Genomic DNA, 143,140 nt, shown 5'->3' on the forward strand with positions numbered 1-143,140 from the left:
ATCTGGACGGAGCAGGCGGAGCAGTCCTTTCAGAAACTCAAGCGTCTCTTCGCTTCCGAAGAACAACTGCTACATGTGAACCCCAGCAGACCCATGAGGGTTGAGACGGATGCCTCCGACAGAGCCGTGGGGGCAGTCCTGTTGCAGCAAGACCCGCAAGGGGATTGGAGGCCGTGCGCTTTCTACTCCAGGAAACTCAGCAAGTCGGAGCAGAACTACACCATCTGGGACAGAGAGTTGCTGGCCATTCATGCAGCCTTCAAGGCGTGGTGGCACTTCCTCATCGGAGCCAAACACACAGTGCAAGATCGCACGGACCATAAGAACCTGGAATACTGGCGCATGGCGCGGTTCCTGAACCAGAGACACATCCGCTGGGCGGAGTTCTTTGCGGATTTCAACTTCAGGATAGAATATATCCCCAGAGACAACAACATCATGGCTGATGCGCTATCCAGGAAGCCGCAGTATCTGGAGGAAGCAGCACCGGTAGCGGCCAAACACATTTTCGCACCTAAGGCGTGGGCATGCGCTTCGGCCACCGTGGACCTGGAAGCAATACGGCGCGAGCTTCGAACGGATGCCTTCGCACGATCCAAGATGGAGGAGGTGCACAGCGGCGGAGCGAAGGACGACGAGTTCCAGATACGCGACGGACTGCTCCTCCACAAAGGGGCCATCTACGTGCCGGGAGATGAACTCCGCGCGAGAGTACTGCAACAGCTACACGACGCACCCAGGGCCGGACATTTCGGCAAGGACAAGACGGTGGAATTAGTAGCCAGAGACTTTTGGTGGCCCAAGATGCGGGGAGAAGTCGCGGATTACGTCACGAGGTGCGACACATGCCAAAGGGCCAAGCCAGTACACAGACCGCCGGCGGGACTGTTGGAACCGCTACAGACCCCGTCCGAACCATGGGAGAGGGTGGCCTTGGACTTTGTCACTGATCTGCCCAGCTCGAGGGGCAAAACAGCAGTACTCGTGGTAGTCGACATGTTCACCAAGATGGCGCACTTCATTCCTTGCGCGAAGGTGGCCACAGCGGAACAGACAGCCAAGCTGTTCATAGACCACGTGTTCAAGGTGCACGGCCTGCCACGGTCTGTCCTTTCCGACCGGGGGTGCCAGTTCATCTCGAGTTTCTGGCAGAAGCTGATGGGGATCCTGAACTTCAAGGTCAACCTAGCGTCGGCAAGACACCCGCAGACCAACGGACAAGCGGAGAGGGTCAACGCCATCATGCAGCAGTACCTGAGATGCTACGCGAACCAGCAGCCCTCGACCTGGGTGGACTACCTACCGCTGGCCGAGTTTGCCTACAACAACACGAAACACGTGTCCACGGGGGTGACACCGTTTTTCGCCAACAATGGGCGACATCCCAGGACCTTCCTGGGCTTAGAGAAAGAGGGGGAAGGGGAGCCGCAAGGAGCAGAGGCATTGGCAGAGGAGTTACAGGAGGTCCATGAACAGCTCAGAAGGCAGTTGGAGCTAGCAAAACACGTGTACAAGATGCAGGCAGACAGACACAGGAGAGTTGGGGAGGACATACGGGTAGGGGACTGGGTCTGGTTAGCAGCCCAGGCAGTGCCGGCCAGATCCTTAGCTAAGAAGAAGCTCGGACACAAGCAGCTAGGCCCTTACCAAGCCGAGGCACAGATCAACCCAGTGGCCTTCCGGTTGACACTACCGGAGGGATCCAGAATGCACCCGGTCTTTCATAGATCGGTGCTCACGCCCTACAAGGCACCTCACAGGTTTCAGGCGCCAGGGACAGCTCCGAGCCCGCTTAGAGACGCACCCACGACAGGGGGGTTGCCGAGGGCGGGGCAGCTCAACGAGGTCACGGAGATTTTGGACTCAAGATGGGGGGAAGAGGGGGTTGAATATCTACTCGCAAGGGAAGGTACCCCGGCCAGCGCCAACAGCTGGGTACCGTACTATGCGGTGGAGGAGCACTACCTCAAAGACGAGTTCCACGCACTCTTCCCACACAGGCCCATGCCGGAGGATTATTTTGACGAATATCTTTTCACACCCACACTTTCAGCCAGCACGTTCCGGGGTTTCTCTTCAGAGGAGGACACAGCGCCGGAGACTAGCTCCCCAGAGGGGTCCCTCTCAGGGTTTGGCACAGGCGGCTCTTATTGGTGGGAAGATCAACCTGTGGTGGGGTGGCGTAGTGAACTGCCGAGCGGGCCCGCGCACGCAGCGTCACCCCAGGCGACAGGGGGAGAGGAGGTCATGGATGTGTTGGGGGAGGATCCGGGGTTCGAACACACCGGCAGAGAGGTGGAAGCTGAGGAGATCGACGTCAACGAGCCTGTGGAGGACTGGCCGGATCTACCCGGCAGGAGGCACACCACGGGGGAAGAACTGTATCCTGCACTCACCCCCACAACATTGGAGCACCCAGAACCCACGCCAGAAGAGGGGGAGGGGGGAAGGGGGGGCTTCGAGGGGGGATGGATGTCAGGGGTTCAGGAGCAGAGGCACAGGGAGGAGAGGAGATGGAGAGCGAGGGGGAGGAATCCGAGGGGAGCATAGGAGAAGAGGACAGTGAACCGAGGGATTCCATGAGCCTCTCCAGCGAATCGGAAGATTCACAGAAGGGGGCGCCAGTGGCCAGGGGTAGGGGGGTCCCAAGGGGAACGTCCCAGGAGCAAGGGGACAGCAGGGACTCCCAGAGCAATAGTTGGAAATCAGGACCAGCTTCCCCACCAGAGCAGAGTGGGGGGGGAGAGTCCCAAGGATCAGGGCCAGTGTATTCCCCACCAGGGAGAGAAGATAAGGCAGGGCTGACCACACCTCCATCGGAGAGTCAGACAACGGAGGGGAGGTCAGATCCGGCCAGTATCCCGGAAGAGGGAAGCAGTGACAGAAGTAGTGTAACGGTCAGGAGGAAGGTCACTGGGTTGGCACGAGAGGCAAGTTCAAATGTACAGGAGCGCGGGACAGCAGAGAATGAGGATTGGGAACCGGGTCCTAAAGCCCGCAGGAGGCAGGGGGAGGAGCTAAGCGACTCAGCGTCGGAAGAGTCCAGAAAGGGCAATGCCCCAGCGGGCAGGAGGACCCAGAGGAGGAGAGAGCAGCGTAAAAGGTGGAGCCGGGCTAGGATCTTAAACTGGTGTCATAGGGGAGGAGACTCAGACGGTACTTCGCCGGTCTAGGCTTTAAGACGTAGAGCTGCGCGCTACGGCTTTGAAATGGAAACTGAACCTCAATAAAGACTTTTGTACATAACTACAGCCTAGCGTTGGTCCTCTGTGAGCTGGGACCTAGAGGCAGCTCTGACACCTACCTTACACCAACCAAAACTCTTAGAATCATAGAATCATAGAGTTGGAAAAGACCACAAGGGCCATCGAGTCCAACCCCCTGCCAAGCAGGAAACACCACCAGAGCACTCCTGACATATGGTTGTCAAGCCTCTGCTTAAAGACCTCCAAAGAAGGAGACTCCACCACACTCCTTGGCAGCAAATTCCACTGTCGAACACCTCTTACTGTCAGGAAGTTCTTCCTAATGTTTAGGTGGAATCTTCTAAAGTAGAGTTGAGGAAACTTTGATGTCCTGAGGGCCACAACCTTCTGGGGGCCAAGTTGGCAAAGAAACAAACACGACTCCTGCCTTCGTCCAAGCAAGCGACCTCCCGGCTGTGCAAAAGCCAGAGATTTATAACTCCTTTCCCCACCCGCTGCCACCATTTCTTCATGCAGACTTACAAGAGGCAAGGATGAGCTCCAGCCAGGAAATTCTAAAGAAATTCTCACGTTCCCTGAGAATGAGGCAGAAAAACCGCAGCCAACAACTCCTGAGGCACTGGAGGGAAGATTTTGGGACAGCACCAGTCAAGAGATCCCATTTTCCAGCTGCTATTAATGCATGTGACTCAAGCTTGATTAGTCATGTATCAAGTCTTATCTTCGTAGGTGTTTGGGAAGTCCCCTCACGACGACGCTGGTATTTATGAGAGGGAGGAAATGAGTGAGTGAGTCTACCAGGCTTGCCAGCCTTTTTTCATAGAGACATCCTCCTTCACATGAAATGTGCCTATGTTTTCCAGATGCTGGCATAATTATGCCGGTACAGTGGACGCTCAGGTTGCAAACGTGATCCATGTGGGAGGCACGGTCGCAACCCGCAGCGTTCACAACCCGCCGCACCACGTCTGTGCATGCGGGTCGTGACTTGGAGTTTCTGCGCATGCGCGAGCGCCGAAACCTGGAAGTAACCCGTTCCGGTACTTACAGATTTGGCGCGGTACACAACCCAAAAACGCGCAACCTGTAGCGTCTGTAACCTGAGGTATGACTGTACTGTACCTGAGCAGTAAGCGAACTTGCTCAGAATCCACTTTTTTTTTTTTTGCATTGCAATTCAAATTATTGTGAAAATGGTTTAGTCATGCAGGCAGAGGCGTCCTTTGCACACCGCAGTTGATGCAACCAGAGTGGGAGTTGGCATGTCAGGTTTCTAGCCAGAGGGCATAGCACAGGGCTGGTGCTTGGAGGAAAGGGACGGTGAGTCAGTCTGAGGCAGAATCTGGATCCAGAAAGGTGTCGCCCTCGTGGTTACTGGGCCAAAAGAGGGACAGACCAGAAGCAATCCATGAAGTTGTGTGGCCCAGGCCAACGGCAAGCCTACCTCTAGACAACCATCAGGACATCATTTGGTGGGAGATGGAAAAAGTGGCCTCCTTAGGCTGACTTTTCCACTGTGCAGCCTTATCTGGCCAGGTGTGCAGACCAGTGCGCACATGTGATAGAGCCAGGTAAAGGTAAAGGTAAAGGACCCCTGACCATTAGGTCCCGTCACGAATGACTTGGGGATTGCGGCGCTCATCTCGCTTTATTGGCCGAGGGAGCCGGCGTACAGCTTCCGGGTCATGTGGCCAGCATGACTAAGCTGCTTCTGGCAAACCAGAGCAGCACATGGAAACGCCATTTACCTTCCCGCCAGAGCGGTACCTATTTATCTACTTGCACTTTGTGCTTTTGAACTGCTAGGTTGGCAGGAGCAGGGACCGAGCAACGGGAGCTCACCCCATCGCGGGGATTCGAACCGCCGACCTTCTGATGGGCAAGCTCAAGGCTCAGTGGTTTAACCTTCAGCGCCACCTGCGTCCCTGCCGATAGAGCCAGGAGGGACAGAAATAAATATGCTACACATTTAAACTGCTTTGCCTGACCACTGCTTTCCCCAGAAAAACCCTGGAACAGTAAAGGTGGGAACAGCACAGTGGTAAGCCTTTCCATGGAGCAGTTTCAATACCTGGCATCTTCAGGTAGGTCTTGCAAGGGCATAGGAAGGGGGTGTGGGGCTGCGGTCCGCCCCGTGCCTCATCCCTGAGGGGGTGACAAAATGGCACACCACGGGGGGCGGCACTTACCGTGGGGCCTGGCCTGCAGCACGCCCGAGCCACGCGTCTCTCCTGGGAGTGACGCAGTGGCTCGGGGCCCACGCTGCCTGAAATGGCAGCATGGGACTCACATCCGCCAGGTGGACTCTGTGCATGGATTCCCCCGCCACCCCCGCTCTGGGTGCTGGAGCAGCTAGCTACACCTCTGAGGTCTGGGTGAGACCGCTGTCTGAAATCCTAGAACCATAGAATTGTAGGTGTTGGAAGGCACCCTGAGGCTCATCTAGTCTGACCCCCTGTAATGCAGGAATACGCAGCTGTCCCATACAGAGATCGAACCTGCAGCCTTGGCGTTATCAGCACCACGCTCTAACCAACTGAGCTATCCGGGTGAGAACTACTGCCAGTCAGTGCAGACAATGAACCAATGGTCTGAGCCAGTATAATCTGGCTTCCTGTATTCTTGCCATGAATGTTTGTTATGTCCTGGAGAGCAGCTGCCAGTCAGTGCAGACGATACCAAGGTAAATGGACCCAAGGGTCTGACTCAGTATAAGGCATCCTTGTGTGCTGATGGGAAAGGGCCATAGCTCAGTGGCAGAACATCTGATTGGAGTAAACCTGGAACGAATGAGGAAACCACCTGCCCAAAAGCGTTCTGCAGACCAGCCCCACTTCTTCAATTGTAAGGAAGAGACAACCCAGGTTTGGCAGCTCTCCTTGCAAACAGAACTCCAACGCTTCAGCTGCTCCGCTTCAGGAATGTTTAATTAAACTAGAAAACCCACAGCTATCGGGAGATGAAAACAATTAATCCTGATCTCCCTCTCTCTGCTAAGTGGGATAAGAAAGAGGCTTCCCAACTGTCTCAACAGCTTGGTTTTTTAAAAACGTTGTAGTCAGTGCAATGCACCTGGAGCCAACAAGCCTAAAGGGTCACACCTGTGTGTGTCTTTGAGCAACAGGGCCTGGAAGGAGGCGGCTTTGGGCTTGCATATCTCACCTGGTATCTGACCTCATCCTACGCTCAAGGAGGCTTATAATAGCGGTGGTTGCATACAGTTTCTGAGCCACCTTCAAAGGCAGCCCCGTGCATAATTCATTGCAGCAACCTAACTTAGGTTAACAGAGCATAGACAACAGGAGTTAGGCTGTCCCTACCCAGATATAGGTGTAGCCGGGTCACCCGCCGAAGCTGATATAACCTCCCCACAAACTTTATGCAAACAAAACAGAAAGAATGCTCTTCAAACAGGCCATCTGGATCCAACCTTCCTTCACGCATGCATCAGCCCCCAAACCTCGGTTGTATCCCTTCCTTGCAAAATCTGCAGTTCAAATTGTAAAAGCTCCTGGAGAGCAAGGGCATACTGGTACCTCTCTTTTTTTCTTTTCTTTTTTTGCCTGTTCTTCTAAAATGCCATGTTTACTGATGGAAGGACAGGCAGATAAGTGGAACATGCAAACCAACTCTCAGTCTCACTTGCCTGTCTTTAAAACTAAGGATACTGGTGACCTCACAGGGTTGTTTTTAAGGATGAGCAAAATTGTTTGGTTGCAAAATATCTTGTACATCAAAGGTGAAATGTGACTGGTTAACAGCAATACCTTTTCCGCCTCTGGAGCTCCTGACCACGTGATTTGTACTTCCCAAGAATGGCTCTTTCTTTTCCCCAAGAGCTGGGCAACTATCCAATGCTGCAGTCTTCCTTTCCTTGTTCTCATGAGGAAGCAACTTCAAAGGCCTTCCCATGCAACACCCATAAGCCAGCAAGCCAGAAATCACCACAAGCCAAATTTCCAGCTGTGCCTGAGCACTCCTGCCTAGCTTGTTGCCAAATTACCGGAGTTCACACTCCAGGTGGCTAGAAAAGCAGGCCAACCCAGGGAAGAAAGCATTAACAGTAGCATCAACTGACATAAATATTCTTCGTTCTCTGTCTTCATTCATCCACCTAGCTTCCTACATTTCTCCCCCTCCAATCACTCCTCTGTGCCCCCGAAGAAACAAAGTCACAAGCTCCATTTTCCACCTGTCCCTGCCGTCGTAGCACTTTACCTTCTGTGGATATTATATTTAAACATGCACGAACATTCATGCGTGCACATCAGGGTTTTCTGTGTTTAATTTCTGCCACATGTGCCTTCCTCTCTCCAGGCTCCGGGAGGAAAAACAACAGCACTGTTCTGCGATTTTGAATCAAATATAAATTGTGGACAGCACTGATTGGCTAGCACTGGTCACATCATTAAAGACATTCATTGATTCTCTCTCTCTCTCTCTCTCTCTCACACACACACACACACACACACACATAGAGAGAGAGAGAGAGAGAGAGAGAGAGAGAGACTTTAGAGTAGTTTTGCAAGAGTTTCTAAAATGTCTCCCTTTTTTCTAAATATGCAGGCTAAATATGCAGGTGACAATCTTTTTCTTTCTTTTTTTAAAGTGAGCGGCTGGCATGATACATGCACATATTTTAAATCTAAGCAGAGCTGTTTGAAGAATTATTTATTTATATTCCCACCTCGCAACTTTGCGTCTTGCTAATGTGCTTACAATCTCTCTTGTCTTTGTGCCTTCGCTCGCCTGCCTGTTCTTTCCATTTGACTATATTATTTGGGCCTGTTCATGAGTATCACAGAAGCGCAGCGGGCAACGTAGCCCAAGCCGGAGCTGCAAAGATGGGCGGCTGCCATGCTTTTAAAGAAAAGCAACAGGTGCTTCCTTCTGAAGACCAAGATCCCAATGCAGACTAGAGGAGGGAAGTTCAAGGTTTTCCACATTTTGAAACAGAATGGAAGGCCGATAGCTGTCTAAACCATTATGCTCACCCTAAATCTGAAGAATATGGCTTCCCCCAACAGGGCCGTCTTTACCCAGGGGTGCAAGGGGTGCAGGGCACCCTGGCGCTGAATTCTGGGGTGCACCAAATGTATACCTACTGTATACCAGTCCCTCTCGATCGGCGGCAGTCAAAAGCAATGGAGCTAAAGTCCCCCCCCCCTCCATCGCTCTGTTATTCCATTGCACCAGATATTCCCGAGTCAGAAAACAAAAGCAGTTACAGTGGTACCTCTGGTTGTGAACAGGATCCGTTCCGGAGCCCCGTTCGCAATCTGAGCAGAATGCAACCCGCGTCTGCACAGGTCGCTATTCGCCACTTCTGCACATGCACGTGATGTCATTTTGAGCGTCTGTGCATGCGCGAGTGGCGAAACCCGGAAGTAACCCTTTCCATTACTTCCGGGTCACCTTGGGACGCAACCTGAAAAAAATTAACCCGAAACGCCTTTAACCCAAGGTATGACTGTATTTCTGCTGCATCGTTGTTACAGGTGAATGATTTTCCTCCTCCAAAAAAGGTCCACAACTTTGGCCTCCCCCTGCCAAAAAAGCTCAACAACTTTGAGATCACCCCTCCTAAAAAATTTGGGGGTGGCTAAACTAAATTTTGGGGCACTGGGTGGATCTTTGCACCCCAGGGGCACATATGCTAAAGATGGCCCTGTCCCCCAAAGAACCCCGTGGTCACTTAGAGTAATGGTTAGAGGACCGTCGCTGTCCCTACCAACTCTGCAATTCTATGACCTCCCAACCTCTGCTTTAAAAAGTCCAACAGAAGTGGAGAAATGTAAATATTTTTTCCCTTCTCTCGTATTATGAAAACTTCAGTTTGTCCCGTGAAACTGATTGGCAGTAGGCAAAGCGTATAAAAGAGGGTTTAAGTATTTCGAAAACAAACAAGCTCTTCTTTACACATTCTGTATTTCACCCTCTGCTGTATGCAGTGACCTCTGTTAATAACATGTCTAATTGCCAGGCTGTTGGGGTTTTTTGTTGTTGCAGTTGTTGCTACCCTGCCGGTATTAGAACCTCAAGCTGTCTTGTTCCGAGCGCAATAGATTCTGCCCTGGAAGACGGTTCTCATGCAGCGATGCCAGGATTAGTATTATCTGTGCATTAATATCTCGCCGCAGAGCTGAAACAGCTGGGAGCTAAAGAGAAAACCTTCTGGTGTCAAAAATAGTGCCCAGCCTTTAGAGAACCCTTTGCTTAAGCTGCCGGGGTTTACTTCTCAGTTCATAAAATAATAGTTGCCCATTCAGAAGACAATTAATCAGTTAATGCCTTGGGCTTTGGGGCACAGAGACGGAATGACCTCTCTTGCCACTTTGTCCAAAGCCATTCAATGGAGACGCTGGTGCTTCTTCGCTCATGTGAGCACACAGCGACCCCGTGTGGCACAACTGAGCACAATCACAACGGTGCGTCCGAAGCGTCTCACTACTTTCTCATCTCAAGTAGAAGCCTGAAAACCATAGCCAATATTTTAGGGAGCTCCACACAGAAGAACATTTTCTTGCCAGAGGCCTCAGTGAAGGGAGCATCATTCCAAGGTCAGTTATATTCAGTGAATCAACCTGCATGGAAATGAGATTTTCAAGGGAGGATTTTTATAATCTGATTTAAACCCAAATAAGTAATCTCTCCTGGCCATGACTTTGAAAGGACTGTCATTTCTCTGCTGGCAACCAGAAGTATAGACACACACAAAATATCCAATTACTGCTTTTATTTTTATTTTTTTATGAAACTCTTAGAGATTAGACCCTAAAAAGCCATAGCTGAGCAGGAAGCAAGGCATTATTCTCAAAGGTCCAGGAGATGTATACCTGGGAACACATGTAATATTGATTTTTTGTTCATGACAGCAGAGAAAGGGCAATATCCAACTAACTTTCTTCATCAGCGCAAGGATTTTAACCTACACAACAGAACTACCCTCCTCTCCTTTCCCAAATCTGCTCTGGGTTCTTGCGGAGAACCTAAAGCACAGGTTTAGCAGGGAGCCCAGGGGAGGAAGTTCTCTTATAGTACAAATGGAAATCCTTGCGCTGATGGAATGAGTAAGATTCTGCCCAAAAACTAATTATGAGCAGCACTGCCAAAGTCTCAAGTTTGTATCCAACAGCAGCGTTGCACCAGCAGATGCCCTACAATTTGGTTTTCGACAATCTCTTCTACCCAATGTAGCCCCAAAAAGTTTCTCATGAACGTTGGGGGAATGGAATACAGCAAAGAAGGCTACAATTAGTAGGGGAAATTATTGAAACCTGGGGACTGAGGGAACACTCCACAAGGGAGGGTGTTTAAGAAGAGGTGAGGAGCTGCCAGCTCTGCAGGCAACGGGTGACACACACCTGAGTCCCACAGGGGTGCCAAAGAAAGAAGGAAGGAAGGAAGGAAGGAAGGAAGGAAGGAAGGAAGGAAGGAAGCAAGCAAGCAAGCCATGGACTCAAAAAGGTTGGAAAGCTCTGGATTAGAACATGCATCTGGATAATCATCTTCGTCATCTGGGCGGCTTCCAACAAAATATTAAAAACACAATAAAACATCAATAATAAAAAAAAAATCCCTAAACAGCCAATGGGCGATGTAGTCCAAAACATATGGAAGGCACCAGTTGGGCAAGATATATGTAGCAACATCATGATACTGGTTTCTTATCAGCTTGTTTCCAAATCATTCCAAGCACTGAAAAGCACAATCTATTACAACCTCCAAGAACAGGGTAGTTAGATGAAGTTAGGCTATGTTTTTCTATACACTTAGGTTAAATCTCATCTGAGACCCACTAACTCACATGGGACACATTTTCTTCTTTAGAGCTCTTTAAGAACCTGATTCACATTTTGCCACCTTAGTTTTTATATCACAATCACATTTGATAATCTATTCCCTTGTCTCCAATGCTGATATGCTGGAACGCAAATCCTGAATTCCTTGCTATATAAACGTATATTATTCCCAGCCTTTGCTTCTACTGAGCCAGCGCTGAAACTTCCAGCCTGACCTTTTAACTTACGACTGCCCTGAAATATTGTGCAAAATGCGCAAGAGACTTGTTTACCGTCGTGTTTTTGGAAAGAAAAAGCAAAATCCTAGTATCCAGGGACCATTAGATCACCTCTTTTTTTAAAAAAACAACAACCCTGAAGCTGAAATATAAAATGTTACTTGTGCTAGATGTATTTTTAGACTCTGTTGATATTTCCAAAATTAAATGAATTGACGTCTCCACTTTCTCTGCTTTGGCGCCATCTCTTAAGCAAACTCTTAATAGAAAAGGCGAGGGTGGGAGGAAGCACTCTGCAAATTATTAAGGGATTGCAAGGCTTCGTTTCGGCAATGTTTCGGAAGGAATTGCAGCAGCAGCAAGGAAACCATTAAATGATCTTGTACCATGTATTGGCCAGGTCAAGATCCCATTATGAAGGTGGGGAAGAGAAGGATGAGTCCAACAAAATTCGAGACAATTGTGTATTTTATTCTTGCTTGTAAGCAGCAAGGAAATACAGGGTTCAATCTTCAATTCCAAGTAGATGGCGTCTCGTTTTTGGGGGTTGTCCCTGCCTTGGGAAACAGAAGTATGTTCATAGAATCAGAGTTGAAAGGAACACGCAACATCTACAATGCAAGTATCTCAACTAAAGCATCCATAACAGATGGCTATCTGTTCAAATCTACTATGATTTAGCCAGGGCTGGGGAATCTATCACCCTCCAGATGTTGCCCATCATTATTCCTGAGTGTTGGCCATGCTGGATGCAGCTGGTAGGAGCTGAGAGGCCAGCAACATCTGGAAGACCACCCGATATAATCTCAAGCAGTGCTTTTTTGAGCCTTGACTATCAGATTTCTGTCCACTGTTAGCAGAGTTGCATAAATCTTAGCATTTGGTTTGTAACACCCTGACACAGAATGGTTACTGCGTTCATTTTGTATACGCAATATTCTCCAGGACAGGCCCAATGTGATGCCCTCCAGGTGTTTATTTTTTTTAACTGAATCTGTAAACCGCCCTTCATCCGAAGATCAAGGGGCAGTTCACAACATACAAAATGAGGACGTGAAATGCATAATAAAACAAAAAGCAATATGCCCCCCCCCCAAAAAAAACCACCACATTTCAAAGGCCATAGGATGTTAATCAAAGGCTAGGTTATAGAGAAACATTTCTGCCTTGCACCTAAAGATGTCATGAAGGTGCCAGATGAACCTTCTTGGGGATTGCATTCCACAGATGGGAGTCACTGCAGAAAAGGCCACTCTCTGGACCTCTTGAGGAGACACATGAAGAAGGGCCTCAGAAGATCTCAGGGTCCGAGTAGGTTCATATGGGGAGAGGCGGTCCTTGAGGTATTGTGGTCCTGAGCTGCTTAAGGCTTTATAGGTCAAAACCAGAACTTTGAATTGTGACCGGAAACTAATTGGCAAACTAGTTAGGCCAGGATCAGTGTAAGATGCTCAAACTGTCTTGGCCCCAGTGAGCAAGCTGGCCACCAAATTCTGCACCAGCTGAAGTTTCTGAACCGTCTTCAGAGGCAGATCTCCTTATACAGTGGTACCTTGGGTTACATACGCTTCAGGTTATAGACTCCGCTAACCCAGAAATAGTACCTCGGGTTAAGAACTTTGCTTCAGGATTAGAACAGAAATCGTGCAGCGGCGGAGCAGTGGCAGCAGGAGGCCCCATTAGCTAAAGTGGTGCTTCAGGTTAAGAAGTTTCAGGTTAAGAACAGACCTCCAGAATGATTTAAGTTCTTTACCCGAGGTACAAGTAATGTGTTGCAGTAATCTATCCTAGAGGCTACCAAAGCATAGACAACAGTAGTTAGGCTATCCCTGTCCAGGTAGGGTCACAGCTGGGCCGCCAGCCAAAGTTGATCGGAAGCCACCTGAGCCTCAAGTGACAGCAAAGGATCCAGTAGTACCTTCCAAGCTACGTACCTGATCCTGTAATCCTGTAACCCCCTCAAGCAGATGCTGACTACTACTCCTGTCATCTGTGACAATTGGTCATGCTGGTTGTGGCTGATGGGAGCTGGAATTCACCAGCCTCTGGAACATGGGTAGGCAAACTAAGGCCCAGGGTCCGGATCCGGCCCATTCGCCTTCTAAATCCGGCCACGGATGATCCAGAAATCAGAGTGTTTTTACATGAGTAGAATGTGTCCTTTTATTTAAAATGCATCTCTCAGTTATTTGTGGGGCATAGGAATTCATTCTTTTTTCCCCTTCAAAATATAGTCTGGCCCCCCACAAGGTCTAAAGGACAGTGCACCGGCCCCCTGCTGAAAAGGTTTGCTGACCCCTGAGCATCACAGGTTCTCCACAGCTGCTCCAGGAGGAAATGATTTTGCAAAAAGCAGGAAGGCACACAAGAGAATTTGGGGCTGTAAAATTTCAGATTCCATTTTAAAACGATAAGAGCAATGGTTGCAGATCTATGCTTCTAGCCAATGCCTAGTGAACTCTCAGAAATCAGAGGAGCTCTGAAAGGAAATGAACACCACTCCCCCCCCCCCAGTTCAATTTCTGAATCTGAGGGGGACCTAGTGGATCTATTTGGGGGGCTGTAGCCTCTTCTTCAACAAGCTCAAAGTTTCTGGCTTCACAATAGACACTGAAGCACAAACTGACCAGCTCTCAAAAACTATTCGGTTGATAATTCTTGACCCAGGTCTAGTTAAATAATCCTTATGCAACAGATAGGCTGTGATTTTAAAGAGGACAAAGTCTGCTGCTTGTAAAGTCAGTTTTAAACTGCTGCAGTGAATGCAAAGAATGTTTATGGGGCAATGGAGTAGGAGGAAGAGAGACTGTTGCTGGAGACCTCTGGCTATTTATGCATAGAGCAGCTGCGATGCATGTATAAGCAGAGAGACGGACAGAAACGAAAACTGCTGATCTGGTCCCAGCCCCCTTCACTCTACGCTGGACTGTGCCCAAACGGAGAACGCTGAGGTCTAAACACAGAATGTATGTGGAGCGAAGAATGTAGGTTATTCCACTTATTTTAGATATTTGGGGGTGGGGGTGAGGCCTGCAGTTTAGAGATAAAGGGGAAATGAGAATCAAATCCAGGCTAGAAACATGCGAAGAATTGTGACAAATGACTTAAGTGGCGCAGAACTGAAGACGCTTCTATATTTATTTCAGCCAAAAGTTTCCAACATGATCACACAGATCACAGCACTAACACTGTAGAATCTTCAGTTGCTAAAATGACCTTGAGGCCAACTACATCCAGACAGTAATACATTGCATCAAATTAAATATAGATTTCAAGTGGGTTACACAATTGGTTTGATCCTTCGTAACTTTTAATATTTTTAAAAAATCAGTTTTAAGAATAAAAATTCAAGCCATGGTTATTCCAGAGGTTCCCTTTCCCAAAGGGATGCAAAATTCATAAAACATCACACTCCCATTATCAGTGCATACGAGATTTCTAGGTATACATGCCCACCCACCCTCCCCTCCCCTCCCCTCAAACAGCCCTGATGGGAAAGGGAATGCTTAAAACAAACCACATTTAGGGGCAATTCAGGAACAAAGCAAGGAGTCATTAAATGGCCCCATCCCACCACTACCCCCATAGGAAATAATTCATTTAAAACATTTGAGGAGGGGAGGAATCCTACTGGACATGTTCTTCCCTCTAGTTTTCTGTATGCAGCGCCTTGGCTTTAAGTAAAGAGGCTGCAGGATTCGGCTAAGTTTTCAGTTCAGTGATTCTCTCCCTGTCCCTGACCTGGTTGGTTTGCTGTGCCTCTCTACAGAAGCAGGCAAAAGCAGTATCCTGGAAAACAGCAGCGGGGGCCAGGGATTGCCTTTAAGAACTGCCTTAATTTCTAGACAAACACACACCTGACTACAATGCTGTTGCTTTTGGCTGGTTTGCATATGGCTTTAAAAAAAAAAAAAAAATCATCACCCCTTACACATGCAGACCGCTTTGGACAAAATGCAGACCCTATGCCCCCCCCTCCTAACCACACATGCATACAAAATCTAGGTGAACAGAAACAGTATCCCATTAGTATGATCCCACTGCTCTTGGAACTTTATGAGTCTCCCAATCAACTTGTGGGTGTGGCACAAAGAGGTCCCACGTTCACACACAGGTTTCCCAAATTCAGTTCCAGAAGAGTAAATGGTTCCGCCTATTTCGTTTATGTCGCAAGCAGAATGTATTTCGCAGGACTCCCTGAACTGTGATTTGTAATATTAGGGATGGGTCTTTCCAAACACTTCACCTAAGAAAGCCAAATACAATATAAGTGCTATAAAAACCCAGTCCACTGCAAAGGTTCAAGAATGCAACGAAAGCTGGACTCTGCCCTCGGACACCTTAAGCAAAAACAGAATTGGCAACGCAAACTAAGCAATATGAATGCCAGGAATGCTCAAGTTCGGTGTGGTTTCGGGAATGGCTACAAAGTGCTCAGAAATTCTTTGACCTGCAAAGACAAAAGCACAGAATTTATCAAAAATTAGTGACCCAAGATAATAATAAAAAAGCACTGGTTGCTAGGTCCTGGGAAACGTCTCTTTCATATTACAGAATAACTAACTTGCCACAAGAGTAACACATTTTTAAATTTAAAAAGCTCCCAAAAGGATTCAGGGTTTGGTTTGGTTTTTACTTCAAATAATCACCCTCACCTCCACCCATCTCTTAGGGGCTGCCAGCAGCTTCTCACTTAAGGGACTGAAGCACCAAGTTCTCCCAGGCGACTGAAAACAATGTGAACAGTGGCCAGAAGTACTAAAGAAAGCCAACATTAATAAATACCACAACCATCTCAGATTGAAAACAAGCACTGCATGGCAGCGTACAAAGTAATGTTAGTGAAGTTTCTGATCACTTTTCCAAAGATGGCACAAAATCCGCACTAGCGTAGTTCATAGTAATGTTCCAAAAAGTGACCAAGAGAGGGGAGAAGGGCCTTGGGATTGCACCCGTAGACTTACGAAGAGGCCTCAGTGTTTGCAGCTGCTGTGGATTTATTTATTATTTAAAATATTTATATACTTCCTACTCATATAAAGTATCAATGCAGTGTGTATGTAACAACATATACAATAAAACACAGAACTCCATAAAAAGAATACAAAATCATCACTAAAATGACTGGCCAATTAAGAAAGTGTAAACTTTCTTCAATCACCAAAACAAAATCAGGTCTCTATTTCTTGAGAACGCTTTGGAGAAAAATACAACTTTCTGTAAGGAAGCAGAACCGTTCAAGTCCTTACTGCAGACCAGTGTTCCTCGGGTAGCAAATGTGGGTGTAGAGCAGTTGGGGGTGGAGAGAAAGGAATCACTCTTTCGATCTATTTTGCATCAATATGACGATGAGAGCAGGATTATTCAAGTCTTCCTAAATAAACCACCATAAAGGACTTAAACAAAACCGGTTTCGCTCATGTGTGAATGTGGCCAAAAACTTTGTACAACAGTGATTAGGGAAGCAATGGAACTTCCTTCGGGCTTTCAGAAACGTGGAAGCAGATTGTGCACTTATATGACTATGAAAACGCAACAATATCTCAAGAGCAGAGCTTTGCAAATTGTGTGTAGCAACACGTTAAGTGTGTCAGCTGCAGTGTGTAGGTGTGTCGCGCGAATGCTCCCTGCACTCCTCCCGCGGCTGGAAAAGGATTAGTTTAACCTCCAGCTTGCTAGTAAAACTGAATTACTGTGTCACGAAATGATGCATGTCTAAATAGTGTGTCACCAACATGAAAAGTTTGGAAAGCTCTGTCTCAGAGAGCTAACCAAAATGAAAAGGTCAACTACTGCTTGTAGTGCAAAGGAGGAAAAAAAGAGGAATATACAGAAAACATATCTGAAAACTATTTGCTACAGGCTGGGCATGAAGACTCCAATGAACCGAGAAAATTCCTGTATTTGCAAGGGCTTCTGCATTTACTCTGATGGGTGGGGACCACTCCACATATGCCCCCCTTTGTATGTGTGGACTTTCATCCTCCACCATCAACATATTAAACCACCAGGGCTTTTAAAAATAGTTAAGTGTGGTCATCCAAGAAGGCAAATGTTAAATACTTTCTGGCAGCTTTTACCTTTTCAATCATATCTTCATGCCTGTCTTTGTTGCCTTTGAAGTCTTCATTTACGTCCAGTGTTAGAACAGGTACGTCTTGCAGGTATTCAAAATCCGTTCTGTAAAGAAAACTGGACATCTGAATTGGGAAACTGAAGACATGAAGAGGGCAAAGGGAGTTAAATTACAAAAATACGTCTGTTTCTTGAAGTTTGCAGCACAACCCTACGCGTGTTTCTCCGAAGTAAGTCCTGGCAATGGATCTTACTTCTGGGAAAGTGTGCACAGGATTGAAGCCTTTGCTGTTGTATTTCCAATCGTGGGAGCTGCCCAGGCTGAGAATTCTTTACAGTCTTATAAATTAGGGTCTCAAATATACATGGCAAAGTTTCTAAAGTTAGGTAAGATATCTATAGTTTTCAGCAATGGCAACTATCTTATCAACCGGTTTGAATTCGTAATCTATTTAATATTTACCGCAACGTTCTGTGCTGGAGCCAGCTTTCATGTTTGTAATGAAGTTTTTCCAGATATTCCATAGGAATGCCTTGTTCTTCATCCCTCCCACGCACATAAATCCTATTCAAGCATTTCTAAAAATAAAGAAGTCACAACTGGAATGAAGCAGGAATAATAATCATCTTAAAGGGGAAAAGGCACAATAACACTAACCTTAAAGGGAAAACATGTTAAGGCTGAGGATTCTTTTATAAACTGCTTAGAGACTTTAATGTATGAAATGGTATATAAAATACATATGAGTTGCAGAAAATGTCAACCTGGCACCTTAAAGACTCATTTACTGTATGTACTTTTCAGCATGCATTTTTGCAAAGCGAAACAAAATAGCACACCAGCTAACACAGACCTACAGAAACTTGTGGTGCAGGGAGTCTTTATGGCGCCACAGAACTCTTTGTATTGTCATTCACCCTAAACCTGCAATCCTACACCCACCTGTACACAAGGCACAATGTAATCCTTAGTCACAAAGGTGCATGACAGCACCTGAACTTGTTAAGACGCAGCCCAATGTGTTCTCTCTCACACACAAACACTGCCTTTTCAATAAGATTAGGTTGATTAACAGAGGTGAGGGCCCACAGGGCCACAAACTTCATTTCTTACCTCAGGGGTAGCTCGGAGATAAATAATGCCATCCAGCCGAAGGCTTGAGCCAAACTGCTGGTTCATCCAGTTATGCCAGTCTTGGTAAATAGTCCACTCAGTTTCATTCATGCAGTCCGTCTCATATAAATTAGACGCAAAAATGTACCTACACAAAAGGAGGCAATCAAGCTCAATGTCATTTTCTAACCTTTCTAAAAAATGATGTAAGAATATTTGCTGAAGGGAAGGCGAGTGACGATAGGTAACTAATGACTAGGGATGAAACTGTAAACCATTGAATGCTATTTATGTAAAAGAGTGGATTCAATGAATAACAGAGGTGAGTGAACAATGATGTGTTTTGGCGGATGCCCCACCAGTACGGAATGCCCTTTCTCTGGGCACTTGCCACAGTCTGAGTATCTTCTAGGCAACCTGTACATCTTTGGGCTAACACACTTCCCCAATGGGAGGAGAGCCTACAAAGGAAGAAACAGTGTGGCTCTCTCTAAGCCTTGTTTATCAACTTGCAAACACTCCATTCCCCTGACAACTTCTTGAATGGTCTGTGTCTGGATTCTCCTTGAGCAAACTGTGGGGAGGAGGGGCAACGATATGCCCAATGATGATGGAGCAGCTTGCTCAATACCAAGATGGTGGCCATCTCTTCGGGAAGGCCTTCTGTTTTTAAAGGCAAATGACGGATTTATCTTGCATTACATTTTACACAGGAGCATTATAATACAGTTTCTCTTATAAGCCCCCAAACCCCTCTATTCAGTTTGAACACAGGCACTTTTTCTAGGGGTCTGCAATTTCAAGAACTAGGTGTTCAGGGACTGTTAACACTGCAACTGTAATTCCTGGAAAATCAATCACACCTCCAAAATTTAGCCAACTGATCAACCACTTGTTGCTTGTTGGCTACATAAAGCCAGCCTCCCAGGAGCCGCTTGGAAGTTCCAGAGGAGCAGCTTAAGATATATGGCGCTCCAGAGGTATCCTCATATACAGTGGTGCCCCGCAAGATGAACGCCTCGCAAGACGGAAAACCCGCTCGACGAAAGGGTTTTCCGTTTTGGAGGCGCTTCGCAAAACGAATCTCCCTATGGGCTTCCTTCGCAAGACGAAAGCCCATAGGGAAATCTCCGGGACAGCGGGGAAGCGCAGCGCGTCTTCCCCACTTTCCTCGGACCTCCTCCGAAGGCTGGCGGTGGGGCGGAGAGACCTCCTCCCGCCGCCAGCCTTGGGATGGCTGCTCCGAAGGCTGGCGGTGGGGCGGAGAGACCTCCTCCCGCCGCCAGCCTTGGGATGGCTGTCCTGAAGACTTGCGGTGGGAGGAGGGTTTTCCTTCCCACCGCCAACTTTCAGAATGCTGTTCTGAATGTTGGCGTGGGGAGGAAAAACCCTCCTCCCGCCGCAAGCCCCGGGAACAGAGGAGAAGCGCTGTGCGCCTTCCCCTCTGTTCCCGTACCTGTCCTGAAGGCTTGCGGTGGGGAGAAAAGCCCTTCTCCGCACCGCCAGCCTGGCAAGCGGTCTCCATAGGAACGCATTAATTGATTTTCAATGCATTCCTATGGGAAACCGTGCTTCGCAAGACGAAAAACTCGCAAGAAGAAAAAACTTGCGGAACGAATTAATTTCGTCTTGCGAGGCACCACTGTACTGCTTTCTGCAAAGTGAAAGAACAGCATGGCAGAAACCAATACAGAGATTGCAATCAACGCAGCAGCTAACATCTGCTTCTCTCCCTCCATGCCACTTTTTCATATACAGTCATACATTGGCTCCCAAACGCCTTGGTACTCGGACGTTTTGGCTCCCGAATGCCGCAAACCCGGAAGTGACTGTTCTGGTTTTCCAATGTTCTTTTGGAAGCCGAACATCCGACGAGGCTTCTGCGGCTTCCAATTGGCTGCAGGAGCTTCCTGCAGCCAAGCTTTGGCTTCCGAACGTTTTGGAAGCCGAACAGACTTCCGGAATGGATTCTGTTCAACTTCCAAGGTACGACTCTATACATGTTTCCTCTGTTCCATTCCAGCGTTGAGAACATCGTTCTAACAATCCAGAGGAGGAAAGCTTTTGTCTTACAAACTGAAACAGCCGTTAGGAGCAACACGTAAAAGAAAGGAACTGCAAGAATTAGCAAGAAACACATACAAACCTGTCACTGTAAACAGATCTCTCAAAGAAGACGACGGGGTTCTCAGCTTCTTTGAGTTTCCCTTCAAAAGATTTAAGTTGAGCCCGGATTCTGCTCAGGCAAGCATAAGTCTGGAAAGTGAAGGACCATCTCTCTGGCTTCTCATACATCATCTCAAGCAAGTTGCCACCACTCTTTTGAGAGGAAGTAAGTTCCTGTTTAAAAATACAAATAACGTGACTTTTTTAAAAGGTAAAGGTAAAGGGACCCCTGACCATTAGGTCCAGTCGTGACCAACTCAGGGGTTGTGGCACTCATCTCGCTTTATTAGCCGAGGGAGCCGGCGTACAGCTTCCAGGTCATGTGGCCAGCAGGACTAAGCCGTTTCTGGCGAACCAGAGCAGCACACGGAAATGCCGTTTACCTTCCCGCTGAAGCAGTACCTATTTATCTACTTGCACTTTGTGCTTTCGAACTGCTAGGTTGGCAGGAGCAGGGACCGAACAACGGGCGCTCACCCCGTCACGGGGATTCGAACCGCCGACCTTCTGATCAGCAAGTCCTAGGCTCTGTGGTTTAACTGTGGTTTAAATAAAAAAGCTGCTGTTAAAATATTCCAAGGTCACCAAGTTCTAACAGAATGTCCTAACTTCATTCAGCTTTACCTCCTCAGCTGCATTTTGAAGTTGGCCAACTAACTGATATGTATTAGTGGAATAACTTTTGTCAGAAAGGCAGCTATGTCACTGTCAGTTTCCTCTATGAACAAAAACCAGCAATGTCAGTACATTAATACCTCAGCAAACGTTCGCTTTGTCCAGCATCCACTTCGGCCAACGTCCGCAGCAAACCCGGAAGTACTGGAATGGGTTACTTCTGGGTTTGCTGCTCACGCATGTGGAGAAGCGCTAAATTGCACTATGCACAGAAGCGCAAACTGCTCCGCACGCATGCACAGATGCAGCACTTTGCTCTGCGTCTTTTTCGGCTAACAGCCGGGGCTCCAGAACAGCTCCCGGTCACAAAACAAGGTATGACTGTATAGACTAAAGATTTGTGGCCAGTGATTTCTAGAACCTTCATAACTTTAGATTCAATTACCTGAAACACCAAACCAGAATATGGTGTTACATGAACAAACCTTGGGCTCCTACTCTATCTTCTTTTGCGTGTCCCAATTCACCTATCATTTTCCTAGTCTGCAAGCAAACTAGCTGGCTCCCCACCACGGCACCTGAGCATTTTCCCCACAGGCTACACCTCCCACCTGACAGTGGCTAAGCTACCTGGCGCAGATGGGTATTGGGAGTCCAACATTATCCGAAGCCAAAGCAATAACACTCTGACAGTTTGCATTTCTTAGTGCAGAAAGTATTGATCTGATGTGTAGAGATCTTTCCTAGTCTACTTAATTCAAGAGGGCTCTGGATCTGGAAGCTTCTCTGTGTGAAAGAAACAAGAAGGTTCATGATGTTTGGACTCTTCCTTCAGAGAAGCTGAGTACAGCTGCCTTAAACTGGTTCTCTTATCTCTTCTGGCAAGCTGACTATAAAATAAGGCCAGAAGGAGCCTGGGTTTCACTTCCACTTTCTATCTATTTTCCTTCCGTTGTGGTGTTCTGTACACAGTATTAGTGTTAAGGTTTAGACTTATTATAAGTTATTGTAAGTTTAAGTTAAGTTGGCTGCAACTGGATTTCTTATGGACAGTACCAATTCTGAATGTATTGGATTTGTGACGATTATGCTCATTTGCCTTCAGTAACAGTAAAGCTCTGCTGGATGAAATACAGTTGCCTCTGGTCTATTTTGGGGGAATTCTGCAGCGTGTTTAAGTTTTTACTCTGCTAACTATACACTGGAGTTCTGCTCTGGATCACTATTGAGTAGATTTCCATGACACACTCTCCCCACTCATTGGGTGCAAACAACTACTACAGAAAGTCTTTTCCTAGGAACGAAGTTGTTCTTTCTTTTATTTATTCAACAAAATTTATATACAGCCTGGTAGGAATAAAACGTCTAAGTCAGGCATAGGCAACCTTCGGCCCTCCAGATGTTTTGGACTACAATTCCCATCATCCCTGATCACTGGTCCTGTTAGCAAGGGATCATGGGAGTTGTAGGCCAAACATCTGGAGGGCCGAAGGTTACCTATGCCTGGTCTAAGTGGTTAAGAAGAAATATCTAAAAATGATCAACAAAAGAATTAAATCTGGCTGACTGAGAGTTGACGGCACAAGCTCCCTGGCCTGTTTTCCCTCAGTTCTCAAACAGCTCCAGTGAAGGTTGGGAAGAAGCTACGTCAACACTTATCTCAGGCCATTATTGGTTCTGTCAGGAGCCATTGGCTCAAGAGCTTGAGCTCCAGCACTTATTGCCCTCCATCAGAGGACACTTTAAGCAGCCCCAGGGAAGATGGAAGAGGGTCTGCCCCAAAATTAAACTCACCAACAGTAGGAAGAGAAGTAGAAGTGAGATACACTGGCTAAAAATCAAGCAGCTGGTAATAATTGTTGACAAGTCACTGAAGGTTTCAACCAAACAAAATAAAATAAAGTCTGGGGATTTGGCTCAAAGAAAGCACTTTCTGCCTCAGGAGTTAAAAAGAAGGATCGGACTCCAAGAGTTTTCATGAGAGCAAGTGGAAGAGAATATCAAACTCTTGATTTAATTTGATTTTGACCTGTTTTTAGGAGGTAATTTAATTACTGTTTGATTTTATACTAATGTTATGTATCTGATGTTAGCTGCCCTGAGCCCGACTTTGGCCGGGGAGGGCGGGATATAAATAAAAGTTTATTATTATTTATTATTGAGGACACTTTTTATTCCTGCCATGAGACAGTTTCATTAAAAATCAAGCTAGCCATGCTCATACCATCTGTCGAGGGAGACAATTCAGTAACAGCTGCTACTGATGTCCAAAAGCAGTTGGCGGCATGCTCCTATAACATACAAAAGCATACAATCCAATCTTGATACTTAGAAATAGTATTCTCCCTACCCCCATATGAAGGTAATATTTTAGCTTGTTATGTCATGACATTTTCCACTAGAAACAGAAATGCTCTAACTTGGATAAGATGAGGACTGTAAGCTTGGTAACCTTCATAAAACCAAATATTACATGCATAAGATAGTTACAAAAAAAAAATCATTTCATGCATTTAATACTTAAAATTACCTTTTCCAAGTAGTTACTTTTTTGATCATGCACTGTGAATTCCAGTGCAGGAAAAAGAGATTCTGAACCATATAACAGACATTTAAAGGCCCCAAGCAATGAGAAGTCTGTCTCCATTTATTTCAGATCAGGAGACTAAATGGATGCTTATCACAACCCACATCTTAAGAATCCCAATCAAAAATACATTTATACCTCAAAAACCCTTGCAATAGTTCATTTAGTTTGCTGGAAATATAGCTATGCATTGGCATTCATGACTCTGACCACTAGAGAGCAAATCTGCTGCACTAGCATTAAAAACAGAGAAGTTTATTTAACATAGATCTTAATTTCCTTTTGTTTTTTCAACTGCTGAAGATATAAAACCCACATGGTGATTGTAGGAACATTTGGGTGAAGAAATTCTGTCTACAGTCAGAAATAACAATCCTAATGGGTGTAGTTACGAAAATAAAGCAACCTTGGATAAAGAACCTTCATTTCCATATTTATTTTTGCAGTTCTACTTCTGCAATTTTTTTTTTTTTGTCGTCATGGGCGAATGAAAGCAGAGTTCTTCTTTTTCAATCTAGAACTGTGCAAAGATTTGTATGCATCACTAGTCTAAAATATAGATCATACACCCACTGATCTAGACTGAAATTTGGTGGTGTTTTTTAAAAAAAAGAAAACTCCATATGTTTGTCGCCCCTAAACACAGAATCATATTTCCTCATACCTCTTTGTCATCAGGGCAGTTCTGAACATTGCACCACCTTGCTACTGGTTCTGGAACAACTTCCCAGTCTTCTCTGGCTTGTTTGAGAATATTCACAAAAGTAGACTTCCCGGCAGCTGTGGACATAAAATCTATTTTAATCAAACTGGCATTCGTGTGCTTGGGACCAATTTAAAAAGAGGAAATGTTTGACAGAACAAATGTAGCTGAAACATTTTATTTGTTGAATGTAAACAAGTAAGGAAACTATTTTCATTTTTTAATATCTGGCAAAGTGTAGGGTAATAATGGCACGCCCCACAAGAGTTTTCTCCACTGCTTCACTCCCACCTGTGCAAATTGCATCTATACATATTTGCATAATGAAATAAACATTATTCATCACATTGTACCAGATACAGGAAACACTGTTTGCTGTAGCATTGCTTTACAAATCATAAAATTTCATCATTTGGGCACAGATTTGGTGTTTTATTTCAGTGAGAGTATAACATTTATTTTCTGGATTGAAGAATGAGCCTACACATGTTTACCAAGACGTAAGGCCGTAAGAGCTTAATGGGACAAACCCAAGGTCTATATTACTGAAACCATGTAGCCTAGTCCTAGCCATGTTTACTCTTGCATGTGAACCCAAAATAAAGGAAGGGACATACAGGATGTATAGCTTTGGATTTTTAGGCTGTAACATCTATGGACAGGGTTTTTCTTTTTAATTTAAATACTGTGAAGCACCTCAAGTCTTCGAGTTTCTTCCCAACTCACCACTTCACATTTAAAATTGGAAGTTTTAAGGACACACCTGAAGACTAATTCACTCAACAAACAGGGTGTGCTGTATAAGTGATGAGAGAATAATTGCCGAGGAGTCTTTTGTTTTGGTATAGGGTGGGGCAAGATAAAGGAAGGCCATACAAAGCTAATATCAATGAGAAGAGTATATAAAGAACATTTTCAAGTTTACCAACTTAGGTTCAAGTTCAGATAGTTGGTAATTTTAGAAGCCGATTTAGAATGCACACCCAAAATTATAGGCTTGAGGGGCTCAACAGTGGACCTCTACTTCCCGTCTCCCATAGATCTATACTGATGTACTGTACACCAAATATTATTGCCCTACTCTTTTGCAACTTGTCAAACCCCTACAGTAGGAGTGGCTAACCTTTGGTTGTCCAGGTGGCAGTGGGACTACAATTTCCATCAGTCTCAGCCAGCATGGCCAATGGTCAAAGATGTTGATGGGTGTGGTCAGAAAGTATATACAGGGCTACAGGTTTACCGCTCCTGCCCTAGAGCCTGCCAGAGCTCCTGCACTATATAAATGGTAATAACAATCTTGAGATGATATGTGATGGCTTTTGGCCTCAGGAGTTGTGTGCAGACAAAGGTACCTTTTTAAGCTGTTTAGCTATCTGAATTTTAAAGACATCTTCCAATTCAAGCATTCTTCTGTTACATCACATGAACTTTGAATGATACTGTATGCTTAAAGAAACTGTAAACCTTAAAGTATCATGGAAGTTCTTAAAATTAAAGAAGTAGAATTGGGGGGGGGAGGAGAGAGAGCAGGGTACCACTGCACTGCCAGGAAAGAAGCCGCACACATCTGCACAACACAGCAGTGGGGAGAACTTGAGCATTTCTGCCTGTCATATAATATAAAGAAACAGGAACCCCATTACGGAGTGGGGGGGGGGCACCTGTGGCTTTGGGGACCTATTATGTTCTATATGATTTATGCTGCATTTGTGATGTTCTATCATGTTATTGCTATTTATTGTTCATAAGGTGCTTTGGGATTCATCTGAATGAAAAGCAGCATGGTAATATAATACAGTAAATCAAATCAATTCCATACCATACCCCCAAAGGCAAGAACCATCTCCCCCTTCAGCTTTTAAGACCCTTAAGGTCCATTCTTCCTCAGCTCCTGCCCCGCACCAAGAGCCCAATGCCATGGAAGAGAGTGTAATTCAGCTGGTCCCAAGGTTTTCCCACTTCCCATATTTTACAGACACCTCCCTCAGCAGCAGCCATTCCTCATTCCATCCAGCAATAAAAATGAGACCACTTTTTCGTCATTGTTGGCATCTGTCCACCTCGGGAGACAATGGAGGAGTGTGCCTTTGGGGGTGAGGTCAAGCTGTTGGAAGGTTGCAGCATCTTGGCATTCCAACTTGCCAAAGGTTTTCTTTTCTTTTTTTGCCTGGTGCAGCAGCTCAGTCCACTTGTGGAGTGATATTCTAAGCTTCAAGTGAGATTGTGGCGGGTCAGCACTTTATGGACCAGGGCTGTCCAGCTAAGGCAGGTGTGTGGGTGGGTGGGTGTGGGTGTATATATCTATACAGTGGTACCTCAGGTTACATACACTTCAGGTTACAGACTCTGCTAACCCAGAAATACTACCTCGGGTTAAGAACTTTGCTTCAGGATGAGAACAGAAATCGTGCTCCGGCAGCAGGCGGCCCCATTAGCTAAAGTGGTGCTTCAGGTTAAGAACAGTTTCAGGTTAAGTACGGACCTCCGGAACTAATTAAGTATTTAACCCGAGGTACCACTGTGTGTGTGTGTGTGTGTGTGTGTGTATACACACACGTTATGTTTTACCTCTGCTGCCTAGTCCAGCCAGTTCTTTATTACAATAACTTTCGCAACCAAGTCGAGCAACTGACACCTGAGCCTGCGTTTTTTCCTCCTCCCTCCCAGCCCGCTTTTCCTTTTATGCCGTGCTTCTTGAGAAGGAAGCTATGGCCTTATCCCCTGCTCTCTGTAAACCGCCATTGGAAGCCCCACCCGCAACCAACACTGCTGAGAAGCGGGAGGGGGGAGGGGAATAAAGAAAACAGCTCGAATAAGAGACAATTCACCTATGTTGCCTTCTATGGCGATCTTCTTGATAGCGCTCTCGGCCCGGCTCCGCTTAGGTGGGGTTGCCATGGAAACTGCCTACCGGCTACGGCGCGAAGCTCCCGGGGAAGACGGGGCGACTGAAGAGCCTAGGCTACGTAAGCCCGCCTGCCGGCCCGCGCGCGCCAGCCCAGCCGGCCAATCCCGTTCGTCCCGCCAGCCGCCGTTCGAATTTGGCGCGGCGTCGCTCGGGGTTGGCTATGCCTGTGCAGTGACGTCACCCGCGGAAGTCCAGTCAGCTTCTTCCTTCGTTTTCACCTCAATGACGGCTTTATTATAATAATAATAGCAGCCGCAGCTGTCGTCGTTCTCTCCCCTCCTCAGCCGCCTGAAGAGTCCCTACAGGTGCCCGAGAGGGTCAGAAAGCGTATGGCGAAGCGCGCGCGAGCGACCGCGCCTTGCGGCAGAGCAAAAAAACCCAACCGCGCTCGCTCGCTCGCTCGCTCGCCTCAGAAGGGCCGGCTTCCCGTGGGAAGGCAAGCTCAATCACACACCTAGCGACGGATGCAGCCGGAGGGAGCGCTGTCGAGCTATGAGCGCATCGATCGGCTTGGGTCGTAGAATCCTGGAGATGGAAGGGGCACCCCAAGGGTCATCTAGTCCACCCCCCTTTCTGCAATTACGTCGTTGCCATGGCAGCTTGCCAGGCTTCTGGGGCGAGATCGCGCTCCGCCTTCCAAGAGGAGATTTTAAAGCTTTCTTAGAAATAACGTTTAAAATGCCGCGTGTTGTGGTCTTTCTCTGCTGTGATCTTTGAAAAGGCATATAGCCTAGGAGGCTTTGAGACCCGGGATTACGGGAGAAGCTACGCATATTGTGGATCAGGGATGGTGGATCTGAGGCCCACTGGTTAGGGATGGTGGGAGTTAGGAGTCTCCGTAACGTCTGGAAGGCTTTCGATCCTGGTTCAAATTCTCCCTTAATTCAGTTTTAGATCATCCAGCTTCAGGATAGCATAAAAAACATCAGGTGAGTTCTGCTGGGTCAAGCCAATGGCCCATCTAGTCCAGCATCTTGTTCTCAGAGTGGTCACCTAGATGTCTAGGAGGAGGAGTAGTAGTTTGGATTTGATATCCCGCTTTATCACTACCCTAAGGAGTCTCAAAGCGGCTTACATTCTCCTTTCCCTTCCTCCCCCACAACAAACACTCTGTGAGGTGAGTGAGGCTGAGAGACGTCAGAGAAGTGTGACTGGCCCAAGGTCACCCAGCAGCTGCATGTGGAGGAGCAGGGGAGCGAACCCGGTTCACCAGATTACTAGGAAACCTACACGGAGGATCTAAGCACAAGAACACACCTTCCCTCCTGTGGTTTCCAAAAATTGGTATTCAGAAGCATTGCTACCTCCAGCCGTGGAGGCACATCGTAACCATCACGGCTACCAACCATCAATAGCCTTCTCCAACATGAATTTCACCTAATCTCTTTTCAGAGGTATACTTGGGATCTGTTACATCCCTGACAAGGAGCTGAATTGCTGCCGCCGCCAATCACTTTACTGCAATACCCATATTCAAAATTACTACATTTTACATGACCCAGATACTCAAAGTGAGGAAGAATGGCCCACTTTTGTGCTGCGGTGTGAGAAAGACATGTGGCTTTTCCCGTATTTGATCTCACTGCAACAGCAGCAGCATGTCGCCACATGTATAGCGTCATACACTCCACAGGGGTCAGTTCTGCCAACTCCTAGCTACACCTCTGCCTAAGACATCCAAGTGAGTGTAGGGACCTGTTCTTTTATTCCTTAGAAAATGCTATGTGTAGTGATCTAGAAATATAAACACGCAATTCAAAATGTACAGTTTCTGTGCCTTTCACATGGTTTGCATTTGGACGTAGAAACTTTAAAAGTTTCCAGGAGTGTTGTTTTTTTTTTGTTTGGTTTTTTTAATCTTCGAAAAATTCTGAAGAATAGGACCCAGGTAACCTTGAGTTCAGCAATAACATCTGAGAGATTAAGGATGGAATTGGAAAGGGCAAATGCTAATGCGCAGAAAACACAGCAAACGCCAAACAAATACTGGAAGAAAGGCTAGAGGAACAAAATGAGACATCCATAGAAACCTGTTGCCCAGGTTATGGTCAAGACAACCAGAACATCCAAGATTTAGTAGTGGCACACAGTAAAGGCTTCACACAGGAGATGTAAACTATTGTAGCAATTCTGTAGAAATTCCCACACACATTACTGGATGTAGACCACTTCTAAGGGCAAATCTGACTTTAAAGAAATTTCTTGCCCAAATGTGTTGCTCAAACTATTCTAGAATCCATACACATTTTTTATAACAGCTGCAACCAGGGGCACAAATTTTGTAGCCAACAGATGCCCCTTCCTCTACAGTGCAGTTGACAGATCTCATTTACCTTTCATTGCCAACTAAAAGCATCTCTGCTCAGACCCTTTCAGAAGTTTGATGGTGTCTAACTGTTAAATGATGGGAGCAATAGTTTTAAGACAATTTAGTTACAATGGTTTTGTAAGATTTCACTGTGATTGTTGTTTTATGTTAATATCTTGTAACCCACCCTGGCATCCTTAATAAAGAGCAAGCTAAACATTTAAACGGGACGCAGGTGGCGATGTGGGTTAAAGCCTCAGCGCCTAGGACTTGCCGATCGAAAGGTCGGCGGTTCGAATCCCTGCGGCGGGGTGCGCTCCCGCTGCTCGGTCCCAGCGCCTGCCAACCTAGCAGTTCGAAAGCACCTCCGGGTGCAAGTAGATAAATAGGGACCGCTTACCAGCGGGAAGGTAAACGGCGTTTCCGTGTGCGACTCTGGCTCGCCAGAGCAGCGATGTCACGCTGGCCACGTGACCCGGAAGTGTCTCCGGACAGCGCTGGCCCCTGGCCTCTTAAGTGAGATGGGCGCACAACCCCAGAGTCTGTCAAGGCTGGCCCGTATGGGCAGGGGTACCTTTACCTTTACCTTTACCTTTAAACATTTAAACAAATACACAGGGGATATCCAGTGTTAAAGCAGACCCACTGAAATCAATGAACTCAAGTAATGAGTCCATTTCAATGGGTCTGCTTCAAGTATGATTGGTATTTCCCAGGTTCCTAAGCCGTCTTCAAGAGGCACCAAACCAAAACAAACTTGCTTAATTCCAGTTTTGTTTCATGTATCTTTAGACCAAAAGTGAAACCAAACTAGTGCATTCCAGCACTCCTTCCTAACAGCCACATATTACCTTACAGCTTTGTATTGGAAGCGGCACCATTTTGATGGGGAAACAGCCCATGTCTGAGTTTGAGTACAGCTGAGGAAGGACTTCCGTTTTGCACAACTGACTATAATTTCTGGGTAGGCTTGCCTCCCATTTTGAAAACTTCAGTTGTATGCCAAAACTTCAGGGCTATAAGAGTTAAGGAAAATAGAAGGACATCAGGTTTGTTTTATTGCTTTTAGATTTGCCTGCTTTACAAATAGTTCACAAATTCAGGTGAGGTAATCACATAAAGTAATTTGTACGCAAAATGCTCTGATGTGTACAATGTACAGATACATAATGGATGTAGATCCATTGAAAAACGGCAAGTTAGGATGAGGAGGGAAAGAAAAGGCAATCATGGTCAAACATAGCTATTTATTTTTCTTCTTATAAACAGCATTCAGTTCCTTACTGAAAAAGCCTAGAATTTATATATATTTTTCATCCCATCACTTACAACAATCTGTATACATTATTTACATCTTTCCAATACATGTGTTGCAGAATTTCAGACATTCAACTTTTTTTTAAATCAAAAAGCTGTTTTCATTTAAAACAAGTATTGATCAATAATGACTACAAACTGAAGTAATATTGGCACAGTCTGCGTACAGTACAGGTCTCTGTGTTGCATTTTATATTTTAAGCCTATTTTGTCCAGCTGCTTTTGAAGTATTTAAAAGAAGCAGACATCATAGTGTTGCATCTGCAATACCTTCTTGCTTCCAAAAAGCAGGCCCAACACCAGGTTTAGAGAAGGGGTCACTGAGTGAGCTCACACATGAAGGCAAGACTGATACAGCATAAAATCAAGTACAAGGGGAACCAATTTATGCACTCGGAACAATTAAATTGTAAGGCTTTTCCTGTACTGCTTCTAGCTGCCAAGGGGAGAGAGAGAGCTGTATGCGTGAATACTCCTGCCACGAGCTTAAACTCTTTACAGGTGGAAAGCACCTTTAGGAGATGGTTTGCAGTTTAAGCATTCTACCCAAAATGCTGCTTTTTCTTTTGCAAGGAAATCCCTCACCCCGCTGATGATAATGCAACTCCTTCCCCTTCTTACCATCATCAATTGTAGCCTGAGGGTGTGCAGTCCAGCAAGCTAGACTGCTTGATTATGCTGGCTGGACAGACCTAGCCTGATTCAGGCAGGAATCTGTGGCCATAGCAGATGTGCTCTGCGGTGCACATCAGGAAACCTCCATGCTCCTGGATGTTCCCTGTTAGGAGAGCACAAGCAAGTGGTCCTATATTTTATCTAGTCTCCTGTCCCCCCCGCACTGCACTTAAGGCTTTGCCAGTTAAAGTAAGAGTTAGGCAGGTCTGTCTGCATGTACCAGGTTTACCAATGAGTAATATTTACTCAAGCCTTTTAATTTTCACAATACAAGTTAAAAGGTATTGATTTTTATGGCAATATTTAGCAAACACAACATCTGTGAATAAATGTCTTCAAAAATGGAACCAAATGACCTTTCAAAAGATTTGTGTTCCCAGAATGACCTAGTTATACATGTACAAAAATAATGAGTACAGCTTAGTGGCTATAAAAATTAATTTCCCCTAAAAATACAGTTATCTATGAAAAAACTATTGAAAGGACAGTGTTCTTGGAGAAGAAAAAAAACCAAGCAAACGAAGAGTTTCAAAAGTTGAATTACTTTGCCATTTTAGGAGGGAACTGAATTTCAAAAAATGAAACTATGTGTACAACTGGCAGAAATAAGATGCCAACTAAACTTTTACTTAAATTTAAGTATCTTACTCCTAAGGTGGCTAGTGGTTCTATCAATGCAGTCTAGAAAACCCTAAATAGTTACCTATTAAAAGAAATGCAATGGAAAGAAATGAACATATTAAGTAACATGAGAATGTCGCAGTTGAAAAATTGGCATGTCCACCTTTTTGTTTTGATTTAATATGAAAGCAGAAATTTCACCTATAATATAGTATTCCAGGGGGAAAGAATACATGTCAGCTGGTTTAAGATATTCCCAAGCTGATTTTTTTTTATTTTAAAAAAAATCTTAAAACTTTGTATGGCAATTCAAGGCAAGAGCTCAAGGAAAAGAGAGGGAAAATATGAAAAGGTAAGAAGAGTCAATAGCAGCAAATTGGCCTTTTGCCTGTAAAGGGAACTTTAGAGAGAGATTTCAGTTCTAAAAGATTAAAGAGTCTCTGGTTTTCTATCTTAAAAGTAACTGCAAATATTCAGAGTTCTAGATTGCATAGTAAGCAGTAAACAAAAACTTGACATGAACTTACAGAAGAGCTATTAATCCTTTTGAAAGCTTTCTGGCTAAAGCTGAGTTACCACTAAAATATTGTGGGACATTTTTATATTTACGCAATGAACATGGATCCCTGACACGAATATGCAAAGTATACATACAATTTCTATGGTCAGAATTAAAAAAAATCTGTCTTAACAATGTAATTCCTTGTTCACTGGCCTAAGAAAGCACAACCCAACGGCTTTAATGGACTTGCACCAACTTCCATGACCATCAATTTTACTCTGTCTCATCAGATTGAGGAAGGTTACCTCCTGAAGTTATTAACCCCATCACCAAAACAAAGAAACACACTGAAAGCTGCAATAAGAGTAAAACTGGTTCAGACTTTTGAAGCTCCTTCGCTCTTCCTCCACAATGTAAAAGAGTGTTAAAATACAATGGCTGGCTGTGACTAAAAAGCAGCCTGGCATTTAGCAGAGTACCCTTTCAAGATTGAAACCCAGATCCAGACTATAATTTTGTGGATTTTAAAATACTAAGGTGTTCAGTTTTCAAAATCCTTGGTCAGATGAAAAAAATCAAGGAGACCTGGATTTACATTTGAATGCATTGGTAAAATAGTATATATTGTGTCTGAAGGCCATCACCGAAAAATGTAAAAGTTCCCAATGCAATACAAAGATATACTCTGTGTTCGATACAAAGAGATATCTTCAGTGTTTTCGTTTTCAAGTTTAATGAAATCAACAGAGTTTAACTAAATGTACTCTCAGTGATCTCCAGCCTTTTATTATCCAACCAAGAAGTCAGCGAACGAAAGCAAACCAAATTATCCCCCCCTACAATGAGCATTTGAAACTTAATACACTCTCATTGTACCTTTATAGAACAGACTTACCTTATAGAAGGTTCACAACAGTCCCTAAAAAAATTGTGTGCGTTTGTGTGTGTTAAATTAACATTTCAAGGGATTGAAATTGCTCATCAGTGGGAAACATTTAAATAGTAACTTCCTTCCTTATAAACTGCTGTCTGTAAATTCCAATTTTTTAAAAGGTTCTCAAACATCTATTTAAATATTTGATCTCAGAATGGTAAGCCTGACTTCTATAAAATCAAGCCTGGACATAGATTAGCATATGTAATACCATAAAAGATTAGCATATGTAATACCATGTGTGCATATTAAGTAGTACCCAAACTGCTGATCATTTATTTTGCTAAATCTACATGCAGAATTATGGTGCTCCATGCAATATGTACATTAGGTACAATGAGCAAGGGCTACCTAATTATCAAGGTGAAGTAAGCCTAGATGAGTTCACAGCATTTCTTGTTTTTCCTTTTATGACTGAGTTACAAAAAATTCAAGACCACGTCTTAAGCTCAAGAGCGTGTTGAATACTGGATAATGCAGTGTTTAAAACACACATTGTGCATATGTAACTTACATACACTGCAAAAAACATGCTATGGGAAGGTGTTGTGCACACAAGATTTTAAAAGGGATATGCATGGGCACACAGCTTATGTCTGAAATGCATACTCAATAAGACACCACTTTGTGAATTTGCAGATTCAGATCATGTTCACCCAAGGAAGGCTATCTCTATACTACACAGAACTCCGTTTTAAATCATTCTGTGCAAACTGGTTTAAGAACATCTGAAGAGTATGATGCATCAGCAAAAAAACCCAACATTTTAGATTTAACACTATATAATCAGAGAAGTGGCAAGTTGCAAATGTGCAAGAAAGATCTGATTGTATATAGAACTCTGAATTAAACCTGACAGTTTTATGAACATGTGGGAATCAGAGACAGCTCATGTTCTAAACTTCTAAGAATGAAAAGTCTTGGGTGCTATCAAAAACATCCACAAACCAACAGGTGATGGTTATCTGGGTGCTTGGTTATAAGGTACTGGGTCATCTCATTTGAAAGGAGGGGAAGAAACAAAGAAAGAGTGACAAAAATACAAAATATGTGTGAGTAAAAGTAAACAGAGACATCTAAAAACATGAAAAAGTGGTACTGTGTGCCGTATAAGAAAACTGCTGCGTTTGAGTGTAAAGTTAGGACTGTAGTGGGACTGTGTGCTCAGGATGAATGGAATGGCAAGTGTTCCGTACGATAAATGGATTGAGGCAGTTTGCAACTAAGGAGCCCACACTTGTACGTCAAGTGAGATTTCTGCCACTCGCAATAAAATGACTGGTGGATTTAAAAGTATTTTTAAAATCCTTGTTAACACCACTGTTGTTCTCCATAAACAACTTCCCCTTGTTTCCTCTTGATGCTCTGGCAAGGCTACTGATTTATACGGGTAAGAAAGCTTACAGTACAGTTTGACCTCCCTTGATCATCAAAATCAGGCTGGCTAATCTAAAGGAAAGTTGAATGTTTGAAGAGCAAATGCAAGCAACAAAGAAGAAAGTGGTCAACCCCCATGCTGTCCTTAGTCCTCCACAGATGCAAGACGTTGGGTGGGTTTCTGAGGACATAAAAAAAAGAAAGAAAAATGAGCCCCCTCTCTCCCCCACTTCCTGTAGCCCACATTCATCTCTAAAGGCATTGTTTTGCATTAAAAGCTGGAGATCACTTATAGAAGTTATGGCTTTTTAAAAAAAGGTTTACACATATTTATTTATATCTAACAAGAAGTGTAAGTCCTGGGGAGCAATTTGTGTTTTCTGGTTCCAGCAATGTTCTTTGTATGTGCTTTGTACCTCAGAAGAGAGTCTGCCAAGGCACTTAGAGAATGTTAAGTCTCTTAAAGGACTTTCTGAGAATGGGCTGCAACTGGCAATGCAGAACCCATACAACCAGCAGTGTCACATTTCCCAACAAGCATGTATTTTTTTTCTCTCCTTTATAAACACTCGACATCTGCTAAAAGAAGATTACACAACAAACAATAACAGAAAGCCATTTACTGTGTGTGTCTCACTAAAGACAAACGAGTTCCGCTAATAAAAGCACAGAGAATGGATCTAGGTTGCCCAAATAAAAAACAAGAACAGGTTTCCTTTTCTTTCTAAAAACATAAACAAAAATTTAAAAGGCTGCAAGCCTCTTCACACGCTTGCTCAGGAGTAAGTTCCATGGATCATAATCAGTGTGCAGAGGATTGCAGCTCAAATCCCTAAAACACCACATGCCTGCTTAAACCAAACAAGTGATTTGCACAAATTCACTTCTGCTTATCTGTCCTTTGAAGTGAGTTTTTCAATCAATTCTTGAAGTGGAGCAAGTTCTCTTCTGTCTATAAGGTTAAATTCCTGTGGAAGGCAGAAAAAGACCAACAATTCAGTTCAATATCTAGCAGGATATCCATTAGTTATCAACAGCATTATTTTACCCTATGTAACTGAAAACACAATTATCTTAAGCTGGAGGTAAAAGCAGTCAACACAGCTTTTAGGAAGAACAAAGATGAGGGCAAGGCACACCGAAACTAAGACTAAAAGAAATATCCCCATCCGAGAAAGACAGATATTAAAGTTCATTGTGGGGAGATTCCACAGAGAGCATTGCCCTAGCTGCTGCTATTGCAGAGATCAGAAGAGAACCAAGTGAGGTTCTCATTTCACTCCTCTAGGCATGTTCACTTGCCTCTTGCTGATATGTGAGAGGATCACCAGTGTCCCAGTTAGAACTCTAGAATATTCATGAACCTGCACTACTTAGGTGCAGAATCTATATGTGGGACTACACATGGCACATGAAGAAATCCAGCAATATTTTTAATTCTAGGTTGGTGGCCAAATGCTACCAAACACCTCTAACAATAGAAGTCTGCCATGCAATCTGTGATACGACTAATTTCCATTCCACACAGAAGGATTTCAGCATTTCCAAATGGGATATATAATCCTAAAGGAACTGCTTTTACAGTAATCAGATAATCACTTATGCATATTTTTAAATATCCAGTTAAAGTGCACAGAGGTTTCTGGTTATGCATATTCACCATTCATGTCACATTAAGGAGATCACAAAAGAAAATATTTGGCTGGTGGCTTTACTGTACAGTTTTTGGAACCTGCTAAAACCTTTTTCGTTAGGCAAGCCTACCCAAACATGTAATTTTACTAGGTTTATTTGTTTTAAGACTACTAATTTTATTTACCTATTTTTTTTAAAAAAATACGTCAGCTTGTTTTTAAATGTTTAATTCTGTTGGTATTTTTAGATTAATGCTTTATATTTTATAGAACCTCCTTTGATTTTCTGGTTGATTAAGATAGAGTATATAAGTCTTTCAAATAAATAAATAGCTCCAAACCTTTTCTCCCAATAATACTTCACGGCATGACATAGAACTTAATTGGGAATAGGGCACAGCAGACAACATTAGAATCATGTTAGAGAGAAACTTCAAATGTACTGAAGAATACAAGGATCCCTAGTTACTGCAATAAGCAACAGAAAACTCAAAAGAGAATGCGAGCCCACGCTCCATCTTGCAGGGAAATATTAAGTCATGCCTAGATACCTGAACAAAAAAGATAAAGTGCTTGAAGGATGTGTTGAGATGTGCCTCTTCTTGCAGCTGAATGACTGGATCAAAGTGCTGGTGGTAGATGTGAGCATAAACTCTGAAGAGACGCTTTAGGATCGTTTTAGCTACCGACATGAAGTTCTTTGGGAAAGGAACACCTAGAAATCAACAAAGCAAACGTCCAAGTGTTTACATTCAAGCCCTACAAAGAATGCAGGGTTGTATCCAACAAAACCATCCTGTTCACACAACTATGACCACTTGCAAAACAGAACTTCCCCTCTCTTCGCCCCCAGATCTGTTCTGGGGTTTACCCTAAGCATCCAGAGCAGGTTGGGGGTGGGAGGGGGAGAGAAAAGAGGAAGGGGAAGTTCTGTTGCACAAGTAGAAGCAGCCTTTGTGCTGATGAGACAGGTTCATTAGATACAACCCCCCGCTGCTATCATGCTCAAAACTCATCTAGATAGTGGCTTCTTGCTTCAGTGCATAAGCTGTAGCACAATACATGACCCATGCAGCAAGCATAAGAAGCCACTCACAAGGAATACAGAGTTCTTGTCATCCCATGAATGGGCAGGGAGCAGCACAGGTTTAAACAGCCCATGTATCAGGACTGAGAACCACAAATATCGGAAAAGTACCATCTATGCAAGTGTTTTTCTAGCATGAATGTGATCTCGCAGTGAAGACCCCATAAGGAGTCTCGCTGCGGCATTCTGCACCCGCTGGAGTTTCTGGGTCAGTCCCAAGGGCAGCCCCACATAGAGCGAGTTACAATAATCCAGTCTGGAGGTGACCATCGCGTGGATCACAGTGGCTAAGTCAGGGCGAGAGAGGTAAGGAGCCAACTGCTTAGCTTGGCGGGGATGAAAAAATGCCGCCTTTGTTATAGCTGCAATCTGCGCCTCCATGGAGAGGGAGGTATCGAAGATTACACCCAAACCCTTAACGGACGGTGCTGACACTAACTGCACCCCCGCAAGAGATGGGAGTTGCCCCCTCAATCCCATATCGTCCTGTCCCAGCCAGAGGACCTCTGTCTTCGAAGGATTTAACTTCAACCGGCTCCCACGTAACCATCCAGCCACAGCTTCCAAGCATCTGATCAGTGTGTCTGGGGCCGAGTCAGGATGGCCATCCATCAACAGATAGAGTTGGTTGTCATCAGCATACCGATGGCAGCCCAGCCCAAAACTCCGGACAAGCTGGGCGAGGGGGCGCATAAAGATGTTAGAAAGCATCGGGGAGAGTATCGCACCCTGGGGCACTCCACACACCAAGGAGTGGCGGGATGACAATCCCCCCCCCCAAGCGCCACCCTCTGTCCCTGACCAGAGAGAAACGAGCATAGCCATTGAAGGACTGTGCCCTGGATCCCCACGTCGGCAAGGCGGTGGTCCAGGAGTTTGTGATCGACCATGTCGAAGGCTGCTGACAGGTCTAGAAGAATCAGCAGCCCCGACCCGCCTTGATCCAGCTGCCTGCGGAGATCATCTGTTAGGGCGACCAGAGCCGTCTCGGTCCCATGACCAGCGCGGAAGCCGGACTGGAATGGATCCAGAGCCGATGTTTCATCCAGAAACCTACCAAGCTACCTATAGCAGCAATATACTAATTTTAAAATTACCTATTTTGGATGGGAAGAGTGTCTCATCATCCAGCTGGTCCTGAACCCATGTCATAAGGTAGTCAATGTACTTTGGTGCTGAACACTTGATTGGCTTCTTTATGTTTGTCCCATCTGCCCAGTGGTACTCATATCTGGAATGAAACAGGGTTAAAAGACATCCCTTTAATTAAATCCAGGACTGTACACACTAAACAAATGAATTATTGTTTTTATAACATTGGGATATCAAGGCCTGCTTCAGGTGTGCCCAAGGGCCTGGAAATGCTCAAGAGAATTCTTCTCTCTTTTAACCCCTTCCCCATACACAAGTCTCCTCAGTTTCAAAAGTGATTAGCACAGGGAACAAATTCCCCCCGGGCACTGAGAACCAGTTGGTTGGCATCCAAATATACACACATGAGAATTAGAGTGATTATGGTATCACTATATAAGACGTGACATAATTGGCATTTTGCAAAGCTATCCCTACAACCAGCACTATGGTTCAAGGAGAATTATCGTGCTAACCATGTTACAATGCCCCAAACCTCATAGTATCTCAAGCCAGAGGCAAGTTCTTCCCCAATGCAGTCATGCCCTTAGCTCATGAAATGCTTTTTAATTTCAGAACTTTTGAAGCTAAGTAACACGTGCATTAAACACACTCATTCATGTTCTACTCCTTTTTAATCTAAAGCTAACAGTCTAGTTTTATACTTTAATAGCATTGGATTTAAAATTATGGTACAGTATTGCATATAGCTTAACTGATGCAAATGACACATTAAGTGGAATAGTAAAGCAGAAAACATTCAGCCATGAACCTTAATTATTCCAGAACCTGGTCTCTGATCCCTTCCACAGCCTCCTTAAACAGCCTTCTTTTTGATAATCTTAATATTATGCACAGCTCCGTCAAATTTTCTCTTTCTCTTGTTTGGAGTGAAACTACTGTATTTCAGCTCAGCACACATTTCCAGGATAGCAAGCAACAGTGTAACAAATCAAACACAAGACACCCATGGAGAGAGCTTCAATGTATCTATGAACCAGAACACTGTAATTAAGCAATGTTTTCAGAACTCTCTGATCTTACGGTAGGAAACTATGAATTGGCTTCTTTTGAGCCAATGCAGTAATGATATGCAAGCAAAATTTGAAAAAATTCCCTTAAAACAGTCATGTATTCCACAAGAACCGAGTAAAACAATAAATGCTAAAGCCACTTTCTTCTGTATTGCATTGATATTCAGCATGGAGGGCCACTTTGGAAACTGGTACCTCGCACCTATATTCACCCATTTAAAATTTTCAGAAATCTATCAGCTGAACAAAATAGGAAGATCTGAATGAATGCCAGAAACTGGCTTCAGAACATGTGGAACATTTTGGGCTGGAGACAGACCAGTTGTCAGGGGAGTTGAAATGGTTAGGAAGAGCCATCAAATCCCATAGCGTACATCAGGGTTGTCAAATCTGCAACTGTTAGACAACCAAATTGTACGTAAAGAGAGACCAGTAAAGCCTGTTTTGCACCTTGTAAGTTCAAGTGCAGTTTACTTCCAAGTTATGTGTGCATAAGATTACAGTATTAACCAAGGTCTGCACACCCACTTCAAACCAGTTACATATCCTGGCTTGTGGCCATTCTTTTCTCTAAACAGTGGCTTTCAGACACAATAATTAAGGAAAGCGACTGATAGTGAAATGTTATGCTTGCACATGGCATCTGAATAGCTAACCCAAGAAAAACAGCTGCTTAATTGTAGTGAATAAGAGGCAACCATTGCCTCTTACTGCAAACGGTGCCAGTGTAATAACATGTCTGTGAGTAAAAGATTTACATATCCGCCTTCATTTTTAACCATGTTCAGCTTTTGCCAGCTAATAAATTTGGAAGAGATCAGAAAAGTCCTTTAATCAAGGTTTCTGTACTGAAAATAAAACCCTGCATCCAAACAACTCTGATTCAACCAGTCGTCAAGGTATATTAAGACACAGAGAAACAGAGACAGATCATGCTATTTCCAGATGCATCAGTAGAACTAAAAGGACAAGGCAACTAAATATGTATATATGTATGTAAAGGGGAAACAAAAGGGGGGGACCTATACAGACACATATATTTAATGGTCCTCTCCTGTCTTAACAACACTGCTTAGCGTAGGAGACAGCAAATAGAGGACCCTGAGCCAACCCAACCCACTAGATGGTATTGCTTAATCCCAGTTACCAAGCTTCAGGCAAGTGTGCTGTTGAAGCAGTTGTAGTTGTGGGAAAGGGATTATCTAGTGGGCTACCTTAGGTAGCTGGAAATCGGAGTTAATCACTATCATTTTTAAAATAAAAAAGGGTTTCCAGTTCTCAGGGTTGTAGAGATGAAAAACATGCCGGCAATATTTGCAATTCAGCAGTTCAAGGTCAGATCATGGCCTTCAGGACTATTAAATTCCTCCTGCTCTGCTCTCACTCACACTTTCATTGACCTCCCACCACCAAACAAATCTGTAAAGAATTCGATCAGGCTAAAAGCAAAAACATGAAACACAGAACTTCAGCTTCTTTGTAAATAAAATTTCAGGGTTTTAACTTACTAAGAGTAGCAATTATCATTGTTTAAAACCCAATGAAAAATGAAAAACAGCAAGTATTTTATGTCTCATAGTTTCAAAGTCGCATAACTAGCATTCTTACTTTGGACCTGCAGACATCACTGGGCAGCTCTCTTCTGTGCAGAAGTCTGTAATTGTCCCATAAAGCATGTTGATCTGGTTGAAGAAGTCCACAGCTGTATATATAAAAAATAGGAACGATTTCAATTTGGCAGATAAAAAGTGTTGTGCAAGCTAGTTGCAAGCTAGACCATTCACACAGCTTCTCAGCAAAAGTACTCTGCTGTGTTTAATATGTTACTATACAAAGGAAATGCCAGTCAGAAAACAGACTAAGACCTCCAGAAAGACTCACATAACAAGATAAGTGTACTAAAATGGTTTTGAAACTATATAATCTATGTTTGTTAAAAGTGGTGAAAGTACAAATACGCAATCCTCTGGCTTTCCATTCCTTCCAGTGAAATAGGATCCTTAGAGTCAAACCATCTACAACTGCTAAACACACATCAATGGCTCAGTGTCTACCTCATCTCTTAACATGCTTTGCTACCTTTACATCCCTTGCTTGGTCGTTCCTCGTCTATGGTATCAGGATCTCTGTCTGGAGTTTATCCCCTGGTGTTATTGAGCAGCATGTCTACCAAAGCAATGCTAAGAAGGCAAAGTTCCTTCTGTTGACTGCTTTATCATTTATTTATAACATTTCTGTATCTTCATCAGTAATACCAGGGAGACTCACAACAATACAAACATGTTTCTCATGAAAGGTAAAGGACCCCTGGACGGTGAAGTCCATTTAAATTCAACTATGGGGTGTGGCATTCACCTCGCTTTCAGGCTGAGGGAGACAGCGTTTGTCTGCAGACAGCTCTTCCGAGTCATGTGGCCAACATGACTAAACCACTTCTGGCACACAAAACACCATGAGTGCCAGAGCGCATGGAAACGCAGTTTACCTTCCCTCCCCAGTGGTACCTATTTATCTATTCACACTGTTATGCTTTCGAACTGCCAGGCTGGCATAAAACATTATATTAAAATACAGCAGAATACAAAAATCACAACAAAACCAGCCAAATTATACTAAAAGGGTGGCACTGAGAACCAGCAAATGCTTGGATGCACCAGAAACTTAATGAAGTTGTGCAAAAACTTAATAAAGGGGGGATGATTCCATAAACTGTGTGCCATGACAGAAACAGTCCATTGTCACTAAGTTGACCATGCAGACTTCATCCAAGTATCTCAGTCTATGGGCAGATTTATGTGGGAGAATGCATTTCTTCATGTACCCAGGTCCTAATTTTTTAAAGGCCCTAAACTTGGCTTGGCAGCAAACTGGCAGCTGGTGCAGTTCTTTCAAAAGTGATGTTATATATTGTACTCATGGTTAGTCTCCCTTTTCTGCAGCTTCCAAGCCAACCTTAAGGGCAGTTCTTCATACACCACACTATGGTAGCGAAATATTGAGGCTATCAAAACACAGTGTGCTTGCACCATGCAATCCTGTCCTGGAATGTGTGCAGCTGACACACTAGCTGAAGCTGGTAAAAGGTGACCCTAGCTACCACCGTCACTTGAACCTATCAGGATTCAGTTACAACTTGTAGACCCTCACCCATCCCACCAGATCCAATCACTGATCCAGGACCTGCACGTCCACACTTGACTCAGATGTCAAAGAGACGTAGAGCAGCATGGCCACTGCCAATGGCTTCACATAGATGTTAAACAACACTGGGGACAAGACTGAACCCTGTGGTACCCCAAAGCATAACTGCTAAGGGGCTGAGGTACAGTCACCCAATACTATTCTGAATCTAGCCTTATAAATAAGACTGGAACCACCAAAGCACAGGACCTCCTACTGCCAACCCAGAGAGTTGGCCCACTAGGAAATCATGGCATCAAAAGCCATTAAGCTATCAAAAAGCAACAGGGTTGCACTCCCCTGCCCCATTTAATACCAAATCTATTACTAGATTGCCCTACTCCAATCCTGAAAAATGCTGAGCACCCTTCTTTCAAGATGCCATTTACAGACTTGTATTTGAAGATTGTGGGACGCAGGTGGCGCTGTGGGTTAAAGCCTCAGCGCCTAGGGCTTGCCGATCGAAAGGTCGGCGGTTCGAATCCCTGCGGCAGGGTGCGCTCCCGCTGCTCGGTCCCAGCGCCTGCCAACCTAGCAGTTCGAAAGCACCTCCGGGTGCAAGTAGATAAATAGGGACCGCTTACCAGCGGGAAGGTAAACGGCGTTTCCGTGTGCGGCTCTGGCTCTGGCTCTGGCTCTGGCCAGAGCAGCGATGTCACGCTGGCCACGTGACCCGGAAGTGTCTCCGGACAGCGCTGGCCCCTGGCCTCTTAAGTGAGATGGGCGCACAACCCCAGAGTCTGTCAAGACTGGCCCGTACGGGCAGGGGTACCTTTACCTTTACCTTTATTTGAAGATTGGCCTTGTAAACAGGAACAGCTGTGCAATTTGTCTTGTTTTAGTTTGGCTGCAGACAAAGCAGCAGCACAAAAGGATTTGTGGCCTTCCACAATCTAATTGGGTGATGTCTGGGAAGTCAAATTATGACAATTTCAATGTCACTGTCATTAAACTGCTATTGAGATCATGGCCTCCTCCATTCAGCAAGACTGACAGATCCTTCCATGCCCTTCAATTCCAGTCAAGGAACACAGGAATTAAAAGTTCCTATGTTCTGAATTTTTTTATTTATTTTCACACAGCTGCGCTCGTATAAGGGCATTATGATACTGGCAATTTTATTCTGTGTTATGTGTTAACTGGATTATGTGTTAACTGGACCATAATCTTGCAATCCTTATAAAGGACACTTTAAGAAAGGTTGGTATTATTACCTCCAAACTGCAGCTAGAGGGGCAGATAGTTGAGGTTGAGAGCAGAACATGAGAGCAGAGCTTGCCTAAGACCACCTATTGAGTTTATGGCAGAGGCAAGATTCAAACCAGGGTCTTCCCAAACCATAGCTCAATCCTTTATCCCAAGATGCAGTTATTCATTCAAAGTTTTCCATCTAGATTTTTTGACACAATATTTTCCACAAAAACAATAGACTGTCTGTAGAATGCTCTCCCCAGGGAAGTTTGCCTGGCGCCTTCATTATAATGTATACGTTTAGGCACCAGCCAAAAATGTTCCTTTTTAACCAGGCCTTTGGTTGCTTTGATTGACACCCTATGCCCTTTTAAAATGTGGGTGGTTTTTTTTTTGGGGGGGGGAGGTAACTGGGTTGTTGTTTTTATTTTCATTATGTATTTTGTGGTTATATATTTTGATTTTATTCTGTAAACTACCCTGAGACCTCCAGGTATAGGGCGGTATATAAATTCAATAAATAATCATCATATTTTAACAACTGATGTTTTAATTCAGCTGTGGGAGGACATGTCTATACAGCAAAACAGCTGTAGATGGAATCTGGGGGAGTCAAACTTACTAGGCTTTTATCAGCTTTCAATGTTTGCTAAAAACAGCGGTGACATTTCTCTCAAGAAGAACAGCTGAAATTTAAAGAAACTAGTATGGAAAATCCCCAGGGAACATGGCAAGTCTTCGAGCCCAAGACAATTCAGCAGCCACATGTGATAAACAACACTGTAAAATCCAGTTCTTCTACTCAAAGAACAGACAGACCACAGCTGGTACCGTATCAGACCTAGAGAATTTGTGATCCATCAAGCTGGACAGAGACAATTAGCCATTTGCTGCAGCTTGCTAGGGCCTCCAATTGCTTCCCCTTTGTGCAGTTCCAGACAAGGGGAAAACCCAGAAAGTTTATCCAGTCCCTGGTGAGTTGCATTCAAATTGGTGAGTCACAAACTGTGCATCTACAAACCTACTTGCCACCTCACTACAGTGAGTGCTTCTGACCTCCTGGTAAGCAGTATACTTGGGAGCATATAGATCACCTCGCCAGATTTGTGCTGTCAACGAATGAAGGAAACAACAGGGGTCTCTCTTTTGCTGCTTGAAGTTTTCCTTTCCGTCTTATTTTCTGGGAACCCGAAAAGTAAGAACTTGCCTCTGTCCCAAGTCCTCCAAGCATGCATGAGAGCTAAGGTGAGTTGGTTTAGTTCACTATTGCTTTCTCCTACTTTGGTATACCTCTGTAAACAGTCAATAGTGGACAGTACACATTCATGTAGTATCCCATGCACACAATTTCTTCTAACCTACCAACTCTAGTTTTGATTTGCTTACCACCTGTCCTATAGAATTAATTTATTAATTTATTAATTTATATCCCACCTTTTTTGTCCTCCAAGGAGCTCAAGGTGGCATACATAGTTCTCCTGCTTGCCCTTTAATCCCCTCAACAACCCTGTGAGGCTGAGATTAGGCTGAGAGACAGTAACTGGCCCAAGGTCAGCCAGGGAGCCCAGTGGGGATTTGAACCCTGACCTCCCAGGCTCTATTCAAACATTCAAGCTACTACATCATACTGGCTGCAGTTACATCATGGCACATTCAACCATTTCTAAAAAGAGTGTTTTCCAGAGGTAAGTTTGCAGAAATAAATTTAACCATTACCATCCCAGGGGAATGAATGTCAAATCTCTCATGACTCCCCTACCCCCCACCCGGTTTTATCAGTCAATATTAATGCTCAAAAAACATGCAGGGGGGAAAAGGTCATGTTACTTACTGTTCACTGCAACCCATTCATTTAGATCTTCACCCTCAGGCAGCATAACAGCCATCCGTAGATTGCCACTTCCAAGAGTGGCCTCTGCATGTTTCAGCAGCTCATATTGGTGAGAGCCTTCTGGAATATTCTTCTTTGGTTTAAAAGTTTTAGAAGAGCGGCTACCACTGCAAAAGGAGGGAAATATTTTGGTTTCAGAAAATCTTGTGTACCGGAGAAAGAGAGAGACAGGTTCACAGAATGATCCCCTAATCTTACACTAAAATTCTTATGAGTTAGAATGTCTTCTCCCCTCCCCACAAAATATAAGATGGCTGTGTGACTAATCTGTTGCATGCTTGGAAACATGATGTACACCCTTATTACATACCACAAAAGGGGGAGGGGAATCCATGAGATTAGCAAAAATACAGATGACATAAACTTCTGTCACACAGTCAAATAGCCAGCATAGGAGCTACTTCTCCATGCTGCAATTCCATCTAGAACACTGATCAAATGGAAAGGTCTACACAAATCCTGCCATTCACATGCAGCCCTTAAATTTACAAGGGAAGGAAGATTATGCAGGATCTCTTAACAGTGAAGCCATAATTAATCTAGGTTAAGTGATCTTGAATCTGTACTCTTGTGTAAAAATATAAGAAGTGTGTTGCTATTTCAAGTGAAAGTTTACATGAAAGTCAAGATTCTTTTTTTTACAAATCTCAGCAACCAGCAAGTGTACAGAGGTCCACTGGAAATTGGCTAGTGATCCATCAGTGCAATACTATCTGACTACCTTCTGCTTTGAGCTACTCATATAACATTTCCTTTCAAATATCTCTCCCTTCTATTTTAGTCCTCTTTGGACCCATTTCTTCAAAGATGTAGAGGAATACATCTACATACTCAAGAAACAGTAACATTCAAGGTGCCCTGTGTTAACCACAGTTTAGCCACAGAACAGCAACATACTGAAAGGCATACAAGAACAACTAAACTTTGAACAATTGTTTTGACAAAGGTTCAAATGCAAAAGGTTAATTTTTTTAAAATTCTATTCTGAACATGTTGGTTCCAATATGGCGGGAAGGCAGGGATAAAAATACTAAGTGTCTTTCTTTTTGGTCAAGGAGTACAATTTACTCAGAAATCTTTAGGTGGTAGAATAGGAAGTCCAATATGTTGTCAACTAAATCAAAGGAACCCTAAAGTCTACTGAACCTACTAACACCTTTTCAGGGGATCAGGTAAATTAATTAACTAAGAAGTAAATTCTAATGAAGATATTTTTCCAACATTCCCTTCTGATCCTCCTGAACAACCATAACATACATGCAAGTTATGCAACTTTGAAAGAAGTAATCTAGTTTGTGTCACCAAAAATATAGAGGCACAAGCTTTAATGAGTTTGTTTTGGGTACTTCAGCATAGGTTACCCGAGCAGTGAAATTTGACACAACTAATCCCCTTAGCAAAGCGAACACAATGAATTAAGCAAACACATAGCATTGGACAGACAGAAAGGAACAAGTCAACGGCGTTGACAGTGTCACCTGAGGCATGGTTTGTCTTATTCCAAAATCTTTAATCAGGCTGTATGTTTTTTATATCTTCAGAGACACTTTTCTAACATTAAGGTTTACTGCTATGGAGAATGCACTATTTAGTTAATGAATTTGTGTAATAAATTAGTATACTGCCCTTCAGTGAATATTTCCATGGTGATTTAGTTAAAACTAGACATGCATAATAAAAACAGGCAAAAAACAATAAAAGAGCAGGGGGGAAATGCATTAAAATTATCATACTGGGAGACAATTAACTGAATAACAACCCATCACTCTGGATTTGTGCAGGGTTTACTCCTTAGCCTTCCCTTCTCCCAGAGATGTCCCACAAGGCAGTGGGGATGGATTTTTTGTCAGGGTTTACTCCCAAAGCCTTTCTCATGAATGACGATAGCCGCAAAGCAGTGGAAGTTCAGGACTGAAGTTAATCCTAATTAATTTAAATCAATGAGGAGGCGGCCCTGTCGGCAACAGGGAAGGCCTGTGCTGGTGCCATTTGCGATACCCCAAATACCTTCTACACACAATGCCTTTTACACTTTTTGATCCGCTAATCTTAAAGTAGGAGAAGGAAGGAAGGAAACGTGTCATTGTGGTTTGCTTATAACGCACACACACTGTTATGTGCACACTCCTCTGTAAACATACGATATTGACTGTCTTCAGAAATGGGAGGGGATTCTGAGTTTTAGGAGCTAGCCCTATGCAGATCTGAAAAATATTTCAAAATCCTATGAGTTCATCCTTCTTTTAAAAAGAAAATTGAACACCTGATGTCGTAGCTAGGTTTAATCATTAGCATACTGAACCCAAAGTTGCCTTGGGGTAAATGGTTTGTTTACATTTCTACCCCTCTTCCCCTCAAGTTTCATAAAAGAAAAAAATTGTATATTCATTTTTAGCAAGGGCTGTGTATGCGTGTTAAAAAATATCATTCAGCACACCTACTTGTGCATAAATCTGGTTATTAAAGGCTACCCCATCCAAGAAAGTCTTGCAATACTTCCAGCAAGCTCAGACATCTAAGGAAGGGACATAATTGAAGGACAACCACAGAGTAGTTCTCTGCAGCCTTGCTCTTTGAACTTTGTACAGTGATGGCAGTAAAGAAGATGCTGTAAGTTTTTTTATAAAAAAAAAATCACAGCAATGCATGAGAGAAAAAATGGTTGGGATGCTGTAGGCCCTACATTTCCTACGAGTAACAAAAATTGTAATTTGTTTTCTTCAGGACACTTTCCACACCTCCAGCTGAATGCTACAGCTGTTGCCTAGACTGCAGGAGCATAGGAGACACTGGGGTGTTAGGAGAGAGGTAGTACCTCTGATGGGGTACACAATGTGCTCCATCTGGGGTAGTTTGCCCACGTTTTGTCCTCACCTTGCACTCAGCTCTCACCTGTGGCTCCTAGAAGCTGTCAGCAGGTGACAGCGGCCACATCCTGGAAAACTGCTTCAACGGGCCAGCTAAAGCAGGTGAGGGTAGCCGATGGGTCTCAAATGCTCAGTGAATTAGTGGCTTCCCCTGTGTGTGAAGACAGGCTCCAGTGGATTGAGTGAACAAGACCAATAGTGGGTCCAATGGTCAAGAAGGTGTTTTCTGTATGTACTGTACAGGGAAGTGATGGGCAGATGCGGCCCATCAACTTGGGAAGGGAGCCCATCTAGAAGAAAAACTCTGATCCTAAACCCCTGCTGCCATCTTTGGGAGAAGAAAAGGCTAAGGAGTGAACCCTACACAAATCCAGAGTGGATGGGGCCTTGTACGTCACCCATGAATTAGTCAGGCCATATAAGTCAGTGCTAGCATTACATCTTGTAGCAGAAAATTCCATAGGCTGTTATAAATTTTGGAAGTGTTTTACTGTGTCCTGAATCTAGGCAATGCTTTCAGAAAAACATAATCTATTCACTTTCTACATACCATTCACACATTTGTGAATCATTCATCTCCCCTTACTCCAACTTAGTCATTTTTTTCTTTAACCTTTCCCTTACAGGAAAGATGCTCCAACACCTTCAATATTTTGACTAATCTTTTCTGAACCTTATTAGGCACAGATTTAACAAAACAGATGCAAGGAAGTATTTAAAATTTTCCTTTAAATACCATGGCAACCTACAACCCCCTTGTTAATTGTTCTTGAGGGACTAATATTATTAATCAGTGAGTGGGTAAAAAAAATTAAAATATTGTTCAGGTTTCTTTGAAACCTGCCATGATTACCAGTTCCTAATCTGTTACTTTATAATCAGTTTAATCAAGGCAGTGATCTTGTACTCTATTATTCTGCTAACCATAGTTAATCTACCACCACTACTACTACTACTACTACTACTACTACTACTCCTACAATTTAGTGCAGGCTTCCTCAACCTCGACCCTCCAGATGTTTTGAGACTACAATTCCCATCACCCCTGACCACTGGTCCTGCTAGCCAGGGATCATGGGAGTTGTAGGCCAAAAACATCTGGAGGGCCGAGGTTGAAGAAGCTTGATTTAGTGCTTTACTTCAGTTTGCTACTAGTTTTCCCATATATTAATATGGGATTCAATATATCAGCAAACTTTCCTTCGACATTAAAGTTCCCATCTCAATTATTTTTTATTCTTATTTTTTAGTCATGCTGAAGTCTCATTTCTTATTTTATTACTATTATTTAAGAGTATTTATACCCCAACCACTACCCAAAGTTTTGAGGCTGCTTACAATATATTAAAAAGGTAAAGGTACCCCTGCCTGTACAGGCCAGTCGTGTCCGACTCTAGGGTTGTGCGCCCATCTCACTTAAGAGGCCGGAGGCCAGCACTGTCCGGAGACACTTCCGGGTCACGTGGCCAGTGTGACATCGCTGCTCTGGCGAGCCGGCACCAGCGCAGCACACGGAAACGCCGTTTACCTTCCCGCTATAAAGTGGTACCTATTTATCTACTTGCACTTTGGGGTGCTTTTGAAATGCTAGGTGGGCAGGAGCTGGGACCGAAAGACGGGAGCTCACCCCGCCGCGGGGATTCGAACCGCCGACCATGCGATCGGAAAGTCCTAGGCACTGAGGTTTTACCCAGAGCGCCACCCGCATCCCACAATATATTAAAAACACAATAAAATAGGCAAGGATACAATAGTCACTGCAGTAGGGCAAAGGGCTACTCTGAAATAAATACCTTAGTGTTGCTACTGTTCATTATATGCAAGTCCTTTTCCTGAAGTGAAGTAAGATGCTAGCTGAATACCATGTACCTCCTTGACAACGTGGAAATATTAATTTATTCCTAACAATGTCTCTCCCTCTCATGTTGATGAGCCTTCACACACCAGAAGACTTCACACCGAAAATCAGCAGAACATGCAAATGCTGCAGAAGTTGCTGGGAACTATTCAGCAATGTTTGAATAAACTAAACAAACCAGCCAAAGGAAGCCTAAGCTCTAAATCTTTCTTTGCTTTTGTGAAGGGTCTCTTTTGCCAAGCACAATCCGGTCTTAGGAATCCAACCGAATACCCTAATATTTTACTGTATGCATATTTTTAGCACATTCTCTCTTACCACAGCACAACACAGCTATAAATATCACACCATCAAACATGAAGAAAAGGAGGGTAGCTTTGTTCACTGACTTCATGCAGCAAGAGTAGCTTGCTCCTCAAAAAGAAAATACCAAAAATAATGATATAGCTGAAAATAAACAAGAACTAGTGCATTGAAGAATGTTATATAAATTATCATGACGAAACACTAAGAGTCTTAAGGAACATAAGACACCTTTCCTATTCAACAAAATACACTGTCCTAAAGTCACATCCACACCGTACGTTTAAAGCACATTGTTTCCTCCAAACAAATCTTGAACTATAGTTTGTTCAAGGTGCTGGGGATTGTGATGCTTTAAATGTGTTTACAAAGGTCCGTATAGTTAAAGCCATGGTTTTCCCAGTAGTGATGTATAGAAGGGAGAGCTGGACCATAAAGAAGGCTGATCGCCGAAGAATTGATGCTTTTGAATTATGGTTCTGGAGGAGACTCTTGAGAGTCCCATGGACTGCAAGAAGATCAAACCTCTCCATTCTTAAGGAAATCAGCCCTGAGTGCTCACTGGAAGGACAGATCGTGAAGCTGAGACTCCAATACTTTGGCCACCTCATGAGAAGAGAAGACTCCCTGGAAAAGACCCTGATGTTGGGAAAGATGGAGGGCACAAGAAGAAGGGGATGACAGAGGACAAGATGGTTGGATAGTGTTCTCGAAGCTACCAGCATGAGTTTGACTAAACTGCAGGAGGCAGTGGAAGACAGAAGTGCCTGGCGTGCTCTGGTTCACGAAGAGTCGGACACGACTAAACAACAACAACAAAAATGTGTTTTAAAAGCATGGTGTGAATGTGACCTGAATAGTTCATAATTCGTTCACTGCATTTACACAGAGAACATAAACACTGAATGATCTTGAAGGAAGGAACATAAGACTATTTAAACACAAGGGCAGCACCCTATAAAAAGGGGGTGTAAAGAGGAAAGAGACAAAACAAACAGCCAGGAAGAAGGAAGTAACTGCAAAGATAAGGAAAGGATAGAGTAGCCAGTGAAGATGAAGTTGACATTCAGACACAGAACAACCAGATATTATCTCAAAGCAGAAGCAATACAAAGATTTAAGGAAGTAGGGCAGACTCTTCATTACACTTTAAAATATAAATGCATTTTTACAAGAAGATGCTAACAGCGCAATCTTATGTTTGCTTATTCAGAAGCAAGTCCTACTGTGTTACTTCCTTGTAATGTGTTTAGGACTGCAATCTAAGTAGCCTAATCAGGAACTTACGTTAAATTTCTGCAAAAGGCTGTTATTGCCACTGGGATTCCTCAGTTATTAAACATAATTTGTTATTGTGCTTGTAAATAGAACAGAGTTATTAAAGACAGGGTTATCTAGAAATCATGATCCTCCTCTCAAACTAACCCACCTTAGAATCGCAGGATTGTTGTTTAGGAAAAAATATGGGGGAACAGTAGAGAACCATGTATGCCACTTTGAGCTCTTTGGAGGAAAGGTGGAATATACACAATTCCTGGTTTAAAGAGCAAGAGCAGACAGGGGAAGTCATGTGTTTTTTGAGCCCAAGGAAAAAAGGGGAGTACATGAGCATATGGCTCCACTTGCACATATATTTTAAGTACTGTAATACCAACCTATAATTTGGTATTACATCTGAAACATCTTAATGTTTCATGGTACCTTGCCAGAACTAGAGAACTGTATTTGCTGTTAAGATAAAGATTTTTCAAAGGAACTCAGATGCAGTGATCAATGCAAAATTGGACCTTACAACCTATTTATGAACTACTCCCACTAAAATAATTTTTATATTGAAGAACAAATGTGCCACTACTTTCCAGCCATCTGCTGAGAGCTCAGTTTTTTAGCCCACACATTCACTTTCCCTCCACCCAGAAGATGACAATTCTCTGAACAGATACAAACTTATTATTTTATACAGACCCTTCTTCCATGGTCTTAGCTACAGCATCAAAAATATGCTAATGAAATGCTAGCCAGCTTCACCGTAGAGCTGCAAAAGGCACAGGTGCACAGTAAGCCCAGCTAATTGACAATTCCACTGGGTTTCCCAGGTATTATATACACTGTGGACCTTGACAAGAATCTTTTGCCCTTAGGCTTTAACGGCTGGACAAGTAGCCAAAATTCTGATGTATGGGAAACTGAATGTGGACAAAGTAGTAAAAAGTAGAAGCTAGATTTATGCAAGCTCTTCTAATGCATGTTTGTACTCTAAATTCAGAGTCAGCTGGCAGCAAGTGATAAAGTAACAAGCCAAAGTTAGTTAGATTATCTTGAAAATTCAATGAAAATTCACTAGAAAAATACCCTTTAAGCAAAGGCCTGTTGAGAGCTGGTTAATTTGTAGTATTCATAGCAGCTAAGTACTTCTTGCTTTGTAGTGCTTAAGAGTAAAGATAGCCTACATTAAAAAAACCTTAGTAATCTGATTTTCTAATAACTACCTACCCACAGTTTCCAGCTAGGCAACAAGGTTGGTCCACATATGCAAATTTCATCATAAGAAAGTGTTGCTCTATCAATCCCAGCACTCTTGTCTCCAGCCATAGTTAGCAAGATGTTCTGCTTGGATATTTCCTATTATCACCCCCCCACCACCACCACTATATGTCTCTAGCAGTCATTTTGCTTCTGAATATGGATGGGGGGGGCGCTCTCATGGGTAGTAACAATTTATAAAACCAGGTAAGTGGTGTGCGTAAAGGCCATGGGGATAGGAGAGAAGGATTGGCGACAGGTTGCCAGAGCCCAAAGGAGTGAAACGGGGCAAGTACTGTACATAACCACACATAATTCAGTGGCGAAGCATTCGCCTGCCTTCCGTGCAGAAAGTCCAAGGTTCAAACCATGAGGGAAGTTTATAATGCTGGTGTATGTCTTTCCGTGTTTCTATATTTTGTTGGAAGCCACTCAGAGTGACTGGGACAACCTAGTCAGATGGGTGGGGCATCATCATCATCAATATTAGTACAGTGGTGCCTCGCAAGACGAAATTAATCCGTTCCGTGAGGCTCTTCGTATAGCGGTTTTTTCGTCTTGCGAAGCAAGCCCATTGGCAGCTTAGCGGATTAGCGCTATTAGCGGTTTAGCGGCTTTTAGCGATCAGCTGTTAAGCGGCTTATCAGCGGATCAGCTGATAAGCGGCTTAACGGCTTAGGAAAAGGGGGGGAAAGGGGGGGAAAACCTGCAGGAACTCACAATACATTTTCGTCTTGCGAAGCAAGCCCATAGGGAAATTTGTTTTGTGAAGCGCCTCCAAAACGGAAAACCCTTTCGTCTAGCGGGTTTTCCGTCTTGCGAGGCATTCGTCTTGCAGGGCACCACTGTAGTAGTAGTAGTATTTCTCCAGGTAGGGCTGGTTAAAACTCCCAGACCATGCAATAGTGTGGTAGATGGAGCAATAGCCTGTAAAGCAGCTTTCTATATAAGCAATGAATTTCATAATTCTTGTTGCGGCAGAGAAAGGGTTTAAAAATGGATGGCATGGAATTGTTGAATTGGCCTTCTAACACAAACCTGACTGTCCCAAACTCAGATATTCCAGAATAACACCAAGATATTCCAGAATAAGGGACGCAGGTGGCGCTGTGGGTTAAAGCATCAGCGCCTAGGACTTGCCGATCGAAAGGTAGGCGGTTCGAATCCCTGCGGCGGGGTGCGCTCCCGCTGCTCGGTCCCAGCGCCTGCCAACCTAGCAGTTCGAAAGCACCTTCGGGTGCAAGTAGATAAATAGGGACCGCTTACCAGCGGGAAGGTAAACGGCGTTTCCGTGTGCGGCTCTGGCTCTGGCCAGAGCAGCGATGTCACGCTGGCCACGTGACCCGGAAGTGTCTCCGGACAGCGCTGGCCCCTGGCCTCTTGAGTGAGATGGGCGCACAACCCCAGAGTCTGTCAAGACTGGCCCGTACGGGCAGGGGTACCTTTACCTTTACCTTTTATTCCAGAATAACACCAATATATTCCAGAATAACACCAAGATATTCCAGAATAACACCAAGTGCTGCCAAGACTAACCAAGAACCCTGTTTAACCAGATCACCTTTTACAGCTGGTTTCAGACCAGTATTGCATGGAAACCATAGTTAATGTTAGGGAACAGGAAAGTATTCCATCCTGAGACGGGAACATGCATTCTCAAGAAGGGCACCTGATTTCTTACTTGCAATTAAGAGGGAGTCAGCATTATGTGTGCACAAGCTGCGTATGTGATTTGGGAATTATACAACAAAATGTAAATCATTTGAAAAGGAATGCAGAAGAATTTATACATTGTGACAATATTAACTTCTAGAAAAGTTAATGCACTCAGGGTAAATGGAGAATTTCTATTTAAGTTTTCATGCTTTATTAGTCTCTATGGTTTCTGACAGCTTTCAAAAAGAGGAACACACAGAAAGCGAATCTGCCAGCCTGGGGCAAATCCCTAAACTTCTAAAGCCAAACACAAGATGAAAATGTTAGAACAGAAAAACAGATGTTAGAGCAGACTTCAAGTAAAACTGCACTTGTGAATTATGATGTTCTTAAAAGCTACGGCATAAGATGAAACCTGCCAATTATTAAGGAAGACAAAGAGCGACAAAACTAATTTTTCAAAAATTTCCTCTTCATCTTCCTCTTCAGCCCAGATTTCCTCTTCTGGACATCCCAGATTGCTGTTCCAAGGACTGAAAAATTTCCCAGATGTTCAGGAAAACATAGTTAGGTTTGTTCTGCAAAAAGTATTTCTAGCTCTTACACAAGGGTGAAAGGAAGAACCGGGTCTTTTTGGAGGCAAAAGTAGCATGATCTATAGAGCTTTCCTTTTTATGTCCAATAAGGAAGAATTCCGAGCAACTAATTTACCGGAGATCAAATGTTGGCTAAAAACGTTCAAAAAGAGAAAGAAATTCTAACCAGGGAAAGCGATACCACCGTCAAAGGAGGAAGAACTTTTGGGAGAAGTAGGAGGGAAATAGAAGTACAGCATCATGTCTCTGCAACTACTAAGTTGGAATATTTGTGGTTTAAATTCCCCGGAGAAAAGGAGGAAGGTTTTTCATTTATTAAGAAAGGAACAATTGGACCTAATTTGCTTACAGGAAACACATGTGATCAGGCTTCATAGGAAAGTTTTGATTAATAAAAGATTGGGCCAGGAGTTTATCGCATCGGATAAAGTTAAAAAAAGAGGAGTGGTCATCTATGCAAAAGAAAGCCTATCACCAAAATTTATTTTTAAAGATGAACAAGGAAGAATCTTGGCAATTGAAATTCAAACTCAAGGAGAAAAATTTCTGATTTTAGGAATCTATGCACCAAACGAGGGGAAATCGGAGTTTTATAAGAAGTTGCATGAGACAATGTTGGACTACATGGACTATAACAACATCATCATGATGGGAGATATGAATGGAGTGGTATCCACGAACATGGACAAGGCACAGAAACAGACTGTAACAAAAGAGGGCAGACTACCAAAAACCTTTTTTGAACTGACTGACAATATGGACTTAATTGACATATGGAGAACCAAAAACCCCTTGGAAAGAGAAGGAACATTCTGAAGCCAAATTGACATGGACTAGAATTGACCAGATATGGATAACTAGAGCACTGGCACCTAAGATAAAAAAGGTAGAAATCTGCCCAAGAACTTGCTCCGACCACAATGCTGTAAAGATGGAAATGAAACTAACACCAACCGGTTCCTTTAGATGGAAGATGAATGACACCTTATTACGGGACCAAGAGATTATCAAGAAGGCCCAAAAGACACTGAGAGACTATTTTGAAGTAAACTTGAGAACAACGGTGGAAAAAAGAGTAATCTGGGATGCAAGTAAAGCGGTCATGAGAGGGTTTCTAATTCAACAGAATGCTATAAAAAAGAGGACTCAAAATGAAAAAAAGGCTAAAATTTTGGAAAAAATAAAAGAAGGGGAGAAGAAATTAAGGTCGAAACCCAATTCTAAGGAAATTCTGAGAGAAATTAAATTATACCAAGTACAATATATGAAATTGATAAATCAAGTAGAATGGAAAATAAAACAGATGAGGCAAAAGACATTTGAATCGGCAAATAAATGTGGGAAACTGCTAGCTTGGCAGTTGAAAAAAAGACAGAAGTTAAATACTATTACAAACCTCGAGATAGATGGGAAAAACATTCAGAATCCTGTGGAGATTAGAAGGTGTTTCCAGAGATACTTTAAACAACTTTACACACAAGGGCCACAGAAAGAGACTGATATAGTCCAATTTCTAAGATCCAACAGATTACAAAAAATATCTCAAGAAAAAAAGACAATTTTGAATCATATAATCACGGAACAGGAGATTGAGGGTGCCATTCAGAACATGCAGTTGGGCAAGTCTCCAGGCAAAAGTAGCATGATCTATACAGCTTTCCTTTTTATGTCCAATAAGGAAGAATTCCGAGCAACTAATTTACCGGAGATCAAATGTTGGCTAAAAACGTTCAAAAGGAGAAAGAAATTCTTCCAATGACAAAAATAATTCACATTTCGTGTTTTAACCAACTTATTATTTTCTTCATTTCTGCAGCTCTTTCACTGTGCAAAGTATTGCTTTATTTTAATCTCATAACCCTTTGAGCTTCCAGGTGAGCAGGGCATTATTATTCTACTTTTATAGACTGGTAGAGAATTAATTACCAAAGCTCAATCAAAACTAGAATTTGGACATACATCTATGCCTATTAACGGACTACCATGGTAGCCTGGACAATTGCATTCTTCTTCAAGAAGATGCCTGGAGGTATGATTTCCAAAATGATCAAATTGTTATATTTAAGCAGACAATCCTGGAATACTTTCCAATGCTCTTTGTTTCTCCCATCAACTTGGAAGAAATCTCTGGCTATCACTAGAAACAAGGCTACCAATATAAAAAGGTGGTCATGCTGTTCTTTAAAATCTGAATGTTACTAGCAGCCCTGCCCCCAATTGGCAATGACTTCTCTATAGCAGGGGTAAGGAAAATCAAGTGAGGGAATTTAACTTAGTCCACAATGACAATTCCCTGAATCTCTGCCCACCTACCTACCAATTGCCATCCTCGTTACTTCAGAAAGAAGTGGGAGGTTGCCCCTACCCCCTTTAAGATTGGAGTGAAAAGGTTTGTGGGTGGCCCACCTGCCAAATTTGACCCACGAGGCAGATCCTCATAAGGATCTGGCCCATGTAGCCAAAAGGGTTCTGTACCCCCAGCCTATAACCTTTCATCACAGACTTCACTGTTTGCCAAAGATAAGGCAACTTCTGATTTGTGAGAATCTTTCTGCCTACAGAAATTCCGCGCACACATTCTGACTCAACAGCCTTTTGTTGAAAACATGGGAAAAAGCAAATAAATCAATGCACCGCTCTCCAAAGTCGATAAAACAGAAATGTTTCCTGGGAATGGGTGCTGGCGTGGCAGGAGGGCTCTGCAAACTAAGACGTCTATAGGGCCAAGGAGGTGAGGAGACATGGGAAGTTTCACATACTGATTCCAAATAACTGGTGACAACTCTCTAGTGAGAAATATTTCCCCAAGGAGAAAAGTAAACATATCCCCAAGCAGAAAACTTGACCTCTGTTCACTCAGGGTTAACAATTCACTAAAATCTAAGACTAGAAGTATTTGTTCTCAGTGACAGAGATGGGGCTGATGGGTAGGTGTGTTTAAGACTAATATTCGGATATAGTCATACCTCAAGATACAGATGCTTCAGGTTGCGTTTTTTCGGGTTTCGGACCACCGAAACCTGGAAGTACCGGAACAGGTTACTTCCAGGTTTCAGCGGTTGCGCATGCGCAAAAGCACTAAATCGCTCTTTGCGCAGAAGCGCCAAATCGCAACCTGTGCGTGCACAGACGCGCCACTGCGGGTTGCGGACGCTGCAGGTTGTGAATGTGCATCCCGCACGGGTCACGTTCACGACCCGAGCATCCACTGTACAGTGAGAGAAAGAAAAAAGCTGTATTTGGGGAATAATTACAAAAATATATTTTACTGTCTTAGAAATGCATTCTATAAGAGTCTTCCTAGACAATTAGGGGATGAAAAACATGTGCACCATTAAATATGAAATAAATCGCATAAGGTGTCTCCCCGCCCGCCCCCGCCCCCACACAGGGGTAGCATAATGTAGAAAGTGATGCTTACTCTGAACCATTAGGAAAGACATCAGCTCAGCTTGTCAACATGGCCTATACATTACCCTTGTTGATTAAGTGCATACCTTTGGCATGTTAAATGCTAAGAAGGCACAGAGAAAGATGAAAACAGCCTCCATCCTGTGGCTTCTCTGTCCCTGCTGCCCTGGGGGTGGATATTATTCTACTGATGTAGATATGCATCTTTGACACTTCATATCCTTCCACATTCTATGGCAGCTTTGCAGAATAATTACATGATGCCCAATGTGATGACTTTGCAACAACATGGACAATTTTGCAACAACATGGATGAGCCATCACATAGAGGCCATTTACAGCTTCTTCCATGTATATAATTTTAAAAGTGCTTGACAAGTCTCCCGTGGGATAGCTTGATAAAAAAAGGAGGCAAGTAGGCTAGCTATTATCTTTTACATTAAAAAGGCACACCATGGGGTACTCAAAGGGCTTATGGTTACAATAAGCCCATTCTATTGTAGATTTTTTTTAAGCCTTCAAATCAATATTGTACAAAAGGAGGAGATCAGAAGGGGGGGGTGATGTAGCACAGGATACACAGTTCTAAAGGCTTGGGGCAATTAACAGATTCAAAAGCAAGCATAAAATATCCAGTTAACTAGCTTGCACAGAAGCATGAGTTCCTGCATGTAAGAACATGTGCTTCCAAGCAGCACCAAAGGGAGTCTGAAAAGGTATATAAATGGCATAACATGTATCCACATACAAGGCAAAATGAGAGCAGAATCTGACAAGAGTTTTCCCATAGCATCTCACACTTGTGTCTCTGCAGTGAAAAACAGCAATAATAATATAAGAATCTGAATCCATCTTAATGTCCTTATCATACAAATTTGTTTAATGCAAAGACCTAGACCTTAAGAGAAAATGGGGGCAGTACAGTTGATTTTTAAAAATGTACATTTAAACAATCTATAATCTTGGAGGCTTCCTAAAGATATGATTCAGAAATAATAATTAAAAAATCAGTGTCACTCCTACAGGTACATTTTATCTAGATATATTAAACATGTTTTGAGCAAATAAGCTTAGTTCTGTGCATGCTGGTGCTTTTCACTGAGGCTTACATAGTTGAAAGTTTACCTTGCTCTTGGAAGATAGGCTACCAATTAGCTTCCAGGCTAAGTTCAAGGTGCTGATTCGGGTTTATTAAGCCCTTAGGACCAACATACATGAAAGATTACCTCGCCCCTTTTACACCCAGTCAATCACTGAACTCTGCAGGTAAGGTCTCCTGCAGAAACCATCTTAACAGAAGGTACAGTTCTGCATAGTGCAGGAACAAGGCCTTTAGTGTTGTAGCACCGACCTATTCTTTTGGGATTCTCTCCCCTTGAATATTAGACAGGAGCTGTCTCTGTTGTCTTTTCATCATCTACTGAAGGCCTTCCTCTTTCAACAAGACTTTTGAGATCTTTCCCTGTCTGCATCTAGGTCAGAATTGTTTTTAAGATGTTTTATAACTTTTGGTTTGCAGGCTTGGGGTGCTTTGAGAGGAAGGGTTGGACATATATTATTTAATAAACAAATAAATTAGATACCCACTGCGAAAACAAAAAAAAACAAGCTACTGAAATATGGTGAGCTGAAGCAAGGTGTGTGGGGTTTTTTTTTTCCTTCACAAGGGTTTCTTTTGCAGGCAATTTAAGCAATTCTAAAAAGCAGTGGTACATTGCCATATGGTACGCCTACCAGAGCTATCTTTAACATTTTCCTGGGAATTGCAGGCTATGGTTTCTGCAACTCTGCAGTAATTTGTTCTTAAAGTAACACTGCCAAATTGATCTATATGAAAGTCTGCATTTCAAGTTTCCAGTTTAATACTACTATCCCCAGCCCTATCATAGAGCCACAGCACAAACACAGCAACTCGTACAGTGGTGCCTCGCAAGACGAAAATAATCCGTTCTGCGAGTCTCTTCGTCTAGCGGTTTTTTCGTCTTGCGAAGCATCCCTATTAGCGGATTAGCAGATTAGCGCTATTAGCGGCTTAGTGGTTTAGCGGCTTAGAAAAAGGGGGGGAAGGAAAAAAACTCGCAAGACTCGCAAGACGTTTTCGTCTTGCGAAGCAAGCCCATAGGGAAATTCGTCTTGCGAAGTGCCTCGAAAAACGGAACCCTTTCGTCTAGCAGGTTTTTCGTCTTGCGAGGCATTCGTCTTGCGGGGCACCACTGTAGTATCAATGCTGGCTGCCCCACAACAGACCAGTGTTCAAAATTTGCCAGGCGCATTTTGCACCTGGCTATCAGCCACTTGTGACCAAGTGAAGATGCCTGGGTCCCAGGGTGGCACCTGAAGTCTCCAACATCCAGAGGTGCATGGCTGGGGATCCTTGGATCCTGACTGTTTTCACACACTAACAACACATCCTGAAGAATTCTATTTGATGTATTTTATCTGCACAATCAGAATGAATTTCAGGAACCAAAAAGTCATATTGAAAAATACAACTTTTGAGCTGTCTGGCCCAAAAATGGCAACTAGGCATTCCATTCTGGTGACTGTAACCCTGGTTTAAGGAGCCATTTGGCACTTAGCTTAAGTTTTTAACCCTGCTACAGACATGCTACCTATGTCTTGCCATGAGGAAGAGAAATGATGTACTTGGGCCACTATCTGTGTTGAACACTTGCGTTCATGCAAAAAAGGGAAACAGAACAGGAACCAACATCTATTTTCTTAGAACTGTGAAAGCTCAAAAGGAACAGGCAGATCAGAAAACCAGCTTTCCTCCTCATTTCCAAATATTTTATGTTTTCTTCTCTGTTTGCTAACCAAGGCAGGTATGAATATAAAACCCCAAACCAAAGACAAGAAAATGGAATATTTCTTGTCCTCTTCTTTTACAAGGGTGGATGGATGGGCACAATTTACTGATATATCTGCACAGCAAGTATTTTTAGGCAGTCTCAAACTTCAGGAAGAGTTCTCTTAAAAATACAGCTGTCAGTTTGGTTTTCACAATCAGAATGAAGATAACATGGGTTTACAGAATCAGAAATTACTATGGACCTTAATTATATAGAAAGAAGCATCAATCCACAACAGATCATTACTCCAGGAGACCAAATGAGAGCACCTCTTTTTTTGCCTTTTTGAAGAAAGCACACTTTATTTGTTTTAAATAAATTTGTTTTTAGTTTTCCTTTCAAGATACAGTCCTTTCAAACTATCTACATGGCCCCATGTGCACACATGGCCATGTGGCTCTGGAAGTTTGCTTCAGGTGGGGTTTTTTGTGGGTTTTTTTGTGTGTTTTTTGCATAGACACAAATCCATTCCAGATATTTTAAAGAGTAAGAAGACAAATGAATCTCTGTAAGGCATAACATTTTGACACTTACTGTGGCTAAAGCATATGCACAGGACTGGGCTATCCTAATATTAATCAATAATATATTTGCAGAGGTTCGTGGAAGCATGTATAAGCACAACTACATTTTACAGGAACATGACAAAGTAAGACTTCTACAACAAAGTGATTATTTTGTTTAAGTCCCTAACATTCCCTTTCCCAGGAGTACACTGTGTTTTATTTTGTAAGTCACTTAACCGGTTTATGTTGATTGTCATAATTAGATTGCCTCCACTCCAACCAGCAAGGACTGGAGATTACTTGGTTGTACTTTTGAACTAGGAAACCAAATAACAGAACAACGGGCCCTACACATTTAGTATGTGCCAGTTAGCTAACAACTACTGATATCTAGAGCTGTTTTCATGTTGCAAGTGTCTGCATCAATCTGTCCTTTCCAGTATCTGCTTGCTATAATGCCAGACAAGTTGTAACACAATTAGCTTTGAATTTTTCAGAACATGTGCCAATCCTTCAAAAGTCCAAAAGCTTTGTACTAGCTTTTAACTGTATGGTATACTGAAAGGCTTAAAGAGCCAAGCAAAGTAGTTGTTTTCATGTGGTTTTCTTTAAACCATCCTATGTTGGTTACTCAAGATGTTAAAAGTCAGGATGTTCCGTGGTGCTTACTGTTGTGCATAAGACAGTAGCCTTTGCCCATAAAATTCAATAAACTTCTTCAAATCGCTTCTTCAAGTTTAGTATTAGGGAAATGGAAGATGTACATTCTCCAAATTCTGTGCTGAACCTCAAAACCTCAAAGCAAATAGACCCTTCACAAAAGAAGCCCCTTCTTCTGCACTTTTGAAGGCCAAAATGTTAAATTTAGTTTCTACTATACATATGTGTCCTGTGTTCCCTAGAGGAACTTAAAAGACTATCAAGTACCATGCAATCTACTTCTAAATTTAGATACGTATTTTTTAAAAAAGATTTTAAGCAAACCAAAAGTTTGCTTTTCACTCTAGCAGATACTTGGAGAAAAAATTGAGAGCAAATTAGACCACCACAACGCAGTTGCAATCAATGGCCAGAGTACAAAAGGAGGAAGGGGATCTCTCAGGGTTATTGTCCAAGATGTCTAGCCCCCTACGTAACAGAGCCAGCTGCATTCCCTGTCAGTCTCAGCAAAACAAAAAAACAACACCCCCCAAAAAAAACCTTCTCTACAAGTTGGGTACCCCGTATAACCATTATCTTAATCACAAGAACCACTCAAGAGAAAAACTGCTGCCTTTTCAAACACAGAAAAGGCCAGTGGGGAGAAGGGGCGATTAATTACAGACTCCTGTATTCCCTGAGAGGGGGGTGGGAGGGAGGAGACAAACTAGGGGATGCAATTTCATTTTATGGTTACAGACAGAAACCACTAGGGAGTCTCTCCAAGCTGCTGTCCAAGAGGGGGCAGTGGGGGAGGGAAGAACAGGCAGGCATATGGGGCACCTGATATTACAAACAACCCCACCATCATTCTCACCCCACAATTAACAGAAATCGCCTTATTTTCTATAATACAGAACTCCTCCACTTGGCTGCAGCTGGCAATTCAGACAACAGCAGTGAGATCCTCCAAAATGCTAACACCCCCATTTTAGCTCAAATGGCACCCAAAGGTCCAAGAACGAAACAGAAACTTTTAGGATAGGAAGCAGTTTAGGTGCAACAAATCAGCCTCCCATTTCAGCATAAGCGGGTACAGAAGGGGTTCCCAGAGCCCCCATCCCACCAATCTCTCCTTTTTATAACCAAAGGGTCAATCAAGCAAAGAGATAACCTCCTTAAAATAAAATAAAACACCCTTGCTTTTTAATAAGCATTTTGTATTTTCGTTTTATATTTTTCTGTTGCAAACCGCCCTGGGATCTTTGGATGAAGGGCAGTAGGGGATGATGATGATGATCAATATGGGGGAAGCTATTTAAGGAGAACCAGCAACATTAACACCAGAAAATACAAATAAAAGCACTTCCCTTTTTTTTTTTTTCCTGCGGTCGGTGGGGGTGGTGGAGATTTTTTTTTTTTAAAGGAAGCACCAGCACATAAGGAACAAATGTGCTGGAAAGCAAAGGGGCGAGGGCAGAATTGGGGAGAGCCGGAGAAAATGGGGAGCCTCGGGAGGGGGGAGCAGGAGGAAGCCAGCCATGGAGGGGGTGGCAAGGCATACACACAAACACAAAGGATGTGAGGAAAGAAAAAACCAGAAGTAAATAACCCCAGTGGTGGAGGAAGCGGCGGCTGGAGAGCCAAGGCCGCCGGGCAGAGCCATGGGGCGCTGCGCGGAGGCGGAAAGGGCTTCCGTCCTCCTTCCCCGGCGGGGCTCGGGCGCCAGGAAAGCAGCCCGGCTTGGGCCCTGCTGCCGGCGAGGCGGGGAAAGGGGCTCCCTCGACGGCCCGCACTTACAACAAGAAGCTCATGGCGGCGGCGGAGGAGGAGGAGGAAGAGGAGCGGGACTCGGCTCGGCTCCCAGCGGCAGGCGGCCCCGGCGGACGAAGGGGAGGAAGGACGGCGGGCGGGCGGCGAGAGGGAGCGCGAGCGCCGCGGGGCGGGGACTGACGAGGCCGGCGGCGGCGGCGGCGGCGGCCGGGCGCCTCCTTCTTCCTCCTCCTCGGCGTCGCCCTTTCCCGCCTCCTCGCTGCCTTCGCCTCAGAGGGCGCGAGGGATGGCGGCGGCGGCGGCGCTCTCCCGCCTCCTCCGGCCGAGGCCGGCCATAACGTCCTCCTCCCTCACAGACACACACGGGTTTCTGTGAGAAGCCAAAATGGTTTCTTCCCGCCCCACCCCACCCCTCAGCCGCTGCCCCTCCTGACTAAAATCACAAGCCGGCCTTCCGCTTGGGGCTTGTAAAATGGTAGAGCTGGACCAGGGGACCCCCGAGGGTCATCTAGCCCAACCCCCTGCAATGCAGGGGTCTCAGCTCTGCTTAGCTGCATGGCAGACGTTCAACAGGTGCTGCTTCTCTCTCCTCCTGGGCTGCAGCTTTGGGTTGCCTGAGGGGGAATGTTGGCGGGGAAAATGCGAGCTTGTGTTTCTGACAGGGAATAAAAGCACTGTGTATGTGGTGCTACAGCACCCAACACACACATTATTATTATTATTATTATTATTATTATTATTAGGCACCCATCTGACTGGGTTGTCCAGTTGCTCTGGGCGGCTCCCAATAGTTAAATCCATACCAGGTCCGTATAGTTAAAGCTATGGTTTTCCCAGTAGTGATGTATGGAAGTGAGAGCTGGACCATAAAGAAGGCTGATCGCCGAAGAATGGATGCTTTTGAATTCTGGTGCTGGAGGAGACTCTTGAGAGTCCCATGGACTGCAAGAAGATCAAACCGATCCATTCTTAAGGAAATCAGGCCTGAGTGCTCACTGGAAGGACAGATCGTGAAGCTGAGGCTCCAATATTTTGGCCACCTCATGAGAAGAGAAGACTCCCTGGAAAAGACCCTGATGTTGGGAAAGATGGAGGGCACAAGGAGAAGGGGGCGACAGAGGACGAGATGGTTGGACAGTGTCCTCGAAGCTACCAGCATGAGTTTGACCAAAGTGCGGGTGGCAGTGGAAGACAGGAGGGCCTGGTGTGCTCTGCTCCATGGGGACACGAAGAGTCGGACATAACTAAACGACAACAATCTTCACACTATATGCAACCATCATGCCCCTTCTTCCAAATTCCATCTGCCCAACCTGTGATAAGCCCAAGTTGGTGCAACATAATTAATATTGCTCTTCGTTGCTCAAGATACCATTTGGAGGAAGCCAGCACAACTTCGAAACAGTTGGCCTTACCTAGACTTATGTCAGCCTATTGCACTTCGTGTCATCTTGACTGCCATATGCAGTGCGTGCATGTGTGTGTGAAAAGGGGGTGCGACGCCTGGGTTACTTGCATTCCGGTTCCTTTTGCTCCATATGCAGCTGTCCAGCCTCTACTGCTTCCTGCTTCGCTCATGAATAGGGCCTTACTCCTGAGAGTAGCTGAAGGGAACCTGCAGTGTGGATGGTTTATTTTATATAGATCAGGGGTTAGCAAACTTTTTCAGCAGGGGGCCGGTCCACAGTCCCTCAGACCTTGTGGGGGGCCAGACTTTATTTTGAAGAGGAAAAAAATGCCCCACAAATAACCCAGAGACGCATTTTAAATAAAAGCACATTCTACTCATGTAAAAACACGCTGATTCCCAGACCGTCCACAGGCCGGATTGAGAAGGCAATTGGGCCGGATACGGACCCCAGGCCTTAGTTTGCCTACCCATGATATAGATTCTCCTTTGCTTTCTCTACCTTTGTCATGGACCCATTCCCATAGCTGGGAATCTAGGTGAGGTGAAGAGGTCCACTGAAACTGCTGCACGCACAGTGGCAGCACATTTGCATGTTCTGTCTGCCAATTAAGCAACATGGTCAGGCTCTCTCACCTTTTTTATTTATAATACTTACATTTCGCTTTATAGCCCCAATTTCGGAAGTAAATCCCAGTGTATTCAATGCCTTACCCTCAGCTGGGTATTCATAGTTCTGCAACACTGTTCAAATACTGTATATAGAAAAATATTTACTCATGTAGAGGTGGGACTGTGTGTGTGTGTGTGTGTGTGTGTGTGTGTGTGTTTGGCATCTGTTGTACTGACTTTTTGTCTAGTGCCTGAAGGGGTGTGGTGGGTAGTACCTCTGGTGATTGAACAGACCCACATTGCTCCTTGAACGCATGTACACACCATCTTCAGTCAACACACCAAAGCAGCTAAATTTTACTATGTAAAAAAAAAAAGCCTATGTCTCCCATCTTTGGCCAAGAAAGCCAAATGTATTTTGATTATTTCACTTATAAATGTAGACTAGTCAAATGGATTGTTTTGAATCTTATTGGCAGGAACGATTACTGTATGTTAAATTGACAGGAGAATGAATCAATCAATGGGGTTTCCAAATTGGAAATCTGACAAACTTCCATCTATGCAAGACTGGATCCAAAAATTGACTGAATATGCGGAGCTGGATAACCTGTCTGAAAAAGTAAAGAATAAACCAAAACAGGTATTTCTTTCAAAATGTTAAGTCTTTAAAATATATTTGAAAAATAATTACAGAAGTTTAAACTCTGTTGCAGCATTTAACTAATTTCAGTAGTATCAAGAATGATGTGAGATAAAAGAAAAACCAAGAATCAGTTAAACCATGATAAGTTTTTACCGGCAATAAGTTATATGTAATTGAATTAAGGAGTAAACGAGAGGTCAGGTCTGTAGTCAAAAGACCTTTTTTCTTTTTTGTTATAATGCTGGTTTTTTGGTTTTTTTAACTTATTATTTCTACTTGTTTTTTGTTCAGTTTTGATGTTTGGCTTTTTTCATTGTGCATTAATAATAATAATAAATAAATATTTTTTTAAAAAAAGAATCAATCAATGGGAAGCCACTGGTTATTTCTTTACCTTGAGAAATATCAGGAAAGTCAAATGCTAGTCATACATATCTTTTGTAAATAAAATTGTTTTAAATACTCTATTTTCTGAACTAGATTATCAGATGTTTTTGAATTAATCCAAGAAATGTTCTTTTTGTAAAGGTAGCTGATAGTTTTAGATAGTAACATGAAATTAAAGTCAAGGAACCTCCCTGATAGCAGAAAAACCGTGAAGCCACTGTTCTTTGCCTGTTAATAATTGGTTCTGCTGCAGCAGTATTAAGGATCACCATTTTTATCAGGCCTTTGGTTTAATTTCCAGCATTTGCCTCTTTATTTCAAGTAAAACTTTCGCACCTGGGAACAAACTAAGAAGCAAATTAATTTTCACATCACTATCTTGAACCTGAATAAGATATGTTGCCTTTATTACACATGTGAATAATGTATATAAAAGCAGAGATTAGATACCTAACCAAGCCTTGAAGAAGTGAAATGCCCTGAGATCTGGCATTCCACGAGTTCTATGGAAACACTGCTTTTTGTTTGTGTGGGTATGCCCCTTTACTGCAAACATAAGCACATTTTCTTAAAAGTGTTTCACTGACAAGCCTGACCTCCAAATAAGTGTGCTTAGGACTGGAATGTAAAATTAGATAAATACAATAAATGCAGAGAACCACAGTGAAGCATAATAAAACATAGCCTAAAAATTCAGACCTATTATTCTCTTCAAAATACGTTGTATTTCAGTATATATTAAATTCCAATTGTTACTGCAGCAAGCCAACCGTACTATTTTGGCTCAGTAACTGCCTTATGAGATAATTATATAACCTGAATTATATTCTGTTTCTACCGTATGGTTATTGTCATACTGAAAAGGGTTACGGGTCAGTTGAGATGCTTACTCTAGTATGGGAAGCTCTGGTAGTCTACTGCAGTGTTACATAACCACAAACTGTTAAGACACGCTAAATCAGATCTGTCATTTGAGGTTATCCACTCTACCAAATGGGCATAACGAATTACTCTGGAATGGCCATACAGCTGAACATTCACAAAACCCTTTGGCTGCGAGATGTCTTTTTCAGGCTTTGTGAACCAATAAAAAGTTGATTATTAGACAGTCACACATGGTAGCATAAAAACTGTAAAAATGTGCAATTACAGATTTGGTATGTACTCTCTTAAGTTCTATTTTGAGATTGGGGGGGAGATGACTTGTTAAGAGAATCATCTTCTTTGGCGATCACTCATAGCTGACTAGGATTGTCTTCCATAAACATGGTTTTAACAGTAAGTCCGTAAGTGACTGTGGAGTCCAATTCTGGACCAACATGTCATTCCACAGTGGGGACATTGGTTTCCAGGCAGGAGTGGATCACAGTGTGGATTTGCCAAGTGTGCCTTCCTCTTAGCACGTTTCTCCCTTGTGTCCTGAGTTCGAGTGTCTTCAAAGCCCATGACACCTTTGGTAAAGGCTGTTCTCCAACTGGAGCGCTCACAAGCCAGTGTTTCCCAGTTGTTGGTGTTTATACTACATTTTTTTTAGATTTGCCTTGAGACAGTCTTTAAACCTCTTTTGTTGACCACCAGCATTAATATATAGCTCATTTCATGTTTTTGGAATTGTATATCCAAGGTGGTCATTTGCTTTTCGCTTTAGCAGACGTACTGATCTACTTGCCAGTTTGAACTTTTCAATCATTACCCAAATCGGAGGTGTCCTCAAACAGAAATGCACCTTCTAATCCAGCATCAGTCAAGCAAAGGCCCTTCAGCACCCTACAAACAAACCTGCATTATCTTGGGGGGGGGGGTTTGGCTAAGTGACCCTTGAGGTCCTTTCCAACCAGGGGTGCCAACTTAAGTAAAATATTGGGGGAGGCAGGTAAGCCCCGCACCACATAATCCATCACAAGATACACACATACTTTGAATGGCAATGCCCTTCAACTCTGGGGTGGGGGCCCGGCCCCCTCAAATATTTTATTGAGGGGGGATCGCGAAGGGACCTTGGCCCCTAATAATCATCATAATAATAATTTATTATTTATACCCCGCCCATCTGGCTGGGTTTCCCCAGCCACTCTGGGTGGCTTCCAACAAAACACTAAAATACAACAACCTATTAAACATTAAAAGCTTCCCTAAACAGGGCTGCCTTCAGATGTCTTCTAAAAGTTTGGTAGTTATTTTTCTCTTTGACATCTGGTGGGAGGGTGTTCCACAGGACAGGTGCCACCACGGAGAAGGCCCTTCTGCCTGGTTCCCTGTAACTTGGCTTCTTGCAGCGAGGGAACCGCCAGAAGGCCTTCGGCGCTGGTCCTCAGTGCAGAACGATGGAGATGGAGACGCTCCTTCAGGTATACTGGACCGAGGCCGTTTAGGGCTTTAAAGGGCAGCACCAACACTTTGAATTGTGCTCGGAAACGTACTGGGAGCCAGTGTAGGTCTTTCAAGACTGGTGTTATATGGTCTCGGCGGCCGCCCCCAGTCACCAGTCTAGCTGCCGCATTCTGGATTAGTTGCAGTTTCCGAGTCACCTTCAAAGGTAGCCCCACGTAGAGCGCATTGCAGTAGTCCAAGCGGGAGATAACCAGAGCATGCACCACTCTGGCGAGGCAGTCCGCGGGCAGGTAGGGTCTCAGCCTGCGTTGGCTCTCCTACTTCCAACTCTACCATTGCACGACTCCCTCAGGTGTTGGGGCCCAACAGGGCCTTCTAGTGGTCGACCCCCTTACCCAAAGCTGCGGGGGAAGTTCTCTCCTGAGCCCACCCTCAAATAAACCCGCTCTGAGGAGAACCGAGTCCCCTTCACAGCGCTAGGCCTCGCTTCAGCTCCCGCCTCCCACGTTCCCTCACGCGAGGCCCAGGCCTCAGCCTCTGCGTGAGGGGCGGGCCGAGCGAGGGGCCTCCTGGGATGCCGCCTCCTGACGCAGCTCCTCCCTGCCCGTCGTGGCTTCGCTCGAGGCCGCTTGCCGCCTCCTCCTGCTCCGCGCATGTGCCTCAGGCTTTCGTAGCGGCAGCCGCGGAGACCACCACGACGACGCCGGGGCTTCCGCCTCCTCCCATGGCCGGGACGCGCTGGGTGCTGGGCGCGCTGCTCCGGGGCTGCGGCTGTAGCTGCAGCAGTTGCCGCCAAACCGGCGCGGCCTGCCTGCCGCTGCGCCACGCCGCCTCAGTCTCCTCCTCAGCCGCCGCCGCCTCCGGTTCCCTCGGCCTCTCCGGCCGCCGCCGCCTCCTGTTCTTGCTCGGGGCAGCCACGCAGAGCCGCGGGTTCGCCGGCTCCGCCGGGCCTCTGCCCGGCTTCGGCGCCCTGAGGAGCTCGCTGCTGCCTCCGGCCCTCGCGGGGAGATGCTACAGCCAGGTAAGGGGGAGGGGAAACGGGGAACCGCCACCCCCAATACTTGGGGGGCGCCTTTGGGAAATGGTTCTCCACACACACAGCCTCCCCAAAGTGCGCGCGTGAGAGAAATGCTGCTTATTTCGTTTCTGTGCCGCTTTGTGGTGTTTTTCTCTCCCCACCCCACCCCCCCCGCCTTCGACAGGGGATCTCGTGCATTTGCTCCCGAGGAGTGCAGGGCGGGTGGTGCCTTTTTTCTGCTAGCGACGACCCTTATGAGGTGGGCTGGGGGGGTGACGGAGACAGACTCTGGCCCAAGGTCACCTCACGTACCTTATGGCTGAGTGGGAATTGGGACGGGCTCTCTGGACGGCGTGGCTTCTTCCTTTTGCTCACTTACACACACGTGCACACACAAACACACGTGTGTGTGTGTGTGTGTGTGTGTGTACACATATACAGTGGTGCCCCGCAAGACGAATGCCTCACAAGACGGAAAACCCGCTAGACGAAAGGGTTTTCCGTTTTGGAGGCGCTTCGCAAAACAAATTTCCCTATGGGCTTGCTTCGCAAGACGAAAATGTCTAGCGAGTTCCTGCGGGGTTTTTCCCCTTTCCCACCCTTTTTCTAAGCCGCTTATCCACTAAGCCGCTAATAGCGCTAATCCGCCAAGCCGTCAACGGGCTTGCTTCGCAAGACGAAAAAACCGCTAGACGAAGAGACTCGCGGAACGGATTCTTTTCGTCTTGCGAGGCACCACTGTACATATATTCATACACAACGCACAGAAAGCTAAAATACTGCTCTCCCAAACTGATGTTATTGGTCTGGGTCATTTCCTGAGATTTATATGCCGCTTGGCTGTAGGACGAAAAACCCTCAAAAGCTGTTTGCGCAAGATCTTGCATCTTGAAGGATGAAACAGTGATACCATCACTAAAAGGAAAAAAGGACACAGCCAGAATTTGAAACATACAAGAAGTTAAAAGCACAGGAACACAAATAAAGACTGACGTTGGTGTAGAGGCCTTGTAACAGGATTGGGGGGGGGGGATGCAGTCCAATCGCCTTCTCAGTCTGGCCCACTGATGGTCTGGGAATCAGTGTTTTTTTACATGAGTAGAATGTGTCCTTTTATTTAAAATGCATCTCTGGGTTATTTGTGGGGCTTGTCTGGTGTTTTTACATGAGTGGAATGAGTCCTTTTATTTAAAATGCATCTCTGGGTTATTTGTGGGGCATAGGAATTTGTTCATTTTCCCCCTCAAAATATAATCCGGCCCACCACATGGTCTGAGGTGGACCGGACCTCGGCTGAAAAAGGTTGCTGACCCCTGAGCTATTGCCTGCTCTTCCCAACAGTCTCTAAAGAAGCTCCCTACCCCCTATTTCCCAGGGTGAAGCTGTATTCTGAAGGACTAGGAAGAAACCACTTGTCTTCCTAAACTGCCAGATTATGTAGCCAGAGCAAGTTTGGGGATTCTCTCCCCAACCAAGCTGCTTGAGGGTGGTCCTTCTGACCATGATATTCTGTGTTCTTTCTCTCCTGGAGCTGACCAGATGGGAAGGAAACCTGGGTGCTGTTTGCTGGGTTTTCAGGACGCCCCATTGCCCTTTCTAGTGCAACGAGAAGACAACAGCTTTTGTGATATTACAGAAGCTTCTTGAGCATTCTTACATTTGGGGTGAGGTGGGGAGAGGGGATCTGCTGAATGGGAAAGGGACCTTGTGTACTGGAGTCCTATTTCTGACCTGGCATGGAATGTGAAGGAGAAGCCTCAGGATTTCAGTGGCTGGGCACTTGGAAGTATGGTGCTGGCCATGCAAAAAACATCACTGCTGGCTGCCTAGCTGTGACCCCCTAATGTGAGGGTGCTACCCTGAACACCTTTGGAAGGAAGAATGGCGTATAAATTAATAACTAAATAAGTAATAGATCCCAGTTCCCTACCCCCATCTCTAACTAATATTCCAAACTCTGGAGAAAGCTGTGCAGCCTTCTTGTTTCCTCATCCACCAGTTTTGTTAGGAGCCTTTATCTCTAACATACCCAATTCATGAATTGATGAAAATATGTTTTGTTGACACTGGAGGTACTTCCAGACAACCTATTTTTTTGAATAGGTTTGTTGGATTTGTTTGCAGAGAGATTAGAAGACATGATCACTCAATGGGCATTCATTCTGACTTGTTTGTGGGGAAGTTAGATGGCAGTTGCATCAAAGCAAATGTTATCCAGCACTTTCCAGTGCATTTTTCCAGTTTTTTGCTTATCACCAAAAATCAAATCTTTTGGAGAAGTGGGTTTGTTGCACAAGACCTCCCAAGCAGCTATATCTGAGCAGCCTAGATTTGCCAGTATGTGAGTGAGGTGGAATCTGCACGCATATAAATACCGTTCTGAAAATGCTTTTTTTTAAAAGCGTTTTTAGAAATACATTGATTTTCCATAAGGCTCACCATCTAGTGTCACATTGCATATTGCACTTCAGACACACTTAAAACATTTTATTTGCAGCTATATAGCTGAGTCTTCAATCTCACCTAATTGTTGACTAAACCCTGGCCCTTAGATGTTTGAAGGAAAACATCCAAATTCAGCTAGGTACCCATTGCTTCACCACATGGTCCTAGTAACTGAGGAGAGTTTATTTTTCCCCACTCTTTGTGCATATTTAAGATTAAAGCAGCAATTGTAATCCACATTCTTGATTGAGAGTCATTTGAAGTAATCAAGATGCCACCCTTGTTCCTTCAATTCTGCTTTCCTTTCAAATTATATTAATAATAATAATCTATTTATATACCATATGCTCTCAGCAGATATGTAACATAAACTCTTTTAATCATCCAGATCGTAATGTGTTTTCACCTTGGTGCTGAGAAAATTTCCCATCCCATTGAAGAGACACACTTGTGACATTGAGGACATGCCTCAGAGCCATGTTAGAGTATCACATGTGCTTTTTAAGCAATCTGGTCCCTGCATGGGACAGGCACAGGATGCTTCAGTCCACTTATCACATTGCAGTGATGTCAGGTGACCTATTTTTGCCCATGTGATTTGAAAACAAACCTTGCAAACAATCGGCTGATTTCAAGTGCGGACGAAGCCCTGCAAGTAGTGCTCCTCCAGTGTATGGCGTCAGGTGTAGGGAAGGTGGGCATGGCTTGGTTGAAATGGCCTCACAGGCCTAAATAGGTCCATGGGTCCCACCCTGGTCTAGATAATATGGAACTAAATGGACCAATAGTTTGACTCGGCATGAGGCAGATACCTATATTCCTGACTCATAAATTGTGCCCTGATTATATGTTTAGTTACAAATATAATGTTGAAACGACAACTCTCTCTTTGAAGGAGCACAGCCCTCCATTTCATGATGAATATCCGCCTCTCTCAGAGTATGACCCATCTCCAACTAAGTCACGTGGCGAGGAAGATGATGTGTATCTTATTCGGGCCCAGGGTCTGCCTTACTCCTGCACCGAGGAAGATGTTCTCAACTTTTTTTCAGGTAATTTCATTCCCCCCCCCCCCCCCGACCAACCCACATGGTGACGTGGCTAAGGGTCTGGACTACAAATCACATTAAATGCATGCTTTAATGTTGCATGTTGGGGTTTTTTTATTGGGGGGCAGGGAGGCTGGTCAGAACTGGGGCTGCCAGGAGGGAGAGGCAATGCACTTAAAGCAGCTTCTCTCTTTCAGCTAGAGGGCACATGGGCACAGCCAGGATTTATGTTGGGGGGGCAGGACACCCACCTGTCATCATCCTCTGTCTGGCTCTGTCTAGCAGATTCAGAATGAAATGTCTCAACAACAGTTGTTTTAAATTACTTTCCTTTGACCTCAAGTGCTCAGAAAAATCTGTCAAAATCTTTCTACAATTTCTACTTTTAGTTAAGTATTTTTATTTATTTACTTGATTTAGGAGGAGGCAGCTTCCCCCACACCCATGAGAGGGCGGTGAACATATTTGTTTGTATTGATCTCTAAGCAGCTCTGAGAGCCTTTCCAGCTGTAGAGCAGGATAAAAATGTTTCCAGTAAATAAGGCTACATACACTAATGTGAGGCACATATGCTGAATTGAACTATGCAGGAGTTCTGGCTAACCAATTAATTAAGTTTAGATTTCCATGCTTGCACAATATGTCTGGGACTGTGTACTTCTGTTGAATCTGTTCAGAACCGTATTGATCGCCTACATTTCTGTAGAGCTTCTCCTGGTTGTGGAGCCTGTAAAATGGCTATTTTCAGAAGCTCACAATTCCCTAGGCGTACTCATTGGCTAAAGCAATTAAGCATTGCTATATGTTTTAATAAGCACAGAGGGTTTATAAGTAACTTGGCACACCATGGAAGAGGATCTTTAAAAGTAGCAGTAGATGTGCCAACATACTGAATTCCCAGTTCTGTAGCTGAGTGGAGTTGTTGAATCCTTGGAGCTTTTAATACAGCCCTGGAGATACTGGACAGTCATCCAAATAGGGCTACCTCATTCAGGCCTTGTCCCTTTGGTGTAGGGGAGTTTAGTGGCATTCTGGTATGAAACATCAAAATGTCCCATTGCATCTGAATCAGAAAAGAAGGCACCTGAAGTTCCTTCATCTGCCTCCTTAATAACCTTGTAGGCAGCAAGATTCGAAATGGTGTGAACGGCATCCACTTCCTCTTAAACCGAGATGGCAAACGCAGAGGAGATGCTTTGGTTGAACTGGAGTCAGAACAGGATGTGCAAAACGCCTTGGACAAGCACAGAAGATATCTGGGTCAGCGTTATGTGGAAGGTTAGCTTCTTTTTTTGCTCGGGATTAAGTATGATTCAAGAACTCATCGCACTATTCCAACTATTCATCGCACTATTCAAAAAAAACCTCTTGTTGGTTTTTTCCCCACTGCAGTTTTCGAAATACATAATGAGGATGTTGATGCCATCATGAAGAGCTTGCACTCCAGTTCAACATCTGTGACAAACGATGGAGTGGTGAGACTGAGAGGCCTTCCCTACAGCTGCAATGAAATGGATATTTCTGAGTTCTTCTCAGGTGATTCCGCATGGAGTAGCGATTCTGTGATCAAGTGATTGTGAGCCTGTGTCGTCTAATGAAATGGGGATTTAAAAAAAAAAAATCACCTTAGAAGAATCTTGTTTGTTGTACACCTGATATGGAGATGTCAAATGGGGTCTCTAGGGTGAGCAGGAAAAGTTAACTCAAAGTGTGGGGGGGGGAGATGCAGAGGCAGGTTTAGGTATGACTAGAAACTCCTTGTTCAGGAAGAATTATGAGTAAATTCTTTTTCAGATCAGGAAGAATTCTGATAAAGAGGATACAAGGATGATCTGATAGCATTAATGGAATTGTTCTTTCCCAGAAGAGTCAAGTAACAGAATAATTCAGAAAATTGTTTTTAGTGGTGGTGATATTTTGTCACACAGGGTAGAATTAAATGGACGCATTGTTTCACATTTAGCTTTAATTTGACACCTGGCAGTGAACCAAAGCTGGACATACCATCATAGTGAATCTGCTTTATCTAATTTTCTGCTGTATGAACAAGTGCCCTGGGGGCCTCCTGCATATCTTGTGTGTGTGTGTGTGTGTGTGTGTATTTAAATGGAATGGAAGCAGGTCAAAAGGGATGCAGGTAGAAACAGGAGAGTCTTTTGTTTCATGTATTGTATGTTTAGCTTCAGGCTCTTGAGACTGATCCATAACATTTTTGCATCAGTTTGTAAATTGTACAAGAACCAAGTGCTAAAGTGTTAGTGCCGCTATATTTAAGGCAGCCTTTGATGTGCAATTTTATCATGGAGCGTGGGTTCACATTTTGCTCCTCTTAGGAAGAACAGAGCAAAATATGCCCTGCTGCTACTGAAATGCCTTCTCTTGCAGGTTTGACTATAGTCAACATAACATTTGTCATGGACCAGAGGGGAAGAAGGAAAACAGGAGAAGCATTTGTGGTGTTTGCTACCCCTGAGATGGCTAATCAAGCCTTGTTGAAGCATAAGGAGGAAATTGGGAGCCGGTATGTTGCCATTGGATCCATGAGAGGAGTGGTGGATATATTTTTTTAAAACAGAAACTTTTTTCCAAAAAAAAGCAGGTGGAAGTTGGATGTATGCTGTCTCCTCCAATCAAAACATTATGCTGGATTGGTTGTTGTGAGAAGGGATGGGACTTGAGAGAGGGTGATTGTACGCACCTACATATATACATTCCAGTATTCTGTGTTTAAGTAGCTAGCAGTGGATATTGGACTAGAGAAACCTGGATTTTAATTCTGGTGTCAGTCATGGATTTCACATGGTAGATTTCAACAGCTCCAGTTGTCATTTTAAATGAGAGTAATATTTATATTTATAAGCTTGTCAAGAAAATAAATGAGAGAGAGAAAATACTCTGAATTAGTTCACATGTAATAAATAATGGTTTTGCATTACATCAGGGGTGTCAAACTCAAATTCATCGGGGGCGCATCAGCAGTTTGGTCACCCTCAAAGGGCCGGTTGCACTCAATATAAAAACAAGTGGAGGTTTCCTGAATGCACGTAAAGTGGAGGTTTCCTGTGTAGAACGGCCGGCGCCGCTAGAGGGCAGACATTCTCTGGCTTGTAGGCTGCTGCGCATGCGCTGAAGAGGCGGCTTTCTTGTGTCAAAAAAAAAAAAAGCAAGAATAAAAGGTGAAGGCTGGCGGCCGGCGGCGGCTACACGGGCCACATGACAAGGCTGGCGGGCCGGATTCGGCCCGCGGGCCTTGTGTTTGTCACCCGTGCATTACATGAATTAACCTTCAGCTTGTATACTCCCTCATCCCCTCATACGCTCCAGTTTTCTCTGCATTTGCATTTAACTATTTGCTCTTACATCTGAGCTGGCAAACGAAGGCTTGAACTTCCCCTGTAAGCCATAATTTCAATACATAGGTTAATTGTGGTTTGGATGTGACAGGCCTGGGTTTATATTCTGGTTTAGTTCTTATGTAGATTTGAATATATTCCTCTCTGTGTCTGTTTCTGGTTTTTGCAAAAGTAGTAGTTCAGGAGCTTGTTGTCTGAACTGAGCCTTTGTGCATTTGGTAAATATCAATCCTGATCTAACTCTTCTCACTTAAAAAAAACACCCATTATAGATACATAGAAATATTCCCAAGCCAAAAGAGTGAAATTCGAACACACAATGGCTTTTTCCGGGGCAAGATGATGGGCTATCCCACTCTGAAACAAGATTCTGAATCTGTTTTTGACGAAAGTGAGTTGAATGAGGCCTTAAGACCGACTGCTACATATGAAAGTGATAAAGAAAATGGTAAGTCCATACAATACTTATCATTTGAGACATCTGTGACTTGCCTCTTTATGTCCTCCACATGTTGGAGAGAGGCAGCAGGACACACATGTAATTTGCACATGTTCATTCTGGCCTTCTTCACTTTACAGAAGTTTTTAAGCAAGCATTTGAAAACCCTCGGGATGTGTCGGAGTCTGGGAGTTTCTCCTCACTTCACTTTGTTCATTTGAGGGGTCTGCCATTTCAAGCAACTGCACAAGATATTATAAATGTACGTAGGGGTAAGATCATTTAAAATATCCTGAACAATTTTATTAGGAACTGCTGTATATATCCTTCAAAATGGGAATTTTAGCTTTTGTCAGTCACTGAAACTTACAAGTCCTGATTAGCCTGAAGCAGTTCTGCAAACAATTTTTTAAAACTCATTCATCCCTGCACTTCTCTCCTGAATGCCACTACTTGTGACCTGTTCCCAATAAGCTTGTGCCACCAGGAAAATCAAGAGCACATTAGAGTATTATTTCAACTTTTAAGTCTTGGAGAGGATTGAGACAGTGAATGGTAACACCTTAATATTCACATTCAACAGCCCTGAGGATTGGGCTTATTGGCCTGTTACTCCTCCGGTACTAATTAGGCTCCCCATCTTGATTGTGACTGATTCCTGGCCTTTAGGAAAATGCTCAGAACCACTTAGTTGTGCATGAAAAGAGAGTGGAGGTGATCGTTCTTTAACATCAATCTCACACAATGAACAGCTTCTGAACTGAGGACCTTTTCAAAAGCAGTTTTGGGTATGGTATGGTATGGCCTGCACTTTTAAAGAAAACAAGTAAAAAATTCAGCAGGACATGTCCAAAGTAGCAATGCAAAGTGTGTAAGCTTCAGTTGTGGAACAGGTCCAGCTTTGTGCAACAAGCAATTTGGCTTATATCTGGACAGCAGCTAAGTCCTTTTAACACATTACTGCTAGTCACAAATATAGAACAGTAATTCCACTGCTTCTGCTCAGTCTTGGTTTTCAGATTTTGATAATTAAAGCTTGACTTTCACCCCACATGCCTTTCTTTAAAGTTCTTTGCTCCCCTGAAACCGGTGAGGATCACTATGGAATATAATTCAAGCGGGAAAGCAACAGGAGAAGCGGATGTTCACTTTGAGACACACGAAGATGCGATTGCAGCCATGGCCAAGAACAGGTCAAACGTGCGTAAGTGGAACTTCTGCATTTTCCCTGGGGACACAGGATTAGGAGGGGACTGCTGAGGCACAGCAGTGTCAAACCAGAAGCAGGAGGAGTATATAGCAAGAGCCCTTTGAGAAGGTACATATTTTTTCCTTACTTTAAAAATTCCTTGCGAAGATGTCCTCCGCTGATGTAAACTACCGGGAACAGAAAGATGACAGGTTCTTTATTTTGCCCTTCCCACACCTAGCTTGAGTCAGTATAAGAAAAGATTCCAGAAGCATTCAGATGATCCAGTTGTGCAAATAGTTAGGTTGTGCAGTGGGGCAAATGGGAAAAAACGTTTTGTTTGCGCTTTTGATCATCCCAGTTGCAAGCTGCTTTGCCGGGGTGAGTGGATGTAGAGAAAACCATTTCTGCAGCATAATGCCTGAACCTGTTTTGTTTTTAAAACCTAACATAATACTGCATTTTGAAGTATTAGATGCATTGTGTGTGCCTTTTGAGCCTAGTAAAATCATGGTTCATATTTAGTTGCAAGGCTACTGATGACAAGTGAGGAATCCTTACGTGATGACATTGCACATCAGTCTAGCGGTTTCCAAAAGCAGGCAGGTCTTGTTCATTTGCAGTTCCAGAAGTCACTACACAGCTGTGGAGTGACCACTTTAAGCAGCTGTGTCTGCTGTAAACTGGCTTTCTGGAAAAACTGAGGTCAGTAATACAGTGGTGCCTCGCAAGACGAAATTAATTCGTTCCGCGAGTTGCTTCGTCTTGCGATTTTTTCGTTTTGCAGAGCGCGGATTCCCCGGGTATTAGCGGTTTTACGAAAAAGGAAGCAAACCCGCAAGACGTTTTCATCTTGTGAAGCAAGCCCATAGGGAAATTCGTCTTGCGAAGCACCTCGAAAAACGGAAAACCCTTTTGTCTAGCGAGTTTTTCGTCTAGCGAGGCATTCGTCTTGCGAGGCACCACTGTATAGGTATCAGGTAAATGGTGGCATGTAGTGCTTGATAAGTGATATGCATTGCTGAATAAACTTTTTCTGCACAAACATTTCAAAGCATGAATGGAAAGTTAAAGCTGTTCTTCTCTCCTACAGAGCATAGATACATTGAATTATTCCTGAATTCATCGCCAAGCAGAAAAAATGGTTGCCAGTGACAATGGCATAATTCCCAAAGTATAGGTGAGTGTTAAGGCAAACTTGAATTTATCTAGGAAACCAGACTGTTTGTCAAGTAAGCATCTGTAGAGATAATCCAATCTATAGCTGCAGTGAATTAAAACTTCTCAGAGTGGCCAATCAGATGCTTCTGGAGGTCATGAGGGTATCCAGCTCCCCAGTAACAGACATTCAGAGGCTTGCAGTCTCTGATCCCGGAGGCAGGATGCAGCCATGGTGATGTGTAACCACTGCCAAATCTTTTTCTCCATTACAGTAGGCAATTTCAGGCTTGAACCTTTTGGTTTAAGGTACAAATTCTCCTTCTATGGGGTGTTATTCCATTTAATTCAAGGCTTTCAAATGCAAACAGCAAATAATGGTGCAATATTTGAGAAGTAAGGTAGTGGGGAACTGGTGGCTATTATGGAATTTTCATGAGGTAACCACGTGAAATGGCCTTGAGAAGTCTATACAGGAACAAGTTGTGCATGCTGTTCTCTGATCAGGTTACTGGATGTATAGGAAGCTTTCCCCCGCTTATACTCATGCATTCAGGATGAAAATTGAAAGGGTATTTTCTAGTGGAAGCAGTAATTCTTTTTCTGTTTTTCCTTTGTAATCTCTTCTCTGTTCTTACGTAAATTGTGACTTTTTGGAACATTGTCTCTATTTAAATACCTTGTGGTAGAGTTGGCTATAATAAAAAAAGCAGTTAACCAAATTTAGAGCAGCACTAATAAGAGATCTCGTATTCAGGATTTAAGTCTGCTGTGCTAAAAGAAAGTTAAAAACTAAATTCTGCATACATATTTTTTTTGTATAATTTTGCTGATCCTGGAAAGGAGAGCGCTTTGCTCTTTGACAACTGGAAACCTCCCTGGGCTAAGATTGCTGCTAATTATAGCTCTCATAGTCTTTTAAGCCTGCATAAGGACTGTTGAGATTCTCCAAATGCTAATGACACCCAGCATGTTACTGTTGTGTTACATTTGAGAGCTAAAGAAAGAGGAGGGTATTGGGCCAGGATGACTTGCATTCATATTTGTTAATTCAACACCCTCTTTCCCAACAGGATAATTCAAGATGCATTTCATTTGCACATTTTCCTAGAGCTGGAATATAGGCGTCCCCGTAACCAGCAAGGATAAATTCTAAAGGACACTTTTTCTCCTGAATTGCCTTTCAAAGTAAATCTAGCAGCTGCAGCTGCAACCCTACAAATGGTTTGTGTAGGATCTGTTTAAAACCAAAATTAAAGTTGAACTGTCCTTAAGCTTCTTGTTACATGTCCTGGTAGACTGGGGGCCAAGCTGTGATTCACACAGGGTTACGTAAATGTCAGTTTCTAAAGCACGGATGGTTCAGATGCGTTGCTGATTGTTTCACAGTGGTTAAGCAAGATAGACGTGGGCTCTGATTTCAATCCCAACTCAACCGTTAAACAAAGTTAGGGGGAGACGTGTGAGATTCTGTAGCCTGCTGCCAATTGCTTATCGGTGGTAGGTAGAACAGTGTTACATCTGCACCAGTCTGTTGCATAGAACTTAATGCCAGAACTGCTCTGATGCAGGAATTCATGGCAGGAATTCTGTAGGTCACCGTAGGACTGAAATGCCCCATAGGAGAGATAATTGCCCAAAGAAAGTCCCTTAATATTGACTAGGATAGGGAAGCTGAATTGCAGCATATGCGCAGCAGAGCACACATGGGGCTTTTGGGTCAGATGTTAGATAGGGTGCTGAATACTGGCTATAAAGAAACTGCTATTTCTCCATAAGTAGCTTCAGCTGTATTAACATTTAACTCAGAAGTTAGCAGATTGTCATGTGTGTGGTAAAGACTTAATGCTTTCAGTCTTCATCCTAGTAAGATGGTTAGGTTGATGCAACAGCCCTTGGATCCAACTAATTCCTTACATGAAAACTGATTTTTACCATGTGAATGGTTTGAATTTACCATTACCTTGCTTGGTTCTGCCAGGACATGCGAGGACTGATAAGACCGTTGCCAGCATTATACTTGTGCAGCCAAATCCTAGATGAATATGAAGTGTATGGTTGCTAACATATGCAGAAAGTTTAAAAATGCTAGTGCCCATACCTCAGCTTTTCAACTAAACTAGCTAGGCAATGAAAGGATTTTCAGATGGGTGATTAAAGATTGCCAGGTGCTTTAGGCCCCTCTGTATAAATCTGTTCTTTTCATAGTAGAGACCAGCAAGTTTGATAGGTGAAGCTGAGCCCAACTGCTGCTGCTACCACTAAGTATAGTGACAAGTAGGTGTTAAACATTGCTTATTAGTTTTGCCTGTCTGATCAAGTCGATGTATTACTCTTAATAAATGAAAGCTTTTTTTCTTAATGCAGACACTGTGCTTCAGGGTTCTTTATCTGGTTTTGAGACATTTCAACACAGCTTTCAAAGGCAATACCAGTCCATTAACCCTAAGACCTCTAGGAACCACACCTTTCTTCTGATTGTACATAGAAGCTACTTTCAAAAGTAAATGTGTTGGTCAGTTTTGTGTATGATCAGTAGTGCAGCTAGGGTTTATAGAAAACTAGAAGATACAAAAAGTTCCATAAAAATAGTTTCGTCTACAAGGCAAGTTTGCCACAATATAAGGTACTGTGTCATTGAGCTGTTAAGCACAAGAGCCTTCCATCAAAGGTGGTTTGTGAATTCCCTGTGTTTCTAATACTCTTGGTATCGGTTGAAATACAAAAGCAGCACTAAAATGCGTAGTTAAAAGCTCCCTTGTTAAAATAAAGCGGAACAGGCAGTTGTTGTGTACATCAACATGTTGACTGTGTTACATGCTTTAGTTTAAGTCTTATGAGAATTAATGGACCGAACAGCCATTTTCATTGATTTCAATGGGTTTACACTAAGTAAATAATAATAATAATTAATAATAATATATTATTTGTACCCCACCCATCTTGCTGGGTTTCCCCAGCCACTCTGGTGGCTTCCAACAAATACTAAAAATACATTAAAATGTCACACATTAAAAACTTCCCTAATCAGGGCTGCCTTCAGATGTCTTCTAAATGTCAGGTAGTTGTTTATTTCCTTGACATCTGGTGGGAGGGCGTTCCACAGGGCGGGCGCCACTACCGAGAAGGCCCTCTGCCTGGTTCCCTGTAACTTGGCTTCTCACAGGGAGGGAACCGCCAGAAAGCCCTCGGCGCTGGACCTCAGTGTCCGGGCAAAACGATTGGGGTGGAGACACTCCTTCAGGTATACTGGGCTGAGGCTGTTAAGGGCTTTAAAGGTTAGCACCAACACTTTGAATTGTGCTTGGAAATGTACTGGGAGCCAATGTAGGTCTTTCAGGACTGGTATTATGTGGTCTCGGCGGCCACTACCAGTCTAGCTGCCGCATTCTGGATTAATTGCAATTTCCGGGTCACCTTCAAAGGTAGCCCCACGTACAGCACATTGCAGTAGTCCAAGCAAGAGATAATAGAGCATGCATCACTCTAGCGAGTCAGTCCGCGGGCAGGTAGGGTCTCAGCCTGCGTACCAGATGGAGCTGGTAAACAGCTGCCCTGGACACAGAATTGATCTGCACCTCCATGGACAGCTGTGAGTCCAAAATTACTCCCAGGCTGCGCACCTGGTCCTTCAGGGGCAGTTACCCCATTCAGGACCAGGGAGTCCCCCACACCCGCCCACCCCGTCCCCCAAGAACAGTGCTTCTGTCTTGTCAGGATTCAACCTCAATCCATTAGCCGCCATCCATCCTCCAACCGCCTCCAGGCACTCACACAGGACCTTCACTGCCTTCACTGGTTCCGATTTAAAAGAGAGGTAGAGAAGGGTATCATCCGCATGTTGATGGACACCCAGCCCAAACCTCCTGATGATCTCTCCCAGCAGCTTCATGTAGATGTTAAAAAGCATGGGGGAGAGGACAGAACCCTGAGGCACCCCACAAGTGAGGACCATGGGGTCTGAACACTCATCCCCCCCCCCACACACCACTTTCTGGACACAGCCCAGGAGGAAGGAGCGGAACCACTGTATAACAGTGCCCCAGTTCCTCTAGACGGTCCAGAAGGATGTTATGATCGATTGTATCAAAAGCCGCTGAGAGATCCAGCAGAACTAGGAAACAGCTCTCACCTTTGTCTGTAGCCCGCCAGAGATCATTAGCCAGTGCAACCAAGGCAGTTTCAGTCCCATGATGAGGCCTGAATCCTGATGGGAAGGGATCCAAATGGTCCACATCCTCCAGGCATGCCTGGAGTTGTTCAGCAACCACCCGCTCAATCACCTTGCCCAAGAATGAAAGATTTGAGACTGGGCGATAGTTGGCCATACTGGCCGGGTCTAAAGATTTTCTTTTTAAGAAGCGGTTTAATGACCACCTCTTTCAGCGGGTCTAGAAACACTCACAGAGGGAAGCATTCACCACCCCGCAGAGCCCATCGCCCAGCCCTTCCCAGCTTGCTTTTATTAGCCAGGATGGGCAAGGATCCAGGAGACAGGTGATTGGTTTCACACGTCCTAGCAGCCTGTCCACATCCTCGGGGGTAACGGATTGAAATTGATTCCATGCAACTCAACCAGACAGAGCTCCAGCACTCTCCCACCCTGGCCCTGCTCCCATGGTGGTATCTACCTCCTTCCAAATCTGAGCGACTTTATCTGCAAAAAATTAAATTGCGAACTGCTTATTAAGCAGATATACTCTACAGTTCCTCTTGCTTGCAGCTATATTTTCCTCTCTACAGTTGCAAGGATGTAATTGTGCTACTGGTTAACCATGTCTTCCCTGAGAATGAAGTCTAAAGCCAGGACTGCAGCAGCTTTGTTCAACCCTTGATGCTCCAGCTGTTTTGGGCTGGTGGTTTGGGCTACCTGGAAGGCCACTGCTTGGGAAGCCTAAACTATTAAATTTCAGTAACTAATTGTAGTGTTATAGCTGGAACTTCAGATCAGTCATGACTTAAAGCCACATACCCTTCTACTCCATATAACGTATCATAAAATAAGCCATGTAAAACTTCAGTATGTTTATAGTAAAGATTGTCTGCACAGAACAAAACCTAGCAAACAAAACATACAGCAGTTTTGTACATATTCAAATACATTGTGCAGTTTTGATTTAATTTCCAGTACAAGTAGGTCTCTTCACACAACACACTTTGTGGTCTACAGTTCAAGAAAGCAGCCACCACTGTAAGAGTTAACGTCTGCGGCTGAGTAATCTTTTCAGATCAAGGTATATTCTATATCACACTGACAGGTTTTCAGAAATCCATCGTTTTATGGGTAAGCAGCAGTATTGCGTTATACGCCTTCTTAAATTTACATTTACATAAATAGGGAGTACTGCCCACATAGTCCTATTGTGTCAATCACATCTACAGCTTGAATAAGCAGCTTTGCAAAAAAAAAATGTCAAGTCATTTACAATCGGTTGCTGTCCTTGTGGGTATTCTGCAAAAATACAGACTCCCAAGTTGAGAGGCCACCAGACATATGTGAGTTTTTGTGCAGTCAAAATAATTTTTGTACACAGTACATTCTCTTTCAAATATTTTGGTTACATACAATGCATTCTTTTAAGCAGCAGCATGTATAAAGCGCAACCCTAAAGAAAACACAAGTTCAGGCAAAAAAAATAAACTTATTTGTGGTATTTTCATCTTTGGCCAGACAATCAGTTGTAGTTTGTTTGTACAGATCACCTAATTTAGTGCCAAAGACCTGTGGAGCTTATTCAGCTGCTACATTTTTGCACACACATGTGCAATTCTGTAGGCTATAAAACATGGGTAGAATGCACCACCAAGTCCTCTAGAGGGTTTTGTAATTCAGATTGAGGGCTCAAATTGCAGATCGCACAGGTCTGCTGGCAAGGCAGAGTACATTCACATAGCTCGCTCTTAGGAAATCGGACTGAGAGTGGCTCAGTGTCCTTGCCCTAGGCTGAAAATAAAGGATGAAGTGGCTTAGGCAAGACACATGCCTAGTTTGCATAGCACTGGAGAAGTAAAAAGAGTGCCATGGTAGGAAGAGTCCTATTTATCCTTATGGGCACCCATGCTCAGGTTGTACTGCTTTCCCCCAGGGAGCAGTGTCTAGATACACCTCCACCAATATCTTCTGTGTCTTCAAAAACTAAACATCTCAAGATTTACAGAACCTGCTTTTAATGCTTGTTCATCCCTAAAGCATCTGTAACACCAGTGCATGTCAGAATCTGGGTAGAACTCGGGAGTGGTTCACCCAGGTCTTTTAAAGGTTTAAAAGTTAGGGCTGATTGGTCAATTCACAGCCCCCACCCCAACACGTACTCTGATTCTGCAAAAGCAGACAAAGGTGTTCTTTTGAATAACTCTCCAAGATGTTGCAGCGTTCAGAAGCTTCCATCTGGTAGAAATAAGCTGCCTTTGACAGGACCGCTGCCTATCACCGTTGGAGTCCTACGAAGGGCTTGCCGAATATTGCTGCATCAAATGCTTGTGGCACAGGTTACAGACCCGCTCTGGGTAAATGCTGGAAGGAAGGGGCAGTTCGTTTGCTGAACAGCCTTCACAGAACACTCCGCCACAGTTCTTGCAGGTGTTCTGAAGAGGGGAGAAAAACAAATGGAAGTTAAAACCAGCAGTACATTTCCTCCTGAAGGGAGCAAGAGGAGAGAATCTCACATTGCCTTGTGTTTGTTTCAGGTTAATAGCTTGTCCTGTCCTTCGGGCTCAGGTTGGGCAGTTACTTCTGTTCACTATTTGCAGACTAGTTGCACTGCAGAAAGCGTGCTGGGGAGACCACACATTACAAGGAATGCAAAATAACTTTAGCTAGGTTTTAATAACAAAAACTCCTTTTACATTCATTATAATATATCAATAAGCATTACCCATCCACCAACCCAACCACCAGGGTACTGAGAGAGCTAGGTGCTGCTCTTTATATACTATACCCAATTGCTGACACAGCTTAATTAACACAACTTAACAGCACCGGCTATACTGCTTCACAGCTGTAAAACTAGGTCATGTTATTTGCTCCCTTAAAGCAGTATTTCCCAACCTTGGGCCTCCAGCTGTTTTTGGACTACAATTCCCATCATCCCTTGCCACTGGTCTTGCTAGTCAGGGATGATGGGAGTTGTAGTTCAAAAACAGCTGGAGGCCCAAGGTTGGGAAACACTGCCTTAAAGACATACACATCTTGTGGAACAATAATGAACCTTCAAATTTAAATAGACCATTCAACAACTTCCTCTCATTGCTGCACACACAACCCCCATAAAGCAGGTTATGAGAGTGGTCAAAAAGTTTGCATCTGTTATTCCTACAAAAGGCTGAGTACACTACCGGGGCAGAAGATGGTTTCTCCAAGTTAAAGCAGGTGAGCCACTCTGTTTAATTTTACCTTTCTTTTGCTCTGTGTACTTTCTTCTTGACACAGCTGGCACAACTCTAATTTGCCAGGTCCAAGGGGCTGCTCCTAAATAATTGAAAAACATGTTATTTAAACATACAGTTAGGCTTTTTTTTTTTTTGCTAGCCTTTTGATGTCTCATGTGAATGTTTTGCTTACAATTTGCTGAAGCCCTCCCACTCAGACTTAAATCCCAGATGAGCTGAGTAGGCGCCAAACTCACTACTTCCCCTTCTGAGTTTGTGCGCTTTGAACATTGAAGCAGAACTCATTTGAATTTACCATTTTATAGTAATATTTGTATAGTACTCTGAAGTGGTCAGAGCACTTCATATGCATTGGCTAGTTGTATAATCCTTATCAACAATCCCATAAAGTACCGTAAGTCAGTATTATTCCCCCATATTAAAATACACAGAATTCAGATTCAGTCCCTTTAAGCTGGCAATTCCCAGACTACTTACTACAAAACTAAATTCAGTACTACTCTGGGTGGCCGGGGCAACCCAATCAGATGGGTGGGCTACAAATAATACAAATATGAGCTTGGACACCAAGGCCAAAATTTGCAACAACAGGAATTTTGTGTGGACTGGAGTTTCCTCATTAATTTTATGGTTTATCAAAATAAATTTCTAACAACGCTTCTGTTCTCATTGGAGGGTACATGCTTACAGCAGGCAGGGGTACAGAATACAACATTTTAACATTTCACTTAATGCTCAAAATATTTATACACAAATATTTGGAAATTTACAAAAACAAAAGAAAAACTTCAAATCTATAAGCCAACATTCTAAAACCAACTTCTTGATTTTTGACAAGTAAGTCAAAGACAAAATTACATGTCAGCATCCCAAAACCATCTGCACACCACTCAAGCTGCTCAGCCTCTTTAGCAATTCATCATTTTAAATATTTTCCTGCATATTAAAGGCTCTTGGCTATTGACTGTTCTAAAATAAGCAACATAGATGACTTACATGCTCCTCTTGCAAGATAGGAGGTGCCCTGGAAGATAAATAAGACATTAACTTTGAATGTTATTTCATCCACATCTTAACTAATGCAAGCTGGCCATTAGGTTTGTTCTGATTTGTCATAATGGTAATGTGGTCACACACATTCATAATAATAGATGCTCTAAACATAAAGTAGGGTTGGTTGTCCGTGCCTCATACCAAGCTTGTCAAAGGTAGAATACAATCCATAAAATTAAAGTTATGAACTCCCAGGTTTTTACCAGCCTACCATGCAATGAACTCTCAAAATCCAAACACAAGGCCCTCAAGCTACTTTGTAAGCATCTGATTAGATTTACAAGAGAGCTCTGCTTGTCCACATCTTGGACCCAGAAACTAAGATGTGCTTTCTACAATTGTCAAAACTAAGACACATAAACCACATTGATGAGCACATCTACATGAAAGTTGCTTGTTTCACACTTCAGCAGAAGCCAATAGTTCAAATAACACTTCCCTAGAAGAGCCACCACAATGTGGAGTTTTGTATTATATGCCTCTGGGACGCGGGTGGTGCTGTGGGTTAAACCACAGAGCCTAGGACTTGCCGATCAGAAGGTCGGCAGTTCGAATCCCTGTGACGGGGTGAGCTCCCATTGCTCGGTCCCTGCTCCTGCCAACCTAGCAGTTCGAAAGCACGTCAAAGTGCAAGTAGATAAATAGGACCGCTCTGGCGGGAAGGTAAACAGTGTTTCCATGTGCTGCTCTGGTTTGTCAGAAGCGGCTTAGTCAAGCTGTCTGCGGACAAACGGCGGCTCCCTCGGCCTATAGAGATGAGCGCGCAACCCCAGAGTCGGTCACGACTGGACCTAATGGTCAGGGGTCCCTTTACCTTTACCTATGATATCTATGCTACCTGAACAGACCCAACAATTTCCCTAAGCTTCTGTTTGGCCACTAAAAACCACTGCAATGGCCAAGCAATTTGGAGGGAATGTGGCATCCTGAATCTGGGCATCCAATGCCCTGCAAGAAAGCAACTGTAAGCTCACAGCAAAGCTCACTCTCCAGATATGCCACCTTCAGCATAACTTATCATGGGATGTTAACTATCCTCCCTAGAGTACTTATCATAGCTGGAACACATGCTAAAAATGGTGTGCAAATATAGTATAATTGAAAAATGTCTGGATGACAATTGTCTAAATTCAGCCATTGTTTATTAGGATGTCCCGCACAAACATCAGATAAAATTTCATGTGTGTGAGTCTACAAGAAGTCATCTTACTAGCTGAAAAACTGGCCACTGAATCGTAACCACCAATACCTGTATGATCAAAGAGAATATGAATTGAATATATGGTCCATACTTGCTTGGAAGAACTGTCTGCCCCTCTTTTATTGGTGTTCTCCACGGAGACTCTCCTTCCATGTGTTTGCTTCCTGCATCCTGTCAGAACAAACAGATACTGAATCCACAAACTTTTGGCCACCATGAAACTACCTACTACTACTAGAAGAACTAGAGATCACTTAAGAGAAAATAACGAGAATTGTGGTAACAGAAATTGCCATGTGCGTGTGTTACTCTGGGGATATATGTGGTTATCCTTCATTTCCTGGCTTGATTTAATGTGCTGGTAAAGGTAAAGGTAAAGGTACCCCTGCCCGTACGGGCCAGTCTTGACAGACTCTGGGGTTGTGCGCCCATCTCACTTAAGAGGCCAGGGGCCAGCGCTGTCCGGAGACACTTCCGGGTCACGTGGCCAGCGTGACATCGCTGCTCTGGCGAGCCAGAGCCGCACACGGAAACGCCGTTTACCTTCCCGCTGGTAAGCGGTCCCTATTTATCTACTTGCACCCGCAGGTGCTTTCGAACTGCTAGGTTGGCAGGCGCTGGGACCGAGCAGCGGGAGCGCACCCCGCCGCAGGGATTCGAACCGCCGACCTTTCGATCGGCAAGCCCTAGGCGCTGAGGCTTTAACCCACAGCGCCACCTGGTACTAACCTTTAAAGCCCTGAATGATTTCAGACCAGTTTATTTGAAGGATTCACTTGCACACTTATTTAAAATGGGCAACATCCCTTTCTTCTTTGCTGTGACTCCCCCAAATCAGTTTCAGGGGGTCCCCAACCATCTTGGCAGATTAGTGTCCATTCAGCTGCCAGGCTATTACTGAAAATCTATGCCTTTCTGGAAAAAGTCCTCCCAATAAGATGAACAATGATAAACTTAAGATTACAATAAAATGTCCTTCTATTTAAATCTATCTTTTTACAGTGGTGTTTTTAAATATGATACAGGCAGTACACCCCACCCTCCCTTCACAGCATATCAAATAAAATTACATCAATTAAAAGGAGGGAGTTTCACAGAATACAGGCCATTAATGAGCAGGCTCTGTCCTCTAGTTCTCACGAATTGAACTGATCTTGATTTATTTAAAATTTTTGGAAATTCACAGAACAGCTTATATTAAAATTTCTGTAAGCAGTGCAGAGTCTTAAAAGCAGGCCAGGAGGCAAGGGCATGCACACAACAATTGTACACCCGCATATACCTCTCTCCTTTCTTTTTTTTTTCTTTTTTTTGCTGTAAGCACAAATGCAGAAAAGCAGCAGCTACTCTTAATGCATGCAACAAAACAGGCACCTATCGTCACACATGAGGATCGATGGACGATTTGCAGGCTGCTTTTACCTTTTTTACTTTTTTCTACATGCAATTTGCACGTGCACAGGGGGATTTTATCAGCAGCAGTTCAGGGACCAACCTCCAGGTCACCTGCCCCTTCCCCCCGTCTGTTTTTTTAACTTAAAAAAACCCACACTACTTGCCACGGTGCTAGTGAGACCCTAGCCACTCACCATCTTAATCAACTGGAAGTCAGGCATTAAACGTTGCAGGTCCCGTGCTGTGGGACACTTTTCCGGCACCCTCACTTTTGACTTAAAGACATCTCTCGATATAGTTGTTTAAACTATTCTTGAGCAGCCAGTAATGGTAATTCTTTTTCTCTACTGCTTTTAATATTCCTTTAGTGTTTCTATATTGCTGTACACCACCCTGATTTTTTAATGTTTAAGGGCGGTATATAAAGAGCTTATAAATAAACAAATAAGTATACTCAAAGTCCTAAATTTACATTTAGACCTACAAATTAGCTAATGCATGTTTGTGCTCTGGGTCTGTGCCCTTTTAAATAACCTAGCAATGTCCTTGCAGGAAATTCACCAGCTTTGAATCACCTCAAGCTGTTACAGTATACTTATGCTTCACTGTGACCAACAGGAAACACAAACCTCAACAACAGCAACAGTAAAATAAGAAGAATCCTAACAGGTTAAAAAGAGTAACTGAAGTAAAGCTACAGTTAAGCACCAAGAAGCAGAAGAAGAACATTACTGTTTTAAATCCGGCCTTCTGGAATCCTTTGTTTTGGCTGTGCAAGCTTCTGTTCTCTTGAATTCCAGGGTGGAAATGTGACCATCGCTCTCGCTCCCGTTTCAGTTCCAGTTCCAGCTGGCCCCTGAAGTAGCAGCGTGGAGAGAAAGTGTGTTAAGGACAAGCTGTAGTTTACTGACCCAATAAAAAAGGCCACTGAAAGAAGGAAAGGATTCCTATTTTTTATGCTCCAGATTGAGAATTTCAAAAACGACCCCTCTGAAGAAAACGGCATCGCATCCGAGTCGCACCCTTGGCCCATCCCAATGCCAAACTTTGTAATCTTGCCTTCCTCTGACTCTGCTAGCCTTGCTGGTACCCAGCTAAGCAGTGTGGCATCAGGTTTGCATGCAAAAGGTCCCAGATTCAAGCCCCAGAATCTCTAGGTGGGGCTGGAAGCCCTAGACAGCCACTGGAGACAACGCTAATTCAGGTGGCCCAATGGTCGGACTCAGTATAAGACAACTTCCTATGTTCCTGCATTGACCAATTTCATTTCATTTTTAAATTGCTAGAGCACATAGAATCATAGAATTGTAGAGTTGGAAAGGATCCGGGGGTCATCTGGTCCAACGCCCTGCAATGCAGGAATCTCAACTAACGCATCCATGACAGAATACATCATTATGTACTCAGTGTGAACACAGAAAGACATGGGTAAACCCGGAGGCACATGAGCCATGATTCACCACTGCACACAAGAACAGTGTGCATCAACAGCACTTCCCCTGCATGGAGACTTGCAGGTTCTATGCACAGCTTATGATTTCTCATGTCTCCTGCATGAACAGGTAGAGGATCAATATTAGCTGTGCACGAGTATCACAAAGGCCAAGAACATAAGGAGTGGTGAATGAGTATGCCCGTTTGGGTGGGCATCGTTTAATACATTCACTTGTGGTTCTTCTAAAGTGGCCCACCGATTTGCACACATGGGTGACAATCCAGGCAAATCTCTAGGCACACAGGCCGCTGCTGAAGATGGAGGAGACAACTCTTAAAAGCCATATGACTTACTGTCATACCTCGGCTCCCAAATGCCTTGGGAGTCGAACGTTCCGGCTCCCAAACGATCAAAAACCGGAAGTGTTCCAGTTTTCTTTTCTTTTTTTTTTTTGGAAGCTCAACAACCGGTATGGCTTCTGCTATTGTTTCTGGCATGCCTGGGCAACCGGGAACCAATCGGAAGCTGCACCTTGGTTTCCGAACCTTTCGGAAGTCGAAAGGGCTTCCAGAATGGATTCCATTCAACTTCCGAGGTCCGTCTGTACTGACTTACATTGGCTGGCTACACAAATGGGAAGAAGCTCTTCTTCAGCCTTAAGCTTTGAGATAGCTCAGTTGGCAGAGCATGAGACTCTTAATCTCAGGGTTGTGGGTTTGAGCCCCACGTTGGGCAAAAGATTCCTGCATTGCAAGGGTGGGACGAGATGATCCTAGTTTTCCCTTCCAACTCTACAGCTCTACGATTCTACTGAAAGATGTATATGGACTTACACAAACAAGAACTTAACAGTTTGGAAATGTCACCCTTGTTTTGGAGAGGCTTGCTATGACAACCTGTGAGGAATCCTGCAAAATACGCAGAACATGCAAAATGTTCCAGCAGAGCTGGAAAAAGGCTGCTCAATAAAATCACACACAAATAAATCAGTTCTGTTCACCGCTGCTTGGTGAGCTGTTCCACCTCCATCTGAAGGCTGTTGATCTTATCCCCAAACTCCTGCTTGAAGAGCCGATTGTCTTCCTCCAGGGACTGACGCTCCTTCTCTGCATGTTGCAATCTGGATTTGAGCCACATGAACTTGTGATAAAAAACAAAAGCCATGGTGGGGAGGAAGACTGAGGTTAAACAATAAATTAAAGAAAAAACTGAGCCCAATGAAAGATGAGAGGAAACGTATGGGAACAGGAAGTGAGAGGGGGAACCAAAAGAAATCTAAAGAAAAATCAAAATGGAGGTGAACCAGGCAGAAGAAACTTCTATTTTCAATTTTTTTTATTCTATAACTACAGTTTACAGTCATTAGATGATAAACATAAAACATCACTTTTATCCATAGTCAAAGCAAATCTCAATTACACAGTATTTGTAAGTCATTTCTTTTAAATTTACGTTACATTGCAGCTTTATACAAGTAATTGGAACTTGCATCATGGGTTACCTACTATATTAAGAAATTAGTGCATTTGTCTGGTCTCTTCCACAACTGTTACATCAGGTTAAACACACACGGATCCAGAGTGGATACAAAGTCGTGGACAAGTATTTAGGCTTCCCAATCTACTTGAGGCATCACTGCAATTGGGGGGGGGGGCAGGGAGAGAAATGCACTTTCACAACACAGGGGCTGATTTCAGACTGCATGTTTTCACCAGCCTTGTGGCATATACTCAGCACAGTGGCCTAACTGTAGGGTGGACAAATAGAGGCAGTCACTCAGCAAAAATTATGGAGCTATCACATATTCCAGTCCACCTCTGAAATACCATCTTCAAACAGACTCAAACGTGATTTAATCAGGCATATGGCACAGTCCTCCATTTACCAGCTCAGGATGCTGACGGGGCATCACTTCCTTGAAAGAATCCCACTGTCACAAACTCTCAACAGTATGAAGAACTGTATCATGTGCCCAGTTCGACATCCTGACCCTTTCTTGGTGAGTGGCTGGCAGAAGCACAGCAATTCAATCCAACAGAGGGGACTGACTCATTAGCAAATCACCGTCAAGATCAGTCAGCAAAATAACACTTTCTCTTCCTTAACCAGAACAAAGTCCACCAGACCATTCTCTGAAGGGCTAAGATGGCGACAGCTTCCGCTTCCAACCATTATTCTAAGCTACCATCCTCTGTTCTCACTCAAACTAAGGCATCCTACGGCCAACTAGCAGGAACCAGGTATGACTCTGAAGCATCACTTCAAAGGACATTTTAAACAGAAGGAATTATGGACTAGAATTCGGAAGCTGTGTATTTGTTCCCTTGTCCTCTCTAAGCATGATAATCATAGCACAGCCTATGTGAAGCCAGCCAAGTGTCTTTTGCTCATGTGAAAGCTAAATCCTAACTACAAGAGGGGTGTGGCATCGTAATAATCCTCGCCACCAAATTGGATATTTTAATGAAAGATGTTTACTTTAGGATGGAATTTAAATTGGTGCCTAAATAGACATTGCTCCAAATTAACTGGGTACAATTACAAACATGCCACACCAAAGTGTAATTCTTAAGGATTCTTACTTTAAAGGAAAAGAGCAAAACATCTGCTCTGCCAGTTTTACAAGGAATACAAGAGTAAGATTCAGCCCCCTAGATTCTAAAATCAGCCAATTATTCCCCTCCCCCATCTTTTAAAAAGTCAATTTTCCCCATTTTGCTTGAACACAAAACAGGAGATTTCCATGGGAGGGAACTGAAAAAAGAACAACAGACTATTTAAAACTATAAAACTAATTTGGACAGCTGGACGAGTATTGATAATGACTCTACACACTAAAGGCTGTTTAGGGACTAGCACAGTGAACTCTTGCAGTCACGAGAAAGACCCCTAATTTAATCCCAAAACAAAAAAATGATGTTATTTTGAGTTCCAGCAAGGTGTTTTCCTATGCTTTCTAGGTTTTAGTCGGTCTTTCAGTAAGTCCCCTGTTTGAACCAAACACTTAGAATCAAAAGTTAACAAGATCAAAAGGCAACTTTAAGCAATAACGATCTAGTTATCGTATGCTGTAGCTACTCTGAGTCAATGACTGACCAGCAGTAAAACACTACCAGTTCCATTCATCCTCTTAAACAAGGTAAGAACCATAATGAACTGTTCTGCAAAATACATTATTCCATCTTTCCTAAAAGAGGAAGAGAAGATAACACACACCTATTATGAGAGTCCTTCTAGAAAAGAGAACCACTGTTTATTTTTTAGGGAAATGAAGGCAGAGGTAGAAGGCAATGCAGAAACGAAAAGGGCTTTCCATTTTAAAATATAACTAGCGACTAGGCATTGCATCCATGTCACTGGAGGGGGTTGAATGAATATGTCTTTCTCTAATGCAAAAGGGTTGGCATTGGCGCATTGTCTTAGTGCGTCCTTGCGCTGCAAAATATTCTGGTTACAGTTCGTTACAATTTTGGTTTGCATTATTTGTTTTGTATTATTACTGCCCTCCTCTGGATATTTCCTTACGTCCATGTACAGTGGATTATATCAAAATAATGGGGTTGTGGGATCATTGGAATGGGGAGGTGGGAAAAGACACCGAACAAGACAATTGTATCTAAATGCAATTGAGAAAAGGTGAAAAGAGCAAGTCCAAGCAGAAACACATTTTGTTCTGCTATAAAGCAAAACTGTGTAATCTCGCCCCATTTCAGCTGGGGTGGTTGGACGCACAATATCTGTGAACTGGTGCATCCTTTGAGTTGTGTGCTGAGCACACTGTGCATATCAGACCCACTTTCCGTCTACATAAATTTGTGATAAATGCACAGTTGGGGTGGGGGTGGGAAACGTGCAATGCAGACAAGCCTTTGGTAAACAAGGACTAGGCCCTTCTAATGGAAAGTTCTTTCGACGTGAGCTTGTCCTGGTCTTGAGATCAAATGGGACAGAAAAGCTAAACGTTCATGGCTTGCAGCAGGCACCCAACTGCTTTAACTCCCATGTGTGTATTTTCTTCATACACTTCACAACAGGGAAACAGAGGGAACTAGCTCAGCTTCCCGCGAATCTGAGAATTTTCAGGGGGAAAGCTTCACACTTTTCCAATATCCTGTCAAGAGTAAAAAGCTTGTGCTGTATACACTAGGTATCAATTGTATGTACAGACCCACAAATCTGTTTTTACTTATGATTTTATGGAGTAGGTTCTGGTCAAATCATTTGTAGTTTAGTAAAGTTTAAGCAACAAATAACTAAGGGAAGGAAGATTATAGGCTACCTTTTCTATTTCCAAACAAAACAGATGCTTAAAAAAAAAAGAAAGAAAAAGAAATCCACCAAATTCCAAGTCAACTTTAGGTGACAACATTTAAGTCTGACATCTAAATTCTCAATCTCTTTTTGCTTTCCCCTCATAACTGAGCTGAGATGTCAAGAGTTGTGAGGCGACCAGCTGCAAAAAAAAAATGCCTAATGGGGCTTCTGAATCAGTTTGTTTGCTGCACTATTTAAGGTTTTTGCCTGTTTCACCAAATCCTTTTCACTATATGATGATAAGGAGATGATAAGGGGGAAATGGAGGGAAAGAAGAGGAGGAAATTGACAGCAGAAGAAAACACCAGTTAATTCAACAGGTATCTGACAATATAATTCAATGTCAATGCTTTTCTTGAAAATACAAACAACAACTATGTATGTGTTAAGAAACCGGTCTTGATTTCCATTCAGTAACAGCAGTGGATATAGCGATAGATATTTCAGTACGGCTAAATCTGGTGTATTTGCAAGGTTCAGCGCTCAAACAGGGGCAGCTACAGCCTGGTTTGGGGTGGCCCTTCCAAACAAGTTCTCTGGTCTCATCAAGAACCCCTCAATTTTGGCAGCAGCGGTAAAAAAAGGGGGGAGGGATGAAAGTAGGCATGGTTTAAACCTTTCTTCCAAGTCCAGCAACCTGATGGGAATGCAAATCACCCCCTCCCCAGTCATCAGACTGATCATTTGAAGGAGGAGGAGCTTCATATCTTGTGTATGTATGTGTGTGAGAGAAACAGTGCATGTTGGTGTGATGTGGCCATACCCATGACTGCCATGCAGTCCTCACTAGGCCAAATTCCTTTTTCCAGGTTACGTATTGGATAATCAGCCCACTTTAACTAACTTCTCACTATACGCAAAGGAGATGGGGGAAATTACTTGTGCCTGCTTCTTCAGGGTAATGCTTTGTAGTGCACCATGTTGAAAATGCTTAACCTCCATTTTCAAATATCCTAAAAATATGTACATTAAGTGTATCTTTTAAAAAAACACCCAACTGAAGGCCAACTTTGTGTTTTGCTTACTAAGCAAGTTTCAATCTTACCTTTGTTCGAGCTGTTTAATGGTAGCAGCCATCTGATTTGTCTTCTCCTCCAAGCGGCTGTTTAGTTCACTCTTTTGTTTCACTCCCAGGTCAGAACTCTAGAAAGGCAAAAAATCACAACACCATCCTTATTTATTTATGCAGCAGTCACCTGCATCTTGCTGTTGACTGAGTATTGTTGATGCTGAAGTACCAAACTGAGAGAAAAATGCACAAACACTGAATAGTTGCAGTGGAAGACCTGGAAAGCCCAGAGGACAAAAAAAGGGAGACACAAGTTCAAGTCCTATTTCAAGCATAGGCTGAGTGCCTGGTCTTTGCCAATCACACTACTGGCCACAGTGCCTCGCTACAGAATTGGAATTGCAACGACCAGCTTCACAAAGCTGTGCTGAAGTGGCCTAAAGGTAAAGGTAAAGGTACCCCTGACAGTTAAGTCCAGTCACAAATGACTCTGGGGTTGCAACGCTCATCTTGCTTTACTGGCCAAGGGAGCCGGCGTTTGTCCACAGACAGCTTCCGCGTCATGTGGCCAGCATGACTAAGCTAAGCCGCTTCTGGTGAACCAGAGCAGCGCACGGAAACGCCGTTTACCTTCCCGCCGGAGCAGTACTTTATCTACTTGCACTTTGACGTGCTTTCAAACTGCTAGGTGGGCAGGAGCTGGGACCAAACATTATTGTAAATAATGTTTACATTATGTAAACATAATGTATCTACTTGCACTTTGACGTGCTTTTGAACTGCTAGGTTGGCAGGAGCAGGGACCGAGCAACGGGGGCTCACCCCGTTGCAGGGATTCGAACCGCCGACCTTCTGATCGGCAAGTCCTAGGCTCAGTGGCTTAACCCACAGCGCCACCCGCATCCCTAACAATTTACATTATTTTAAATACACTTTGAACATTAAAAGTATTGTATATGGCTAAAATACAGTAAATGAAATTTGAAGGATTTAAGATTCTCGACACAAGGTTTACTTCAAGGCTTTTGAACTTATCTACGTAAAGCTTGTGCAAGACTAAATAACTATGATTAACCAAATAGGGAGAAGCAACAGGCCCTGAATTCAAATGCTGAGTTATAAGCACTCCATGTGCAACACTGAACCATGGCAGGGAAAAATTAGCAAGAGAGATTGAGGGGGGAGAGAGACACATACAGACAGAGGAAAGATGCAAATCCCACAGCCCTTTCCCAACCTCTTACTCAGAGGTAAGGTGTAGCTGTTGTGATATCTGCTGCAGCCCAGATAGTTCCATGTGGAGAAATTGTAAAAGGAGCACAGTGCAGTACAGAGATGATGTTAAGTGTCCTTTCACAGAGAAACACACTTAAATTACCCTACAGAGCAGGGCCCAAGATGACGGCTGTCCTACACTACAGCACTATGTTTCTTTCTTATGCATACAATGCCGCAATTGTTCAGGGGAGGTAATAACATTTAATTATGCAAGCCAAGTGAGGTTGAGAATGCCGAGAGTCCTCTTCTTGAACTTCAGGCTGACCAAGCATTTGAACCTTGGTGTCTCATATCCAAACCCTGCATATTTTCCACCATAAAGCTAAGAGGAGTGAGTCATTACCTAGCAGCCAACCTGGTCTTGCTTGCTTACCTGCAGCTTGAAGGAAAGTTCAAGTTTTAGGGCCCTGAGATCATCAAGCTGCTGCCTGAGTGCCACCAGTGCATCTTGCTTCTCGCAAACATCTTTTTCCAGCATCTTCATGGCCAGTTCCATCTCTTGTCTCATTCCAATCTGCACCTCAAGCTCTTTTTCCACATCCTAAATCATACACACATACATACATACATACATATACAGTATATGAAATCTGGAATATGAAAAAATCTACCAACATTGTCCATTCCTCCAGCACAGAAAATGAAAGGTGAATTTTCTATACAAATCCAGAAGAGCAGCAGTGCTAGTTTAGCACATTGAATGCTACTGAATTTATTTTGAGATGAGCCTTTGTAGGCTCCGCTCTATTTTATCAAAGTGATGTTTCTCACATCTGATTAAGTAGAGTCCAGCTTACCATGAATGCTAAAGGTAAAGGTAAAGGTAAAGGTAAAGGGACCCCTGACCATTAGGTCCAGTCGTGGCCGACTCTGGGGTTGTGGCGCTCATCTCGCTTTATTGGCCGAGGAAGCCGGTGTACAGCTTCCGGATCATGTGGCCAGCATGACTAAGCCGCTTCTGGCGAACCAGAGCAGTGCACGGAAACGCCGTTTACCTTCCCGCCGGAGCGGTACCTATTTATCTACTTGCACTTTGATGTGCTTTCGAACTGCTAGGTTGGCAGGAGCAGGGACCGAGCAACGGGAGCTCACCCTGTCGTGGGGATTCGAACCGCTGACCTTCTGATCGGCAAGTCCTAGGCTCTGTGGTTTAACCCACAGCATCACCCACGTTCCGTACCATGAATGCTACTTCTCCATTAATGTGGGAAAATGTCAGTACAGCATGAGATCCAGGGCTTGTAACAGTCTCTTAGACCTGAGCGTTGAGTTGTGCCACCTACCAGCCGCAGCTGTGTTTCTTCCTTTAAGTGTTTCCGTGCTTCACTAAGGGCATGTCCATCTGCAGTTCTGTCTTGCTTGGGCACCTGCTGTTAAATCAGAAAAGCAATGGGGGTTTGTTGTTGTGTTTTTGGTACTCAACAAATATCACAATGATTAAATGATGTCACTTCTGATTTTTCTCTTTTGGCTAAGTTCATGCAAAAACATCATCTTTGTTAATTTATCTGTGTAGCTACTAGGATACCTAAGGCCACACTAATTATTTAAACATCAGTGTGTGTTCGCAATGGATAGCGTACATTCAGATCTTAATGTCTGTCAGTGTGGTGTAGTGGTTAAGAGTGGTAGTCTCGTAATCTGGGGAACCGGGTTCGCGTCTCCGCTCCTCCACATGCAGCTGCTGGGTGACCTTGGGTCAGTCACACTTCTTTGAAGTCTCTCAGCCCCACTCACCTCACAGAGTGTTTGTTGTGGGGGAGGAAGGGAAAGGAGAATGTTAGCCGCTTTGAGACTCCTTAAAGGGAGTGAGAGGCGGGATATCAAATCCAAACTCCTCTTCTTCTTCTTCTTCTAATGCATGCAAGCAAATGACAGCACGAGGACCCTTCTGCACCCCAAGTTCTCCAAGGGGAGCTCTATAATTTGGCATGTCAAAACACATACCAGACAGATAACAGTATAACAGGGGCAGAGAACAGGAGAAATAAGGTGCTTTGCAGTAAAATGCCTTCAGATCCTAGAAAAGTAAGTTGCACTACGTACAGGCAACTCCATGGCAGTGACGCAGTGGGACATGATCTACCTGCAGTTGCTAGACACACACAAACACACTCTCACACACTGACCTTTCTGTTGGATTCCAAAATATATGAACTTTCTTCTTTGACTCGCTCCATGTCCTCTTGCAGTGTTATTATTCTGTTGTTCGCAACAGCAAGCTGTGTGTGTCAATGAGAACAATGCAACAAGTGAAAAACAACAACACTTTTTGTGACTTCTACAGATGCTTTCTTGGCCAAGAGTTAAAATGAACTTGGACTAGGGCAACTGCGGAACTCCTATTGCTGCATGCCAAGACAAATCATGAGAAATCTTACATATACAAAAGTTGGCCAGTGGAAGATAGCTGTGATGGGTTGCTCAAGAAAGGTGTAGCAACCTCTGATCCTGACAGTTCTTAATGGCCTCAAACCAAGACCAAAGAAGAACCAAAGCTACCCAGGCTTTCATGTTCCCTAAGCCTGTGCCGGACTCCCTGATCAGGCCTTTTGAACCACTCTGCCCACAACTTCATAGTCCTGCTTCCTCTAACCTACCATTCCATGTTCATAATTCCTGTCCTTACCAACATATGCCTTCCTTGGGGTAGGTGTCTGCCAAGTCATGTACCAAAATAGTCCTTTACCTGACATCTCCAGGCCATAATGTTATTTGTTTGGTTTGTACTAGTAAAATGTTTGAGAATTACTTCTGAGTAAATACAAATGAGGAACGGCTAAGGGAGCTGGGCATGTTTAGCCTGGAGAAAAGGAGGTTAAGAGGTGATATGATAGCCATGTTCAAATATATAAAAGGATGTCACATAGAGGAGGGAGAAAGGTTGTTTTCTGCTGCTCCAGAGAAGCAGACACGGAGCAATGGCTCCAAACTACAAGAAAGAAGATTCCACCTAAATATTAGGAAGAACTTCCTGACAGTAAGAGCTGTTCGACAGTGGAATTTGCTGCCAAGGAGTGTGGTGGAGTCTCCTTCTTTGGAGGTCTTTAAGCAGAGGCTTGATAACCATATGTCAGGAGTGCTCTGATGGTGTTTCCTGCTTGGCAGGGGGTTGGACTCGATGGCCCTTGTGCTCTCTTCCAACTCTATGATTCTATGAAATAGGATTGGGCTTTTAGCTGGTCAACCATCCTGCATTAACTTGCATACACACAGGAGTTTTGAAGGAAAGTGCCTGTTTTTGTTTTTACAGGGTTCCATATCTGCCTTGGGAGGCAGGTGACGTTGTGGTCTAAACCACTGAGTCTAGGGCTTGCCTATCGGAAGTTCAGCAGTTTGAATCCCCGCGATGGAGTGAGCTCCCGTTGCTCGGTCCCTGCTCCTGCCAACCTAGCAGTTCAAAAGCACGTCAAAGTGCAAGTAGATAAATAGGTACTGCTACAGCAGGAAGGTAAACGGCGTTTCCGTGCGCTGCTCTGGTTTCACCTGAAGAGGCTTAGTCATGCTGGCCACATGACCCGGAAAAGCTCTACAGACAAACGTCAGCTCCCTCGGCCAGTAAAGCAAGATGAGCACCGCAACCCCAGAGTTGTTTGCGACTGGACTTAACTGTCAGGGGTCCTTTACCTTTACCTTTATATCTGCCTCATCATGCTCCAGTACAAAAGAGGTATTCCCTCCATGTGAGAAAAATTATCAAACATTCAGCCCTAATTAACTTAATGCCTGAAACATATTTCCCTCCCAAACATGAATAAAAAGCACATTTCTTTGATTTCTACCTACCTCCTCAGTAAGTTTAGTATTGGATTTTTCTAAAGCATCAACTTTGGCCTGCAGATTATTGACTGTGGCACTGTGAAATTAAGAGACCTGCAGTAATTATACTGAAATGAAAGAACTCAACATTAACAAACCAAGTCTTTTACAGGTCATAATTATATAGGAAAACTACACATTACCTTAAATGTCTGTTCAGCTCTTCCACATAATTTTTCTGGTCCAGAATTGCAGTAATTTGACCATCTCTGGAATTGGGACACAATTAATAATAAGCAATAGCAGCTCAATATTATATATCAAATACATATGAACCAGATGGGGAGGTGGGGGACTCGTTCTATTGTCGTTTTACTTATGAAAAGAAAAAAGACTGAAAGCAACTGTAGTTTAGCAAACATTATAACACCATTCCATAACAATCAGACAAACTGTACTTAATTCCAAGATTATTCCAAACTATGATTAGAGAAGCTTAAGTGTAGTTTGGTGTGATATCTGAATGTACAAACAATGGCTTATAACCAGGTAGCAAACTAGAATTTAAAAACATGGTTTGAAGTGTGTTTGCAAACCAAAGTTTCTGTTAGCTATTGTTTGGTATGATGTCTCAATTAGCAAGCCTACGATCATCATTCATCGTCCAGCATTCAAAATCCAGAGAGTGCTGTACCACAAGGACAGAAGTGAATTCGTCAAGCTGAGTGCTGAGAAAACTCAAAAGCTGACAAGTAGCTCCAAACCATGGTTTGCATGTTGTAAGTTTAGAAGCTCAAACAAGACTTGAGTTGAACCACTGAAAGCAAAACCTTGATTTCCAAGTGTGTATGAGTGAGAATGATGAATAGCAAACATGACAAAAGCAAAATATAATTTATTTAAAAAACTAAACAATAAAGTGACAGGAGTAGTAACCAATGGGGATATTAATTTAATAACTGTGCTAGTATTTCTGTCAACACCTTATCATACAGTATCTTGCATCTGTGTAAGTTAAGTCACAGCTGCTGTATTAAATTTCTTTAACAGAAAAGAATATAGGCACATGTGTTTTCAGGCTCCATATCTGTACTTCAAAGCTAAATATTTTGGCATTCAGATCACTTTAGTACAGCCTATTTCAGGAAAGAAGTTAAACCTTCAAGGCTTCAATATTAACACTAATATTAGCAGATCCCACCCCAAAACAGTTTTGAATTTATATACTGGTTACAATGTCTCCCAAAAGGTTAATGAGATTGTGTTAAGCCTGTAATTGAATGCTGGGGCTATTAATAGGAGGGAAAGTACAAAGCAGCATAATTGTTAAGTTCAAACTAATATATAGTTTCACAGAACATTCTGACGCACTAGTCCAGAGAAAGATTACCTACCCCTCACTTCCCTTGCTGCTGTTCCCATCCTTTAAGTACATTGAAAAATCGATAACTCCAACCTACAAGAGAAGTCAGTAATGCTTCAGGTCAAAACACAACTATATTTCTTCTTGCATGAAAAATTGACTGCCTTATGATTACATGGGCAATAATCAGGTAGATGAGCCAGCTTTGCGTGCTCAGATCTTCCTATTTTCTACTTTTTCAGCAGCAGCTCTCACATCACCAATGGTCTTTTAAACAGCTGTTTGAAATGAAAACATATGGGGGAAACCCCAGTGAAAGCACCCTACTGCATGCAAGTGAATAATTCATCTCACTGGATCATGGCCGCAGTGTGCCATCAGTGTGTTTCTTCCTACTAAGAATGAAACGCAGCTACCCAAAGAAGATGGGAACTATATTTAAATTAATATCAGTCCAGTTCTTCTGCAGACAGCATCTTAGAAGTAGGGTAGGACAACAGATCATAGCCGACACACTTTTTCCCAGGCCACAATCAAATATATATGAACAGAAAATGCAAATGAGATCTACTTCTGTTCAAAAATAGACACGGTTATCAGTCCTCTACAACAAAGGTCACCAGCGTAACACCTGCAGGTGCACATATCACTTTCCTGACACCCACAGGGAATGCTTACTCTTCAGAAATTAGACTTGAAAAAGCATTATTTTGTAGCTAACAGAATAAGCTGTGATGTGTACTTGGATGCAGTGCCTTTGTGGTGCTCACAACACTTTCTCTAATTTGAAAAAGTACCCACAGGCTTAAAAATGTTGGTGACTCCTGCTCTACAATTCTATGTCCATAAATCTAGAAGCCAGCAAAGAGTATGGATCCCATAAACATTCTTAAACATGCAGGTTTCTAGGCCCCATGGTATGGAAGAACTTGCACACTGCTTGAGGAGGGCAGCTTAGCTTGACATCTTCAGTCAGCTGTCCGTGCAGATAGATGTTTTGAATGCCCCTCACTTATCCTGACATCTCTCCCTCCTATCATACTTGAACTTTCTCAGAAGTCCAAGAATAAATCATGAACACTGAGCAAGTCAATATTTTAAATTTTCAAAAATTTCAAAATTGTAATTCTGTACAGAAAAATGGGTGTTTGCTCAACACAAGAGATTTTTTTTCTTTAAAGCACAAAGTACAGATTTTCCCTTGAGGATGCTTTCACCTGGTTCTGAGACGACTTCCTTTTTCTACTTTCACTTCAAATCAGAACAAAGGAAAATAAACTAACAGGCTATTTTACTAGTTTAAAGTAACTAGTAACAAGAATGAAGAAACGGCTGCTTAGAGATGTGCAGAGAACAGCTATATTGTTTCAAATGGAAACAGACATATAGTAAAACCTAAAAAAACTAAAACCCTCTTCACTGATAAATGCCAAGAAAATAGAAAACCATACCACAAAGTATCTTAGTTCCCTAAGCCAAAAAAACCTCAACCAGAAGGAAAATCCTTTATTTAGAGTTCAGTAAATCTTGATTTCTGGGACGCAGGTGGCGCTGTGGGTTAAAGCCTCAGCGCCTAGGACTTGCCGATCGAAAGGTCGGCGGTTCGAATCCCTGCGGCGGGGTGTGCTCCCGCTGCTCGGTCCCAGCGCCTGCCAACCTAGCAGTTCGAAAGCACCTCCGGGTGCAAGTAGATAAATAGGGACCGCTTACCAGCGGGAAGGTAAACGGCGTTTCCGTGTGCGGCTCTGGCTCGCCAGAGCAGTGATGTCACGCTGGCCACGTGGCCCGGAAGTGTCTCCGGACAGCGCTGGCCCCTGGCCTCTTAAGTGAGATGGGCGCACAACCCCAGAGTCTGTCAAGACTGGCCCGTACGGGCAGGGGTACCTTTACCTTTACCTTTACCTAAATCTTGATTTGTGTAGCAGCCACTGACTAGCCAAATTGCATTCCAGTTATGCCTCCCCCCCTTTTAAAAAACTTTTTCAAGAGCCAAATGGAAACAACTAAAGAGCGTATATAGGGGAACAAAATATCCATCACCTGTGAATCCAAGTCTTCACCCTTCATGCAAAAGTTTGCATCAATTACATTCAGACCTACTAAAAGACCAGCAATTATGGCACCTTCTTCTTCCATCATTAGCGCGTTAGGTTCATAAAACTCACTGCAAAACAAGTTGAGATAAAGCTTGTCAAATCACTATATTCCAGACTTCAACAAATCTACTCGTGGTTATTTACTGCTCAGCCTAGTGGATGAGTTGATAAGAAAGCTTTTAAGTTTTACTGTAGTTTGTGCTGATTAGCCAGGAGGCAGTGGAAGCCAAGCCAGTCACTCTGCAAGAGAATCCTTGTTCAATTATCTACATTATTCAATCACAGGAAGCAGGGATTCCAACTTTAAAACAAGGCTAGGAGAATGGGGCAGAGGATGATTAGGGTTCGATACAGATCCTCCATCCCCCAATACATGCAGAGAGATATGTGGGGCAATTTTGATAACTTCAGAGGGGCATGAATATACCTTGTTTTTGGAGGGGGTGGTATTCTATTGCAAACAATTACACAAGGTGGCCAGGAATGCCTTCTTTCCTTCTAAAAACATTATTCATTCACTAAGCGGCTTAGTTACACTCTCCTGGCTACTCTGCACTTTGAGAGTGGCTGAACAAAAATGCCTCTCCCCGGGAATGATGCTATGTGGCACTATATGGGAAAAATAATGGCTGCCCCATCTTTTGTCCATTGAGAACTTGCAAAAGGGAAGATAACTGATTATAGTTTTATTTTCCTGTCCACTTTCATTGCAAAATAAAGTGAATTTTATAAATATATCATTTATAGGCCTTCAGAATTAAAAAATAAATAAATCAAAATGTCAACCAATCAAAACTTTACAACACTGGCTCAGAAATGGCGCAATGAGTGAGTGTGTCTGTCTGTAAGCCAGACGGTTGGTGGTTGGCGCCCACCCTGAGATAGTTGTACACAGAATTCCTTCATTGTGGGGGTTGGACTAGATGACCCTCGGGGTCCCTTTCAACTCTATAGTTCCATGATTCTATGAAAGTAGTCAGCAAGTTTTATAGGGCTCTTCTTCATCCTGGATGTTATATTAAAATAAAATAGCAGTAAGTGCGGGAAGTACCGTATTTTTCACTCTATAAGACGCTCTTTTCCCCCTTCAAAAATTAAGGGGAAATGTGTGTGCGTCTTATGGAGCGTATGCAGGCTCCTTGGATTCAGCGATAGCAACACGAAGCATCCAAAGCGCAGAGGGAGAGCTCCCCCTGCACTCCGGAGGCTTCGCATTGCTTTCGCTGAAGCCGCCTGAAGCCCCCGGAGCGCAGCAGGAGTTCCCGCTGCGCTCCGAAGGCTTGCAGATAGCCGCCTGAAGCCTGGAGAGCGAGAGGGGTCGGTGCACACTGATCCCTCTTGCTCTCCAGGCTTCGCTTCACTGGAGAGGCGCTGCACAGTTTTCCCTCTCTGCACAGCGCCCCTTCAGCGAAGCGGGAGGAGAAATGGAAGGGGCTCCATTTCTCCTCCTGCTTCGCTGAAGGGGTGCTGTGCAGAAAGGGGGAGAATTTTTTTTCCCGGTTCTCCCCCTCCTATGGTCCGGTGCGTCCTATGGTCCGGTGCGTCCTATAGAGCGAAAAATGCAGTACTTGGGGTCATGGTAGAAAAGCTCCAGTATTTGCCATGGCGTCATTTCAGGATTAAAACTGAAACTTTTCTTTCATGGCTCATGAGACCGCATGTACAGGATGGGATCATGACACATGTGCAAGAGGAGGCCCACGTTAGAAGTCTGAATGGCTTGCTTGCATCAAGGTCATTGTGAATAACCAAAAGGCATGTAAAAACAGAGAAAAATCAAAATTCCAAAAGCATTAAGAGCAAGGAAATGGTTTTCCATAACTATATTCTTTTTTAAAAAAAAACAGAAGGCAATTACCGCATGCATTATTTACACTGAATCTGTCTATAGTCCACGCTCTATATCTCAGTTGGTAGAGCATAAGACTCTTAATCTCATGGCCATGGGTTCAAGCCCCAAGTTGGTTGAAAGATTTCTGCATTTGCAGGGGGTTGGACTAGGCGATCCTCGTGGTCCCTTCCAACTCTATGATTCTATACGTGTATTTCTGACCTATAGTGGCTCAAGAGCAAACAGAGAGAATGTGTATGTGCGAATGCACAAACACACCCACAGAGTTTAGAATGGGCAGCTGCTGTGCATTCCCACTCTCCTGAACTGCAATCCATTTGCTGCCAGCAAGATTAATTCTCACTTCATTTCATATGCAGAGTTAGCCTGCGGACAGGAACCTATTTATCTTATTTTTCTACAGTAAAATGTCTAGTAAAATTTTAAGTGCTTTCATAAATTTGTGATAGTGTACACATTTTTTTTCTCGGTGTACTGTGAAGTCATGTCTACGGGAAACCTTTGAGTTCCTTTCTGGAGCCCTCAATGCTGGCAGGCAGGTAGGTATTCAAAGAAATTATGACAATTTAGCAAGTCTCCAAACAAGATTATACATTCCACCCATGCTGCTATCAAAACAACCTCTGGAAATGCCAGAACAACAATGAGTCAAATTATGAATACAGAGGCGCACAGAGAAGATACCCACAGAGAACAATTTGCTTATGTAATAAATCCCCTTTTATTGAAAGCAAGGCTTCTGTGGGTCAAGAAACAGCAAACTACTAACCTGAGAATTTCCCTTCTGTTTATCAAGGCTTTCATGTACTCAGAAAGCTTCTTCTGCATGAGAGCTAGGCGAAGCCATGCCCTTCCTCTACCCACAGGCGTCCTATCAATACCAGAGACAAAAAGATATATGCTGTTATATAATCTACATTCCAACTTCCACACCCAAAATAAATAGTAAAATTGAGACAATATTTTATTTTAGTGATGCAGACTGTAGCTCACTAAGATGATATTTTTTTGCTCCATGCAAGAAAATTAGTTTTTAGTTGGGGGAATCAGAACCATAATATTCCAAATATGGCCCAACAGATTTCTAAAATTTGCTATTGTTTTCAAATCTCTTCATTTGCAATGCTGAATTTGCCTGTTTCATTGCTGCCGCACACAGAGTTGACATTTTAGTCCGGTTCAGACATGACAGGAAACAGGCAGCTAAACTGAAGGCAGAGAAGCTGTGGAAAGCTGGGCAAGTTGCTAACTATTTGTGTGATGAATAGACTTCTGGTTGATGGCCACTGCCCTACAGCATCCCTGGCAAATGCCTGACCAGCTTCTTGTTGAAAGGGTAGACAAAAGTCTTCACTTACTTCAACCCTGGCAGATCTTTAACACTTGCTGTGATTTCTCCAGCTTCAGGGACAAACTTCTCTACCAACTCCAGAGGTCCCCAAAATGACTTGTTTTGGCCCAGGAAAGTCTTCTTGGCTAGATAAAAGCATTGTTACTCCTTATATCTGAATCAGCATCTTAAAATTACAATGGGATCATGTGAATTGCCTTAGAAATACAAATCATATACAACAGCCCACCCAAAATATTAATCCATTTACACTGCTCCTTCACCTTTATCCTATGCTATGCTGTGCTCTATAATCCTTCTGCGAACAGTGTAATTATTTCAGACAAGGAGCCATGCAGATGGCAGCAGGTATGCAATTACGGGAAGAAAGAAGCAGTTCATTTCTTCTTCCCCCCTTTTCTCATTTCGTGTTTTCAGACTTGAGTGTCTCTCCAGTGCAGTTTTTCAGCAAATAGTGTTATGCAGTCCTTTTTTTTTCCGGAGGGTACTCAAGGGTACGCAATACCAGCACCTCTTTTTTGTTGTTGTTAAAAAGTGTGGCACTTACTGTAACAACTTCATGATGAGTACTAGAAGTATAAGAGTTGTGCAGGAAGAGGCATCTTTGGCAACAGAAGTTGCTAGAAATCCACTTTAGGGGGTGAGCGTGCAAGTGCTGACCCACAACCCCTCCCTCACTCCTCACAGGTGGAAAAATAGTTCCTGTCCCAGGATTCAGACTCATTATAAAAGAAAAGTTTGCTTAGGCCTTTAATGAAAAAATACTGCTCTATAGCAACCAGTACAGAAGTCTCTGCTACAGTATGCATGATGAGACAGGAACTATTTTTCCACCTGTGAGAAGTGAGGGAGGAGTTGTGAGTCAACACTTACACGCTCACCCCCTTTTAAGCTGCAACTGGTGAGCCAACTGGCATCCCTTCAGGGGCTGGGTTTGGCTCCAGAACCTCAATTTTCTGAAGAACCTGATTATCAGCAGGCAGGAGGGCAATTCTCTCTCTCTCCTCTTGTGATTGGCTCTTAAGTGCAATAAGGTCAGTTGCTTACAGAGAGAACTGTGTTCCAGGAATGGCTGTGACCAGGACACTTATCTGTTTTGCTCCCATATTGTTCTGGGGTGACACACTTTACAGAGACGTCTCTCTTTGTCCTGCTACTGCCACTGTGGCATTGCTGGAAGGCAATACCAGGGCATAGACTGGACCTCCAGAACAGACAGCGAGCACTTTGTGAGAAAGTCTGCTGATTTCTTCTAGGCCCTAAGAGAATTAAGGGGTGGGAACACCTTCACGTAGAAACCTGCCCCTGCCAAATCTGACTGAAAACAACTTTATTCTAACATCTTTGTAAGCTGCCTTGAAGACCTAAATAGTAGAAGGGCAGAATAAAAATATGCTAAATAAAATAACACCCACATAAGTATTATTTCTGTGGGCAGCTTTGTGCATAGGACAAAAAAAAAAGGTGACCACATGCAGAGGTGGAATAGCAATTTAACATTGTGGACCTAATCCCTCAAGTAGGTTTGCCATCACAATCACCCACCTTTTAAGCCATGTTTGAGACAATGTTCCATCACTACAAAAAACTGCTGGAGGGGTGCATAGTCAGAGTCCAAAGTTCTCCCAAGATTAAGAGCAGATTCAATCAAGCCCTTTATGCTCAGCTTAGCCATGTTCATCAAGTTCATGCGTTCATTAGCCATGAGATAGTTGGGATCTGCAACAAAACACACAGACAAGATTTGGTCAGAAAAATGCCTTGATGGAAAATCATTTTCAATGGGTAACTGTTATTTTTAACATAAGGGACACTATGGATACTGAAAGGCAGTAGGAACCAAAGCTTTAGGTCTTTTTTAAACTATGGCAACAGCAGCACTTCAGACAGAGCTGAAAGTGATTCAGTTACTGGAATATTTAAATTAGTAAACAAAGAAAAACTAAGTGTCTCTGGGGGAAAGGTTTAAGAGACCTGTGGCAGGGATTTTCTAGAGAAATTAGCCATAAGGAAAACAGCAGAATGGGCAGAGGGAGGAGGATACAGCTCTTTGGTGACTGACAGATCTAGCTTCTAATCAGAGGGAATGATTTTTCCAAAGCTCTCCTATCACAGTGTTTTGGGAAAGGGATGCTGCAATTATCACCTTGTATCTTGTATCATCTTGTTCTTATCTGTGCTCTTTGCTGGTCCTGCTAGTACTGCAAGCTGGGAAAATGTGGGATACTAAGGTCCTTTTGCATATTAGTCACATACTCACACATCCACTCCTGTCAAATCAGTTTGGCTTTCAGTTCCTATGACTTTTAGTGCCAACGGGGCAGAACAGAAGCCTAAGGCTTCCCCTCAACCCTATTCATCATAACTCCATAGTCCTTACACCCATTCTTCTGGGAAAGCTGCAGACTGCTTTCTTAGGGACACCTCTACAATGTATACCATTTTCATGATAACGTTTTTGCCTGTAAAACAAAGGAGAGAGGAAGCGAATCCTCACCCCACAAAAAAACCCCACCCAACTTTAAAGACACCTAGCACATAAAAAAAAAAACCCTCCCAGATACAGTATATTCATCTGTAATTTGGCAGGTTTCTTATCTAGCAGCACCTCTCTGGTGGGTGCTAAGGTAAAGGTAAAGGTACCCCTGCCCGTACGGGCCAGTCTTGACAGACTCTGGGGTTGTGCGCCCATCTCACTTAAGAGGCCGAGGGCCAGCGCTGTCCGGAGACACTTCCGGGTCACGTGGCCAGCGTGACAAAGCTGCATCTGGCGAGCCAGAGCCGCACACGGAAACGCCGTTTACCTTCCCGCTAGTAAGCGGTCCCTATTTATCTACTTGCACCCGGGGGTGCTTTCGAACTGCTAGGTTGGCAGGCGCTGGGACCGAGCAGCGGGAGCGCACCCCGCCACAGGTATTCGAACCGCCGACCTTTCGATCGGCAAGCCCTAGGCGCTGAGGCTTTAACCCACAGCTATATGGTGGGTGCTATTTTCCTACAAAATTGCCCACAAAACAATAGGAGAAATCAAGTCATTCTCTTTATCCACCTCAAAATTCTAAATCTTGCCCTAGTAGGAAAACAACTGTAGGTATCCTTTTGAAATTTGGCAGGATTCATCCCCTCAGAAGGGGTAAAAAGCCTGAAAGTGTCATCCATGTCTGTCAAAATTATAGACAATACTTTTTGAAAAACATTAAAAATATATCCCTAACAGATACTGTTGTACCTCTTTGTCTCCAAACTTGGTCCAATAGGTTCATTTTTTTCATATCAGGATTCAGACTTGGACCCAAACCAAAATAGACAGTCTCCAAAGCACCTCAAATTAGGCTGTTTTAGATATTTTCTTGAGCATCCTTTTTAAAATCCCTAACATCTGCTTTACATTTTTTAAAGCAAGTTTTTAAAAATCTGTATTTATGTTCTAAATTAAGCCTGTTTTACACAAGAAAATGCCTTTGCATGTAATGCTAACTCACACATTCACAATTAGGTTATAAATGTCTCAGGAAACAGGCAGTCAAGCCAATTACATAAGCAATTAAATTTGGAGAAAGTATATGTAGAAACAAAGTATACGTACAAATTACATGCAAGCAGTATTTAACAAATTAATCCAAAAAAAGATATCAACAGGATTTCTGTCCAGAATTCTGTTTCATGAGCAATTAAAAGCAATATGTGTGAGCTCCAACATTAACCAAGGGTTTGTCCACACTTGAGTTTAATATACATTTGAAGCAATTAGCAGTCCTTCTTATGTAAGGTCATCCACATGGCACCCTACCCAAATAATTCCTGTCCTGATAACTTTCCTGTGAAATTTTGGATTTCTTCAAACTAGAGATAATCCATTGAGTTTTGGAAAACACAACTCCAAACCACACTACTTGAAACAGCAGACAGTTTTTTCCTGCAAGTGGCTCAAGCATCCATTTTCGCTGCTCCCTTTTCTATGCCCTCTAGATCCGTGGTTCCCAACGTGGGGCACATGCCCCACAGGGGGACAATTTGATTTTTAAGGGGGGCAATTTGATAATGTGTTATTAACAACGAATGGCCTTTTAGACTTCCTCCACGTGAACAGGAGTTCGTTTTTTGAATAATAAGAATTATATCAGGGAGGAGGGGCATCAGGATTTTAGAGATGCTTAGGTGGGGCATGGCCAAAAAAAAGGTTGGGAACCACTTCTCTAGATCCTCCTAAAACCAGTACTGCTCAGACAGCAGTAGTGCCTATTTCTGGTGAGCTTCCACAGCCTTGTTGGTTTGGGTATTTTTTTACATGAAAGGGGGGGAAACAGATTTGTGAAATATTGACAACTGAAGAACAGAAAAACAATTACCGTATTTTTTGCTCTATAAGACTCACTTTTTCCCTCCAAAAAAGTAAGGGGAAATGTGTGTGCGTCTTATGGAGTGAATGTAGGCTGCGCAGCTATCCCAGAAGCCAGAACAGCAAGAGGGATTGCTGCTTTCACTGCGCAGTGATCCCACTTGCTGTTCTGGCTTCTGAGATTCAGAATATTTTTTTTTCTTGTTTTCCTCCTCCCAAAACTAGGTGCGTCTTGTGGTCTGGTGCGTCTTATAGAGCGAAAAATACGGTATTTCTCCAAATCTTTTTAAAATTTGATCTCAGCGTATATTACTGTTTTGTTTCAATTTCTTCCACAATGATCTACATCACTCTTAATTCCAGTTGTGTAGTGCCTATTTCCAGCGAGCTCCATAAATCACAACTGCAGCCATGTTTTTTAAAAAATAAAATAAAATAAATGTTTCTGCAATACTGGAAAACTGAAGAACAATTATTTTTGCAGATCTCCCTGCTTCATTTCCCCCTCTTCATTCATTCATTCACTCACTCACTCATTCAGCCTTTATTGGCATAATCATCCCCCCCCCCCGTTGATTTCACTGTATGTCACTGTACTGATTTCTCCCACAACCATCTTCCTATTTTTGAGTGGGGAAAGCCTGTCACTTTAGGACTGAACATAAAGTACAGTATGCACACACAAGCTTGTAGTGAATAGAGAATTCTTGGATGTTTGCTGTTATGCAATTCCTGGGTGGATGCATTAAAAGAAAGACACATGCCGGACAGCTGACTCCTGCATGCATGGCCTGTTCGTGCAAAATTAAAATATATGAATCAATGCATTGGGAGGTGGGAACAAGGACAAAAAAAGCAGATTCGGTCTTGAACTACAAATGCATGCACTGAGGTCAAATTTGAATGGCAAGATGAAGCTCAGATGTGTGCATGCTTTTAATCAGAAGCACAACAGTTTATCATTTGATTATCTCAATATATAAAACTGAGAGCAGCAATGACAGATTAATGCCTGAAATGTGGTCCCAAAATGAAGCAAAGCTGGTTGTTGACCAATGAGATATTATAACTATTTTTGGAGGAATGAGATCTGCAGAAGTGTACTTGATCTCATTTATCAAATATATGATATACGTATATCCCAATGAATCATCTCCTCTGCCTCCGAAGACAAGACAAACTAATCACATATAATTTGAATCTGCCTATTTACTGACATTCCCATATTGACATTCTCTCTACTTTTATTGTACAATTTTACTGTAGCAATATAGGCCTTGGGATTTGTAAAACAACTTATCTGTCTTGAAAGAGTGATGTCAGCCACTATGAAACTGTTATTCCAACAGAGGATTTCCCTGACATATTTTTCAAAGGAGGATGTCTAGATACAAAGCAGACATTGTATTCCTAACCAACTCCAAAGATCATATCAACATATAAATGCATACATATGAGAGAGACAGTCAAAACTGCAACAGTAAGAAGTTTCTCAGCTAACTAACAAGGCTGCTGAATGAAGCTGGCTAACTACTTTGTTAATATAAACCCACTTGAAAGTACACTGTGTTGCAGTCACTACAAGGACAGACAGTGAGGATTCTGGAATGGAAAAGCAACATAATTTAATACACTGACATGAATGCATTTGTTTAAATGAGTCAAAGCAGAAAGCAGATTTAAAATGGATTCTTTTCACTGCAAAGCATGTATAAACTGTAATCAAATTGCAAATGCTTCCCTAACATTTTGAGCAGGCAACACGGGGCATTGTCCCCATGAATCATATCCTCTGTCGATTAGGTAAAGGTAAAGGGACCCCTGACCATTAGGTCCAGTTGTGGCCGACTCTGGGGCTGCAGCGCTCATCTCGCTTTATTGGCCGAGGGAGCCGGCGTACAGCATGACTAAGCCGCTTCTGGGGAACCAGAGCAGTGCACAGAAACACCGTTTACCTTCCCACTGGAGCGGTACCTATTTATCTACTTGCACTTTGACGTACTTTTGAACTGCTAGGTTGGCAGGAGCAGGGACCAAGCAACGGGAGCTCACCCCATCGCGGGGATTCAAACCGCCAACCTTCTGATCGGCAAGTCCTAGGCTCTGTGGTTTAACCCACAGTGCCACCCGCGTCCCTCCTCTGTCGATTAGGATGCTATAATTATCTTAGTCAGGTTTCCTCAACCTCGGCCCTCCAGATGTTTTGAGACTACAATTCCCATTATCCCTGACAACTGGTCCTGCTAGCTAAGGATCATGGGAGTTGTAGGTCAAAAACATATGGAGGGCCAAGTCTGAGGAAGCCTGATCTTAGTTCTGCAGTGAGGCACACAGGAACAGATAAAAACATCTGCCTGACTAAAACAACCATTGCAACTGGTTCTAAAAAGCTCAAAATCTGAACTCAAAGCTCTTTGAACCACTACCTCACCTTGTTTAGACAATGTCCTCTGTTAGCGGAGTGGATTCATAAACTTGGCAACAGATTATCCCCAACTTCCACAGGAAAAACCTGAAACTCGCCTGACAAAATCTATGGCAAAGGTTTGGGCCAGGGCAAGTTACAGACGGGCAAATCTGTCAATTTTGGTTTCTCATTTTCCAATCTAAAGTTCAGTTCCTCCTATTTCCATATCAGTTTGCAATTTTTAAAAAGTCTGCATAACAATTCATCAGCTTTTCTGCACTAGACTGTACCATTATTCTTTGCTTCCTTCAGCAGCATTTAATGCTATTGCTTTCAAATGCGTAACACATAGATGAACATTTTTTCAATCTTCTTAACAGCACAATCCTATTCTGAAGAAAGCCCCATAGAAGTTAATGGAGTTCACTCCAGGGTATGCATGTGCAGGATTACAACCTAAGAATTTCTCACTTCAAGGTGACCCAACTTAAACAATGTTTTTACAACTCCATTGAATGTGTGTTTTGCTGTTCTATAGAACATATCTTGTGAGAAGGGTCTAAAGGTCATGTTTGCCATCCTTCCTCTTTCTGGGATTTTGCTTCCTCTGTACATCCCCATTCTTCCTGTCAACCAAAGCAAGTGTAGCTCTAAATGCTAAACAAAACATGAGCAACTACACCATATGTACAACAAGGTTAGGTGAAAACAGAACTCTTAAAACAGCAATAAAGTACGCCTTAGGGCACAACTAGACACAAGGTGGGAGACTCATGGTTGTGGTAGAATCTCCCACATTGAAAACAACAACACAAGGGGAGGAAATCCGATCAGGATCTCAACACAAGGAGTAGATCCCCTTCCCCTGGTGCCATTTCCTCCATTTAATCCCCACCCTCTATAAAGGATTACAGTCAAACCTCAGTTCTCAAACGTCTCCATTGACAAACAATTCAGAACCCGAACACCAACAACCCAGAAGTAATTGCTTCCGTTTTCGAACGTGCCTTGGAAGTCAAACAGCTTCCAAGGCGCGTTTCTCCATTTTTCAATGGATTTTGCCGACCACCCTTTGATCTTCAGTTTTTGAACGTTTCAGAAGTCGAACGGTCTTCTGGAATGGATTATGGTCAAAAACTGAGGTTCCACTGTATTTGTCTTGCAGAGGCACACTTATTGGTATCATGGGCACATTTCCCGAATATACACATTCTCCTCCTCACAGTATTTTGTTCTACAGCGATAATGAATTTGCACAATCCCACACATGCACTCTGTGCATCCATTTGCACTACAATAATTCTGAGGCAGTGTGCCAGGAAAAACGAAACAGACATGGGATCATAAAGCACCACACTTTGCTTCTGCTGCATAAAATTATCAGAAGAAACCAGCAAGATATCTATGGTGAACAGGTACGACGACTCGAATTCCGCACAAGTTTTAGAAACCGGAAATAAGGAAGGAAGTGGTGTAGAACAATGATTGGGAAGTAAGAGAGTGAAGAAGTGGTCTTCCAACCACATGTAGAAAATTGTATGGTCCTTTATGAGATCTTTTGTGCCCATGTATAAAGACACCCCGAAACTTCAGAAGTAGACCGCTATACAGTGAACAAGCCATGGAACTTGATGTGGGCTGTGCTACCTCTCACTCCCCAAAATAAATATCAGTATGGATGCATTCTGAGAAGATAATACATGCAACTGGTTTTTCAAAAGGAAAAACAAACATTTTAACAAAGGAAAGGTCAGCACAATATAGTTACAAACATGTATGATCCAGTTGCTATCACTGGAGTGTACCTGGTGATCCAGCTCAAAGACAGACAAGAAAAGCCAGTTGAAAATGAAATGGAAATAATAGCTGAAAGATGTTGGTGTGGCACGCACCTTCTGTATCATCGCGCAATTGCTCCACCAAATCTGTCAAATCCTCCCAAGAGTCTTTGCAAACAGCGAAAAAGGAAAAGAAAGAAAAATGTCATGCAAGCCATGATTCAAAGAAAAGACTGAAAAATCAAGATAAGAAAAGGAACACAAAGGGGGGTTGGTATACCAGATACGTACCAAAGGGGTTAAAGATTTTAAAATTCATAAGTTAGTATAGTCTGCATAAAGCAACAGATTGAATTTATTAAACACAATGAGAGGATCATTTTAAAAAGCTTTCAAAGTCACACAAACACATTAATTTTAAATCAAGTGGCATGGATATGCTTAAACTGGATTTATAACCTGCCTGACTAGGTATAAAAATCTACCCAAGACGTTTTAAGAAGAAATCTGTTCCCTTGTTTTGAACCAAGGTTAAGGTAAGGCACTAGGTTAAAACAAATCTTAAGATATTGCTTGCACTTAAATACAGCCAAATTTATTGGTAGTACCATGTTCAGTACTCTAGCAATGCACAAAGAGCACCCCTTCCATTAAACAAAAATTAACCACTGCGCGCTGGACTTCAGCAGAGCTGTTAGGTAAGTGGGGGCAGGGAGAGAAATGTCCTGAGAAAACAAAGGACGCAGCTTGACTCACACGCACAATCATTTCAATATCTTGTCAAACAGGAACCAATTCTAAAATCAGTTATCATTCTAGGTTCATACTTACATTTTCTTTCCCTCCGTAAAGGCCTAAAGGCAGAGCCGTAAACCTGAGCGAAAGCATTGCTTCCTAGTACAGGCAAAGAGCTTCAGTAATCTGCCTGTACTAGGATTACTGGAGCAAGCAAATGACACACCCATCGTGGCTTTCTTCCCACAAGAGAGCTATAATCTTGTGCTCTCCTGTATTAACTTGTGAGTAGCAGAGAAACTTGAGTATGAAACCAGCATACATTTTAAAGTGATCCTAATAATTCAACGCACAAAAGACCCCTGTATCTCAGAACTGATGTCATACTTCGTGTTTTTATATTCTGCAAGCCCATTAAACATAGTAACACGAACTACAAAGGTGGTCATAATTCTGGAGGTATGCTTAACCATTTGTATCTTAATATATATTTAGTTGTATTCTTTTAAAACCTTTTGTATGTTGAATATTATTAGTAGCAGTAGTATTTTTGTATTTTAATGTAAATACATATATTAATAGACACTGTCCCTCAACATTTTATTAGTGTGTGTGTATTTTCCTGTGCTCACATACACTAGAACCCAGAAGAAACCTGCTCTTATCTTTCATTTTTTTGCAATGGAAAGACTTGTTGATGTAGCAGATGCTGTTATGAAACATCTATTTGGATCCTAAGACGGCTTAATTTATGGAAACTGACAGAAGAAAAGTTTGCCATCCCCTATAGGCACTGGCAACCCCCAAAAAGCACCTCCAGAGGGTTAGGGTGCCGTATTGAGCAATGTGGAATGGGTTAGGATGGCTGCCTGGGGGAAGGAAGGAAGGAAGGAAGGAAGGAAGGAAGGAAGGAAGGGGCCAAAAACTTTCCTTCTGTGATCTTCCTTAAGCTAACTTCTTAGGGGGCAAGCCCAATTTTGGGCTAGACCCCCCTCCCCCAGAGACCTCCCGCACACCACACCACACTGGACAGCCACCCCAGCTTTCCAAAGAAGCTTTTAGAGGATGCAATGTTTGCTGGAAACTATCCTTCCATGAACTCCCTTAAGTTCACTAATCTTGGGATGCAACAAAAGTTATTTGCACAGCACTTTGAGAAATTAAGGGAAGTTTTGCCTCCATACTACAAATGAAGGAGGAGCTTGAGACTCAGAGGCAACAAGTTGCCCAGGGCTAGATTTATACTGTGTAAAAAATTAAACACAAATAAATCTGAACAAGGTCATTTAAATTATGCAATCAAAACTGAATTCAGCAAAACATTCTTTATTTCTTACCCCTTAACTTGCATTTGTTCCTCTTGTTTTTGCTACAAGGGACTATGTAGAGGGACTAGGAACTACACGAGACTTTGCCATTTGAACACTAAAAATGTTTTCATTAACTCCTCTGGCTTACAAAATTCACCAGGCACTGTCCACACACTTCCAAGAATATTTCTGCAGCCTGGTTGCAGCCAGGTTGAACTCCTTGTCAAATATCTGATGGAAAAGTATTCCGCAGCATTGGACCAGAGACACTAAGTGCCCAACTTCTAGTTTAAGTCAGTTGGACCTCTATAATGCAATGGTCAATTAACAGCGCTCCAACGGATGATCTCAGTGATCAAAGCTGGAATAAAAGGGCTCAAGTGAACCTTCAGGTATTCTGGACCTAAGTTATTCAGGCTTTGTATATTAGGACAAGAGACTTGAACTGACAGTATACTGGCCGCCAGTGCAGATGTTTTAGCAGAGGTGTTACAAGCTGTTGACTGTCTGCCCCCCATCAGCAGTCTAATTCTTGAATTCTGCACCAGCTAGACCCACCAGACCAGGCCCATGGGCAACCCCACATAGAGTGCATTGCAGTAATCCTGTCTCAAGGGTACCAATACATGGACTACATTGATACAGTGAGGGAGGAAAGTATTTGATCCCCTACTAAATTTGCCCGTTTGCCCTCTGACAAAGAAATGACCAGTCCATAATTTTAATGGTAAATTTATTGTAGCTGTGAGAGACAGAATAACGACAGGAAAACCTCCAGAAACCCAGAAGACAAAAGTCAGAGATTGGTGTGCATTATAATGAGTGAAATAAGTATTTGATCCCTTTGCAAAAGATGACTTAGTACTTGGTGGCAAAACCTTTGTTGGCAATTACAGAGGTCAGACGTTTCTTGTAGGTGGCCACCAGGTTTGCACACATCTCAGGAGGTACCAGTATTTTGTCCCACTCCTCTTTGCAGATCCTCTCCAAGTCAGTAAGATTTCGAGGCTGATGTGTAGCTACTCAAACCTTCAGCTCCCTCCACAGGCAAATTTAGCAGGGGATCGAATACTCCCCCCCCCCCACTGTAGGCAATCCCGATCCAGATAAAAACATAGCTGGCATACCAAATGAAGCTTGTAAAAGGCATCCCTAACCAAAGAGGTTATTGGGAACTAAAATGACAAAGGTGAATCCAGGAGTACACCTTTAGGGGGACTCCAAGCCCATTCTGAACAGGAAAGTGTCCGGCCTTCCAGAAATGTGAATGACCTACCCACAAAGCCTCCAACTTCCCAGGATTCAAACACAGTTTATTGGCCCTCATTCACTCCACCGTTGCATTTAGGTGGCCCAGGGCTTGCACAGCCACTTCAGAAGCTATGGAGAAAAAGAGCTGTCTCTCATCAGTGTACTGATGGCACCGTATTCCAAAACTCCTAATGACCACTTAGAGATTAAGAGTAACAGGTTCACACTCCTCTGTACCTCTCTTGATAATGGGGCAGGGTGACCAAGGCCGATTCAGTTCCAAAACCAAGCCTGAGCACAGGTTGAGGTGGACCCAAATAATCAGTGTCAACCAGGAACTTCACCCATCAAATAGCCCTGGGTTTACTTAGTCACCTAGTGAACTCCTGGCTGAAGTAAGATCTGCACATAGCTTTTCAAGCTCATAACTCATTCTTTTAACCACTATGCCACAAAAGCTCCTTCAGCTCAGGCTGTCGGTATTAGGCAAAGTGCTGCCACCAGAGCCCTATTCTTTTGCCCTCCTACAAGAAACTACTTACAGGATTCAGCACCAAATAGCATTGTATGATTTTGTAAGTTTTCATCGTGCAAAGGGAAGCAAACCATTTACTGTGCTTTTTATTGTTCCATGAGCACACAACTGCTTGGTTTTTTGCATTCATACAAACACGTCGCTTTTTAGGCACATGTTGGTGTGCTGGTATGGTGACAAGGTAGGTATATGCATTGTGTTTGCCCTCACTTAACCACATTGTACCCTGCTCAGTAGGAATCTGTGGAAAGCCTGACATGCTGATGGCTACATCAGAACCAAACAGTCCTAATCAGATTTCTTGTCTAGCCTCAGCAGCAGGAGCAGCAACACACATGAAGATAAATTTCCCTCAAGTCCATTTCTTCTTGGCTATGTGCAGCCACATTGCCCATGTCAAAATGGCTGATATTTTATATCAAACATTATCATCAGAAAACTTGTCACAGCTATATTTTGAGTTGATCTCTGCTAGATTGTTGAACAGTTTCATCTTACTTTCATCAGTCCATAGGAAGTGATGCTGAGAGAGTAACTTTGATCCTCAAACCTGCACCCCTTGTCTTTTGCACACTTTTCTTCAGGCTGCCTTTGTGTGACACTTCTCACTTGATACCAGTTTTAACTGGTGGACCCTAGTTTGGAAATGTGGCAAGAAAACCACAGGAAGAGCCCTTCTGGATCAGACCATATGCCCATCTAGTCCAGCATCCTGTTTTCAACCAGGGAAGCCCACAAGCAAGTCTTGAAGGCAAGAGCTCACCCTCCCTGTTTCTAACAATAGATTTCTTGCCTTTAAAGCAGTTTCACATAGTCTCTTAAGAGAATTCTAGTGCAGTTCAGAGGCTGTTCAAGAAAAGGCCTTTCTGCATTAAATGCTATGAAAATTCCTCTCTGCTTGAGGTATGAATAGGGAAAAAGTGGCTCCAGGTTTCTCTTTAGACAGCTGCATCTTGCAAAACCCCACGTCTTACAAATTTGCACCATCATTTGAGAGTACTGCACTTCTAAAATAAATACCACTATGCATAAGAATCTTGAAACTCTTAATAATTATGGTAAAGTAAGAAGCTGCCTTAAACTGAGTCAGACCATCTAGCTTAGTATTGTCTACACTGACAGAAGTTATTCAGGTTTCAGGCAGGATTCTCTCCTAACCCTACCTGGACTTGGGGGGGGGGGGGACTGAACCTGGGACCTTCTTCATTCAAGGCAGATGCTCTACCAATGAGCTACAGCCTCATGCAGTCCCAACACATTATCAAAATGCAATGATTTGAGGCAGCCTTGCCCAACCTGGTGCCCTCCAGGAGGTTTTGACTACAATTCCTATCATTCCTTACCATTAGCCATGCTGGCTGAAGTTAATAGTCCAAAACATCTGGAGGGCACCAAGCTGGGGCAAGCTGTAAAAATCTGAAGAGTGTTTTTCATACACTTCTTGCACTTACTTTTGATTAGTTTTGGACTAATTAGTCAGTACCGAAACTGCTATCATTAGCAGAAATTTTAACTACTGTGCTGTATGCAAAAGAATGTCAATGAACAAAGGTGCTGACATAACACTGGAAAGAGTACAATGCTAGAAATGCAAACAATTACAGCTAACATTGGCCATAATTCCGTTAAAGAAATAGTTTTCTGATTATCAGTAGTGGTAATCTTAGATGGAACAAGATTTCGTAACTAATGGAAAAAAATGCCACTGATGGGGGGGGGGTGTGTGTGTGTGCGTGTGTGTGTGTGTGTGTGTGTGTTCCCTAAGGTCAAGACACCTACATCACAATAAATCATAATAAGCCTGTAAGTATTTTATCAGACTTGGACTTACTATCGATTTACTTAGGTGAGGAAATAGGGTGAGGAAATTGCAAAAAAATAGTATGTATCTTTTTTCCAAGTGTTAGATAATTTGGCAACAGCAAAATCTCATTTGCCATACTTAGATGGCTTGCCCTACATTTGTAGCAGAGTCTATCACAGCATAGTAAGTAATATCAAAAGAAATTGGAAAACCCTCAGAGAAAGAATGAAGACGTTCTACCCAATCAACACCAAGACTCTCCTGTAGTAAGCACAGCAAGACAGGAAGTACGTGGACACTTCTAATTCACGCTAAGCTTGTTATTTCCAAGTAATTTCCTCAAACGTAAGCAGCTCATTTAAACGGAATACAAACCATAGGAGTCTATGGCTGCATCCTTTTAATCAGGACTTTGAAGTCATTTGATGCTTGCCATATCAACTGCTTGTTTTATTCCACATGATGTACTGACAACAGTACTGTCCATATACCAAAATATGATAAAAAGGATGCTTGTTTTGACTTTTGAACTGCTACCACTTTAATTTTAAAGCTGCTACTTATTGCTACCAACTCCCACAGGGTGGGCTAGAACCAGCTGGTGAGTGACAGAAGCCTTCTGAATATTTCCACAAGCTGCTGGCAGTGGGTTATGAAGACAATGCAGCACAAAGAAGCTCTGTTTCATTTCCGGGTCAGAGATGGGAACCAACATGTGAACAAAGCGGGGGGGGGGGGGACTGCACTGGCAAGTCTCCCAGCTAAAACGCTTGGGAGCCAGCCTTGGTTACTTTTGTACACTACAAAATGAAAAACAACACTCACCTTGAAACAAACTCAGTGTGGTTAAAGGCTGTTGACTGTGACAATGCCAAGTGGTACAGGTTTTGCAGACATGACTAAACTGGGGCATGATGCTACAAAATGGGCTGTGCTCTCACCTTTAGTTCACAGCAACCATCAAAGCAGGAATCCAGTGAGTAACCTATTGGGTTTTAAGAGTCATAGCTATATCTGCCAGCTCCAGGTGCCTTACTGTTTCAAATGAAGAGATGTAGGGGAGTTGAAGGACAAGCCTTTATATTATTCAATTTCCTAATTCCAATAGCATCTCCTACCATCTAAATTGCCCTTCTTACAAAATAGTCTGCCATGAGGTATCATTTTTAATTCCCAAATAAACTGTATTTTCTGCCTATGTCATCCAGACTTTAGAACACTATAAACGACATTAAGTCCATGTAAATATACTTTGTGATTTTTGAAAGAGTCACCTGCTACAATCTCTAGCTTTGAAAGTACGCAGGAGTTTCCCAACCTCATAAATATTCTAAATTCAGCTCCATTTATAAAACAAAAGCTTTTTCAAAAGCAATATTTAAAGAAGAAAACACAGATCAAAATGCTACTATTGAAACATCAAGGTTTCTTTATTTGAAGTGTTGCGCATAAATACACAACTTCACCTCACAGAGATATATCTTGGTTGCTAGGGGTGGGGTCTAAGAAAAACAAAGCAAATGAGCACAGGAGTTGTTTAGGATGCAGGTGAGTCATCTTAAAAGTCCAGCAGCTGTTTTGGAAATCTGTATCAAATTAGGTTATACTGCAATGAAGCAATTACAATATGTCAAGCTTCCCATATTCCTACATAAAGTTATGGGGTGGTGAAGACCAGCACCCTCCTTCCCAGCCTCTTTAACCCAAAACAAGACCTGCAGGCCTCCCTACATAGAAAACGCAACCATACCTTCATGGGTAGGTTCAGGGTCGGGCGTAAGAGAGATGTCATCCAGCTCTCGCAAACAGAGCCATTCTCCATCCATGGACACTCGGAATTTGCAAAGATAGATGGTCTCCATGGCAGCTTGTGTGATCTTGTCTGTGGTGGGGGTTGGCATATCGCTTTGAGGCGTCAGAGCAGACATGATGACTCAGCTGGTACAACAATAAAATAAAATATATAGGCTAAAGGGGGGGAAGGCTTTCTGATAATGGGGGGGGGAATACCTTGCTAAGTCAAAAAAGAGCTGCTGAAAAATCACGCAGCTGCACAAGTCTGAGAAAGGCAAGGCACAGTGCAAAGGGAAGAAAAGATGCCTCTTCTCCTCTGTGGTCTCTTCCTCTGTTTTCTTCTGCAAGACACACTCTTTTCTTCAATTTTACTATAAGCAGCGTACTGGTAAATGACCACAGCAAATTTGGCCTTCAGAGGGTAGGAGAAGCTCCGTTTACTATTTGCTAAAGATGCTTAAAAAAAAAAAATCCAAAATGGTAAAATGCATTGAAGAAAACACATCCAGAATTGCAGAAATCGACGAGGCTCTCTTGCTCTCTCACCCCTCCAGACAAGCCAAGATACAGAGTGATAATAGGATTGGTTGTGCGCAGTAAGCAGGGTGTTGACCAAAATGGCTGACTAATGAACTGAACTGAAAATTCAGACTCATGTGACCAGCTTGTACTGAACGTAGAGCAGGCAATTCCCAGGATGCTTTATAGATGCTGCTGCTGCTGCTGATGCAGGAAAAGCAATGAAGCTGATCTTGCTCTCAGCATCCACAGCCTCTTTTCAGACTGTGCTAGTCAATCTGCGATCACAGACATAACACAATGCATGCTTTTCTCCTCAGCCTGCCTCACGGTACAAAGAGATGTAAAACATGCCCATTAGCAGTCAAAAGTAAGAATCGTATACAGTAGTTGGGGTCACGGAACTGCAACAAAAATTAAGCACAAGCTGAGTATTAGCAAATACGTTAAATGTTGTAACTTCTTAGAAAGTGTGTCAGTTTCCAATAAGAACATTAATGTTCTTATTAATGAAGATAATAAGAAGAACAAAGATGACAATATATTTTATCAGCTTTGGATTTAACCACTCTCCTGCTAGCCATAGGCAATGAAGAATTGCATGGGGGGGGAGAGGACTGGTGGAAAAGTACAGAGCACTGCATCCCTCTTCTGCATGAAGCATAGAGATCAAGCAGGCTGCCAGGGGACAGAAGTTCCCTTTTCCACATCCAGCATCGAAATGCAGATGGCTGCTGGAGCATTACTTATTTACAAAGCTGTATTATATTGATAGGGACGCAGGTGGCGCTGTGGGTTAAAGCCTCAGCGCCTAGGACTTGCTGATCGAAAGGTCGGCGGTTCGAATCCCTGCGGTGGGGTGCGCTCCCGCTGCTCGGTCCCAGCGCCTGCCAACCTAGCAGTTCGAAAGCACCTCCGGGTGCAAGTAGATAAATAGGGACCGCTTACCAGTGGGAAGGTAAACGGCGTTTCTGTGTGCGGCTCTGGCTCGCCAGAGCAGTGATGTCACGCTGGCCACGTGACCCGGAAGTGTCTCCGGACAGCGCTGGCCCCTGGCCTCTTGAGTGAGATGGGCGCACAACCCCAGAGTCTGTCAAGACTGGCCCGTACGGGCAGGGGTACCTTTACCTTTACCTTTATTATATTGATAAGGTCTGGTAAATACACCAGAAGAATTGCAAGGTCAACGCATGCCCAAAATCTCTATAGAAGATCATAGTCACCATTCAGCAAAGCTATCTTTCCAATCTGTAACCCAATATGTACAGGTTTCTAATTTATTCGTTAACCTCACAATTTCTCACCAGACTGATAAGAGGGACACTTTTTCAGTTCTTGGACACAGGCCCCATCTGTTTTACTTATGGCTATCATTTGATGCCTAGACATAAGTGTATCTTTAAACCTAGTGCTATTGAGAAAGCTTGAGACATGAGTCCAAGAGGGAATTACTATTGGGTGGATATCTAATGACCAAAACGTACTCCATACTGAGAAGAATATGAAGTTACATCCATATGTTACAGGAAAGCAGTACTGTATCGATCATGTCTCTGCCCTGGCTCTTGTTTAAAAACTTCATTAAGAATTTGCTGTAAAGAGTGAATAAAGGAACCATATACTTATCAGATAAAAAAAAACCTGGGGAGAATTGTGCACATTCTAAAACCATAAATGAACTTTCAGATGGCTCTAAATGTAAGAGTTGCTCTGCCAAAAAACCAAAATGCACAAAGGACAAATATTTAAAACTGTGCATAAAATTCTATACACAAGCAACAGATAAAGGATATATGACAGTAGAAAGTCTAAGACCCATAAACCAAGTTTGAATAAGGCAATACCATTCAATTTTGCATTAAAACAATTATTACAGTAAAACTGTCCCACTCCTATTGCAGGAGAAATGTTATATTCACAGAACTGTGCCAAAATACTGCATAGATTGAAATTGCCACATTAAGAGTAGTGTGAATGCAAACTCTCAGATGGATACAATTTCAAAGGACACAGCACTATCATGAGGTTGCTGACCAAATTATGGCTAACATATCAAAGAAAGTACATACAGAAACACAGTGGCCATCTGTGCATGCTTTGCTACTGTCACAGTCTGAAAGCTTGCTCTAACATACTTGTAGCAGTACATACAATGCTATAATAAAGGTAAAGGTACCCCTGCCCGTACGGGCCAGTCGTGTCCGACTCTAGGGTTGTGCGCCCATCTCACTTAAGAGGCCGGGGGCCAGCACTGTCCGGAGACACTTCCGGGTCATGTGGCCAGCGTGACGAAGCTGCTCTGGCAAGCCGGCACCAGCGCAGCACACGGAAACGCCATTTACCTTCCCACTATAAAGCGGTACCTATTTATCTACTTGCACTTAAGGGTGGTTTCGAACTGCTAGGTGGGCAGGAGCTGGGACCGAAAGACGGGAGCTCACCCCGCCGCGGGGATTCGAACCGCCAACCATGCGATCAACAAGCCCTAGGCACTGAGGTTTTACCAGTGGCGTAGCGTGGGTTGTCAGCACCCGGGGCAAGGTAAGTAATTTGCGCCCCCTAACCCGTGGATTTGCGCCCCCTAACCCTACCCCTAACCCCCAGATGTTGCGCCCGGTGCGGCCGGCCCCCCCTGCACCCCCCACGCTACACCACTGGGTTTTACCCACAGCGCCACCCGCGTCCCTTATACAATGCTATAGAAAGTGCCAATCAGCTCCTTGGGAAATTGGAAGCCACATTAAATTAGAAGCCCGGAAGGTTATTCCCTACATCAAGAGAGAAGCAACTGAGAATAGGAGACATTTATAGAAATCAAAATTAAATCAAACAGGGTAAGAATCTCTTCCATTTTAGGAATAGCATACACACAAAATCACTGTTTTCCAGCATGAGTTACTTGAACTGGAAGATAAACTGAAAATAGTCCTCGTGGATACATTACAAGAATAGGAACTGATCGGGAGGTAAGCCTTGAGATAAGCAGACTCTTAGAGACAAGCATATGTAATCTGTCCTGCATTTATACTACTAGAAAAGAAAAGAAATTATCTTCCACACTGCTCAGAGTAAAAGGGCTGGTTGGAACTTACAGAAGCACCCATGAGGCTCACAACTAGGCAAAAAACTCACAAAGAAGTGTCATTTGTGATAACAAGTGCCTTTATGTGGGGGAAACACACCTAACAGCTACCACTTGTACAACCGTAACAGCTCTTTTTGGAACCAAAATAAACATGCACTTCCCAGCACCCATATGTATAGCCCCAGCAGAGGGATGCCAGTGTTCACCTCAGACTGAGCACTGCCTAGCCGCAACCATAGCAGGGGCTCTCATGTACTACCAAGGTGTCTGCAAAGAGGCTGTCTAATCATAAAAGCAGTCTGAAATGTCTTCACTAAAAATTAAAAAAAATTGTCAGCAATGATGGTAAAAGAGCCTTTAATACCACACACTGCTATAAGTTGATATGGGTGCTTGAATTTCCTGTGTGTTCAACCCATGCTATACCCAAGTCAAAAATATAACTTTTTACTGCATTGCTAAATGTCAACTTCAAGACAAGTGCAGCACCCATCATCAGCCACACAGGTACAACATAGCAACTGATGACACTGAATAAGCCAATGGAAGAGAAGGGTAAACTTTGAGCTGATAACTCAACCATACCATGCACTCAATGATTTTATGATTCCAGAAACACCAACAGGGGAAAAAACATTGACAGTATGGTCTTGTAGGCAAATTATAAGGCTGTGTACACATTCATGTTTACTCTGCATCAAGTGCACTCTCACTGCTGGTTTGGGAAGTGGTATACACACATTAGCCATACCTAATCTGCTGTTCCTTATGAAATATTGAGTTTTGATTCAATCCCACCACCCCCCGCCAAAACTGCTTCAATATGAACTGAGAAAAAAAACTTCTAAGTCTGTAATGCATACGCAACTTTGGAGTCACTGTGAAGATACAAAAAAATTATTTGCAGGATTTTGCATGCTGTGGGTTAAACCACAGAGCCTAGGACTTGCCGATCAGAAGGTCAGCGGTTCGAATCCCCGTGACAGGGTGAGCTCCCGTTGTTCGCTCCCTGCTCCTGCCAACCTAGCAGTTCGAAAGCACATCAAAGGGCAAGTAGATAAATAGGTACCGCTCTGGCGGGAAGGTAAACGGCGTTTCTGTGCGCTGCTCTGGTTCACCAGAAGCAGCTTGCCATACTGGCCACATGACCCGGAAGCTGTATGCCGGCTCCCTTGGCCAATAAAGCGAGATGAGCGCCGCAACCCCAAAGTCGGCCACGACTGGACCTAATGGTCAGGGGTCCCTTTACCTTTACCTTACCTAAACAAACTATTTGAAAGTTGTTGAATCTTGCTTCAAGGTACAGTGGCGCCCCGCAAGACGAATGCCTCGCACGACGAAAAACCCGCTAGACGAAAGGGTTTTCCGTTTTGGAGGCGCTTCGCAAAACAAATTTCCCTATGGGCTTGCTTCGCAAGACAAAATGTCTTGCGAGTTTTTCCAACTTTTTTTTCCTCCCCCCCCCCCTTTTTCTAAGCCGCTAAGCCGCTTATCTGCTTATCCGCTGATAAGCTGCTAAAAGCCACTAAACCGCTAATAGCGCTAATCCGCTAAGCCGTCAATGGGCTTGCTTCGCAAGACAAAAAAACCGCTAGACGAAGAGAATCGCAGAACGGATTCTTTTCGTCTTGCGAGGCACCACTGTATATGAGGTAGGATTGGGCTGTGGACCTAATTTATATACAGGTTTGGGAATACAGAGAAAACCTGAACTGGTTTTATTTTGAAGCTGTTATGAGGCCTTGAGTTGGAGGCTAGAGCCAAGAGCACAGTGGAAAGATTTCCTTTGTTATCCCAGAAAACAGAATGCCTCCTATCATCTTTTTCCGCACAAGTTATTGCAAACAGTTGTTGTACTGGTTTTAGTGGTCTTCCTAATGAGACGACAGTACTGGGAGATCAAAAATGTGATGTGTATAAACTGATTGTGGTTTATATTATTATTTAGACTTTGTAGTAATTTGCTTTTAAAGCTCAGGTATATATACGTGTAGCTTTGGATCAGCACATTCAAAGTAAACCTGACTGTTCCTGAAGACACATTTCTTTGCCCTGGCCTTTGGCATCTGAATCTGTGTTCTAGGGTCCATACGAACGGTTTTTAACACTGAATTTTAAATTGTTGTAACCAACTCTGGGACCAGTTGGTGAAGGGCAGGTAATAAACATTATTATTATTATTATTATTATTATTATTATTATTATTACAACAACAACAACAGCATGAATATGCAAACACTAAGGGTGTTTTATGCAGTGCAACATTGTTCCCTTATTATCCAACACAGATGGATAATTTTGTGACAGATTTTTAAAAAGTATTTAAAAACAGAAGATGGTAGGTGATCATGGAACGAAAGGCAATCATCAAAGGGCGGTAAAAGTACCTCAAAAGAACCCCAATTCACATTATCCCTGTGCTATTCCTAGCAGAAAGGGAAATCACATAAATGCTACCAGGTCTAGGACTACTACTGCCTCTCTCTATTGCCTCAGCCAGAGAAAATAAGCTCTCTGCCAGAGTTTCCTCCTCTGCTTAAAAAAATCCACAAATGCCTAACTCACAAAGGTTTGGTTCATTAGCCTGACACGTCACTGACTCTTCAGTAATTTCTAAACAATCCAGTGTATATCACACCAGGCAGGTTAAACTGGTACCTCGGCATCACAGTCAAACATTCTTCTTCAACACTGGGATCACTGATAATTATTTGGTCTGCTTTCAGGCTCACTTCAAAGAGCAGGTGCTCACATTTAAAGGTTTACATGGCTTAGGGCCTAGGTCTTCTCTTGTATCTATTAAAAATGCGGTGTTGACAATGTGTCACTGATGTGAATTGTGTATTAGTTCATGTGTTTCAAAAATAAATAAATAGTAAGTGCTGCTGCATTGGGGGTGGGGGTGGCGACTAGCTATTCTGCTTTTGTGTTGTGTTGTGTTGTGTTGTGTTGTACTTTTGTACTGTTTTATTGTTGTTAGATGCCCTGAGCCTGGCTTCGGCTGGGATATAAATAAAATTTATTACTATTATATTATTTTGTGCCTGTAACCCAGGTTCCTGGAGCCATTTGCCTCCTAGCTTTTCTACCTCTGTTTATAACACTGATGTGCCCTCATGCTGGAATCTACATCTGAGGCAGTTCTCCACATGTCCCCACCATTGGAAGCAGGCAGGTGGCAAACAGGGAAAGCCTGCCTGCCCTTTTGGTGTTGGTATCCAACCTGTGAAATGCCCTCCCAACATTTCATGGACTGGTACCACATGGCAAAGAACTTCCTATTTCTCCAGGTGAACATTGCAAACTTTTAACATTTACCAGTAAGCGGCTATGAGTTTTTTACTGATTGGAGCTTACATCATGTGCTGTGCTATTATTTTGTATTTTTTGGTTGTATTTTACACAAGTGTCAGAGCTGCCTCCAGGTCCCAGCTCACAGAGGACCAACGCTAGGCTGTAGTTACGTACAAAAGTCTTTATTGAGGTTCAGTTTCCATTTTAAAACCGCAGCGTGCAGCTCTACGTCTCGACCTTAGACCGGCGAAGTCCCGTCTGAGTCTCCTCCCCTTCCACACCAGTTTAAGACTCTCGCCTTGCTCCACCTCTTCCTAAGTTCCTTTCTCCTCTGGGCCCTCCTGCCCGCTAGGGTTTCATCCTTCCTGGACTCCTCTGACGCTGACCCTGACGATTCTTGCCCCTCCTTCCGGCGGGCTTTAGGACCTGGTTCCCTATCCGGGCTACCTTCTGTGCCGCTCGCCTGTACCTTTGAACTTGGCGCGCGCGCCCAGCCTGCAACTTTCCTCTTGACCGTTAACTCGCTCTCCGATGGAGGCGTGGTCAACCCTGACTCATCTTCTCTCGCTGGTGGTGCATATGTGGGCTCTGACACCTGGGACTCCTCCCCCCCACTACGCTCTGGTGGGGAAGCTGGTCCTGATTTCCAACTGCTGCTCTGGGAGTCCCCGCTGGCCCCTTGCTTCTGGGGTGTCCCCCTTGGGTCGCCCCTTGCCCTGCCCATCGGCGCCCCCTTCTGTGAATCTTCCGATTCGCTGGAGAGGCTCATGGAATCTATCGGGCTGCTGTCATATTCTCCTACGCTGCCCTCGGATTGCTCCCCCTCGCTCTCCATCTCCTCTCCTCCCTGCGCTCCCGCTGAGTCCCTGACAACAAGTAAGCAATTATGAGAATGATAAACCACGAGGGGACAGGGTATACATTTTTAGGGGGAAAAACAATCTTCGCAGTTCTGTCAATCCATTTTTACACACATTCTAATAGTGCCCCACACGTCCATGCTTTATTCTTATAAACAGCTTTACAACTGCAAGAGTACAACTCAGAAACCTGCAACGTTTTATCTGGGAGACATACCCAAATATCCCTTTCTCTTAAGAGTCACATAACATTTTCCCTTCTTGCATTAGGGAGCCATCAGCACCACAGTGTTGGAAGCCTCTATGTGCGATATAAATCATTATTACAGTAGTAATAATGATGATCAGTTTAATAGACAAAACTCTTGAACACCCAAGGCTGCTAGAATCTTAACACAATGCAGTTACTAACACTTAAATCAATCAGCTTGACTCTTTCATTCGCTCAAAATCTTCTCACCCCAGTGACGCTATTATACCTATTGAAAAGACAAATGGCATTGTGGAAGGAGAAAGAAAGACCTCCTTATCATTTCACCAGAAGTTCCAGAGTTAATTCTTTGTTAAAACAAGCCCTTAGAACAAAATAAAATGAAACGGCAGAAGAAAATCTAATAAAGTCCTCAATTCCAAAGCAAGTCTCATTCAAGACTCAGCAGTTTTTCTAATTCATCCTCATGATTCAAATCACCACGTATCAAAAAGTTAAAGCAATCACCAGTTCGTTGTTCTTTAAATAAATTAATAAAGACACAGAGAATGAAGTTCCCAGCCAATTTGTGTTTAAGTACAAAGCTGATGTTTTCAAATATTGCGGGGTGGGGTGGGATGGTGTAAAGCAGTGATATCCTGAACCTAAAAAGGACCCAAAACTTGGGTCAGTAAGGCTGCAGCCCTAACTGCACTTACCTGAGAGTAAGCCCTGCTAAATCAAAAAGGACCTTACTTCTGAGTAGACAGTAGGACTGCAGCAAGAAACACAGCTGGGAATTAGTGTTTTAACGTCTCAGCCAGAAGAAAATATAATATTGGAGATTAGGGAGAAAGGAATATGAATTGATGGGGGGGGGGCTGAGGAGAGACCAAAAACCACAGCTAGAAAGACAAGGCACACTTTCTGGAGAGCAAGTCTCACACACAGTTGCTTGGGGTGAGGACTGCAGAGGGATCCTAGTTGGGTCTTGCATGTGTGTGTGTTTTTTTCAGAAAAACGTAGACTTGGAAGGGACCCTGAGGGTCATCTAGCCCAACCCCCTGCAATGCTTTTTAGCTTGCATTGATCTCAATAACCCCCAGTGCCTTTTTTCTTTTTTTTAGTCGGATAGACGATTAACAGGCTTGTTTCATAAATAAGGGGGAGGGAGGGTTGCTGGCTTGGTTCGGTTTGCCTTTTGTTCTAGTTTTTAGCATGCGCTTAGTAGTTTCATGCTGTGAGCCGCCCTGATATCTATGGGTGTGGGGCAGCAATAATAATAATAATAATAATAATAGTGATGTTTTTCGCAGGGCTTGGACTGAGCTGGTGATGGTCAGCTGCTGGAATGAATGGGGTGGGTGCTAAATGGTCTGGCTTGCTTTAAAACCCCTAGGACCTTGTTGGTGGGGTGGGGGGGTCGGAGAAGAAGCCCACCCCCCTAAAAAAAAAAAAAAAAAAAAGGAAGGAGGAGGAGGAGGAAAGCGAAGGGAGGAGGTTTCCCCTCCCTGGGACAAGAGTTGCCCGTAACATTACACAACGTTGAGGGGCGGATGACAGCCGAGCACACCATGTGCGGCGGACACCCAGGGCGCGGTTCGGGAAGAGAGAGAGAGAGAGGAGAAACCAGGGCGGCGGCAGCAGCAGCTTCTGCCGGGGGACGGGAAGGGAGGAGCGGCGCTGCCTACTACTCACGGGCGCCGCCGGCTCGGTGCTGCTGCCCGGTCTCGGGCCCGATGTAGCTGAGCAGGACGGGCAAGGGGACCCCACAAGGGCCCGGCGGGGCGGCTCTCCAGGCGCTCTGGGGCTGCAAGCCCGGCGCGGCGGCGCCTCCACGGCCCGGGTAGAGGAGGAAGAAAGGGGGCGAGTCGGGGGGCGCCTCTTCTTCTTCTTCCTCCGTGGCGGCGGCGGAGGCGGCTTTGCCCTCCTCCTCCTCCTCCTCCTCCTCGCGCTCCGCTTCCCCCTCGCCGTCGCCCGCCTCTCTCTTCCCCGCTCCCTCCATGCTCCCTCAGAGGCTGAGGGCGGCGGCGGCGGCTCCCTCTTTTTCTCTCCCTTCTTCTTCCTCCTGGACGGCGGCGAGAGTGAGCGGGCAACTTTTTCCACAGGGCGGGCGAAAGAAAGCGGCGGCGGCGGCGGCGCCTCCTTCTCCCGCCTAGACCAGCCCCCTTCCTAAGCCCTGACTGGGCCCAGGCCGACCGGAGGTTGAGATGGGCCGTCCCGGCCTCGCGTGGAGCTCCGCCCCCGTCTTGCCTGGCTCTTCTTCTCCCCTCACGGCCGCTGTGGGCTCCGCTCTGGCGCTTTCCCGCCGCTTTGTGATGGTGGGAGAGGGGAAGGTTCTTGCCCCTCTCCTTTTCCCTCAGAAGAGGGGCCACTTCGGTAGGGGTCAGCTCTGACCCCTTTACTTTGGGGGGGGGATCCGTTTTGACCCTTTCTGCCTCAGGAGTGGACACAGTTCCTGCCCCCTGGGAAGGGCAACCCCTTTGGGGTCAGTTCGTGCCCTTCCCGCTTCTGAAATATGGCGTGTGTGTGTGCCATTATTGCCCTTTTGAGGCATCTAATCATAAGCCTGCATTTTTATCAAAGCTTATATTTTTTGATCAGGGCTTGTATTTTAAAATGAGCTTAAAGATTTGCAAATGTTTTATGCCAGGCAGAAGAGCAGCCGCCTAAGAACCTTGGCAAAATGTTTTTACTCCTAGACAAGGGGCCCCCCTGATTTATAGCAGAAAACAATTCTCAAAGTCTAAAAAGGGAATTACAGGCTGAGAGCCAAGGTTACACTGACCCTACAAATTAAGGGTGGATAAATAGTAAAATGAGCCATATCTTCTTCCTAAAGTTAAAAAGGTCAAGAGCAGTGAAAAAGCATCTAGCTGGCAGAAAGAGAACATTTTTGGGAAGTCTTTTCTAAAGCTGTTTCTTTCTTAAACTAAGATCCTTTTAAGATTTCTTTTCCTTTTAAAAGGTTATTTATGTATTAAATATATTAGTTTAAATATAATTATGCAAAGGATTTAAGAAATGCTAGATTCTTATTTCATATAGTTGTAAGAGTTGTAACTATCCTGAAATTAAGTCAGCCACCAGCCCGGCCTCCTGCCAGACAGGAGATGCCATCGAGCACTCCTGATATATGGTTGTCAGGCCTTTTGTTTAGAAACCTTCAAATGAAGGAGATCTCTCAATGTTGATGTGAACTCAAAATCCTTGACATATGTTTAAGATAAAAATTCAAGATTAACCATCTGTTTTGGAAGGCAATAGGGCAAGGAGGGCAAGAGGTGAGCTGGTAATTAAGATTCCTTGTTGAGACACATGTAAGATATATTACTACTTATTTGTCATTTATAGATAGAAGAATATATATCTTTTTGTTTCCCATAAAAGGGCAGAAGGAAATGGGTGTATCTTTTGTGATTGGTTCTAGCAAACAGCCAATAGGAATTTCAACCAGGCTGATTGGACAGAGGCAGCCACAGGAGGAGCAAGGGGGCTGGATTAAGGAAATATAAGTGCTGGCCAGAATGGCAGGAGGCCAGGCCAGAGCTTGGTAACCATATACCACTGTGCCTCATATTTATTTGTCTGACAAATAAATTATTATTTTAATTTCTCTATTGCTGTGTTGAATATTTCATTCCAGCTAAGTGTTAACCACAAGCAGGGTGCTACACTTTGACTGGCTGTGTGGGAAGAGACCACTTTGCTTGTCAGTTTTTGCCACTGTGGGGTATATATATATACACACAGACACATACATATGTGTATATATAAATTATTCAATTTTACATTCTTCATTTGAATTCAAACATCCATCAGCATCATCCCCATTCAGTATTCCCTGAATCCTTAGACTTCCCACCACCCCTCCATGGTTTCCATTATCAAACTTTTCCTGCTGCCATCACATAATTTCCCTTATTTTTCTTTAAATAGTCCATTTTTACCTTCGTTTTTAATACATTACAAGTGTTACTCAAATCCTGCCAAAGTTTTTAGTTGTTTACAGTGTTCTCTTAGGTAAATTATAAAGTTTTCCCGTTCCTTCTTAAAGTTCACTGTGGGGTTCATTCTTGCCTGCTTCCTGCCAGGGAATGGACACTTGAGAGCAGTTCCCACCCCGAATCCACCACAGTTGTCAGTTCCTTAAACTAAAATGAACTATATCCCCTCACCCATTTCCCCGCCACACAAAAAACGTAATTTACATGTTACCGTTACCATTTAGGGCTTAAAACCCTTGAGGAAAATGCACTATTTGAGATTATATTCTGGCTGAGCCTTTTTTCATACCAGATGCAATTAGAAAGGAAATTTGTACCACCTGAGCATGTACAGATGTCACACTTTGCGGATTTAATTTGCTTTTGTATGCCTAGTAAGGGCTGGGTGACACATTAACCTTACTTGATTTCTCTCTGCTCTCTTAAAAATACTGCATTTGAGGTGGTAGGTAGTAGATGCCATGCTTTGCCTGCAGGTCCCAGGTTTATTATTAATATTTCTTCTATATCCCACCTTTCCTCCGAGGATCTCAAGGCGGCACAGGACATGGTTTTCTTCCTCCTCATTTTATCCTCACAACAACCCTGATAGGTAGGTTAGGCTGAGAGAGTTGACTGGCCCAAGATCACTCTGTAAGGTTCAATCCTTGGCATTTCCAGGCAGCGCTCAGAAAGGTTCCTGCTTGAAACTCTTAACCAGCCATTGTCAGCCAGTGTAGATACACCAAGCAAGTGGGGCTAAAATGTCAGATTTTGTACAAAGTAGCTTCATACATTATTTTGATGTAAAAAATCTGTAACGGTGTTTGTGATAGCCTATTCACAAGGCCAAATAATCACTTGAAATTGCAGTTATTATTACTCCCAAAAGATCAAAGTATTGTTCCCTTTCCCAACTCTACCCCTTGACTGCTGCCCCCCATCACCCATTTATGGCTAGGCAGAAATACAAACCTATGGTTCCTTAATTAAACACACCTGCTTGGCTTTTACTGCAAGCATATTGAGAAGCCATCGTGAAGCATGGCCTCTCCTCGTAAATGCACACAGAAGAATATGTCTATATTTGCTTACCTCAAATGATCCAGACATGGTCTGTTTGCTAATTTCTGCACAGGGGCACTTTCCCTGTAGAAGATAAAAACTCAAACTACAGCCCGTTTAAAAAGCTTACCCTAATCTTCCATTTCACCACTTTATTCTCTTTACAAAGTGATCTCTCAAACATTACAGAGAATTTACAAACTTTTCAAATAAACACCATGGTTCACTCTTATTTCTGATGCCCGAGCATGAGCATCAAACGAAAGACACCACCCAATAGGCTTGGGGGAATGCTAAAATTTTCAAAAGCGCAGTAATATTTTTGTGGGTGGGAACTAAAGGGGTGTGCAAAAACAGCCTACTGAGGACCAGCCATGATTACTGACCACTGTGCTGTTTGGGGGCACAGGATGTAGAGAGGAAGGTAGACGGAATATCATGAAGCTTTGTGAAGAGAGAATGGCTTTGACTACAGCAGTAAAAAAGCACTATACATTGCAAGTGTTCGTCCCACTTGTCAGTCCTTAAAACCACATCTCAAAATTATGGCTTGCTCTACAAAAAGACTGACCTCTCCCCACCTGCAACGAATATCAGCTTTTCTGCAAAGTAACTTCCAATCACTTAAACTCCCCCCCCCCCAAAAAAACCCCTCACAATTTAAATCACAATGTTGGTACCCACCACTAAAAACAACTCATCACAGCATGTGCCTCTATGCTCCAGGGTTAATATCCCTTTAAAAAAATTAACTACAGTGGTGCCTCGCAAGAAGAAATTAATCCGTTCTGTGAGGCTCTTCGTATAGCGGTTTTTTCGTCTTGCGAAGCAAGCCCATTGGCAGCTTAGCGGATTAGCGCTATTAGCGGTTTAGCGGCTTTTAGCGATCAGCTGTTAAGCGGATTATCAGCGGATCAGCTGATAAGCGGCTTAGGAAAAGGGGGGGGAAAGGGGGAAAAACCTGCAGGAACTCGCAAGACATTTTCGTCTTGCGAAGCAAGCCCATAGGGAAATTTGTTTTGCGAAGAGCCTCCAAAACAGAAAACCCTTTTGTCTAGCGGGTTTTCCGTCTTGCGAGGCGTTCGTCTTGCGGGGCACCACTGTACTTATAGGCATCCTCTCACAGTTCATTTCTGAATGGTTTCTAGTCATTATGTTAAACATACCTGCTAACATTTTAAAATCAATAAGTGGTTGGTTTTGGTCTCACTCAGCCAAGCTACCAATGCACCATATGCTAAGCTGTGGCTTCAAATATTTATACTGTATTAATGTAAAGAACACAGGTAACTTAGAAGGTATAGAAAGTATATAGAAAGTTTTTGTGAGTCTGAATGAAGCAAATTAAATAAAACTTATGCATTAGAAGCTTTACCTGCCAAAGCTCTTATCTTCCACAACATACAGGACCATCTCCACTTTTGCATTGGATCTGATCAGCCTAGCCCTAATTGTATGCTCAAGATAGCTTAATGCAGATTAAATATTCCTCGGATCCCTTAACTAAGGAGAGCCCTATTGGGTCAGGCCAAAGTATCTGTAACTCAATCCTGGGCATATTAACTGAGAATTCCCATTGAGCTCAGTGCAGTTACTGAAAGTCAAAATTGCACAAAATGCAACCTAGCAGGTCAAAAGGTGGTGGAAGGTGAGAGGATTGTTGACCTGCTATGTTCTCAATGCAGTGATTGGAATTTACATTTAAACATAGTGCCTGGTTACTGAGGATGACCACAAAGATGAGCCGCTGGACAAATGAAACAACTGGGAAAGGCAGTTGCCCTGAACTTTGCATTCTATGAACAATGCTGCTTTCTCCATGTTAAAATAAATACATATTGCATTTATTTACCCCAAAATGAACATTTATTGAGCTGACATTCACTGCATTCAGCCAGTAAAAAAAGAATTATACAAAGAGAATCACTTAAGCTTAACACTTTTCTTAACTCCAGCACGAATGCCAGACAGTTCGCCTCCGTATCTTTGTTCTTCTCTTCTGACCTCACGAACCTGCCCCTTTCTACGAATCTTGGCTCGCCTGAATTTCTCACGGTGCTTGACTCGTGGGTTACGATCAATCTTTTTCCTTCTGGGTGTGAGGCCTTTATTCTTGACAATCTGATATGTTGCACCTCTCTTTTGATCTCCTGCTTCCTCTTCCATAATCAGGTCTTCCACACATTCTGTTTCTTCTCGTTTCCTCTTTTTCTTAAGCTTTATCTTTTCTTCCATCTCCTTATAATAATTCAGGGCAGCCTCCTCATCCAAATCTGAATCATCTGTAGGTTCTTCAGTATCATTATCATTAGAAAGCTCACCAACAACTTTAGGTTTGATTTTATTAACAGGCTTTCTAGCAGGCACGATAAGCTTCTTCCTACCTTCCACATCACCTATGTCACTACTATGGAATTCATTAAGGAGCAGACGAATCTCCGGTGACAGTTTTTGGTCCACAATCGCCAAGTCATTTATTAAATTTCTGTAACTTACAAGTCTTTCAATGACGGGGTGACCGTGGACTGGAATCCTTTTGGCTTTCAGCACCAAGTAAAAACTAATGTTGCAGCAATAGTTCAAATAAAGATGGTATTTGGTCTGCAAATACTGGCTGCCCTTTCCCTCTGGGATGACCCCATCTTTTACCATTTGCATGAGAGGCTCCAGTTCATCTCTGAGCTCAGTTAACTTGGCTTCAAAGTCCTGAATCAGCTCCAGCAACTCCGGGGATTCCTTTTTCAACAGCTTCAACTTCTCTTTTTTAGAGAGAGACTGCAAGTCCTTGGCAATTTTCGACCCGGACTCTTTTCGACCTGGCTCCTGGGCTGCTGCAGCGTAGGCCTCTATCAGGTCCAGGCCGTAGTCATCCTCCCCCAGATTCTGCACCAGCCTTTTCTGAATGGCTTGGGCCTCCTCCTCTTCCTCCAGCTCCTCGGCTTCGGCTTCCTCCTGGCTCTGCTTGGCTGCTTTGGAGCGAGCCGCAGCCTTGCCGTAGTCGGTGCCGTAATAGAGCTGTTTCCGCTGGCCCCAGGCGAACTCATGGGGGAGGCCGAGGTCTCCGCTGCCGCCCCGCTGCTCCTCCAGGTCGCTGTCCATATCCAGGGGCTCGCCTTCGCCTCCATCCTCGTCGTCGTCCGTGCCCTCATCTCCTCCATCCTCCTCCGTCTCACTCTCCTCAGAGAGCTCTAGTCCCAGGACCTCCTCCTCGCCATCGTCGTCCTCCTCCTCCTCCTCGCTGCCCAGCGCCGCCAGCACTGCCTCCTCCAGACGCCGCTGGTGGAAATCGTCTGCCTCCTCCGTGAAGATCGGGGCTCCCGGCTCCGGCTCCTCCATTTTTTCCTCCCGCGGCTGCGAGGCCCTCAGGCCCGGGGCTATTCTCCGCCGTGGCTTCCCCA

The 143,140-nt window shown here is 43.6% G+C and overlaps 5 protein-coding genes and 2 long non-coding RNA genes across 14 annotated transcripts in view; 2 read left to right on the forward strand and 5 right to left on the reverse strand.

Moving 5' to 3' along the window:
- Positions 1 to 15,134: 15,134 nt before the first annotated feature.
- DCK (deoxycytidine kinase) lies at positions 15,135 to 27,801 on the reverse strand. The gene is made up of 7 exons (XM_079991211.1): positions 27,315 to 27,801; positions 24,448 to 24,563; positions 20,562 to 20,755; positions 18,416 to 18,563; positions 17,765 to 17,880; positions 17,307 to 17,406; positions 15,135 to 15,676 (listed from the first exon to the last, which is right to left on the reverse strand). Exons 1-7 carry the CDS (start codon positions 27,382 to 27,384, stop codon positions 15,650 to 15,652), a joined length of 771 nt encoding a protein of 256 aa, XP_079847337.1. The 5' UTR covers positions 27,385 to 27,801; the 3' UTR covers positions 15,135 to 15,649.
- Positions 27,802 to 30,929: 3,128 nt separating this feature from the next.
- On the reverse strand, positions 30,930 to 65,600 carry MOB1B (MOB kinase activator 1B). Of its 2 annotated transcripts, XM_079991235.1 has the most exons (7): positions 65,288 to 65,459; positions 46,217 to 46,383; positions 41,623 to 41,716; positions 38,947 to 39,080; positions 37,314 to 37,477; positions 36,013 to 36,096; positions 30,930 to 35,309 (listed from the first exon to the last, which is right to left on the reverse strand). In XM_079991235.1, the coding sequence occupies exons 1-6, from the start codon at positions 65,299 to 65,301 to the stop codon at positions 36,019 to 36,021; spliced, it is 651 nt and encodes a 216-aa protein (XP_079847361.1). In that variant the 5' UTR covers positions 65,302 to 65,459; the 3' UTR covers positions 30,930 to 35,309; positions 36,013 to 36,018. The 2 variants fall into 2 exon arrangements, with proteins under 2 accessions (XP_079847361.1, XP_079847362.1); XM_079991236.1 differs by having other exon boundaries at positions 30,930 to 36,096; positions 65,288 to 65,600.
- A 5,680-nt stretch (positions 65,601 to 71,280) lies between these two features.
- GRSF1 (G-rich RNA sequence binding factor 1) lies at positions 71,281 to 82,569 on the forward strand. The gene is made up of 10 exons (XM_079990943.1): positions 71,281 to 71,665; positions 75,003 to 75,159; positions 76,279 to 76,434; positions 76,549 to 76,692; positions 77,542 to 77,677; positions 78,782 to 78,957; positions 79,089 to 79,210; positions 80,017 to 80,152; positions 81,231 to 81,317; positions 82,369 to 82,569. Exons 1-9 carry the CDS (start codon positions 71,369 to 71,371, stop codon positions 81,290 to 81,292), a joined length of 1,386 nt encoding a protein of 461 aa, XP_079847069.1. The 5' UTR covers positions 71,281 to 71,368; the 3' UTR covers positions 81,293 to 81,317; positions 82,369 to 82,569.
- A 3,736-nt stretch (positions 82,570 to 86,305) lies between these two features.
- Positions 86,306 to 136,998, reverse strand: RUFY3 (RUN and FYVE domain containing 3). 7 transcript variants are annotated; one of them, XM_079990847.1, is made up of 19 exons: positions 126,700 to 127,469; positions 119,429 to 119,482; positions 112,336 to 112,509; positions 110,798 to 110,915; positions 110,209 to 110,310; positions 107,532 to 107,655; positions 105,523 to 105,584; positions 104,332 to 104,397; positions 104,156 to 104,225; positions 102,499 to 102,591; positions 101,653 to 101,739; positions 100,743 to 100,910; positions 99,128 to 99,225; positions 94,769 to 94,888; positions 93,066 to 93,189; positions 91,030 to 91,109; positions 89,681 to 89,708; positions 88,689 to 88,763; positions 86,306 to 87,880 (listed from the first exon to the last, which is right to left on the reverse strand). In XM_079990847.1, the coding sequence occupies exons 1-19, from the start codon at positions 126,875 to 126,877 to the stop codon at positions 87,737 to 87,739; spliced, it is 1,965 nt and encodes a 654-aa protein (XP_079846973.1). In that variant the 5' UTR covers positions 126,878 to 127,469; the 3' UTR covers positions 86,306 to 87,736. The 7 variants fall into 7 exon arrangements, with proteins under 7 accessions (XP_079846973.1, XP_079846972.1, XP_079846974.1 ...); XM_079990846.1 differs by lacking the exons at positions 119,429 to 119,482; positions 126,700 to 127,469 and adding an exon at positions 136,390 to 136,992; XM_079990848.1 differs by lacking the exon at positions 119,429 to 119,482 and having other exon boundaries at positions 126,700 to 127,467.
- LOC307223988 lies at positions 115,419 to 117,753 on the forward strand. The gene is made up of 2 exons (XR_013842361.1): positions 115,419 to 116,932; positions 117,281 to 117,753. It is a non-coding gene; the product is annotated as an uncharacterized lncRNA (long non-coding RNA).
- LOC307224480 lies at positions 127,794 to 130,687 on the reverse strand. Its single transcript, XR_013842567.1, has 3 exons — positions 129,928 to 130,687; positions 128,397 to 129,388; positions 127,794 to 128,020 (listed from the first exon to the last, which is right to left on the reverse strand). It is a non-coding gene; the product is annotated as an uncharacterized lncRNA (long non-coding RNA).
- A 4,587-nt stretch (positions 136,999 to 141,585) lies between the features above and the next one.
- Positions 141,586 to 143,140, reverse strand: part of UTP3 (UTP3 small subunit processome component) — a 1,822-nt gene continuing 267 nt past the window's right edge. The window contains exon 1 of the mRNA XM_079990960.1: positions 141,586 to 143,140. This exon is cut by the window's right edge and continues 267 nt beyond it. Coding sequence (XP_079847086.1) covers positions 141,666 to 143,140 — 1,475 coding nt within the window. The 3' untranslated portion in view covers positions 141,586 to 141,665.

The sequence above is a fragment of the Podarcis cretensis genome, assembly GCF_951804945.1.
Source record: "Podarcis cretensis genome assembly, chromosome: 9".
Taxonomy (NCBI): domain Eukaryota; kingdom Metazoa; phylum Chordata; class Lepidosauria; order Squamata; family Lacertidae; genus Podarcis; species Podarcis cretensis.

Excerpts from the sequence above, each read along its gene's own strand:
- DCK (XM_079991211.1), bottom strand. The coding sequence starts at position 27,384 with ATGGCAACCCCACCTAAGCGGAGCCGGGCCGAGAGCGCTATCAAGAAG. Across the intron at positions 24,564-27,314 it reads CGCCATAGAAGGCAACATAG|CTGCCGGGAAGTCTACTTTT; the intron begins GTGAATTGTCTC and ends TTATGTCCACAG. Across the intron at positions 17,407-17,764 it reads CTCCAGCACAGAACGTTGCG|AACGGATTTTGAATACCTGC; the intron begins GTAAATATTAAA and ends TTTTCTTTACAG.
- RUFY3 (XM_079990846.1), bottom strand. The coding sequence starts at position 136,696 with ATGGAGGGAGCGGGGAAGAGAGAGGCGGGCGACGGCGAGGGGGAAGCG. Across the intron at positions 104,398-105,522 it reads AGCAGCAAGGGAAGTGAGGG|AGATGGTCAAATTACTGCAA; the intron begins GTAGGTAATCTT and ends TCCCAATTCCAG. Across the intron at positions 104,226-104,331 it reads GAGCTGAACAGACATTTAAG|TGCCACAGTCAATAATCTGC; the intron begins GTAATGTGTAGT and ends TTAATTTCACAG.
- MOB1B (XM_079991236.1), bottom strand. Across the intron at positions 39,081-41,622 it reads GTGATGTCTGCAGGTCCAAA|ATATGAGTACCACTGGGCAG; the intron begins GTAAGAATGCTA and ends GTTTCATTCCAG. Across the intron at positions 37,478-38,946 it reads ACTCTTCCCATCCAAAATAG|GTGTTCCTTTCCCAAAGAAC; the intron begins GTAATTTTAAAA and ends GTTGATTTCTAG.
- GRSF1 (XM_079990943.1), top strand. The coding sequence starts at position 71,369 with ATGGCCGGGACGCGCTGGGTGCTGGGCGCGCTGCTCCGGGGCTGCGGC. Across the intron at positions 71,666-75,002 it reads CGGGGAGATGCTACAGCCAG|GAGCACAGCCCTCCATTTCA; the intron begins GTAAGGGGGAGG and ends CTCTCTTTGAAG. Across the intron at positions 76,435-76,548 it reads GGGTCAGCGTTATGTGGAAG|TTTTCGAAATACATAATGAG; the intron begins GTTAGCTTCTTT and ends TCCCCACTGCAG.